Source organism: Phaseolus vulgaris, chromosome 1, assembly GCF_051622355.1.
Source record: "Phaseolus vulgaris cultivar YP4 chromosome 1, ASM5162235v1, whole genome shotgun sequence".
In the NCBI taxonomy this organism is placed as follows: Eukaryota; Viridiplantae; Streptophyta; class Magnoliopsida; order Fabales; family Fabaceae; genus Phaseolus; species Phaseolus vulgaris.
The window spans coordinates 51,622,285-51,764,879 of NC_143498.1; the positions used below are offsets into that span (position 1 = coordinate 51,622,285).

At 31.4% G+C, this 142,595-nt stretch overlaps 17 protein-coding genes across 32 annotated transcripts; 7 read left to right on the plus strand and 10 right to left on the minus strand.

Annotated features, from left to right (window-relative positions):
- The first annotated feature begins 979 nt into the window (after positions 1–979).
- Positions 980–1,929, plus strand: NIMIN-3 (NIM1-interacting 3). The gene has a single exon (XM_068617829.2). The coding sequence runs from the start codon at positions 1,270–1,272 to the stop codon at positions 1,666–1,668; it is 399 nt and encodes a 132-aa protein (XP_068473930.2). The 5' UTR covers positions 980–1,269; the 3' UTR covers positions 1,669–1,929.
- A 3,232-nt stretch (positions 1,930–5,161) lies between these two features.
- On the minus strand, positions 5,162–8,866 carry LOC137814893 (GDSL-like Lipase/Acylhydrolase superfamily protein). The gene is made up of 5 exons (XM_068617830.2): positions 8,459–8,866; positions 7,469–7,657; positions 6,849–7,009; positions 6,147–6,411; positions 5,162–5,659 (listed from the first exon to the last, which is right to left on the minus strand). The coding sequence occupies exons 1-5, from the start codon at positions 8,694–8,696 to the stop codon at positions 5,427–5,429; spliced, it is 1,086 nt and encodes a 361-aa protein (XP_068473931.2). The 5' UTR covers positions 8,697–8,866; the 3' UTR covers positions 5,162–5,426.
- Positions 8,867–16,266: 7,400 nt separating this feature from the next.
- On the plus strand, positions 16,267–19,398 carry UMAMIT25 (nodulin MtN21 /EamA-like transporter family protein). Its single transcript, XM_068617831.2, has 7 exons — positions 16,267–16,714; positions 17,695–17,757; positions 17,917–18,033; positions 18,129–18,378; positions 18,454–18,612; positions 18,735–18,886; positions 18,991–19,398. Exons 1-7 carry the CDS (start codon positions 16,539–16,541, stop codon positions 19,157–19,159), a joined length of 1,086 nt encoding a protein of 361 aa, XP_068473932.1. The 5' UTR covers positions 16,267–16,538; the 3' UTR covers positions 19,160–19,398.
- Positions 19,399–21,986: 2,588 nt separating this feature from the next.
- Positions 21,987–24,769, minus strand: LOC137814895 (galactinol synthase 2). Its single transcript, XM_068617832.2, has 4 exons — positions 24,322–24,769; positions 22,778–23,098; positions 22,556–22,690; positions 21,987–22,467 (listed from the first exon to the last, which is right to left on the minus strand). The coding sequence occupies exons 1-4, from the start codon at positions 24,646–24,648 to the stop codon at positions 22,267–22,269; spliced, it is 984 nt and encodes a 327-aa protein (XP_068473933.1). The 5' UTR covers positions 24,649–24,769; the 3' UTR covers positions 21,987–22,266.
- Positions 24,770–30,498: 5,729 nt separating this feature from the next.
- On the minus strand, positions 30,499–34,811 carry CRB (chloroplast RNA binding protein). Its single transcript, XM_068617833.2, has 10 exons — positions 33,928–34,811; positions 33,448–33,582; positions 33,182–33,268; positions 32,986–33,076; positions 32,800–32,854; positions 32,131–32,191; positions 31,568–31,789; positions 31,146–31,262; positions 30,917–31,006; positions 30,499–30,787 (listed from the first exon to the last, which is right to left on the minus strand). The coding sequence occupies exons 1-10, from the start codon at positions 34,027–34,029 to the stop codon at positions 30,611–30,613; spliced, it is 1,137 nt and encodes a 378-aa protein (XP_068473934.1). The 5' UTR covers positions 34,030–34,811; the 3' UTR covers positions 30,499–30,610.
- Positions 34,812–35,203: 392 nt separating this feature from the next.
- Positions 35,204–41,130, plus strand: LOC137814897 (Golgi apparatus membrane protein-like protein ECHIDNA). The gene is made up of 6 exons (XM_068617834.2): positions 35,204–35,314; positions 35,635–35,691; positions 35,795–35,998; positions 36,168–36,227; positions 36,492–36,618; positions 40,694–41,130. Exons 1-6 carry the CDS (start codon positions 35,300–35,302, stop codon positions 40,780–40,782), a joined length of 552 nt encoding a protein of 183 aa, XP_068473935.1. The 5' UTR covers positions 35,204–35,299; the 3' UTR covers positions 40,783–41,130.
- Positions 41,131–42,130: 1,000 nt separating this feature from the next.
- Positions 42,131–45,601, plus strand: LOC137814898 (AP-3 complex subunit mu). Of its 2 annotated transcripts, XM_068617835.2 has the most exons (8): positions 42,131–42,444; positions 42,573–42,672; positions 42,752–42,862; positions 42,948–43,037; positions 43,121–43,368; positions 44,431–44,640; positions 44,803–45,010; positions 45,114–45,601. In XM_068617835.2, exons 1-8 carry the CDS (start codon positions 42,410–42,412, stop codon positions 45,357–45,359), a joined length of 1,248 nt encoding a protein of 415 aa, XP_068473936.1. In that variant the 5' UTR covers positions 42,131–42,409; the 3' UTR covers positions 45,360–45,601. The 2 variants fall into 2 exon arrangements, with proteins under 2 accessions (XP_068473936.1, XP_090149860.1); XM_090293734.1 differs by lacking the exons at positions 42,131–42,444; positions 42,573–42,672 and having other exon boundaries at positions 42,844–42,862; positions 42,959–43,037.
- A 540-nt stretch (positions 45,602–46,141) lies between these two features.
- On the minus strand, positions 46,142–48,432 carry PPD1 (Photosystem II reaction center PsbP family protein). Its single transcript, XM_068617836.2, has 3 exons — positions 48,206–48,432; positions 46,814–47,239; positions 46,142–46,561 (listed from the first exon to the last, which is right to left on the minus strand). The coding sequence occupies exons 1-3, from the start codon at positions 48,332–48,334 to the stop codon at positions 46,340–46,342; spliced, it is 777 nt and encodes a 258-aa protein (XP_068473937.1). The 5' UTR covers positions 48,335–48,432; the 3' UTR covers positions 46,142–46,339.
- A 1,296-nt stretch (positions 48,433–49,728) lies between these two features.
- LOC137814900 (alkaline/neutral invertase A, mitochondrial) lies at positions 49,729–52,748 on the plus strand. Its single transcript, XM_068617837.2, has 6 exons — positions 49,729–50,550; positions 50,678–50,837; positions 50,992–51,203; positions 51,426–51,919; positions 52,038–52,086; positions 52,213–52,748. Exons 1-6 carry the CDS (start codon positions 49,783–49,785, stop codon positions 52,537–52,539), a joined length of 2,010 nt encoding a protein of 669 aa, XP_068473938.1. The 5' UTR covers positions 49,729–49,782; the 3' UTR covers positions 52,540–52,748.
- Positions 52,749–53,329: 581 nt separating this feature from the next.
- LOC137816250 (protein RTF1 homolog) lies at positions 53,330–55,821 on the minus strand. Its single transcript, XM_068619328.2, has one exon. The coding sequence runs from the start codon at positions 55,447–55,449 to the stop codon at positions 53,476–53,478; it is 1,974 nt and encodes a 657-aa protein (XP_068475429.2). The 5' UTR covers positions 55,450–55,821; the 3' UTR covers positions 53,330–53,475.
- Positions 55,822–57,340: 1,519 nt separating this feature from the next.
- Positions 57,341–58,141, minus strand: LOC137814901 (uncharacterized protein At5g01610). Its single transcript, XM_068617838.2, has one exon. The coding sequence runs from the start codon at positions 58,033–58,035 to the stop codon at positions 57,550–57,552; it is 486 nt and encodes a 161-aa protein (XP_068473939.1). The 5' UTR covers positions 58,036–58,141; the 3' UTR covers positions 57,341–57,549.
- A 2,753-nt stretch (positions 58,142–60,894) lies between these two features.
- Positions 60,895–66,541, minus strand: LOC137814902 (importin subunit alpha-1b). Of its 10 annotated transcripts, none has more exons than XR_016514730.1 (11): positions 66,120–66,541; positions 64,410–64,634; positions 64,228–64,330; positions 64,060–64,151; positions 63,828–63,959; positions 63,379–63,564; positions 62,848–63,011; positions 62,612–62,690; positions 62,241–62,369; positions 61,588–61,939; positions 60,895–61,349 (listed from the first exon to the last, which is right to left on the minus strand). XR_016514730.1 is itself a non-coding variant. In XM_068617841.2 (11 exons), exons 2-11 carry the CDS (start codon positions 64,590–64,592, stop codon positions 60,986–60,988), a joined length of 1,560 nt encoding a protein of 519 aa, XP_068473942.2. In that variant the 5' UTR covers positions 64,593–64,634; positions 66,120–66,541; the 3' UTR covers positions 60,895–60,985. The 10 variants fall into 10 exon arrangements, 5 of the variants coding, with proteins under 5 accessions (XP_068473942.2, XP_068473940.2, XP_090149887.1 ...); XR_016514732.1 differs by having other exon boundaries at positions 61,588–61,715; positions 62,568–62,690; XR_016514727.1 differs by having other exon boundaries at positions 62,612–62,693.
- An 8,428-nt stretch (positions 66,542–74,969) lies between these two features.
- Positions 74,970–75,943, minus strand: LOC137814903 (transcription factor bHLH149). Its single transcript, XM_068617842.2, has one exon. The coding sequence runs from the start codon at positions 75,686–75,688 to the stop codon at positions 75,140–75,142; it is 549 nt and encodes a 182-aa protein (XP_068473943.1). The 5' UTR covers positions 75,689–75,943; the 3' UTR covers positions 74,970–75,139.
- Positions 75,944–81,608: 5,665 nt separating this feature from the next.
- Positions 81,609–98,899, minus strand: LOC137814904 (haloacid dehalogenase-like hydrolase family protein). 6 transcript variants are annotated; one of them, XR_011081694.2, is made up of 28 exons: positions 98,316–98,899; positions 97,009–97,109; positions 96,878–96,934; positions 96,694–96,788; positions 96,249–96,348; positions 95,767–95,825; positions 95,479–95,603; positions 95,095–95,164; positions 93,898–93,985; positions 93,704–93,779; positions 93,240–93,300; positions 92,847–92,922; positions 92,656–92,766; positions 92,460–92,555; positions 92,072–92,194; positions 91,061–91,258; positions 90,282–90,386; positions 90,116–90,180; positions 89,717–89,810; positions 89,369–89,526; positions 86,547–86,596; positions 86,342–86,463; positions 85,984–86,091; positions 85,307–85,353; positions 84,173–84,209; positions 82,627–82,874; positions 82,375–82,524; positions 81,609–82,058 (listed from the first exon to the last, which is right to left on the minus strand). XR_011081694.2 is itself a non-coding variant. In XM_068617843.2 (28 exons), the coding sequence occupies exons 1-28, from the start codon at positions 98,680–98,682 to the stop codon at positions 81,894–81,896; spliced, it is 3,198 nt and encodes a 1,065-aa protein (XP_068473944.1). In that variant the 5' UTR covers positions 98,683–98,899; the 3' UTR covers positions 81,609–81,893. The 6 variants fall into 6 exon arrangements, 1 of the variants encoding a protein (XP_068473944.1); XR_011081693.2 differs by having other exon boundaries at positions 83,387–84,209; positions 85,307–85,399; XR_016514742.1 differs by having other exon boundaries at positions 85,307–85,399; positions 89,369–89,551.
- Positions 98,900–104,929: 6,030 nt separating this feature from the next.
- Positions 104,930–109,384, plus strand: LOC137814905 (uncharacterized). The gene is made up of 9 exons (XM_068617844.2): positions 104,930–105,444; positions 106,352–106,879; positions 107,003–107,068; positions 107,414–107,580; positions 107,654–107,810; positions 107,892–107,985; positions 108,134–108,486; positions 108,671–108,775; positions 108,869–109,384. Exons 1-9 carry the CDS (start codon positions 105,313–105,315, stop codon positions 109,169–109,171), a joined length of 1,905 nt encoding a protein of 634 aa, XP_068473945.1. The 5' UTR covers positions 104,930–105,312; the 3' UTR covers positions 109,172–109,384.
- Positions 109,385–122,509: 13,125 nt separating this feature from the next.
- On the plus strand, positions 122,510–128,478 carry LOC137814906 (homeobox protein knotted-1-like 10). The gene is made up of 5 exons (XM_068617845.2): positions 122,510–122,991; positions 123,102–123,212; positions 123,434–123,581; positions 127,231–127,457; positions 127,989–128,478. The coding sequence occupies exons 1-5, from the start codon at positions 122,800–122,802 to the stop codon at positions 128,160–128,162; spliced, it is 852 nt and encodes a 283-aa protein (XP_068473946.1). The 5' UTR covers positions 122,510–122,799; the 3' UTR covers positions 128,163–128,478.
- A 4,940-nt stretch (positions 128,479–133,418) lies between these two features.
- On the minus strand, positions 133,419–134,679 carry NAS4 (nicotianamine synthase 4). Its single transcript, XM_068617846.2, has one exon. The coding sequence runs from the start codon at positions 134,578–134,580 to the stop codon at positions 133,627–133,629; it is 954 nt and encodes a 317-aa protein (XP_068473947.1). The 5' UTR covers positions 134,581–134,679; the 3' UTR covers positions 133,419–133,626.
- Between the last annotated feature and the right edge of the window lie 7,916 nt (positions 134,680–142,595).

The following is a 142,595-nucleotide window of genomic DNA, read 5'->3' on the forward strand; positions in this document are numbered from 1 at the left end:
GGCTGCTAAGATTAAAAAAGCCACCGAGAATATTTTTTTATGTTGTCAAATACTTTTCCGATATTTTTTTTTTTGTTGATAATGAAAACATTCATGATGTTGTTCAATACTTTTCTGTTGATAAAGAATACATACAAAATGACTTGGTTGCTGATGTGATTTCTAATGAGGTCAATGATAATGCCAATTCCTAACGAGACTTGTACTGGGATGGCCGACCGGTCTATTGATCCGGTCGTTAAGACCATACTTTAAGGTACGAGGTCGATCACGTGTCATATGTGGCCGACCGACATAAGGTGTTCAAGTCAAACTGTTGACCTAATTAGCAAAGGTCAACCCACGGTTAGGAAACGACCTAATCCAACCCTAATCGCTAAACAACCCCCTAATCCGACCCAACAACAAGGGCCCATTAAGGTAATATAAATATCACGCATTCCAAGGAAGAAGGTACGTCATTATCTACAGTATTCTAACCAGCCGAATACGATACCCCACTGACTTGAGCGTTGGAGTGTCATCTGCAGGTACCCCATCAGCCTGAGGAGTTGTTCAGTGAGAAGGACCGAAGGAGGAAGTGAGACACGACCGACCGAGTGACATCCGAAGACGATAGTTCTCCCAGTCCCCAACCTAGTTCGAGAACAAGACTAATTCATAAAATAAAATTTAGATAATTTATATGTTATAAAGTATTCTAAATTTAGTCAATTTAGTATATCCATATTTAATCAAATTTAAATATTTTTATTTTTAGTCGACTTAAATTCTTCAATCATAAAAAAAATTAAAACTTATTTCATTAGCTAAAGTTAAAGTTTGAGATGATTAGAGGTTGGTTAGTCAATTTTGTGATAAATATATTAATCATGAACAAAAAGGATAGATATTTTACACCATGAAAATAGATATTAAAGGGCATTAATGTCAATCCAATAATGTGGGTATAGTAAATAAAATAACACGCTAGTATTGACCTCTCTTGTGAGTCAATTAACACGGTTTGAGCTCATTGAATTCATTCAGCAATTTCCATGCTTCATTTTCTGAGTAGAGCAAGTTCATATCAGATCTCAACCCTTATTCGTGCTCTTTCTTCTTCTCTGTTACCTCCTCAAATTTCCTTTTTCTTTTCTCCCATGTTTCTTTTTTAGTTGGTGTTTCTCTTTCTCTGCACAGGGAACTATACATAGTCTTCTCCATAATAATTCCTCTTGTTTTCTTTTTCTCTTTAAGATATAGAGCTACGTTGGTTAATTAAGGAGCATGGAGGGAGAAAAAAGGAAGAGAAAAATTGAAAATGAAGAAGAAAATGAGGAGCTGAAGATGGAAAGGTTCTTTGCCTTGGTAAAGAGGACAAAAGATGTTCGCGATCGACTCTATAAGGAGAACAAAGATGATAACAAGAAGATGGATGAAGTGAGGGAAAGGAGTATTTGGAACCCAAAGTTTGAAGTAGAAGACTTTATTGACTGTGGAGACATGGCAAAGAGTAGTCAAGTTTCAGGTCCTCTTCATCACGATCTTGCTGCTCCTTCACGCAAAGACCTCATAGACCAGAAAGAAGATTTTCAAGATGCGACACAATTGGTGCCAGCTGAGGAAGATAATGGTGAAGAGAAAGACAAAAGGAGTGAGCATTTAGACTTAAATCTTTCGTTATGAAATTACAGTTATATGCATATGTATCTGATGAACTGGTTATGGCCTATGAGCCAGTGACTGTGACATGCTGACAACCTTAGATAATGATGATGATGATTTTGACCCTGTAGTTGTTATTCATTGAACTGAAAAGAAGGAAGAAGCTATCATCTTCTATTATAATCTTTTTTTCACAAGAGGTGAACATCTAAAGTTATCATGCTTGGTGAACACAGATTTTGATCATCTATTTAGTCAAAAAGAAAGTTTTGTTCATGTTTATTTCTCTTTTTCAAAGTTGACTGCACATTTACTGTTTTCTTTTTTTATTTGATTCTTAAATATTTATATTTTCATAAATTATAAATAAGTAATAACCACATTATATTAATTTTCAAAAAGTAATAATGAAGATTTATATTCACTTGAAAAGAGAAAGAAGGAATGGTATTTCATACTACTTAAATACATAACTATGTTCAGATGTTAACAAAAACGATACATAATACGTATTTATAAAGAATTCTAAGAACAGACTAGATGGAAGCGTATTAAACCGATGAAATGATTCTCTATGAATAAATCCTAAATTAGCCAATTTATCAGCACACACATTCCCTTCACAAAAAATATGAGTAACCCTAAACCTGATTTTTCTACAGTAATTAAGACAAGTACTCAATCGATTCCAAAGCATTGAAGAAACATTTTTCCAAAAAGTAAACGCAGCACAAACCAAAGCAAAATCACATTCCAACCAGACATTAGTAAGTCTCATCTTTTGAGCTTCCTCCATAACATGTATAACTCCATAAAACTCAACAACTAGAGTAGTATGAATCTCAAGGAACGCAGAGAAAATTCCAATAAATTACCCCATACTCCCACCACGAAAAATACATCCACAAGTAGCAAGACCTGGATATCCCCTAGCAGCCCTATCAGTGTTAATTTTATCCAAGCCTAGTGAAGAAAACTCTCATATCACAGGAAGAGGACGAAGAACTTTACCAGTGCGAGTATTAATACAAAAAAGAAAAAACTTAATCACGTTGAAATTCAACATATCATTTTTCATAGAAGTTTTAGACGAGTTACCCACCAAACAAGTTAAATCTTTAATAATCGAAATAGTCCAAGAAACCTCAATCTTATCATGAAAACGAGCAAAATTCCCCCTACGTCATATCATCCAAATGAAAAAATTTATCAAAGAAAGCTTAATCAATTTAACCAAATGACCACTCTTAATAAAAGAAAGAAGATCATCCTAATTAGAGAAATGAAAAATATGAATAATCTTCCAAACTCAACTCCAAATACCCAAAGCATTAGAACATTCAAAAAATAAATAATTTTTTTACTTATCATAAAAAACGCAGATAAACAAATATGCAAACCTTTATTTTATTTTGATTAAACTCATTTGTAATAATAAAAGAGTTTTTTAGAATGAAAAGTAATGCTCCAAATGTGAGCTACATAGTTCTAAAGCTTCCGAGCTTTGTCCCCACTAACAGGTGCGTGGCATGGCTGCTAACAGATGCCATCACTAATAATCCAAGACTCCTGCACTCAAATATGTGGACCTAACTATCCTCGTTTCCCACTATTATAACTTCTCATAATTATCATTTTACCAAAACACAAAATCGATACAATTAGAAAAAATAATTGATGTGAATAAATCGAGTATACACATTTTACATAATTTAAAAAATATTTGATATTTTATCAATCAACTTTATTATATTTTGACGTATAATATGGTTTTTATAACATAACTAAATTTTGATTATAAAATTATACGATAAATACTTTTATATTTTGTTTATAAAAAAAATTACATGAAGAATATACAAGATATTATTATATGATTTAACGATTCAAATCTTATGCTTTATAAAAAGTTATGGAGGAGAATAAATGTAAAAAACTTACTTCAAAAGCAACTTGATCCTTATGCTTTTCTTTTTTACTGTCAATTTCTTCAAACTAAGCAGATCCTAAGTGCTACATTTTCTCCTTCTCTTTTATTTATAGCCTCATGATGTTATTTTCAAGGGAAAAAGAAGCATATGCATGTACTAAAATAAAGCTGGAAAGAAAAATAAAATATTTTTTAAAATGAACTTTTTATGTGGTAAATTGTTGTATGCTTCTTACTATTAATTTTATAAATTTAAATAAAAATTATTAAACGAAATTGTAGTCCCTCTTCATTAAAATATTTTGTAGCAAAATTTTGATAAGATACTCTTATACATTTACATATAGAAAAAAAAAAAGATACAAAGCAAAATTTAATTATTTTTAATCAAACCTTCTAACAATCATCGTACTTGAATTTATAATTTTATCTTAATTAAATTGATCGAAACACGGATAAAATTTTAATTTTTCAGTAGTAGAAATAATTTTTTTTATAATTAATAAAATTTTAATTTTTGAAAAAATAAATAAATTCTTATACAGGTCCGCAGACCCGCGAGTTACTCCTAACACAGGACGAACCAACTCAATCCACATTTTACAACGAACCAACCCAATCCACATTTTACGGACAAACACGAGGTAGGTCTATGCAGGATGGGTCATTGCCACCCCCTAGTGTAATAGATTTGGAACAAGATATAAGAATTGATGAATATTTAAGAAGTTATTTTTTACTCAACGCAATTATTGTAATATATGTAGAAATGTCTTCAAAGAATTTATACCCAATATAACGTCAAAAGTTAAAAAGTCATCAAAATTAGATCTTTTAAGAGTTGAAATCCGTTTCCCACTTTATTATTCCATAAATTATTGTAATCACTCATTATTATTATTTGTTTTAATGTGTCTCCAATTGAGATTCCAAAAAAAAATCTCTTTGAACGCATGAGGTTCAAAGAAGTGAACAGCAAGAAAGAAAAAACTTCACTGAATTTGTTAGCGTTGACTTATTATTTATGATCGTGTCATGGCAAAAAATACAATAGTCTGTGTTATCAGTTGTTTGCATAATACAACATTATCTCATAATACGTTTAATCTAATCTATTTTTTAATTTAATCTAAAATACGTTTAAGATTAATAAAACTCATATTTAACACGCAATTAAGTATACATTATTTTGTCAGTTACCATTAACTTTATCAAAGAAAACTTTTTATTTAATGATCTACATCTATGTCTTAATTTTATATTATTTTATTAATTATGTTATTTGTAGGTTAAGACTTTATGGCTTTTGGAAATTAATTCTAAGTTAGTTAACTCTGAGTGGTAACTATTCAGTACAAGGCTTGTAATGGTTTCTAATAACGTAAGACATTAGAAAGATCTTATTTGCAGACAACTTTCTCTCAGTCTATCCTTTTTCATTCTGTTTTGAGTTCCATTATCAGAAAACTTTTACAGTATCTGTTTTCATAACAATTCAAAATATTGTATAATATTAAAATATAAAATTAGTTATTTTGGACAATGATTCTTTAGACTGGTAGTTTTCACTGATTCAATTACATGTCCGATCATACAGGCCAAAAATGCATTCATGTGAGACACCAATTGTTTACATAATAAACATACATCCACATTGTCAAATAAAAACCAAATTCTGAATCATAGGCCAGTTAGAACACAATCCAATTGCATGGCTCTAACTTTTTAGAGCTTCAGCACGTGCATTACTTCATCACAGACTCTGTTATTGGAAACTACATAGATTTGGTAAACCAAAAACCAATGAACTAACCTTTTATTCATTGTTTTGCACACTCAGAGTGCATAATCAGGAGCGGCTAAAGAAATGAAAAGGTGTCCGCGGTGTGGAATAAGCCATGGAAAGTATCTTAGAAGCTATCAACGTATTTGCAGCTTCAGTATGATGAATTCCATCCCAGCTTACATATCGAGCCCCTTCGCCACAGACCTGATAACCAGGTTGTCCGCATGTTACCCTTACGTCAAAGTTGTAAGGAGGCCCTCCAAAGCCGCAACATACCATCAACGGATTTGAGAAACCTGATCAATTATGCATTTACAAACACCATCAAAATTATGATGATAATCATTAATGCAATAATTTGAACCATTACCAAGTTAAGACAACTAAGGAGTGCTAGCAATGCATCAATTAAACACATTCTGTAGTATTTATTAAATTTATTAAAAATTATAAAATTATGAGTGAAATTTGCTAAATAAAAAAATGCAACCAACAAAATTTTGTGGCATTAAACAAAATTTAGTCCAATAGTAAAGAGTGTCTTCAAAGGAGTGTGTAAAATAATATGTTGTTGGCATTCCTCTATCCAAATATATTTAGTTATCTGTGTCATTTATGTCATCATAATATATGGAGTGAAATCAAAGAAAACTAGATTCAGATTAGTAACAAAAGAGTGAATGGGGTGAAATCAAGGAAAACTTGATTCAGATTAGTAACAAAAGAGTGAGTCAAATAATTATCAATATACTTAAACGAGAAGAAAGTGTTTGCTTGAATTACCATATTTTGCGGCATTGGTAATGAGGTCATGCTTAATGCCATAAATATCAACATAGACTAAAGTAGAATCCTTCAGTTCAGATCTTAGTTTCTGACTCAAAAGAAGCAGCGCTTCATTAAACAATCTTGCTGCAGAGTTATAGCTAGAAAGACATCCCAATGAATCTAGATCCTTCTTCTGAGCCAGTGCAAGTATTTTAGGAAGACAGCCCAATGGCCCAGTATTGTGAACCCAAAACTTCCTGGCCCCTTCATTATGTAAATTCTGCATGCAGATAAGAAAACATCACACTCTAAGAAGGAGATATAAAAAAAATCAATGAATAAATTGTTATAAAATCAATGTACACCTCCCTGACAAGATCATTGTTGCAGCTTATTTCGATAAAGGGAAAGTTGGCGGTTACAAACAAATTTGTTGGCCCTCTTACCTATAACCTATTGAATTATAAGAATTGCATAGCAAACAATTTACACAGAATCATTTGCCGAAACAGAGAAAGCACTCAATAAAAAGGAAATAAATTAGAAAATAAGGGATAACTTATTTAGTCAGAAAGGATAGGCTAGAACGTTAGGATCAATTTTATGATTATACTCATCCCCTTCCAGCAACCTAAATCACCAATACTAAACAAAGAAAAGTAGTCAGCTGCATAGATAATAAGTTTACAAAACAATTATGGAGAACACTGAACTGACCTTAACAGCATTCTCAATCTCATTTATAAATGATGGGATCTTCTTAATGACTTGTGCGTACGACAGATTTTTAGCAAATGAATCAGCTAGGTCGTTTTGCCCAATATCAATCAAGTAGAGTGCATTGCGGAAGCCTTCGTCACTAATGAAATTTCTTGCACCTGCAGTGCAATCAGTTCATTCTTAAATACAAACTCAAATGTATATTGAATATATTTTTCCCCAGTAATTGAATACTACTTTTTAAGTGCAAAAGCGAATTCATTGACATGTAGGCAGATTAACAAGAGTAGTGTTAAAATCTAAACAGCGAAGGTATCAGATCACAGAGAAAAATCTGAACTCCAACGGATCAGACTCCATTCTTTGGACAAGACTAATTTTGGTACATTAATAGGGGTTAGAACTCAAAAAAGAATCAGAGTACAGAGAAAAATATGACAGCTTAAAGCTACACCAGTGTTGATTGTTAAGCATGCATGCATGCTATTCGGAGAAAAAGAAATATAGCAGTCAAATGTCAACACTTAAAACAAAGGCCACAACACAAAAACAGTGCAAACAATTTAATTTTTTAACTTTTTAAGTTAAGGATATAAGATATTGCAAAGGAAATCTACCTGCCGTAACAAGTTCGAGAGAACGAGCTTTGAAACGCCGGTATTGCATGACCTGTATATTTAAGGAAAAAGGAACATACTTAGGGAGAGTAGAGGACCCCACCACAGCAAAGTTTGCTCCATTTGTGAATGAGGTTCCGGACAAGGCGTCCAAGTATGGTACCAACAAACTTGCATTCAAACTTTGGCCTGCAAATGTTGGAAGGAAAATATTTCAGATTGAAGAACATTTTGATATAAAATATGAAACTAACATCCTAATTCCCCATCCCTCAGCTTTCATTTGGCAGTACCATTTTTCAATTGCCACTGCAGTAAAAATTACTTAATTTATAAAAAGAATAAATAATATATACCCTAGTAACATAAATAGATTCTACACTAATGTTTAAATTGCAAAGTGAAATTTCTAAATTTTTATAATAATCATTTTTAAAAAGAACACACCTTGCTTACAGAACCCTATTTTGCTTATGAAACTCTTATTCCAGAAATCATCCAAAATTATCAAGGTTAATTCTGATATTGCAAAGAATGTAGGTGCAGGAAGTAAAACGTAGGGGTGCAGGAAGTAGAACGTAGGGTACAGGAAGAAATACTCTAAATTTAAAGGATGCAGAAACCTAGGCCCGTTATGGCGCGTAATGGGCTCTCTTGGAATCCAAAAGCCAGGCCCAATTATAAAACAATACACAGCGTCGATCAAACGACGTCATATTGACATCACATTCAGCTAACCCCTTAGCTAGATATGGCTCCATTTCCACTACTCCTTACATTAATTACACTGAATAATGAACAGAAGGAGTGTGGGTTTATGAATGTTCATTACGATCTACATTTCTTTTGGAGTATAATATACTACTAATTGGGATTATTAATTATTGAATCTGAAGAATTTGGAGATTGAAATATGAATAATATGTATAACTATGGAAATTGGTAAAAGAAAATGAAAATGCGAAGAAGGAAGGGGGAAAGTTAACTGACAGAGTAGGTCGATGACGAGGCGTCCATCGGACAAGCGACCAGTGGATCTGCGGAAGAAAGTGCGGCCATTGGGAAGATTGATAGGGAAACCGAGTCCGGAAGCGAGTCCACCCGTGTCGGAGTTGGAATCGCCGAAGACAAACACCACCGGAGGCGTATCGCAGCCACCCAATGGAATCGCTATTGCTATTGCAATAGCAGTGAAAATGAGATGCGAGAATGCACCGCCACAAACCATGGTACTGTCACTGTGTTGTGTTGTGTTGTGTCGGTGACCACTTCCTTCTTAGTTTAACCACTTCTTCTACGGTTCCACTTCTTCTACGGTTCCACTTCTTCTCTTGTATTACACTATCACTACTTCTCTTATCATTACTAAATTCACGCTTTTAACTCCCTAACTTTTACACTAATTTACTTTCTTGTTGCTTATGTAAATAAAATTAGTAAACAAATTACTCATACTTTTCACTCTATTATTTTTCCATTTATTCTATTTCTTTTATCTCATATATTGAATCAGACACCTAAAGTATATTATTTTTTCTCTATCCTTATTTTCAAATTTCTATCACTTATTTATATTTATATCACCTAATTAATATATATATATATATATATTTATTGTACTTTTTATTTTTAGGTGAAAATATCAACCGAAATATTACACCGAAAAACCAGATCAAAATGTTAAATACAAAAAAATATAAATAAATAAAATTGAATTAGTTAGTTTAGCAAAGTTCATAATAAAAATATACATGTTTATGTTTAATAAATAATAAAAATATACATGTTTATGTTTAATAAATATAATGTGCAAAAAGAAAATACACAAGTAGTTTTAAGTCTAATAAGAGAGTATTATAAATAAATGTTCAACCTAAGAGGTAAGGAAAGTGAATGATATGATAACTTTATAAAACTAATTATGACTTTGGCATAAGAGTGCATTGCATGTAGACACGCCCATTCGAGAGAGAAGACCCATATCAAAGGCTGAGAGACCCAATAAATCCAGCCCAGATAGGTGAGTTTACGAGTCATTTAAGTTCAATTCCAAGTTAAAGGAATAGGGCTAATTCTCCCTGCACCAAATCAATTTTGATCTGCACCCATTATTTTTTTTTAAACCCCAAATTGCTTTTGTCATTTTTTCCAGAACGGAATGAAACAACCTTTCAGATTTTAGCATCCGAAAGACATTACTGTGTTGTGGATTGTCATATATGAAAGATACATCTCAGTTCTGGATTTGTATATCCAAAACTGTCTTATTTGTGTTGCAGATATAAATATCCAGAAAAATAAGGGTAAAAGAGACATTTTTTTGTAGTATTGGGTGTAGGTCATAATTGGCCTGGTGCAGAGAGAATTAGCCAAAAAATGGTATACCCTAAACTCAACCCGAGAGAGTAGACAAAAAACTCAACCCGAGAGAGAAGACCAAAAGGATCAGGAAGATCGAGAAGTCTAACGCATTTTAAATAAAGGAGTTTTATTTATAATTTATTATCAAATTCATTCTTAAAATTATAATTTGACACAAAATAATCTCACAAAACTTACTAATACGAAGAATTAAGTAGTAGTCCTGAAATTTATTTTACTATGTTGCTATATATTAATTTCGTTGGTACATTTTCATTTTATTTTTATATGTTTAAATTTAATATACAAATCCCATTTTTCAATTGAATTTTTTACATTACACTCTTACATTTTAAAATTTGTATGAGGGAAACAATTGAAATTATTTATATATACTCAATTTCAAAAATTAAATAATTTTTAACATTATTTTCATTTCATAAAACAATTTATTTTTTAAAATTTTAATTTTAATTTATTTCTATTTAAATTCAATCAAGATTCTTTTATAATTGATTATATCATATAGTTAATTTGGTTTTTCTTTTCACCAATCAAATATAATGTAACAAATTTATTCATTTGTATTCCCTTTTCTTTCATTCAAATGACTTCACCTCATTCTTTGTTCACTGTTTTTTTTCTTTCGTAGACCATACTCACTTCAATTCAAGAAAAACATTAAAGTTTATTTATTTGCGAGAGTGAAAAAATAAAAATCAAATAAAATATTATAAATACAAAAAACAAAAGCCATTATATATAAGACTTTCTTCATTCCACTGAAAATATTATGTTTTTATATACACTCAATTATATTTTAACATAAACTATTATTTTTCAAATAATAAATTATTATCATCATTTTATTAATAATAAGTATATTTTAAATATAATAAAATAGAAAATATTAAACAGGTAATCAATTTAAATTTTATTATTTTATTTATTTTAATATATCTATATTTATAAAAAAATTATAAAAAAAATATTTTTATTTTGAAATACAATTTTCTTATGAAAATTATATTTTAATTATAATTTATATATTTTTTTTTAAATTGTGTATCAAATTATTTTAAAATTTATTTTACAAATTCTATTTTAAATTTTTTTAAACATATTAATATGCAAAAAATATTCTATTACATCAAACACTATTTACCGCCTTTTTAACTTTTTTTCATTTTTTACTTTTTTTCTCTAAATCGTGATAACTTTATTTTTTGTTCTCTTTGTTACTGAATGTCACAGATTAATGAGAATAAAAAAAATAAATTTTAATTTCGTTATGTTTAAGTATTGACGTCCAATTTAAGTTTGTTATCGTTTATTTTTTATTTATAATTTTCAGATGATTTTTTTTATTGAAATTTACTTTTTTCGTAGCAAATCTCTTGTATTTTTCACAATTTCTCAGTAATTAATTACTAATTAGTTATGGATTTTTGTTAAGAACACTTCTTCCATTGTTTTAACTGTATACTAGAAAAGGGAAGCGCATATAAACCTTGAGTGTCATTTGATGTTATTTAGTTTGATATTTTTTAGTTAGATGTTTTTAAACTGTGAAAGATAACATGAGTTATTTGAGAAGGGTTTTTATCTAGACATACTTTAATTTATTGAAATTTAAAATCCTTATGAATATTTTCTCAGACATTGTAATTCTTCTATTATCTCTATGACAATTTCTAAGCACTGGGTTAGTTATTGATAAATTTTATAGAATAATCAATCATTTATGAGTTGTCATTCCTTAACTACATTTATAGAATAGTTCATTAATTGAGGTTAGAGTTTATGGAGGTAATTGCCTTCCCAATGTGATTACAATTTTCGAAGTGAGTTTGACTATTTATTATTTATTTTTATTTATATCTCATTTTTATATCTTGTTTATATGTATTTATTTTTTTATCATTTTAAATATTAATTAAATAATTTTTTATAAAAATTATAGTAAAAAACACGATATTATTAATTAAGAATTAAATATAAAAAAAATAAAAAATTTTGATATCTAATATCATTAAATATTATAATTATATATGTTTTCGAATAGGGTTGGAACCACGAGAATAATTGGACCTTCCAGTCGGTGTGCACCTTGTTCCTTCCTTTCAACTCAACTCCCACCTTCTCACTCTTTCACTCTTCCTCCTCGCTAGCTTTAGACTCGTATGATGATATCTGTAAAAGGTACTCCGACGCTCAAGTCAGATTTCAACCCTCGAAACTTAATATTTAAGATTAGATGATTGTGTACCTAATCCTTTGAAATTTGTGTTAATTTATATGTGGACCCATCATCGTTAATGAACCTAATAAAATAATATTAACAAACATTGGATCACTAATTAATCTTATTGTTGGTCATGTCGGTCGATCTGAATCGGACGTCGAGTCTCGTGTTCCATCATATAGACTCTATCAGTACAACATAAATATCAAAATAAAATACCAAATAACAATTGAATAAATGTAAAATGAATATAAAAATTTATAAAGTATTTATAAGTCTCCAAAATATTAAAGATAAAAAATATTAGGAAAGGAACTATGTTTATATTAATGAATCGTAGTTGAATTTAATTGTAACGGTAAGCTATCATTTGTTTCCGTTTTCTACTTTTAATTTTCTATAAGTAGTATATATTTATTCCTAGTTTTTAGTTTAAAACATATTTTTTTAACCTAAAAACCAAACGCACACCACGTTGTATTTTCCAAACTCGTCACCCTACCTAAGCACGTCACTCTCCTTGTTGTGCACTAGCTTTCCACATGCCATATTTTTATTATTTTACATTAAGGGAAATACATTTTTTTTGTTTAAATATTTTCAAAGCAAGTAAAAACATAAACTAAATTCAAAATTTATCCTAGTAGGAGGTACAAAATCTTCATTTGTATTTATTTTCATGAAGTTATCCTATGAAAAAAATCGCATAAAAGGGTTTGTTTCCCAATTCAATATACTAATATCTCTTTTATTTTTTTATTGATTAATTTTGTAATAAACATAAGTAATAGTTTATTAAAATAACGATTAAATATGTTTTTATAATGTACTTTTATGTTAATTTTTTTTTTCGTTTTTAGTCTAATGTATAGTATTTTAAAATATTTTATACTAATTTATTGTTACATGTTATAATATTATAATTCATACTTAAAAATTTATTTGATATATATTACTATATTTTACCTATATTCACTTATTACAATAAAATATTATATTAAAATAATAAAAATAAATGTAAACAAAATAATAATATAGAGTTGAAATTTGGATGTGAGAAAAAAAATAGTGTCAAATTATCATTACCAATGGTAATAATTCATTTTAATTTTTTTATTACAAATTTAAAGTTTGGATTATAAACAAACATATTTAAATCCTTAAAAATAATAATATGTAATGTTAAGTTACCGGGAATGTTTTCGCATCAAATAATAAAGGAGTTTGTGATGTATAGTGAGAGTTTATAAATAAAATTTATTTTGGAAACATATGTTTGGGTGATTATTATTTTGTTTTTACAATGAACCCAATAAATTATGCATGATACTCAACATATCCTATCACTAGGTTGATCCCAGCAGGTTTCTATAATTTTCCTTGTTTTGCCTGTTATTATGCTATTCATCACAAATCAAATATCAACATATTATTAGAAACGTTTATTTTAAATGAAAAGTATATCACGTTCCTGCTATTTATTATTCTCTTCCTTCTTTGGCCTCATATTAAGCTATCGGTTACAAATCAACTATCAACTTATTATTAGAAAAAATTATTTTAAATGAATAAAACATAATTATTATCTTATTCATGATTTTTATAGTCTATCATCATTACAAGAAAATTAGTAAACAAAAATCAATTTTAAAGACTAAAAATAATTAATTATTCTATAAATAAGATATATATTATTTTAAAAAATATATTAATATTTAAGTTATTTTCTATTATTAATAAATAGTATCTAATTAGTTATAGAGTTTTAGTTTAACTATAAATTATTTAAATTTTAAAATTGATAACTAAAATTTTAATAAATGACTAAATACTAATTTAAAAATTATTTATAATAATTACTTATTTGTAGTGTTTAACATTAATTTTATTTAAAAATATTTATTTAATAACCTTTCTGTAGTGTTATAAATTTTACACATATAAAAAGTAATCATTTAAAGACTTTAATGGATGTACTTCTAATTGTTTTCCAATAATACTATATCTCAATATGTCACGGGTTTAATTAAGAATGTTTTTGTAAAAAAAAAAAATAGAAAGAATAATTTAGAGGGATTCTTACTCAAAGGACCAAGGATCATATTTAACTTGGGTCTAAAAAACTGAATAAATTTTTTTAATATATTTTTTTTATTCCAAACTTTTATGGTAAATTAAATATATATTTTAATTCCAAATATTAACAATTTATATTTTATTTTTTTACTTTTAGTTTACTTTAAAGTCTTATATATATTTTTATGTACAACAAGAACAAGAGAGAATCAAAGCTATTTACATTAAAATTATTAGTTTCTTTTATAAACTTAAACTCATAAGTATAACTTACAGTTGCAAAATCAGTAAGAAAAATTAATTTTAAAAATTAAAATAATTAATTATTATATTAATTAAATTAAAAACCACCTTATAACTTAAAAAAATATTAGTATTTAAAATAATTTATATTATTATTAAAAATTTATAAAATAATTTTTAAATTGTTATTTAACCATACCTATCAAGATTTTAACTATTAATATTTTAGATTCTATTAGTATATCAATAATTTTTTACTTTCTAAATTAATCAATATAATGATTACTTTTTTTTTATGAATTTGTTTGTTATTTAATAATTTTTTTTTTCAAAAATTTGGTTTATAGAGAATTAATTATTAATTTTTATTTTTATTTATAAATATAATGATCCATATATATATATATATATATATTCATATTTAAAAATCCACTATTGTCAGTTTGATGAAGTTTTGAGTAGTTTGCACGAAATTGTCTTCATTTAAAATAAAATATAATTTTTATATCCAACTAAAACTACTATTAAATAAATAAAAAAAGTAGCTCTACATTGCCTACACACAAAAAAAAACTTATATTGGTAATATTTTGTTTTTATCATCTCTCGTACTCTACCTATTCTTGTTGATTTTGTTTCTCACTATATTCTTATTCCTTGGCTGCATTACTTTTCCTGAAAATAATAAAGTCCGACACTTGTTTGAAGTTTAAGCCGAAGCTCTTACGTGTTATTTAAGACCCAGATTAATGCCGTAATAAATGAATATATGCAACACATCACATTGATATGAATGAATATAAGCAACATTAAACTACATATACATGATCATATTAATTAATAACTAAGTGCTACACTTAACACGTTTATTAAAATGCTTTTAGTTATTTAAATATATAGTAATCATCAAATACAATCTGTCGTTTTAAACTGATAGGAGTAGAGATTTTTCATCAGAAAACTTTCTACTCTTTTCTTAATCAGTGTTCCAATCGCACCACTTAATTATAACATTCTCTTTGATAACACTCGCTCTTTTCGCCACGTATTGGATGCGACGAGAAAAATTATAGATGATGGATGTCTCTTAACCATATATATAGAAAAGTTTGGCATATAGATGGTTAAAGCAATGTCTATATATATTTGCATTAAGACATCATTATCAAAAACGTTTATTCAAAATTGGAAACAAACTTCCCTATTATCAAAAACGTTTATTCAAAATTGGAAACAAACTTCTCGTGAGGGTAAGTGGAGGTGAAGAAGAAGATGATGATGTAGGGGTGGAGTAAAATGTAGAAAAACCTTGCATTTTGAAAATTTGCCTTGTTTAACTTCAAAGCCATCCCCTGATACGGCCTTGCATCTGGCTCTATGAATAAAAGATACCTGCACAGTCTTAACTGTAAGCAGCAGAAATTTACTCCACATACATTTCCCAAGGCAATGAGAAAGTAAATGTCATCATAAATTGTAACTAATTAGGCCTTGAAAAGGGTATCTGAAAGTGAAACTTCCCTTACTCTCTCTATTTTTTATATATGCATAGTCTGAAACGCTGCTTAATTCAAGGAAGAGAGAAGCATCAAGTTAGCTGCATGCAATCTGTTGCCAACGTGTAACTAAGCTTTATATTACAACTTTTAATACTATTATTTTAATATCTTTTCATATAAATCTTTATATTACAACTTTTAATACTATTATTTTAATATCTTTTCATATAAATCGAGTATACAACTGTTATGTTTTGGTTTTGAAGTTTTGAAGAGTGAGAATGCCTGCTCCTACGAGGAGAAGTGTGAAGTGTGATGGGTCCCTTTAATTTATTGTTTTTGTTGACATGCGAATGTGTGGAACCAAACAAGTTATTGTAAGCAACTTCACCAATCTAAATGCATTGATAGCTACCAAACCCCGCGCAAAAGCCCAAAGTGCTGCAAGAAATAGCAATGAAAGCTGTTGTTTTATGTTAAAAGGTAACTAGTCGTGGCAAGGTGGCACCGTTTCTTTTACTATTACTTCACGCAAGTTGCCTATATATACGTGCTATCTCTCATGCATCTCATTCACAGAAGCATTACCCTTCTCATGTAAAACACTCTCTCCAAACTTCAAAGGCGGAGAGTGACAGAGAGAAACATGGCTAGCGGTCTCGTTCCCCTCATCTTAATGATTGTTGTTCAGCTAATCTATGCGGGCATGAATATCACTTCAAAGCTCGCATTAGAAGCTGGCATGAACCCTCTTATCCTTGTTGCATATCGACAACTCTTTGCAACTCTGTCCATTGCTCCATTTGCGTATTGGCTCGAATGGTAATATTATATATGTGCACCCTTAACTCTCTCGTTTTGTTTTATTTCATGTACACTATGCATGCATCAAAGGATTTTAAGTACTAACATTTCTGATACAGAGGGTCACCGTCGATCCCTTATGTTTTCGTTGAAATATTGTGCTGTTCATATATCTATTAATGCATGTATCTGTGTTTATGGAGTAGAGGGAGAGTGTGAAAAGAAAAGTGCCAGTTGTTCTTATTCGGTAACGGCTTTTCCATTTATTACACAAAAATAATAATCAAGGAAACAGTTTTCTTAAATGAACAAAATGGATGTTCTACTGATTATCGGCTTCATTTGACTCTATCAAACTCAAACGTTTTCAAACGGTTAATGAAACTGGAAAATATACAAACTTTCATGAATGACGTTTCATGCCTTGCTGGGAACATGCATGAAGGGGAGGAGGGGGGAGATAAGAAAAAATGTTATCAACGAGACAGCTACCATTATGACTCAGTTGATGGGGAAACTCCAAAAGCTTGATTCAAGCACTGGTTTACTCTTTGTCTCCTCCAAATTTGTGTAGAGTACCGTAGATATCACAAAACGATGATGCTAAATGGCATGCATGTAGGACGCGTTATGAGTCTCTCCGCATCTTACGTGCCAGCAAGCACTTTAATCCTTGAAACAAGTAGTGCTACTACACGTTTCACGGAGTTTCTGAAAACGTAGTGCCATTGAGCTGTAGTAGTAACCCGTGACTTAAATATGACATTCACTTTAAGCTTTTTTTTGGCGAATACTAAAGAGATTCATTAATGTTTGTCTCGTACTTCTACGGGAATTCTTGATCGGTGGGAATTGTCAGGTTCTTCTGGCTGACATTAACTTTATTTACTATTCCAATTTAGCCTCATCAGCAAAGGCATCTTGCATGCATAAATTTGCGACCATTTATTACGTCTTAATAAGTTAACTTCAATTTTCTCCATCTCTTCTTTCCTCAGGAAGACACTTCCCAGGTTGACAAAGCCACTTATGTTTCGGTTATTAATGTCCTCCTTGACAGGGTAATACATTTTATTTATCTATTTCATTACCGTGCAAGATTTCTTCCTGATATAACATTAACAGAGGTGAACCAAGATGAAAATAAAATTTAAATGTTCTTCACAGAATGCAGTTCAGATCTTATTTTCATCTTAATCACTCTGAGCTCTTGAATGCAGAGTTACAGGAAATCAGATTCTATTTTTTCTGGGGCTAAAATTTTCAACGGCTACGATTGCATGTGCACTGACCAATTTGCTCCCAGCTTTCACTTTTATCCTGGCAGTTATGTTCAGGTTGGTACCCAATATGTTTTATTCCACACAAGAATCATATGTTGACTTTGTTGTTTTGTTAATTTTTGTTTTTGTTGTTGTTGTTGCATGGAAAGACAAGAGAATCTAGGAATCAAGCAGAGGTCTGGCCTAGCAAAGTTATCCGGGACAATACTGTGTGTGAGTGGAGCATTGCTTTTGTCATTTTACCATGGAAAAGAGATTGGTTTAGGCCAATCTAGTATTCACTGGAGATATGCAGAGAAAATGGAAGGAACTGCCAGTTCTGGCTCAGGAAACATGTTTATAGGCCCTTTCCTCTTAATTGGTAGCACCCTTGTTTGGGCACTGTGGTTCGTGATTCAAGTAAGCATCAATTGTACAACTTAGATAACTCAATAACCACTGTATTATTTTGTACTCATTCTTTTCGTATTTCAGACAGACATAAGCAAGAAGTTCCCAGCTCCTTACACAAGCACAGGCTTAATGTGTTTCTTGGCAAGCTTTCAATGCATCATCATTGCATTGTGTTTCAACCACAGTGCATCGGCTTGGTCACTCCACGATGGCATTAAACTTTCTTCTGCTCTTTATGCGGTACATACAAATAAATTCATAACCCAAAAGCCTCTACATATGTACATTAGTACACTATTTTAAATTAGTTAACCTTATAAAAGAATTATATAATGTTTGTTTTATGTTAATGTTGTTTGCAGGGAGTACTGTCCACTGGGTTAGGGTATTCCCTCATGTCGTGGGCCATTGAGAGAAAAGGTCCTCTTTATGTCTCTGTATTCACCCCTTTGCAGCTTGTCCTCACTGCCATTTTAAGCTGGGCTTTGCTTCGGGAGAAATTATACGTTGGAACGTAAGAAATTGCATGCTCTTTTATTTTTCACCAACTTATTCATAACTAAATAAACTATATATATATATATAACAAGTTTTGGCTCACATCTTGATTTGGTTCAGTGCCATAGGGTCTCTCCTGATAGTGTTGGGGCTCTATTCTGTTCTTTGGGGGAAGAGTGAAGAGGTGAAAACGATTGATGATGCAGTTAAAGAAACAGTGAAGGATCCGAAGAATGACACAGAAATGCAATACTATGTGCCATCCAATGGTAATGGTGTCAATGCTTGAAGTTGGGAAGAGTGAAGGATTCAGAAGTTTCTGTTATTTGCTTTTATTTTACTTTTGTTCCCTTAGTTCATTTCAAACCAATGTGTGTGTAATATTTCACCGTCTAGCCCAACCATTCTCTAGCTTGCAGTTAAGAACCTTTTGCAGTTTAAGACTAGTTTTTTAATATATATTTAATTAGCTGGAATCAGTTGTCTCTTTAATACCAAAGAAATATTAAATTATGGTTTTACCCCGAATGTTCAGTCATGTCACTTTCAAATTTTCAATCATACAATTCGTTATAAGAATATAAAACTTGCAGAATCGAAAGTAATTATTATAACAAGACTTGAAGAATTATGCCATAGTTGTATTATATCTTTGCCAATTCGATTACTAGCAGCACAAATGGTGTATATAGAAGTTGATAGTGAATGGGTTATCTTGGGAAATTCCTCCTATGCCATAAGATATAGCTTACCTAAAGGTAAAATAAGAGATCATAATTGTTATATTGTGTATGTGATATGTGTTCACATTCCTTATTTTGTGAATTTTGAGTACTACAAATTTAGGTATATAATCTCATATGCTCTAGATCACTCTAAAAAGGTTTATATAGATTCTCTTCACATTTTCAAAAGGTGGCTCTGACACACGTAATGAAGTTGTTGTGGACCTCATTTAAATTTTCTTTGCATGGTCCAATTAATATCCTCTTGATTTCTTCTTCAATCACAATGGTCATCCACATATCGAGAAACCATCTTGATTTGTTTGATTCTCAAAATATTTTTTTCATTTTGTATTCAAATAAAATTTATTTTAAAAGTGGTCAATTCATCAAACACCTTAAGAACACATGCAAATTTTTGGCATAGAGTGGATGCTAGTCACCGCACCTAATGAGATAGATTCACACCACATCAATGATGAGAGAGTCATATAGGGTCTTCAGTATTATCTTGTCTTATATTAGCTTTTGTATAGTTTTAGATCTTTTAGAGTTGGAGTGCTCCTCCTAATATTTTTATTTATTACATTATTTTATTTCTGATAGTGAACGTTTCTAAGAGCTATAAAAATTCATTCAACTTCAAGAATGGAAATTTAACGGAAAATTTTGAAGTTTAACTGAAAATAGAAACAATAATGAAAAGTTAAAGGAATAAAAGAGAGAAGAGAAACTCCATTAAATCTTCTCCTAAGAGATGTGACGTTTTCTTGGAGAAGAATGAAGATTGTAAAAACGAAAATCTCTTTCTTTTTGTTCTAATCCTCTCAATAGGATGAGATGTTTTAAAAATACAAAAAAATACAAAACACAAGCACATTAGCAAATGATTTTTTCTTTCTTTCTTAATTTTATAAAATACAATATTTTAAAGATTTGAGTGAAATAATTCAATTGAGCGACATAACTTATCTTAAAAATGGACTATTTCAAAATATTTTCTTTCTGGCATATAATTTTTCATTATATTTTTATTTAGGTATACTCGTTCATAGGTTAAACTCAATATCTTCTTTTTGGTTAAAGTAGTAGTTAGTTAAGAAAGAAAGCCTTAAGTGTAGAAAACGCTTCAGCCTAACTTCTAATAGCCCAAAATCAAACAATTTGAGAATACTAATAAGCAACATGGGAAAAAAAGTGCTTTCTTTCACGGATTCAATCATACTATTATTGATTGACTTGTATCTTGGAGGATGAAGATTTTTGATTGGATTTTTTTTTTATATTAGTATTAAAGCACGTTTCAAGTATTTTATATTTATTTAAATAAAATTGATCCACTTCTTTTAGTAGAGTATTTACGTAGAAGACATGTGTACTCTCATTGTAGGTGTATATCGATTATGTCGATTATAAAATATTTTTAATTGGTAGTAATAAAATTAAAAAGAGTAAATTTGACTTTCTGCATTAATGAAAAGAAAATAAAAACTATTTTAACACCTACATGTTCTAGTACATCTATTTAAAAACTATATATAATAGTAAAATATTAATTAAGTTATTTCATTAAAATATAAATTAAATTATTAAATAAAAATCAATAAAAATAATTAATATTAACCTAATATAATAGTAAAATATTAATTAAGTTATTTCATTAAAATATAAATTAAATTATTAAATAAAAATTAATAAAAATAATTAATATTAACTTATTTAGTTTTTCTGTTTTAAATTATTGGATTTTGTGTGTTTTACAATTTTAATTTTTAATTTTTTCTGTTATAAATTTTGTAGTGTCAAATCGGATGTAACAGAGCTTTAAGTTGGGAGCTAATGTCATCTTCACCGTTTGTTTTAACTTTTCATTTACTAATTTTTTTTTACTGTCATGAATACAAAATATATGTGAAATGAAAGGCCTGAATCAACTATTGAATGGGGATAAAAAATTTGAAAGCCAAACTAATATTGCAGTGACTCTGTCCATGCAAAAGACTTAGTTATATTATAAGGACATAATATTGGTTAGAAGCTTTGTTTTCCGGTTTGATTTTGCTCATTTAATTTGTTTAATTTTGTTCTCGTAGTTCAGTTGAATTTTGAGAAGCTTCGTAATTTAATTTCAAAAAGACGAGGGACTTCATCATATTCTCCTACATTAAAGTAGGTAAAAACATAGAATTTATTTTATAAAATAATTATAGTGTAAAATATGAATTGAATTTATTTTCTATTTAAGTACGTTGAATAGTGAAACCGTGACGGAACAATTATTTTCAAAACAAATAATATCTCGAGTGATTAACTCTAATTTTTAATTGAGTGATTAACTCTAAGTTTTAGTTATATCTTAGTGTTTTATGAAAAATGAAAAGTAAACAGAGCTTACAAAATTTTAATTTAATAAAACAAAGATATCGTTCCACAGCTCCTCCTGGTGAATGAGAAGAAAGTAGGACTGGTAATAGTAAAAGGCCCTCTAAACCCTAATAATAAAAAGTTGTATAACATGTAACTTTGTATACGTGAAGGTCATCGTCCAAAGTACTAAAGCCATAGACGTTGTTCCCTTCATAAAACCCAAAACTAAAAAGCAAATAACGCTACATATACTTGTCGTTAGGCTTAGTTTATAGTTGTAAACAGTAACAAGCACAGAAGCACATTATGCAGCAGAAGGTGCTGACACAAGTGGAATGTCAGCCTCCAATAGTGCTGAAGAGAAACGTTCCACATTCACAGAGTTGTTGTTATTGTAGTCTAGTGTCTCATCTTCATATATCTCCCACCACTTCTTCACAAGTATCTTGATATCTTCCCTCTCCATGTTCTCCTCCTTCCCAGTGAATCTCCAAGGTTTAGACCCCTATGGTGTAACCAACAAACATTACCAACTCATAATCAAACAAATTCATGTAACTAACGACTCTACATAGATATATACAAACACTCACAGCAGCACAATAATGAACCACTTGAACTTTGTCGAGTTCAACATTCTCGGGGTGACGCCACAACATGGCCAGCACAAGGTTGTACAAGTTTGGTATAGGCTTGTACTTGTCCTTGAAGTACATGTTCAGAAAGTCCTGCCAACACATGAAAACAAATTCTCAATCACACTTTTAACTTGTTTATTTATCTTAACATGTCCTGCTATGTATAAACTCACATACCTGCTCAGCAAAAGAAGTGGGTTTGGTGATTTGAACGGTTTGAAGAAGATCTCTGTAAGTGACAAGATTAGGCTCATAGACGAACATACCAGCGTTGAAATATAGAGGAGGTTTGGGACCCAAATGAGAGGGCCACTGAACTTTATTAGGGCACTGTTGGCAGTAACCAATCTTGTACTGAGGGCTGTGGCCCCAAGTTTTCTCGCAGAAACAATCCATGACGGCATAGAAATAACTATCAGGAAGATCAAACAAGTGGTCAATGTTTCCAAAAACCTGGATGTCACCGTCTAGGTATATCATCTTGGTGTACTCTACAAACTGCACAAATTTTCAATCACAACAAACGAACCCTTGTAAGAATGAATCTTCCATGTTTAAAGCAAAAACTTCAAACTAATCAAGCCTGATAAGTAAACACGGATTCTGTTATCACTTTTTTTTGGTAAGTTAAAACTAGTTTTCAAAACATTGTTATATGTTCCGGAAATTAAATGAAGAAAACTGAATCCAAGGGTTAATTAATTTGTTGATCCTTTAGGTAAAACTCTCTTAAAGCTTGAATGGAAATAAGATAGAGTTGGAGAAAGTTTGAATGGAAGCATGCTATTGCTAACGTGTTAACGTTAGGAACAAGCTATTGATAACGTGTTGCAAAAGCTTGCACGTGTTGATTTTTGTTTCTCTTTCCGACAATGATAATTTATGGAATATTAAACACTTTTAATATACTTCCCAGGAATTATTTTTCAGAAGTGTTTTCAAACACCATTTTCCAATTTTAATGCTTCCAAGATGCGTTTGGTAAATTCTAGAAATTAAAATTTGAAACATCTATATATTTAACAACATATTTGAAAATTTAGTTTTAAATAACGTTTAAAAAAATATAAACACGTGAAAGAATAGGCAAAAGGATGCAAATAAATCACAAAATAACATTTAAAAAAAAAAAGATGAAAAAGGATGCAAATGAAATCCAAAAATATTTTTTTAAAAAAAACAAAAAAAATGAAAACAGAGGAAAAAGGAAAAACAAATATAATCCCAAAAACTCTTTGGGCCTTTAACTTTTAATTAAGGAAAAAACTAGATGGGCTACAAACAAGTACAAACCCTCTTCTTCTTTTTTTTGTTAAAGAAAAAAATGTAGTTTATTTAAGTACAAAAATGATATTCCATAAAAAAATTGAGAGCCAACAAGGTGTAATATATTATAAAAGGGATGAAGGAGGAGTATCATAGAATGGTTTCCCTGTACCAGACAACACATAATTAACATAAAAGGTGACAACATCCGAAACTCCTCCAAATTAAACGACCAATATGCACTACGTGTAACACATGCAACCATACAAACAAAAAAACCACTTCATAAAATCAGAAACTTGATTTAGGATAAATTTATTTGAAGTGAAACCAATAATAATTTTCAATCAGTAGTTAAAAATATACAAGAAAAAAGAAGCCTTTGATACAGATATGTGCACCAGTTAACTCAAAACAAAAAGTTAATATATCTATATATATACATATATATATACCTCCCATATACGTAGCTTGGAGTAATTGATGACATAATAAGCCATGGCGAACTGTGTCTGATTCTCAGGTGGGTACACAGGTTGAATCTCCCTGACAGTGCAACCTTGGGATTTCAGAATCATACGATGTTCTTCAGGAACATCAGGTAACACAGCAACCACCAAAGGGTACATGCTTTTGGCCTTTCTCAGCCCTTTGGCCAAACCCACCACACCCTTTACGTAATCACCGTTCCCAGCAAGGAAAGTCACAAAGGCACGGCCACTACGACCTTTGGGTTGCTCAGTGGTGCCATTCACAGTAACGGTGGTGATGTTAGGTGTCATGATTTCAATGAAAGGAAAGGGAAAGAGAAAATAGAAGGTTCCAAGAGTTTCGAACAAGCTTGGTTTGGTTTACTGATTAAGCAAAGATAACTGAAGAGGTTGTTTTGAACTGCAGTGTGTGAAATGATGGAGGTGGAGAGAGTCACTTATATAGAAGTTTTGGCCTCTTGAAGGTTGTTTCTGCTAATGTTTCATCCAACGGTTAGAGAGATTGCCCCTGGATCCAACGGTGCCAAATGGTTCTCGTTGAATAATCAAACTTTTACTTGATTAATTTATATAATCACTTTATTCTAGCTCTGTAACCAAATCTCGATACAATTGTCAAAAATACATTATTTGGGGTTCTCATCACATGCACACACTATTTGGGGAATATTTATTTTACTAAAAGGTATTTCATGAATCGAGATTCTTCTCTTCTCTTCATAATCTATAGTATATCATCACCTTAATACTAATTGTTTTTATCAGTCTTTCTATTAATACACATAATTATTTATAAAAACATTAAAATTTATTTTCTCTTAAATTGATGCCAAACAATTTTTCTTCAAACTACATTTAATATTTTTTAATAAAATGATATTAGAAACCAGTAAACTGCTGATGGAGTGTAGTGATGGAAACTTTTTTTCATTTTGGAGTCACTAAATTTTAATGATAAATTTTAAAAATTTGATAATAGTGTAAAATCTGAAAATTTTCATATTTTTTTATGAAACAAATAAACTGTTCTTTCCTATTAAATATTTACTAAAGAAAATTATTAAAAATTTAAAGACAAAAAATAATTATTTATTATATTAATTAAATTAAATATTATTTTAAAAACTAAAAAAATTATTAGTATTTAAATTAATTTTTATTATTAATAATTAATTTTAAATTGATATTAACTAATAATATTTTAACTACCAATTCTAAAATATAAATAATTAATAACTAAGAAATTAATATTTAATTATATACTAATTTATAAATTATTTATTATAAAAAAATATCATATATAATAATTTATTAATTTTTAAAATAGTATCTAATGTAACTAATATAATAATTAATTATTTTTTATTTAAGAAATTTTAGTTGAGTGACTACTTTTAAAATGAAGTGTCATAACCAAGACTTATAAAAGTATTAGATACTTGACTGGAACAACTTTTATAAATTCTTTTGTTTTTCATTTTTCTAAAATTGAAAGTTATTGCTTTTTATTTCTAATATTATGTGATACTCGTAAACATAAAAAGCCAAATGATCATTATAAGCAATACCTATAAAATAGATTTAAATATAGCGACTTCAAATTTCCAAAGGATTAAAATAAAAATGTTTTACAAAAATTAAACTAAAGTTTGTATGTTTTGTATGAACTAAACTTTTGTTTTCAATTTTAAAGTAATAAAAGATAAATAATCTTTTTATAAATAGGAATTAAAAATAGATTTAAACTTATAAATATAAATGATACTGTCACGGTATTTATTTATTTTTTTAAACATATGTAATACTTGTCATAACTCCTATGAAATGTCTTCAAGATAGTAAATACATACACAACACCACCATCATTCTCTCTTTCGTTTTTATGACCCAGTCAAATTTATTGAGGAACATAAGGAATTATTTTTTTATGACAAATTAAGTTTTAGTATAGTGGTCTTAAATCGAAAAGTTTAGAAATTTACCAAAAAAAAACTTTTATATTTGATTATTTATATACAGTAATAAGGGGTTGGTCTAACTGTTTCATTAATGTTAATTAAGTAGAAAAGATAAGTAATAATTATAAACTTTTCTATACTGTTGACGTACAGATATTACTTGACTCTTACGCTATTGATATAAAAGTTCCACAACTTTTGCAAACAAATTAGGATTAAATTTATGCTCAGCAAAGATGTCATATATAAATATATTATTAGCGATATTATTGTTAATTTTTTCAGATTAACTTTTCAGGCAACCAACCAAAAATTGCAGAAATTGATAATTTTGATGTAATTTCTTGAAGAATTAGAATCGATAAATTGTAAAAAAAACTACAAAATTAAGTACAACTTATCTTAAAAAAAATGATTTACAAGTATAATTTCAACTTTTTTTTTAAAAAAATTACAAAAATTATGTTTGACATACATTACTTTCGTGTTATATAATTTTGTTTTTTTACTTTAGTCGTAGTACTTTTATTTATATTCTTTTTATAGGAGTCGTGTTTTGGTCAACGCAACTTTTATTTATTTTTATATTGAAATTGTATTTCAGTATAGAAAAAGAAATACAAATCGTAATTATCATATAAACTTAAAAAAAAAGAGTAAAACTCAAACACAAACTTTAATAAATAAATATCGAATAAAATAGATGACTTCTGTGTTATAAAAAATTAAAATTCTGTTTCTAGAATACTACTATAAAATTGTTGTGTTTTCTGAATAAGACTATTCAATTTTATAATTTTCTTACAATTTGTTCATACTAATATTTTTCTCGAGAAATTACACTAAAAGAAAATGATGTTCTCCCAAAAGGATATAGAATACTTAAACTTTTGACAATTTATAATGACATGTTTGGCTTAATGTTTATATGCGTAATACATTGGTGCAGTTTTGGAGTTTTTTCTTTCCTTATCACACTTCATTGACACGTTTCATGCATAAACAGTTTACTCAACAAATATACGAGACCAATATTGCTGACGAGGGTTTTAGGTATTTTAGTCTCTTATAACATTATAACAGTAACATTTTCTCTTTTCTTTACTGTTTTCTGCATTATGAAGATTTAATTTTACAAGAAAAAAAAAACTGAAATCATGTAAAAAATTCTCAACTTTTGATTATACATAGGTAACATATTTGGTTTTAAACCTATTTGATGCTTTTACATCTCTATTTTGCTAATGTAGTAATATTTCCTTTTTCTTTTTATGATTATTTATATGGCAGGTTTTCTTTTAAGTTATTAGTATATTTGATTTGCATCAAACGAAAACTACTTGTACATTTTGCATTTTTTTATGTTATTGATGATAAATGTCACACAGCTCACATATTTAACGTCAAAATAAACACTAAATAAGCTTGTACCCACAAATATGATATGATGTTAACATTGAGGAGATTATTGCAAATCTTATTATTGTTAACATTCAAAAAAATGAACCAAAATTCCTTGATTATAATATTTTTATATTTTGTTCCACAAACATAATTTACCAATATTTCTGAAACAGCTTAAGTAATGTTTGTTCAAAGTTTTTTCAAAATAGTGGTTTCTTTTCTCTCACATTTTATTTTATTTTATTGTAACTTTTCAAGCAAGATTATTAGGAATCTGTAAAGTGTAAAGACAAATATAGAATATTATTAGTTTTCTGGTTAACTGCCACCGCCCAAGCAATAGGATATCATCACCGACTGGGCCCTACCCCTACGTAATTAACCTATTTTTCTCCCCTCAAAATCACCTCACAGTGAGCCACGTAGACACTTACGATACACGTGGCTCTCTATTAAACGACTGTTCTTAATAAACAACACCGTCTTAGGTGAGGTGGGTTCATATTTACACTGGGCCCAACTCCCGCTGCTGCCACGTCAACGCTTATTCCACGTGGCAACTCGTCTTACCCCACAGTTTTTCTTTTTTAATTAAAAATAATAATTAGGTTTTTTTGTGGGGTCCATAAAATCCATTGCGTGTCTAGCACCCAGGGTGTTTCTCTACGGTGCGATATGTGTCGGCAACGTGTAGAAGGGGTCTCCTGGTAGTGCACGTGGCTATTATGTACCTCGTTGGACCAACAATGGTTCGGCGCATGGACGTTTTTTCTGGTTTAGTTAGTTGGTCTAAAAGCACGACCAACTCAAACATAATTAGCTCATCATCGTACACTTAACCAAGATTTGAGGATAATGAAATGAAATATAAGATTAATTTATTCTATATTTCTTTTGAGGATAATGTTTGTGAACTTTTCGCCCAACCGACCATTGGATATCTGAATGGTTTGATTTTTGTGTTAAAATGAAAAAGTCTACTATATTTGGGTAGTTTAGATTGTATGGTTAATTAGGTTGGACTAACAGAATAACTATAATTGGCTTCAACAAATTCAGTGGTAAGAAAGCAAGAGAATTGGACTAACTGCAAACATTCGTTTGAGAATATTCCCTTGCCTTTATGACTTTTAATTTTAATTACTCTCTTCTTTTTCCTTATTAATTTCTTTATCTTCTCCAATAATAAAGCAGTCAATAATGTCTTTCCAGAAGTTTCGGGGAATTTTCTTCTTTTATTTCCCTTTCTCTGCCAGATTTGTAATCCTACTTATATCTTTTTATGATATAGGAGTGATTTTCGGAAATTAAAGCAAGATTTTATTTGTCTTCTTTAAAATGTGATTACTTTCTTTTGATTATGATCCTCGATGTAATGACTCGTACGTACAAACACTGAAAACCATTTTACACATGATAATTATTTTCTGTACGTAAACATTCATGAAAATCCAATAAACTTAACGAAAATGGTTTATTAATCCTTTCAACCCACTAATATAGACGGGGTATTGAGTGAGGATGTAGTAGTGAAGTTTTTTTGTAATTATGATGAGAGTAATGTGACACTAAGGAAAATTTTGTAAGAGTGAAAAAGTTTAGTGTTTGAGTATGGATGTGGAAGTGAGAGAGTTTTGAAAAAAAGGAAAAATCGAACGAAAGAGATAAAGAAACAACTATCTTGACGAAAGAAGGGAGAAAGAAGCAGTGGAAAACACGAACCAAGTAGTAGAACAAACAAAGTACAAATGATAAACAAATTTCTTATGGAGTCACTACTTCTTTGTTTGTTGTTCAAGTGTTCAATGTCATTGACTTTACTCATCAATCAGAACTTATCTTATATTACACCGATCAACCGATGTAATATATTGGCTTACCAACTGCACATTTAAACCCCTATATTACACCGATTGACTCGAGTAACCAGTGTAATATAGGATAACATGTCTAATTGAACTGTTTATTTTAAAATATCATAAGTATTTCAAATAAAACTAGCAAAAGACACCATTACACTATTTTATTTGTATTTGTATTAATCTTAATTATATATATTTTTAAATAAAATTATTTGTATTTTAAAATTTAAAAGAACACATGATATATTAAAATGATAATGAGTTTCATCTACCACAAAGTTACTCCTACTAATTTTTTCTTGCTTTTTTGGCCACTTGACATATGTGTCAAAATGATACAACTTTATAAATTCCCATTAATAATACTTCACACAGAAAACCCTATAAATTATAATTACGGATATAGAAATGTAATTTATATACACAAAATATGTTTTTTTCATTATATATTGCTCAAATGCTAAAATCACCGAAATATATGTGCCTTTAACTTAAAACTTTACAATCCAATATTGCTTTTAAAGTATTTTCTTTATTAATTCTTTTTCATTCAAAACAATTTTTTCTAAAGAAACATTACTTCATAAGCACTGATAAAAAGAATTCACAAGCAACTGTTATTGTGTAAGGAAGCTCACGAGATTTGTTTTATGATAATTTTTATAAACAATATTGTTTAACTTTAAACAACCAACTACATTTAAAACACTCATAACTAAAGTAATTTTTTTTATGCTTTTCTCAAGTTAGTATGATGGTTGACAGAGTAGCTGAGGATTGTGGAATGCTATCCACACGAGTTTCTTAAGAAACACTTCAAAATTTCAACTCAATTACGTGGTCAATGTGATTGATAAGGTTTCAAGTTAGTTCACCATTTATTTTGTTTTAATCCATTTTACATCAGCATAATAAAATTAAGGAGAAATTAATACTTAGAGGCTCATGAATATTTCACAACTTCATATTGTAGCAAATCCGAACAGATGTTCTAAATATACGTGAAATACTGAAAATTGATGGAAAAGTCTATACACTAACAAGTTTCTTCCCAAGAATAATGTCATCTGTAGAGAAATCAGCCTCTTTCCGGAATGTTCCTCTGCCAAAGTCCAGATTATATGAGTCTGCAAGACCTCCTACAAGGTCAAATTCAGGTTCCCATCCAACTAATCTCTTTGCTTTCTCAATTGATGCAAAGAAATGCTGCACAATAAAGAAAATGAAACAACAAAATATCATTAGACTATATAATGATGTCAATTTTTTCTAATAAACTATACAAGTTACAGACACTTTTTTCCTCATTCTATCTGATTTGTGTTGTTGTTTCACCTGATCACGGAATGGAAATGACTTCTTTTTCCCAAAATCAAAATCTTTAGGGTTGTAGTGAACGAGCTCTGGCTCTGGGAATCCACCAGCCTGAAAAACGGCAAAACAAACAAAGGATATATTAGAAAAATATGTCTCAAATGTGATTCTTGACATTATAAAGGAATTTTTACAGTGCTCTCTGTTGGTCACCTTAAATATGACTATATGCATGGCATGAATAACTTACCTTCGCACATGCTTTTGCTAATCCATCAAATGTCACATATTTCTCTCCCGAGATGTTGAATACTTCCTTGCTGGCCTTGTCATTACCAAGAACCTGAACGAAAGCTCTTGCCAAATCCTGTCACATTTGAACCATATTTCAGCCAAAATCACAAAATGTCATAAACTTACAAACTTGTTAGCTATAGATTAGTCATATCTGTTAGTTCTAAATGCACTTTTTAAGATAGTATTAGAGACCCTCTTTAATTGTTGGTGTTGGAATTCTCCTGCTATTTGAGATATAACTAACAAGTTAGTTTCATTTACTGGGGACCATTTATTATAATCTTCAAAGGCATCCAAAGAAGGCATGCTGATATAAAACTCTTGTGGCAAAATGAATATGATCAGCTAAGAACAGTAACATAACGAATTCCATACCTTAACATGACCAAGTTGAGTTATTTGTATCCCTGAGCTAGGGATGGGAATTGGGCGACCAGCTTTCAATCTATGGAAGAACCACTCTTCAACAGGGTTGTAGTTCAAGGGTCCATATATGTAAACTGGCCTTATAGAAGTCCAATTAACATCCTTTGATTGTAGCAAACTTTCTGTCTCAAGCTTTCCCTTGTGCCTACTCTTAGGATCAACTGCATCAGTCTATCACAGGAAGCAGGGAGTTAAAAGAAAACTGAAATTAATTATACTGGAAAGTGAGAATTTTTTTATAAAGGACATTCGTGTGCTTAAAATAAATTTTAACAATGCACTCTTCCCTGCCCATATATAATTTTAATTAAGATATTGAAACGTAAGAGCTGCACAAGAAAGAAAAATCTTTCCCAAAGCACCATGTTAGTAATTTTGTGAATAAATAAATAAAATGGCAGCATAACTTGGAAAAACTAAATGATATGAATGATTAAAGGCACTAAAAAATTCCATCGTCATTACAAATTTCTGAAATTACAGGAAGATATACATGTTAAAACGTAACTGACCTCTGCATGAGGTAATAGGTCAGATTTGAGATAGACACCAGCGGAAGAACAGTAAATAAACCTGACAATGGTAAAATTATAAACAAAATGGAGATTAGAGGCATAGTACAAAATATTATCAGAGACATTTTCTCAGTATGCTATTTAAATTTTATAATTTAATTATTTGTGTAGCTATGATGTTTAACATCTGAGTATTTCATTTTTAAATGAAATATTTAATATAATCATTTTATTAAAAATCAATTGTTTGACTAATCTTACCCTTGCTACCATTGACTATTATTCCTCTTTGACTTTGGAAAAAAAGCCAATTCAATTTCACATTGATCTCAATCTGTATACCGAAAGTCTAAGCCATATATTCGTGGCAAATTCCTATTTATAGATATCAAAGCAAATGAAGAGCATGACATGACAGTTGATATAGCTTCTTCTAGATTTCAAGAACTATCTTGTGGAGCCAAGAATTGGAGAACTCCATAAATTATCCCTGTTACAAGTGATTTTCTATATTGAATGTGATATAATAAAAGAGAATAGTGTGATGATTCTCTTGAACTGCAATCAAATTTATTATTAAAATTTAATTGAATAGGTAACTCATTAATAAATTGAACAATGACTATCTGCTTTTATGGTATATGAAAGACAGATTAGGCAGCTTACTGTTCCAGATTAGGCAGAGCATCCAGTATGGGCTCAACTTCATCTGCCTCTCGTCCTGAAACATGCCGAAAATTTTATTTGAGTCTCATGAGAGAGATAAGTTATGAACCTAACGAGTAGAAGATATAATGAAACTGCAGGAAAACAATACGAACACAAGGTGTGAACAAGTAGGAATTTAAATACCATTTATGTCATATACAACTTCAAACCCCTCTGCTGAGAGACTGGATTTTACAAATTCAAAGTCCTTCCTGTCTCCTTTCAAATGCAAGATCTGGGAAATTAAAGATGCTACAAAATGTAAATGCTCAGGAATGACACACATTCTCATCATGCCTTACAAGAAGGTGAATTCAATATTTAATTTGCAATTAGATACCTTGGAAGAAAAATCAGCATAATCACTGTCTGATTCACCTGGCAATTGTTGAGTTACAGGCGTTTTACCTCTTGTAAATAAAGTCACCTGCCAAATTCATATGTTCTATCATCAAATATTCCTTGGAATGTAATTCTGAACTATATAAAATTACCAAAAATAGGTACAAAAGCTTTTCAAAGATATGATTCCTTAGAGGAAGGAAAAATCATTCCTCAAAACAAACACAGGCGTAGCAGAGTTAATGCTAAATGGGTAAGTCATACCTGGTGACCCTCTTTGACAAGGAGCCTAGACAAAAACACTCCAATAAACCTGGTGCCTCCCATGATGAGGATTTTCTTGGTGCTTGATGCGGAGACATAGAAAGACCCTTTTGGCTGCCATAATTTTCTCTTCAACTGTACCCAAAATAAACATGCTGGAAGTTAGGGAGGAGTATATGTGCTTTATTTATCACTTGGATGCATAAATTCTTCAAGATATTAACTCAAAAGTTTGTGGAAAACATTAACTAAATTCAACTCAACAGGACAAATACAGGAACTGTGCAACTGAGATCACCTAGTATTAGTAACATATAAACAAACATACAATACAATAATACAATGCTGTTCACCATCTACTGCTAAATGCACACACAGCAATTAGTGTAGAAACACCAAAGGATTGAACATGGAATTAAAGGAGACAGGTATTGGATGAAATGATATTGGTGATGAGATAGAGATTAGAGAGATGAGGACCTGAAGTTGAGTAGGAAGTCTGGTTCCACTGAAGTCAGAAAGAGAGGAGGCCAAGGGAGAGAAAGATAGTTGGTTCTGTTGGAGTGCCACCAGTCTTGCCATGCTTCTCTCCACACAGGGTTGCTATGTGTGTGTGTAGAGAGTGTAGTAGAAAGAGTATGGTAATGATATGGGGCTGAAATTTGAAGTGGTTTTCCTTTCCCTCACCCAACTAACTAACTCCCCACCTCTTCTTTGCTTATGATAAGACAACGACCCTACTCCATCTGCATCCACAGCCCCTCGTTCCCCTCCCTCTTTCACATTCATTCATTTTTTTTCTCTCAAACCATATAAAATCTTAATCCATTTATTCATTACAAGATAAAGTTGCAGCAATTATACCATTGTTCACCGTTTTTTTTCACGAAAGTAGTATAATTTTGGATAATTTTTTTTACGAAAATAGATAAATCGTATATTGTCCGGAGAACTTTAGAGTAGAAGTTGTATCCATATATTTTACTTTAGCCTGAGAAAGATTTTATGTGTAAGTCGTACTTCATCAATTTAACAGATGTTTCACAACTTTGATTAAAAATTTGAAATTTAAGTTTCATTGAGGTCGAATATGATCTATATGAACTGAAATTTTACTGGTTATGTACAAGATGATATATGACTAATTCATTTTTGTAAAATAAGTTTTTTTTAATCCAAAATCGTAATTTAAAAAAAAAATACACTAGTTTCGTGGGAAAAAAAAATTGCTCACCTCTTCAAATGTGACGTGAATGTACCTAGACATATCTGTGTTGTTCCTATGCAAGAAAAATCCTCTTTGAGATTCCAAGCTAAGAAGGACAATATAAATACATGATGAATTACACCAATAGCATTCATGTGCTAGAAAGTGAAAAAAAATGCAATTGCTTCCTGCACCATATCACTATATCACTGCACCCAATTCCAATAGAAAAGACGAAAATATTTTTAATGTATTATTTTTTGTAGTACAGGATTTTTTATCCGAAATGCGCTTTTGATTTTTTTTCTGGATTTTTATGTCTGGTAAACAAAAAACTTTTCCTAATCTACTTTTTCGGAATGTATTATTTTCAATTCCAGATTTTCATATCTGGAATAAAAGATATTTTCGAAATTTTAAAAATATGTTGGGTGCAGGTTCAAAAAAAACTAGATATATGTGGATGGGCCCGACCCATAAGAATTGGGCTAGACATGTGTGGCCCAATACACCCTTTTATAGAATAAGTATATTTAGAAACATGTATACGAATATCATCTGTTAGTTATGGCGCACTCTTTCAGAAGTTCTTAATGCGTTGTTATTGTTCATAAATCTTTCCAAAGCTTGATCTCAGTGACAACTATGGATCTTGGGCAGGTATGTGAAGTTTCAATCAATTCTGTAGTTCTCTGCATTTCATTTTATTAGGATAATTGCATACGATCTGGTTTCTTTGTTTCAATTTCATTTTTCATTTCGCCCCTTCTTTGTTGAGAGACATTTTTAATTTTTCTCTTTTACGTTGAAGAATACCCCTAAATTAGCACATGTCTTAGAATTCTTTATATACATTTCCACATTTTTTGTTTATAAATTCAACTCAAGTTCTTTGTCTGGCCTTTGATTTGGTTGGAATGATTGTATTATCGTTCTCTTTTCTATGATAGTTAATTAATCACATTGTACTCTGCGTGCAGCCTGTGGAGGAAAACTACGCAAATCCAAACACTTGCTTCTTTCATGTTCTCTTCAAGGTTCACTTTCTTTAATGTATTTGCACTGTTTCGACATTTTATTCGCCAATGGCAATTGGTAGTTCTGAAAAGTGTAATGATTTTCACTTTTTGTGTCTGGCAGGCTGCGGCTTTGGCATTTTACATTCTCTCTGCCCTCTTTATTGATAACTTTGTCATCATTTTTGTGGTTACTGTCCTTCTAGCCGCTCTTGATTTTTGGGTAGTCAAGAATGTGAGCGGGAGAATTTTAGTTGGTTTACGGTGGTGGAATGAAATAAATGATCTCGGTGAGAGTGTTTGGAAATTTGAGTGTCTTGATCATGAGGTGCGAATTGCTTGTTTTACTCAGTTGCAACTTGCATGTTGTTATCTTATTTTTTTAAATAATATCTCTCTATGACTCTATCTATCTATAATGTCTCAGCTGAGTTGGATAAGATTTCCATCCGAATGCTATGGAGATATGTTACGTATTTTGTTTGTTTTTTCTCCAGTCATTGGCCCGGATCAACAAGAAAGATTCATGGCTTTTCTGGTGGACACTTTACCTAGCAGTAAGAAAACATCAATTGATTAAAGCTTGTGTGGCATTCCTGTTTTTCATATATCCTTTAGATGGTTCATGTGTTGTTTTGATATCAATACTGAATAAGGATTAGTGTTCTAAATAGAGTGACCGATTCTCTTAAATGTTGGATCTGAATGGAAAATATAATTGACATTTGGGTTTTGCCACTGCTTACATTTTGTTTTTTTATCACCCCTCATTCAACAACTTTGTTAACCAGTACATCATTTTCTTGTGTATTCCTCTACAGGCAGTTGCATGGACTATGATGGCAATATTCTCACTCATAAGGCTGCAAGCTGATTACCTCCTAGTTGTTGGAGTTTGTTTGACCCTCAGTGTTGCAAATATTGTTGGTTTTACCAAATGCCAAAAAGGTATGCTAATTTGTGTATGTTCTTACTATTGTATCTTATATTTCCAATAATATTTATTGGTTTAAGGTGGGATCAATTGCTGGAAATAATGAGATATTTTCAGTTCCAAGCGAATACTTGTTCACTCCAATTTACCTCCATTCTTCCAGCATAAATTAATTCATTATACTATTAACATATAAATAATGTCATCTTCAAGAGTTGAAATCGGGACATATTATCTGATAGCACCTGTTTCTCTTGTGGGGATTCTATGAAAACATGTTTAGAATTCATTGTTTATAGTCAAATGGCAGTTTATGAATTTTCCTATAATTTTCTAGATTGGCGTGACTGGCACTATTTGGCTTCAACGTTATTTCTCTTCTTTTGTCATAATTTCTTGCCGTTGGGTCACATGATAAGTACTTTCTGTATGTAAACATTCACGAAAATCCAATAAAGTTAATTTAGTTTCTAGATTGAAAAAACCGTAGGAAAGTTTAGATTCAATCCTTATCATTGTCAATTTGTCAAGGTAAAAAAATTCAAGATTTTTATGCTAAAAGTATCATTCATGAGCAAATAAGATGAATGCCAGTTCATATTAGTATCCATTAAAATAAATAAGTTCTTGCGGTTGGGTCACGATATTTGGGTCAAAGGTTATAGATGCCACTACTATGTAGGATTTTATGATTGTTAATAACTTTTAAATTGCATTCTTTGTATATTTTGCTTGAAATTACTACCTATTCAGTGGACTGTTTGGATTAACAGGTATTAGATAATTAGGATGCTCTCAGTCTATAAGAAATTCTTGTCTTGTCATCGTTAAGATAGTAGAAATGGTTGTACACTTGTACTGGCAATGGTTAAATAAAAAGGAAAAATTATTTTGGCATGAAAACGGAAAACAAAAGGAATAACACTTTGTAAATTGTAATAATATATCGCATTATTTTTTTGTGGGGATGAACTTTAGGTTCTGTATTTTAACTGTTGCATCAATGTTTTCTGCATTGCATGCCACGAAAATATATTTCATTTTAATTGATGTGGTCCTGTGAATATGCATGATACATATACGCCTTGTGAGTTCCTCTAAGCCTAGTTTCTTCTCACATCGTGAGACTGGTAGTTCTACCTGTGTCTCCCTTTCTTCTCTGAATTTAAATCAACTGTCCAGAATTCATGTCCTCTACCTTGTCCTCCCAATAGAACAATGACACTTAGTTAAATGAAAGAGTACATTCTCTTTCATGTTTGTCTGAGGTATCATTTTTCTATCAAGGGAACAAAAAAGAGGGCAGACAAATGAGACAGATGGTTCTTCCTAAGTGGAAGGATTTCTTTCTACACAATGTTCCTTTTTGTTTGGCAATACTTTATATTAAGGATGAAAAAAAAATCCAAATTACAAAATCCAATCCATAGATACAAATCCATATTAGTTTTAATTCATTTAAATAGATTTATCTCAAATCCAAATCCATATTTTTGGATTTTAAATCCAATCCATTTAATTGGATATGGATTAAATATGGTTGGATACATTTTTGGATTATCCAAATTGCATTTTGGGTTGGATTTTGACTTGGCCCGATCCAGGTTGAGCCAAAACAATCCGGGTCAAGGTTGAGCAAAGTCGGCCCAAGTCCACGTCAAGCCGAGTCGTTCGGGCCCAATTCGAATCGAGTTGGTATGGGCTAAAGTCGACCAAGTCGTTCTGAACCAAAGTCGAGCCGAGTCAACCTTGGGCCAAGTTCAGCTGAGTGGCCGATATTGAGTCGACTTGAGTCGAAGTTGGCCCAGGCCAATGTCTACTCGAGTTGGCCCAGGCCAAGTTGGCCCAGGCCGATATTGAGCCGAGCAAGCTTGGGACGATGTCGAACCGAGAAGGCCCGACCAATGTCGAGCAAAGCAGGCCTGAACCGATGTCGAGTCGTCCAGGCCGAGGCCGATTTCGAGCTGAGCAGGCAAATGCTGATAGAGCCGAGCGGGCTCAGGCTGATATCGAGTCGATCGGGCCCTGGTCGAAGTCGAGTCGTATGGGCCCGAGTCGATGTCGAGTCGAGCGGGCCCGGGCTGATATTGAGTCGATCGGGCCCGGGTCGAAGTCGAGTCCTACGGGCCTGGGCCGAAGTCAAGTCCTACGGGCCTGGGCCGATGTCGAGTCGTAATGGCCTGGGCCGATGTCGAGTCGTACGGGCCCGGCCCGATGTCGAGTTGTACGGGTTCGAGAAGATCTAGAGTCTTACGGGACCGGGCCAATCTTGAGTCTTACAGGGCCGAGCCGATCTAGAGTCGTACAGGCCCGAACCGATGTCAAGTCATACGGGCCTAGGCCGATGTCGAGTCGTTCGGGCCTGGGCCGATGTCGAGTCGTACGGGCCCGAATCGATATCGAGTCGTACGGGCTTGAGACAATCTCGAGTTGTACGGGGCCGAGTCGATGTCGAGTCGTATGGGCCCAGACCGATCTTGAGTTGTACGGGCTTGAGACAATCTCGAGTCGTACGGGGCCTGGACGGATCTCGAGTCGTACGAGCCTGGGCCGATCTCAAGTTGTACGCGCCCGGGCCGATGTCGAGTCGTACGGGCCCGAATCGATGTCGAGTCAGACAGGCCGATGTTGAGCCGTATGGGCCCGAATCGATATCGAGTCGTACGGGCTCGGGCCAATCTAGAGTCGTACGGGCTCGGGTCGATCTCAAGTCGTACGAGTTCAGGCCGATGTCGAGTCTGACGGGCCTGGGCCGATGTCTAGTCGAATGGGCCCAGGCCGATTTCGAGTTGTATGAGCCCCGACCGATGTCGAGTCGTACGAGCCCGGGCCTGATGTCTTGCTCTCTGGGCTCGGGCCGATGTCAAGCCATACAGGCCTGGGTTGATGTCTAGCCGTCTGAGCTCGGGCCGATGTCGAGTCGTACGAGCTCGGGCCGATATCGAGTCGTACGGGCTCGGGCTGATGTCGAGTCGTACGGGCTTGGGTCGATGTTTAGCTGTCTGGGCTCGGGCCGATGTTAAGTCGTACGAGCCCGGGCCGATAGCGAGTGTACGGGCTCGGGCTGATGTCTAGTCGTATGGGCCCGAGTCGATGTTGAGTCGTACGGGCCCTGGCTGATGTCGAGTTGTCTGGTCCCGGGTCATCGTCTGGGCTCGGGTCGATGTCGAGTCCTTTGGGCCTGGGCCGATGTCGAGTCGTATTGGCCTGGGCTGATGTCGAGTTGTACGAGCCTGGGCAAGTGTCGAGTCGTACAAGCCCAGTCCGATATTGAGTCGTACGGGCCCGGGCCGATGTCGAGTCGTACGAGCCCGGGCCGATGTCGAGTCGTACGAGCCTGGGCCGATGTTGAGTCGTACGAGCTCGGGTCGATGTCGAGTCGTACGAGTCCGGGCCGATGTCGAGTCGTACGAGCTCGGGCCGATGTCGAGTCGTACGGGCCTGAGCCTAAACATTGGTACGGGTCCGGGCTGATGTCGAGTTGTCCGTTCCTGGGCCAATGTTGAGTCGAGAGGGCCCGGTCAATGTCGTGTCGTATGGGCCCGGGCCGATGTCGAGTCGTTCGGGCCCGGGCCGATGTCGAGTCGTTCGGGCCCGGGCCGATGTCGAGTCGTCCAGGCCCGGGTCGATGTCGAGTCGTCCAGGCCCGGGTCGATGTCGAGTCGTCCAGGCCCGAGTCGATGTCGAGTCGTCCAGGCTCGGGCCGATGTCGTGTCGTTCGGGCTCGGGCCGATGTCGAGTCGTCCGGGCTTAGGATGTCGAGTGGTCCGGGTCCGGGTCGATGTTGAGCCGAGTTGGTCCGTATCGGTCTGCTTCCAAGTTGAGTCGGAGTAGGCTCAGTTCGAGCCAAGTTAGTCTGTGTCCATATCAAAATGGATTTAATGTATTTCCCAAAATGAATTTAATATAATTAAGAAAGTGGATTTAATCTAGATTTAATCCACTTAAGAAAAATCCAATTAAATTTATAGTTAAAAATGGATATGGATTTTAATTCTAAATAGATTGGATTTTGCATGACCACCCTACTTTATATTTATTAAACGGAGAAACATTTTGCAATGGATAATACTACTTAGTTATTTTCAGATGCTAAGAAGCGGATTCAACAATTTGCCTCCCAAACAATTGCCTCACGGTTCACATCTACATTACAGTCAGCATTCAGTGTTGTCTGAGGAATCTTTTAGCCCTACATCAGCTGCAGAAGAAAACTCTGCAAAGGAAATTCTTATCTCAAAACCGCCTATGATGACTTGAGGATGGCTTTATATAGAATGTAGGGATTTCAACTCCCTCCCTGTTCTCCAAGGAAAAGTATAGACTACTGAAAGTAAAGAATCAAAGAGGAGAGGTTGCCCTCGCCCGGTCCTGCAATCAGCTAGATGACTCAGTGGGTAGACTATTAGGTAAATTGTATTGCGTATGAGCCAGCACATGCAAAATTTTGTACCTTCCAATGTAACGGCTATGACTATTATTCTCAAATCACATGCTAAATAATTACTTTTTTCATGTGTTAATCATATGCTTTTTCTTTATTGTTTTTGCATTCGTGGTTTTAGAATCATGTTTCCTATTACTCTGTTTCTGTATCCATTCTACCATTTTTGTTATAAAAGCTATGATCTGCTAAGCATTATTATGATGACATCTCAATTAAGCCCATACTCGCGTGAACAAGAAATACAAAACAAACCTAAAAACAGTAAATCAGCCCTATATCTAAAAAAGAGCATATTTAATGAAATCCAAACAAACATGTTTACGAACCACCTCATATACAGAGAATCAACTCAAATACTTCTCCATTTTTTTTACGAAATCTCTTATTTGACAACTTAAACGTAACTCGGAATCAACATAAACTATATGGTAAATTCAGGGTGTGCGGAGTTCAAAGCATATAGTTTTCCTTTATGTGCATAACCAATATTTGGAGAGAGTTTCTTAAATCTAATTCGGACAAACTATTAATTTCTTTTTCCGCGCATGATTTGGTTGCCTTATTGCTCCCCAATTGAAAAAATTGTAAGATTACTTCCTGTGGTGTTTAGAGTGTAAGATGTTCCTTTCCACGAACAAACATCAATTCTTAATAAATTTTAATAGAAACAAATACATAAATTAATTCCTATACCTTTTTAATAAAAAAAGTATAAATTGCGGCTAATTTTTGTTGAGATTATTTTGGGCACACATCTTAATTATGCTTAGCGACTTTAATTAGCTAATAACGAGTTAATAACACAGTATTTACAATGTAGTTTACTTAACTTTTTGTGTTTTTATTATGTAATATAATATAAATAAACTGATAAGACAATATAAATATTTTTATATTATTATTGAATTATAAACTGTCATGTAAGTTAAAAAAATACGGATTTTTATTATAATTATTTTTAAATTACATGTACTGTAAATTTTAATTAGCTAATATTGTAATTACTTTTTACACAAGCTGTCTCTGGGAAAATTACTCTTTTTTTTGTTATGTGTCTGTGTATACACGATGGTTGTGTTTATTAATTAATGGACATATTTTTTTTATCACTTGAAATTGAAGAATTGATTTTAGTTGAGAAATGTTAAGGATGGGCAATGATGAGTGGTGTGTCAACTGAAGGACGAGGAAACTAACGTAGCTTGTATTGACCTTTGTGAATTGATGGAAACTCCCTTCATCACAAACTTTCCCTTTCCCAAACCTTATTAACTTTTCGATTCAATTATTGCAATCATCACTATCTCCCTTCCTTCCTTCCTTTCTTTCTCCGCTTTGATTTTGAGCCAGAAAGAGAAATGTTGCAGTGCATATTTCTTCTGTCTGATTCTGGGTAAGATTCACGCATTCCCTTACTCTCTCTACGATTTTCTAAACAAGTTAATTCCAGTTTTCTCAATTTCCGATTTCGAATTTAAATTTGTACTTTAATTTGATGACTCTGATAATTGGATTCCTTAGAGAGGTAATGCTAGAGAAACAGCTTAGTGGGCACCGCGTAGATCGCTCAATATGTGCCTGGTTCTGGGACCAAGCCATTTCTCAACCTGATTCTTTCAAGGTTTTCATTTTCATTCCTAAATATTTCATTTTTCTTTACCTTTTACTTTTATTTACCTTCTCTTATCTTCTCTGTATAGCAACAACCAGTTATTGCTTCCCCCACGCATTATCTATTCCAAGTTTTTCGTGAGGGAATCACTTTTTTGGCCTGCACTCAAGTCGAAATGCCCCCATTGATGGCCACTGAGGTATGTATCTTCCCAGTTATTTGCAACTCATGCGCCAATGCGCCAATGCGGCTGTATTTGTTTTTTTTAACCATCTGATTTTTAGTTCCTTTGTAGGGTGGCTGATGTTCTCAGTGAATATCTTGGGGGATTGAATGAAGACTTGATCAAAGACAACTTTGTCATTGTGTATGAGGTATTAACAGTTGCCAATGTGGTGTTTTGCATTTTACCCCTATCGATTTGTTGTTAAGATGTAAAGTTGTTATGTTATTGTAGCTTTTGGATGAGATGATAGACAATGGCTTCCCGCTAACTACTGAACCTAACATCCTGCGAGAGATGATAGCCCCACCTAATATTGTTAGCAAAGTTTTGAGTGTTGTAACTGGCAGCAGCTCCAATGTGAGTGACACCCTCCCAGGTGCTACTGCATCTCTTGTTCCCTGGAGAACAGCGGACACAAAGTATGCCAACAATGAAATTTATGTAGATCTTGTTGAAGAAATGGATGCAACAATAAACAGGTCCGTCTTCTCGAATTGTTGTCTTTCACTTCCAAACAGAGATAATTTTTATTGGTGTTTTGATATTTTTTTAATTATGGTGTTATTTGTTAGTTATCTTGGCTAAACTTAGAATGTTAAAAATTTCAAATTGAATCTTTTTGGGTAGGTCCCTTTGGACATTGTTTTACATAGGAAACTTTGAATCCGAGACCGGAAGCAGAAGAAACTATGTGTTGTACTTGCTTGCCTTCACAAGAAAAAAATATCACTATAATACATTAACAGTGAAAGCTTATTTGTGGGATATGTTACTGTATAACTTCTGAAACTGTAGTCCTTAATCGAGGCAAATGATGTGTGATCCATATAGTCAATCAATCTCACTTAGTGAGATAAGGCTTTTGTTTTCGTTGTTAGGTCACTGTACAACTTAGTAGTGTAGTTTTCCTTTTCTTCCCTCGTCTGCTTTGACACACTCAATCTTCTTTTAGTGGATTGAAGTTCATTGTTTCACTCCTTATCTTGCAAACTGAATATTCCTTGAAATAGTACAATGACATAATGATTAAGCAATTGGGCAGGTAGCTCTGCAAAGCTTTAAGTCTTGTGTATATACACACCTATGCACATAACATCACATTTCCAATAAACACATTTGAGGCAGAGATGCCAGTTCAATTTCAAATCATTCAAGTATGGGTCATTCATTATGTTTAATAGATAACTAGGAATGTTTAATCATTCAAGTATGGGTCATTCATTATGTTTAATAATCAAAAGATGGTGGCGACAGAAACTCCTACACTTTTTTATATTAACATGGCTTCCGTTTCTGGCAATGAGTTGAAGAACAGTGATCTTTGGATTCTTCTTTCATTTCTTTTATCCCTTTCCATTTTCATCCATAGCCTTTCGCAAGCTTAACAAGATATTTCTGATTATTGGACGCTTTTGTGGAACGTCATATGGCTAGGGCTGAATTTTCAATGATCGTCTTCATACTCCTCCTTAGTAGTTAGTATCTTATGCACTGTTCCTTCAGCTTCTGTTATATTCGTTGCTAAAGTTCTGTTGGTTCAGGGATGGAGGTCTGGTGAAATGTGAGATCAGTGGTGAGGTTCAAGTGAATTCCCATATCACGGGTCTTCCTGATTTGACTCTTTCATTTTCAAATCCTTCAATCCTTGATGATGTGAGATTCCATCCCTGTGTCAGATATCGGCCCTGGGAATCCCATCAATTTCTTTCATTCGTGCCTCCTGATGGGCAGTTTAAGCTCATGAGTTACAGGTATGGTCTCCAGCTTTTTATTGATGTCTGAATTGGGATTTGAAACCTTCATTTGAGAAGTCGGTATGAATAACGATATAATTATGAATGTGAAATTTCATTCAATGGTATCCCCGAATTTCTATTTATCTAAAAGTTTGCACATGTCACCTTTGTTTTCAGAGTTAGAAAATTGAAGAACACCCCAATATATGTAAATCCACAGTTGACTTCAGACGGTGGAACATGCCGTCTTAGTGTATTGGTTGGAATAAGAAATGATCCTGGAAAGACAATTGATTCCGTTACTGTCCAATTTCAGCTTCCTTCTTGTATCTTATCAGCTGATCTGACTTCAAATTATGGAATAGTGAACATACTGTCTGACAAGGTACATACAAGCAACAATCTTTCTTTTGTTATCTATTGTAGAAAAGCAGGAAGTCAAAATAGTCAGATATAACTTCTTCGTCCTTCGTTCTTTGTTTCTACAGACATGCTCTTGGTCCATTGGTCGGATCCCAAAGGATAAAGCCCCTTCAATGTCAGGAACATTGGTGCTGGAGACTGGATTGGAGCGCCTTCACGTCTTTCCCACATTTCAAGTGGGTTTTAGGATTATGGGTGTTGCCCTCTCTGGTCTGCAAATAGATAAACTGGATCTGAAGACTGTACCCTACCGTTTTTATAAAGGTTTTCGAGCTCTTACTCGGGCAGGAGAATTTGATGTGAGGTCATAATTGTGTATTTACCATTGAGTGATCCAAGACTTGTAATGATTCTGGACATGAAATTTTGTTCATTTACTCGGCCGGTTTCATTTTGTAAAGAGTTGGATAGTGTTCTCTTCTGGTTTCAAATTATTTTATTAGTGGATTTATCGCGTAGGTTTATGAGAAAATCTTGCGACTTGTATCACGAATCTATTTCTCGCGTTGAAGATTGGCATCATTGACAATGAATTTTGTCGTTTAAGATCTTAGATGAATGAGTGTTCCCCTCTGTTTTATTTTATCCAGCAATTTACTTTGGATTTTGGATAAATTTTAGATATGAAGCACTATCATTCGAGTATCTTAATACAAAATGGAATTTATGGCATAGAAAAATTTCACTTCCATGTGGGTGAAAGATCAGATGAAGAAGTACTGTTAAACACAATGTAATTGTTTGTTGCATGTAAGAACTTGAGTAATGGAGAAAAGTTGAACAAACATTATCATCGTATGCCAATCTTATGATATGAACTTATCCTAATTACGCTCTAAGCTTGGTCATTAGATTTTCTTATTTTACTTAAACGAAAGCTTAATCTGGTTTTCTTCCGCTTATCCAACTATATATAGATTTTGTATTATTGATATAATAATCAAGTCACTTCATCAACCACAAATAAAGAAAATTAAGTCACTTCCGGCACAACAGTGGTTTAACATTCTTATTTTAGATGTGGCTTAAAATTTGGAGACAATTTTTATTTAGTCTGATGGTTTGAAGAATTGAGATATACCACAATAGCTCATAAGAACAGTTAAAAGTCATCTTCACAGGCAGACTTACATAGATATGATAAGAGTGTAACAAAGCAATCAATAGAGTCAAAATTATGGCAAAAAAATGATAAGAGAAAAATCATCTTTAGAATAGAGAAGAAATATAAAAAAAAATAAGAATATATTTCAAGAACAAACAACATCTTTATGTATCCAACATTCTAGTTCTAACCGGCAATCTTGTTCACTCGAAACGAATCCATGACTCTACGAAGATCACTTTCCTCCTCTGCAAACACATTTTCTGGCACCTGCAATCTCAACTCATACAGTTGGTTGTTTTCAACCCCAAGAACAGATAGGTACCTCCGATTCCATTCCAGACGAGTCACCCGGTCTTGTGGCATAACAGCAAGTTCGTTGTTGTTCGCATATGACTTTATGTTTACCTAGCAACATAAAGACAATAAATTCAATTATGTAATTTTCCAATCAGGAGTGAGAAGGCATGTGATTTATGAACGCCTTCAAGATGCATTACTTACTCCGTGTGATTTTATTACCAATTTCTTATGCACTTCATTTATAATTGTATCAACTAGTTTTATCTGGCAATACATGTTATGATCATCATTGTGAGGTGTGTTGTGACGAAAGAAAAACTCATGCAACTGATTATTTGAATGTAATTGTTAACCAACCTCAACTTCATAGTATAACTTGCCATCATCAGCTACTCTTGAAGAAGTTGAAAGAATATTTGATTCACGTCTAACACCGAGTCTAGTAGACATAAACTCAGTCAGACACTGTTTGAGAACTTTCTTTCCAGCTTCTTGGGGTGGACCCAAGTCTTCAACACTCTTGTATTGGGAGGATGAAGGTGAAGAAATTTCAAGAGAGAGATTTTCATCAAGAACATAAGGGTCCCTGAAGAATATGTCAGCCCCAGCACCACGGACTTGAATCCAACTCCCTGGGTACTGGAATGAATAACCATCAAATGCATCTATGTATTCGCGGAACACAGGAGATTGTTGAGCCAGTGCTACACCGACCTCTGAGAGAATGTAGGTTGATAAGATCAATGACACTGCTTTCCTTCTTGGAACTGCAAAACCTTTAGCCTGATTATATATTAGCAGAGATAAAATCAAAGCCAAGTTGTAGATGGACCATGCCAAGATAGTAAAGAAGAAAACGTTCACCCAGGTTGGACTAAGATTCTAATATCTGGTCTACACCCTTTCTATGGATATAGCAGACAAAATTACCACACAGAGTTACTATTATTAGCGCCTCTCCCATTTGCACTCATTAACTAAATACGAATCTACTCTCCCTCTCTCTACCCCGTTTCCTTTCCATTTCACTGGCAGATTAACAGCATCGTCTGTATTGTTGGCCATTCATTGTTTTGTTGTAAAGACCAGAGATTCAAGAAACTTTGGACCCATTTGGTCTATGAAAATATTTTATGCTTTCACTTTTATTTACAAACATGTCATGTCAGTGTTTTCACTATGTTTCCTATTTATGTGCACTACTTCTACAAACTCTTGCAATCAAAGAACAAAGCAAAAAAGATAGTGTTTTATAATTAAAAACAGAAAACGAAAAACATAAAACAATATTTCGCACTAGACAAGCCCTTTGCTTCTCTTTCCATAACAAACACAATACCAAACACAAATTGATTAGAATATCGCCTGAAACAATAGTGAACTCCACTAACTAGTTAAATTTGTAAACGGGAAATTGCAACAAATGCTGACAAAAGTATCAACTGAAGTAGAAAGCTTAGAAATAAAAATAAGTCATAAACCATCTCTTTCTTTCCTCTGGCATTTGCTACCGCGATACTCAAGTTAGATACCAAGCCACGAAATCAAACAACAAAATACCCGAATTACCCAGGACTTTTTATTTTATCTAGTTTATGTTTAATTTACGTGGTCAAATTCCAAAGCATTCCACTATCAGATGCTACAATGAGTAAGTGATTATCAATTAAGACAAGGAGAGAAAAAACACATAGAGGCGAAGGACATGACCTTAAAGTATGAAACTTTAGTGGAATTGGATAGAATTACCGATTGGGTTGTGGGAGAAAAGGAGGAGCGAGGGGAATGGAAGGAGTGGATGTGAGTGGGCAGTTGAAACGGCGTCGTTTGGGTAAAGGGTCGTGGCAGAAAACTCTGCATTATAATTGCATTAGCCATTGCCAAGACGTGAGAAGAAAAGGAAGAGAAGAAGAGATCACAAACACCAAGTGGACACCAACTGTAACACCACACCACACTTTTATCCTATTGTTAGATTCTCTCACTCATATCTACTTATTCTCATTTTAAACTATTATTCACCATGCTTTATTCATTTTTTATTTATAAGAAAAATTACTATTTCATATTTCATTATTTTATAGCTTAAATTTTGGCATTGTATATTAAATAATATCTTATGTATTTTTCAAAAAATGGAAAACTATTTTCAAATATGATTTATCACTGTTCTTGTAAAATTATTTCATTTAAAAGGAAAAATGCTAAAAGAAGAATAGATGAAAAATTACAAAAATAAAAAACGAAAAAAGAGATCAAATTATAAAAATAAAATAAAAGTATAGTTTTTAAGAGAAATAAAAAAATATAAATAGGTAAATGAAGATGAATTAAAAATAATTAGTGATCCCACACTTTTTCTTTTTTATCCTTTTCTCTTTTCTCCTCAAACAAAATCACTCACATGTGTATTCTCATTTTTTTGTCATCTCTCCCCTATTTTTCTTTCTTAGCTCAACCAGAGACCTTATAAAAAAATATTTATCATATACCAACTTTTTCTTCCCTAACTTTTAACCTATTTTATTTGTTGAGAGAAAAAAAAATGTGCGAAACAGTTTGTAATTAAATAACAATATTGAATTATTTTATATATTTTTAGTGCATAACTTATTTTCTCTTTAAACTTTCAGGTTATAATACATAGAAATTAAAGTTTGTGCAAAAAAAAAAAAAAATACTATGGTTACGTTTTTTCTTAAATTTTGTTGTTAGATGAATACTCTGACATGCTTAATTTTTTTTTAGAATAAATAGAAAGAATCTTAAAATAAGTTTTTGATTATAGTAAAAAGTAAATTATAATAGGCTAATCTGAATGCAGTTTAAGAAATTGTTGAACAATTATGTTGGAGGCAAGAATTTTGCACCAAAGAAGAAAAACCCTATTTCATTGCAACTTCTCCAAACATAGGAAAAATGCATCAGTTTACAGTGATCACAGAATAAAAAATGACGGTTGAGAGTTACTACTGCAAACTTCAAACCCCAACGTTGAGGTTAGAATAGATCTACTCTTAGATATTAAACCATAAAAATCTAAAATAAATGATTTGCTAAAAGAGGACACAAAAGCAAAATCTAACCATGGTGATTCTGTGGTGAGAAATCAGAATCTCACTCTTGGTTTCCCAAGGTAGCCTTTTCCCCCCTATACATAAAAAGGATCAGATATCAGCATTCACATTCACATGATTTTCTCCATTGTTGTTTTTCTTACCAAGTTTAAAACATCCTTTCTCATTCACCATTTCCATTAACCTGATAAAACATTCAAAATCATTTACATCAACTACTTCCACGTACTTCGTTTGTATTCTTTTGTTATGATCACGACCAACCTTGTTTGCAACTGCACCATGAAACCATCCCCTAAGATCCTAATTGGTTACAAGAATTCATGGTTTGCAAGATGCCACCATACTCTAACCATGTCTACGTCCAATAAATCCACCACTTGTGGCCTCAATCTTCATCTCATCACCATGCAGAGCCCTTTTCACGCGCGGGAATTTGGACGCATAATGCATGGTAGCCAACAAGTTTTCGGGCTACCCTCTTCGAGTTTTGGCCAATCAAGTTTCATCGGTTTAAGCACAACAAGAATCTCAAAACGGGGTGTGTCTTCCATTGCCGGAATAGACTTAAAATTCAAGTCTCGTGACTTCTCAAACTCCGTGGAGACATATGAGAACGGTAATGGTAAAATGGTTTGCCTAAAGGGTGGCATGAATGTGAAGCCAAATGTGGGGGAAAGGGTTGACAATGACGAGGATAGTGTTGAAGGAGAGGAAGTGTCTGGTTTAGAAGTTGGCGAGAAAAATGAGAAGAGTGAGGATGTAGAAGAGGGTGAGAAGGCAGAGGAAGAGGAGACTGAGGTGGAGAAAGAGGCATGGCAGTTATTGCAAGAGGCACTTGTGACCTACTGTGACCACCCTGTGGGGACGGTGGCAGCGAATGATTCGGATGATCAACAACCTTTGAATTATGATCAGGTTTTTATAAGGGATTTTATCCCTTCGGCTCTTGCTTTCTTGCTCAAGGGAGAAAAGGAGATTGTCAAGAACTTTCTCCTTAACACCTTGCAACTCCAGGTAATGTACCTACATACACATGCATGGACAAAAATGTGATGCTAGTACTTGTTTGTTATCATGTCATGATTCCTTTCTCTCCATTGATGTTTAATATGCTGCATCCTTCTCCCTGTTCATTTGCAAGAGTTGGGAGAAAACAGTGGACTGCTATAGCCCAGGGCAGGGCCTGATGCCTGCTAGTTTCAAAGTTAAAACTAAGAAACTCGATGAAGGAAAAACTGAAGAAGTTTTAGATCCTGATTTTGGGGAATCAGCTATAGGCCGTGTTGCTCCTGTAGATTCAGGTTAGTTTTTTCTGTTCTTTACGACGTGCCTGCTGCAATAGGGTAATTCTTTGGGAGATTGCTTGTACATGCATTGTAAACAACAGCGATTTCTCAGAATATCATTTGAGTAACATAACAAAATGACTCGTTTCTTTGTTTGGTTTCCTGGTAGGATTGTGGTGGATCATCCTGCTGCGGGCTTATGGGAAGATTACTGGGGAATACGGCTTGCAAGAAAGGTTGGATGTTCAAACGGGCCTAAGAATGATCCTTCATCTGTGCTTAACGGATGGCTTTGACATGTTTCCTTCTCTGTTAGTAACTGATGGATCTTGCATGATAGACAGGAGGATGGGTATTCATGGCCACCCCCTTGAGATTCAGGTGAGTTAATAAGCAATGTTTGCATTCTTGTGTTTCATATTAGGTGTTATAAGGATTTGGAAATATTGTGTTCTTTGCCCTAGTCTGTTATAGCTACTCCTACTTTTCAACATTAATGTATCTGGGTTGAACTTGAGATGAGAAACTGGATTCAGAATTTTGTGTCTTCTCTTAGAACCTCTCTTTTTGGTGGAACTTATGTGGTAAGTTTTTGCTTTGCAGGCCTTGTTTTACTCAGCTCTTCGCTCTGCCCGTGAGATGCTAGCTGCAGATGAAAATTCCAAGAATATGATCGGAGAAATTAACAATAGACTCAGTGCACTACAATTTCACATCAGAGAATACTATTGGTTGGACATGCAAAAGATGAATGAGATATACAGGTACAAAACAGAAGAGTACTCATTGGATGCCACAAACAAGTTCAACATCTATCCAGATCAAATCCCTTTGTGGCTAATTGATTGGGTTCCAGAGGAAGGAGGATATCTGCTAGGGAATCTGCAGCCAGCTCATATGGATTTCAGGTTTTTCATGCTTGGAAATCTTTGGTCAATCGTTTCCGCTTTGGGCACCCCAAAACAGAATAATGCTATTTTGAATCTGATAGAAGCAAATTGGGGTGATCTCGTGGGGGAAATGCCTCTTAAGATATGTTATCCTGCCTTGGAGCATCATGAATGGCGAATAATTACAGGCTGTGACCCCAAGAATACGTATAAATTTTTCCCTTGATAAAAGAAAATACATGAAAGAATGTATAGTGTTTGTATTATTGCCTCTAAGGTGTACATCTCAAGTCTTAACTAAAAACACCATGCTTAATTTATGCAGCCCTTGGTCATATCATAACGGTGGGTCCTGGCCAACCCTTCTGTGGCAGGTAAATTTATTTCCATATTGAAAACAACTTTGTTTTAATTAAGGAAAGTTGTGAAAATGTTTTTGTCCATCTTCACAACTAAACTTTGCTTATACTGATGTGTTTGCTAATGCATCATGTCTTCAGTTCACACTTGCATGCATGAAAATGAATAGAACTGAACTAGCGGAGAAAGCAGTTGCTTTGGCTGAGAAAAGGCTGCCACGTGATTCTTGGCCAGAATATTATGACACACGCTCAGCAAGATTTATTGGCAAACAAGCCCGGCTTTATCAAACTTGGACTTTAGCTGGGTTCCTTGCATCTAAGATGCTTTTGAAGAATCCTAAATTGGCCTCCTTGTTAAGCTGGGATGAGGATTTTGAGATCCTTGAGACTTGTGTTTGTTTGCTTAACAAGAGTGGCAGAGCCAAATGCTCTCGTGACGCTGCCAAATCTCAGATTCTCGTGTGATGAGAGGCCTTTTTTTATTCAGTAAAAGGTCTAGGGTATGGTATGAGTTTTATAGGAAATAGTAAAAATTATATTGGTTGTGAATATGATAAATATGGCTTTCCTTTGGTGAGAAACGGGGATTCTCACTTATCTGTATATATGTAAACATGTACACACTGAATTTTCTCATTATAAAATGCTCCTCGGGAGCACTATTAGCTTTGCTTACTTTTACTTTTTTTTCTTTTATCATTTGCTCTTGTAAAAACCAAAACCTTATAACATGTGTTCCTCATTTCAAAGATACGAAACTTGCCAGTTGTGTCAACTGATCTTTGCAATGTAAAAAGATGCTCCCCAGTTTCAGAAAACACACAGCCAATGATCAGAATACGAGAACAAAAGACATCTCAAACTGCGAGATGCAAATATCAAAAAATAATACTAACATTCCAAATATTCAGTCCATGAAATACCAAACTAAATCATGACAGATTCTCTTTTTAACAGTTATGTTATGACTAGTTACCAATTTGTATTGAAAGGCTTTTCTGTATTAAACATCTTGTTATTGCCTGGTACCACTGATTACGTTTAGTCGATTTGGAATTAAAGAGAGGGAATCTCAATCCAATTACTAGAGGTGGTAAACTCAGAATGAAGTTTGAATTCCAAAGAAGATATCAATCAAAGAATTCAACCTTTAGCAGCTAATATGTTTTCAATGAATAATGTACATCCCAACCACACAACATATGTAAGCAAATCATTAAACAGAAGCATGAAAACATTAGAAACATGCCGAGTTGCCAAAGGAAAGGCATCGCTCATGTTAAATGAATAAATAAAATTGGTTACCTCTTATTTGCTGTCTACATTATTCAGTTAAAAAAAGTATAACCTTTAGAAAAGGGTCTACATAGTAGATGCTGTGTAAAACTAAATTTCCGAACTTCAAAGAAGTCCTCTTCTTCTCTTGTAGTCACTGATAGTTAATGTAAGTGCATGCCTACTCCCATCATTCTCAGAAACCCGGCACCCAACAGTTGCTTCTATTTTTTGTTTCCTTGACAGAAATCCATTTTTGAGTCCCTGTGGTCCACCAAAATTCTTGAGTTCAGACAGAGAGATAGGCAAGTCGAAATCATGCAGCATGTTTAATTCTGTTCCACCATCCACAGGAGCATTGGTATCAATCAACTTTCCTTCTTCAGCAGCTGCTTGCAATGCCAATTCTGTTACTTCAACACCAACCTTTGTTGTCACAGCTTCTTCTTCTTTCTCTTCCCCCTTACTAACTTCACCATCCTTTTCTCCTTTATCTTCATTCTTTTCAGTATCTTTACCGTAGTAATTCCTCGATCTTGTCCACCTCCTCGAAAAGGGATCATAGCCTTCCTCACCAGCTTTCAAATTTGCATTCAACTGTTTATGTTCAGACAAGTTCTTGAAGTTCGCAACCTTGTTCTTCCTGTTCATCTCGGCCAGCCTCAAAGCCTTGGTATCATTCTCCCGGGATTTACGAGATGCTTCCAAATCCGCGAGCTTTCTCAAGATCCTATCCATCTCTGCTTCATCATTCTTACATTTTGCAACCTCCAACAGATTCTTCAAACGATCCTTCTCCACTGCAATGTTAAGTGGCCTAGACGTGGCTGATTTTTTCTCCTCTAGCATCTGCTTCACAGTGGCAGCTGAATAAACATACGCGCTAGTTCGTCTTATGGCCTCCTTCTTCTCCAACACACTCATCTTACTCGGCAGTTGGCCGCCAGTTCTTTCAACTTCTCTAACCCAATGTCTGAACTCTCTCTCCAAGGGTGCAGAATCTGAAATTACAGCCACCTGAAACTTTTTAGCAGAGTTCTCACTGCCCCACACACAAACTAGATACTTGTGAGTGACTCTATTCTCTACCTTATAATGCTTATTTGGGTCACCTCCATCTACTCTCTGTACTACGCAGAGTCTGTAAACAGGTCCACTTTCTGACTTTCCTATGCCAATTCTCACGAAACATCCAACAATTAACTCCTCAAAAAATGGTTCATTTAACCACTTCACAAGCTTTGACCTCCTAATGGTGATTTCCCTTATGTTCTCAAATGTTGGCATCTTTGACTCATGAATGTTCTTGTCATCATCACTGTCACCCAATCCACCATCATCAGATGAGTCTCTTTCACTGTCAGACCGAATAGCACTCTCACTCTGACTAGAGCTACTTGGACTTGCCGTGACCCCAGGTTTCTGCTTGCTACTTGAGCCTGATCCTGAAGCCTTTCCCAATTTATCGTGAGGTTCTAAGATTTGTTGCTTCATCCTTTTGGCGCGCAATTCACTTAGAACATCTCCCTTGGAAGCCGTCCTCTCAGCATGTCTAGCCGAGGAACGAACCTTGGCAGATGATGGGTGATGAGATGAATTTGCTGCAGAACTAGTCTTTGCACTTGCATTTTTGTTTTCCCTCTTCAATCTCATTTTCTCTTTGATTTCCTTGTCACATTTTTTGGTTGCTCTATCAGACAAAATCATCTCCCTTTCAAGTTCTGTCATATTTGCGAGCTTTTGTTTGTCGTCTTCGTTCTTGTAGAGATCACTGCCAATGTCAGATTCTTCACTGCTGCCACCATCTCTATCGGGAACTCCATCCTCCAAGTCACCCCCACCATGCTCATTGCGAATACTATTATTACCACTTCTTCTGCTGACGTCTAATCTCTTCTTCAGCGGAACATGGGATGAATACCTCTGAGGTTTCTTGTTTGCACCCTCATCAGAGTCTTCTTCTCTAGAATTACTTCCACCATCAGAGAATGCCGCACCACCCTCACGTTTGGATTTGGAGTTCCGAGGCTTGTGCCGCTTTCTCACCGGAGAACTAGTCCTTCCAGCTGCCTCAAGCAGCATGTTTTCCAAGTCTGCCATCCTCTCTTATGTGTTGATATATATATGCAGTCTTCTTGAGTGATGTTAATATTCCGACTGAGTCACAACTCAGAACCCAAAAGCCAAAATGGAAATTTTACGATGAGATCATATGCATTATAGTTAACAATAAACTTAGACTTTCTGGGTGACAGTGCTCAACTCACTCATCTTTATAGGCCACAATATGTAATGTAACGCATGCATAGAGTCAAAGTTACAAAAATAATAATAAGCCAGAAAAGATAAAAGACCAAATGAACACCTGATGAGAGGAAAATGTGAGAGGGAACAACAACACCAGCAAGAACTGCTCCTGTTTCTACAAGTTATTTCAGAGGTCCTCCTGAGATCACTGGATGCCTTTTGCTGTGTTTTAGTCCTCTACTCACAAATTATATTCTTGTAACAAATTATTGCGAATTTTACAGCTCCAAATTTATAGAAACTAACTCCTATAAATATGTATCACTTGCGTATATGATGCTTGACTCGTTCAATATAAACAATTTTGGTTATATATTGTTGTTGCCATTGGCATGTACATATTGATTCTAAATAGTCAACGTTGTTTCTGCATATTTCAAGCGCTGCATTGTACCTTGGACAAATAAAACTATTTTCTCACAAATCCACTTAGATTAGCGTGAACAATGAGGATTTAATACATATATTTTATATTATGAAATATAATGGTGCATTAGTAATAGTTGTTTTATTGTGACCAATAGCCCTTTCCAATTATCTCATTCACAAACATAATTATATCCTTGATTTCAATTTTAAACTTTGTTCCACTCATCGGTAAAGAAAGGTACTGCAAATATCTGATAGAGATCCCTGATACAGTATTACTTTTATGTCAACCACAACAAATACGCAGAAACCATAAGTTGGTCCACATGTGGATAATGTTTGGCTAAATTTATATTCAAATTAAATGTTGAGATATACGTGTTAATGTTACGTTGGCAACCTTTAAACGAACTTACCTAAAATTGTGTTTCACTTGACGAGATATTCTCCAAATACACGAGGCGTGGCCGTGGAAAATTCATACCAAACATCAATTTAGAATAACATCAATTGAATTCGTATGGAGTTTCTAATGAAATAAATAGAATGAGTATAAAAAAATAGTGTATAAATACATTGATATATAGTTTTTAAGTAGAAAGTGTATCATAATATTTTATAGATAGATTCTTTGTGGCCGTTGATGTTATAATCGACGATTCAGAGAGCTATATGTATTCGAGATTATTTAACAGAAATTACAAATTTACTATCCAACTCTCATTTCTTTTTAGGGAATTGTGGGGTTATTATAACTTTTATTTAAAATTTAAACTACGTTACAAGTTATGTAAGCAATGGAATATTTAATGTTCAATCAATATATATTTTATGATTTGTTTTAAGGTCAACTCTTTTGATAAATTAGAATTTCAAATCAAAGGTATTAGATAATTATAAAACAAAAGTAAATTAGATAGCATAAATATTTTGAACCAAATTTGAAACTGATCAGATAATTTTGTAGCGTGGGGGTTTGAGTGACGTATACTGTTTGTTGGCCATTACCTTACTCTTTTTCATAGTTCTGGTATGCTGCTCACGTTCTTTATATGACTCCTATTTCTTTAGGCTAAAAAACCACACTTCATCATATTAGCTGAGATATCTCAAATCATGAGTTTTTTTTTTCAATTAAAATTCAATTCTTCTCCTTAAATAATTACGGAAACACACCAACATCAATTCTTAATTCAAAACCTCATTGGAAAGAGACCCAAGGGTTTCGTTTTCATGTCATAATTTCGAGTAGGGTATGTCCATATCCTAGGGCGTGAACTATAAGCTACAAATATTAGCTGTGAAAACAAACAAATAGAAGAAACAAAAACCCTAATATTCCATAAGCACAAAATAGTCATACATCTATGAAATCGGAATACGAAACAGTTTGTTGTTTCCTCCAAACCCATAACAATACTAGTATTATGCTATGAATCATAAAATAAAACTTAATAATGATAGTGAGTAACATTTTGGATTCATTGATAGTAACCAGCGGGAGAGAAGGTTGTTGAGAATGAATCAGACCTCTTTGACTTGCACAGCCGCGGCAGGGTCCTCCACGCGCTTACTCTCCTGAGGCTCCTCCTCAATCTCGAAGGCGGAGACGGGAAAAGACCGATATAGCCCTGCGGGGGTTTTGAAGGTGATTTTGCCTGTGGGAGGGTCATCGACGTAGATGTCACTGAGCGTGATCCAGAGCAAGAGCTCCTTCGTCTTCACGCCGGTGAGCTTCGAGATCCTTCCTTGTTCCACATGAGCAGTGACCTCGGGCGCGTAGGAGACAAGTTTACCGATTTTTTCGAACTTGTGAGTGTAGCTCTTCTTCTGTTTGAGCCAGACGAAGCCGGTTTGTCTGTCGTAACCGCACTCCTCTATGTCTTTGAGGGGCAAGAGACCGTTGGGGAGGGCGATTTCCTTGAGAAGCTCTTTCGACTTCACTTGGCAGATTTCGTCCCCGTGGTACACCTCCGATCTGATCTTGATATCTTCTGCTACCAGAGACATGGTGACGACGGCGACGGCGACGAATGCTTTGAGCTCTTTTGGGCTATTCAAGACACACAGAGATATGGGTAGTGTTCTTCACCTGTCTGTTGAGATAGAAGACCCTCTCTTCTGTCATATATAGCTCTCTACCTCTCACATTAACCTTTCATCTCCCCAAAATTTCAATCTCTGCCCCTCTCTCCCCCATAATTTAATTAAAATAACATTATCTTTATCATCATAAAAAATAATTAATTTAGCAATAAATTAAAAATAAGTGATATTTCATTGCAATTAATAATATAAACAAATTTAGTTTTTTTTATAAAATATTAAAGCTAGAGAAATATAAATAAATAAAAAACTTGTGGTTTTGAGATGTTGATTGGTGTCATTTTTAGAAAGATATCAATTCTGTCTTTCTTAATCGATATACTTATTGCTGTACTAAAAAGAGAAATTCACCTTTATATATTTTTTATTAGAGATATTAATTTCACTCATGGAAAAAAATAATAATCATATCCTAAATAAATGTGAAAGTGAGAAAGTGACTTAGGTTGTTTATAGTGGACAAATAAATGAGCACCATTAAAAATATTAACCCAAATGGTTTGAAAGAATGAAGGTAAAACTGTGTTATCAATCTTACAAGTGTACTTGTTGGTAAAAAGTTTATTGTTTAATTAATATGAATCCGTGATAAAGGGTTGATAATAATACAAGGATAAGATAAGATTTGATGAATTATAATAGGTTTATAGTCCTAATTACTAAATAAAATGTGTTATTAATTAAAATTGAGATTTATTGTAATTGTTTGATGTTGTTGGTGATTGGTAACAGTTGAAAATTGATGGCATAATAAAGAGGGTAGAAGTGAGGTTGAGAGAAATGGTTTGGAAAAAATATAGTTGGGAAGGTGACCGGTATAATCATTCTCACCGACATCTTCAACAACTTTCTTTTTTCTTTTCTTTTTTTTCTTTTTTTTTCTTTCCCCCTAAGGAACAACCTACACACGCTTTAAGTAAATAAATTACTCTTTTATTACTTTTATTAAATTCTAAAACTAAAATTATAACTTGTTCTTTCTGTACAAATTAGACTAATTAACCGTAATAAAGGACTATTTAGATTATTAAGGCAAAAACCAACCACTGATTGCTTCTCGCGTTCTTTCTTCTATTTTGGATCGACTTCAATACCTTCACGTTTCAGTAACTAAATTAATCGTCAACACTTTTAATACTAACAAAACTATATAAAAAAAAAACTTGTAATTAAGAATCATTAATCTGTTTCACAATTGTATCATCAACTTTAATATATTCAATATTTTTCTTTTAACTAAAAAATTGATACTAACTAGGTTAGTGAAATGAAACGGAGGAAAAATGAATCAGAATATCAAATTTAATATTTTAAAATATAACTTAATTGAATGTTTTAAAAATATAAAGACCAAATTAATGAAAGAGTACATTCACCACTTTTTTTTTATCACATTTTATTTAATTAAATTGTTATTTTCTTTTATTTGGAAATTTTTTAATTTTATTGTGGGTACGTAATATTTTCTTTCCTCATACGAGTTTCTTGTGTTGTTTTTAAACACTTTTCTATTCCGAGAAATCAAATTGTGATTTGTATTAGTCTTTTACGTTAATTCAGTTTTTTGATGCTTTATTTTAAATTTTAATCGTTTAAAAAAAATAGATTGGACCATTTGAGACTAAACAGTTTGATAAAAAAATCATTCTCCCAAATATGTTTTTTTTCACATTATACTTGAGAATTATTTAAATTAATAGATAAAATGACTTGTTCATGCATATTTGTTAAACGAATATTTATTAGTTTTTTTATAAAATCATTACTTTGTTTAAATAAATATCAAAATGGTTATAATTATAACATGAACCGTGAAGAAGAATCGTGATACATGCATTAAATTAATATTAAAAAAAGTGCCATTATTGGAAAAACCGGTGCAACGACATATGTTAAAATGTTAAACTATTTATTTGATTAAAAAACCGGAGTCGATTATAAAATATGACAAGTTTAATTAAGCACTTCTACACCTCACATTATGGGTTTTTTTTCATCTATAAATACTCAAACGAAATTAGGTGTTAGTTATAAAAGAATATTTTGTCAATTATTATTTAATTTGGTATTTCTATTTCTCAAACTTTTAATTTTTTTTTCCTCTAATTTAAGAATTAGTGAATATTATCCTTCCGATTGATGTAGTTATGTGGGTGGTGATAATTAAAAGACAACATTTTCAATAGTGACCATTTTTATTACTTGCGTTAATGTGGTGTACTTCAGAGTCTAAAAGCATAATGGATTAAAATATTTTGTTTTGATTTAAAAAACTGAAAAAAGTCATTCCCATATTAAAAAATCATTTAATATTTTACATTTTTATATCATAATTAACTTTATATTGCGCACTTTCCTATCGATTTTATCAACGAGTGTGACTGGTTGAATATGTAAGAATGAAAGAAAAATAAGGTAGAATAAAATGAAATAATATAAAATAAAAATAGACGTTTTTTTTTTTAACTATAGTCAATACTAAAACTTATACTTTCATAGATATTATTTAAATTTCCCATATCAGTCTTAGCAAATCTAAAAGCTAGAAAGGTATTAAATAATGAAAATGTATTATTTCATAGGCTTATATTCTATTTCATTTCATTTTGAATGATGAAAAAGGCCAATAAGAATTTTGAACTCCAGATAAGGAAATAAAAGAGCTTCTGGTTAATTTTTATTTATCATTTCTAGTAATATATAGAGACTAGATAAGGTAACTACTATTTTATTTGAATTTCTTAATATAATTAAATAGATGTATTAGATTTAAATGTAATTTTATAGCTGAATCAAGTGACTTTATTTGTTTGAAGAAAGTGATTTAAACAGAATGCAATACAATTGTACTTTCTCAACGCATGTAAGATGATGAAGATGATGATGACGACTTGGGTTTGTTAACTCCGAGTGAAAAATCAAGCAGGCTCACGCACATATCCGTATCTTCCAACTCATTCTCTGCCCGAAAGAGATCAGAAATCCACAAAGCTCTCGTATGAACCTCATTGTTGTCATGGATCTGCAACGTTTCAATCTTCTCCAATCCTCCACATTCCTCAACCCTTTTAGCAAAAATATTGCCGTTCTCATCCTTGTCAGCTTCTCCAACTGCCAAAATGTTCACCAGCCCTTCCAGACAAAGTGTCACCATCTTTGGGTCTGGATAGGTCAAGAGCTCACATACTGCCTCAATACAACCCACAGCCGCAAGGGACCTACGATAATAATGTTAGTAAAAATTATTAGATCGACTCTTATAAAAACACTTGCATTATAGTAAAAATTATAAGAATGACCTTATGAAAATGATGTAAGTGAATCCGTATTAAAATCTCACAGTAGGATCCTTGTAGATGAACTCATTATAATAATATGGAAAAGAGCAAAGATTTTGCAGCACCAAAAAAAGCATAATGAATATATCAAAGAGCACGTCAGGTATCGTCCTTGTACCTGACATTGTCATAAGATCCTTTAGAAGTGACATTGTAGATCGCGCAGACAGCCTCCCTCTTGACCTCAAACTCAGCAGTATGGAGAATTTGAACAAGAGGAGGAATAATATTGGCATCAAACACAGCCTGCAGAAATAATAAAATAACTAATTTTTCAAAGGTTTCACTATTTTTTATGTAAACAGATTTCCGTAAATTCTCATGATCACTTGTTATCTTATCACCTAATTCAAATGCATTCCAATCCAAAAAACATAATCACTTTCTCTCCATTCTTCACCCCTAAGGTGGACCTCGATTCTTTCTAGAAATGAAGTTTACAGAAAAATATTTCCGCTTTGTATTGAAACCTGCAAGAACTTCTTTGTATGAACTTCCAGTAAGAAACGGCAAGCATATAAAAAAAAAAGTTTTTCCGTCGTACAGTCATGGAGATGAAAACAATCTCCGAATAAATTACTTACTGTTATAAATTATCAAATACGGTAATTTAAATGACCAGGCAATACATTCTCAAGCACCCGATACTTGTAGCAAAAAATATTAAACACTACCGTGGGCCTATTTCAATATGATATTTCCTTAATAAATGGCTTGAACTAATGGTAACTCAACAATATATAGACTCAGAGATCCATTAGCCTTTCCTACCTGTATTTGAGCTCGAGTCCCAGCTGTGATATTTGCGATTGTCCAACAAGCTTCTTTAAAGATGGATTTTGTGTATTCACGCGTAAGAAGTTGGTGAAGACACGGAAGCAATTGGTTATCAATCAAAAACTGAAAATAAATTACTTAATTAGTAGCAATTGAATTAGAAGACGGTATATACAACGTTTATTTATTCAGAACACAGAAGATAAAAGATGAAGGGACCAGAAAAATGATATTGTCCCAATATTCAAATGACATGTTGATCCCACTATGTTCTACAACCTCTATAATGACAAAAATGTGTATGTAACAATTATATGATACCTTGCCCCACAACATAACAATTATGTGAAACATGGTCCTTCTACCTGTGCCTGAGCCTCATCACCAGCAGCAATATTTCCTAGAGCCTGAAGCGCAGGTATAATAACTGAATGCGATGGATGCCTGCTAAATGAAATTTAAATCATCTCAAAGTGCGATAGAAAAAGAAAATGGTACGCAGAAACATCATGAACTGACCCATATTTTTTTCTAGAAAATGAAAGTCACACAAAAGGTAGGAGATGATATATATAAGCTCAAAAAAAGCAGGGTGGCATACTGAAGAAGTTGCACAAGTCTTGGGCAAACTCCTAGTTCAACAATAGCTTGACTTTTGCCAATTTGACCTTCCGAAAGGTAAGCCAGAGCCCAGCATGTATCGGTTAAAACTTCCTCATCGGTCGCGTGGACGAGTTGTTGAAGAGCAGGTAAGGCAATCTTTACCTGACAATGATCAAGCCATTTCTCATTAATATAGTACTAATATACAACAGTATGCATGTTACGATAAAGACGAATGTACAAATTAATAGCAGTCATATATAACTATTTATACAAGATATTACACAGTTCTCAGTCTAACAAGGGAACTGGATTCAGTGTAGCAAAATTAGCATGCTTACACTCATATGTTCATTATATCTGTAAGCATTGAATGAAGATTACACCAACCAAATTTTAAATGTGTGCTTTAACGCCGATTAACTTAAATAAATCAAGAATCATCTGATTTCCATCTTACATGACATTTTCAAATTATTGAATGGTGAAAGCATGAAATTCAAATAAATCTCAGAAAATAAAAAATTACCTGTTCAAAGTTTACTGGAGGCATTCCAAGGAACAAAACAGATAAACACCACGTAGCATTTCTCAACATATACAATGTTGAATGTGGCTGCAACTGACATAATAATGGCTTGAGAGCACCATGGTTAAGAGCAAGATCCCTATGGTCTGGGGAATCAGCAACAATGTTCCCTAAAAGGCATACTGCCTGTTCAAGACATGGGAAACCAAACTCGATTATGTATTTTTTTGTTCCTTTTGAGGGTGGTGGTACAAATAATCAAGAGAAAGCAAATAAAAGTATTAATAAATACTTAGGAAAACGGTTATTTTGGAAAAACGCTTTGTACATGAAGAAAATAAAAACTACAATTCGTTGAAAAGAGAGGTTCAAATACTTGGGAAAAGGGATCAAACTGAGTCATTAACAGAGGAAATTGAAGAGTTTAGAAAGCAAACAGACGACTTGACCTCTTCTCTGGTATCCCCATCGGTACTAGAGAGAAGATTGACCAAGATTGGAATAACACCAAGTTCAACGACAGCACTTTTGTGTTGGGATGTTCCGGAAGCAAAATTAGATAAAATCCACAGAACTTCTATCTGCACAACACATGGAACGGAAGAATAACAATTTTGTGAATGAGGTCAAAACAGAAAATCTTAACAAGAGAATGGAAATCCAATGCATGCAGAAGCATACCTGCAATTGGGGTGCGTCGTCTCTTGACAATAACTCCACAAAGCGAGGGAGAATACCATTCTTAACGACCTCATCAACTGGAGGGGCCTGATCTGAACTAGAGACCCCCAATGAATGAATGCTATAAAATTAGTATCATATGATAGTGAAATATGAATTGATATATACCACCAAGTGTTAACATAGTTCTTAAGTGAGCAGTTGCCTCCAATTGCTTATGAGGGTACTCATCACATAAACGTTTCACTATCTCAGGAACAGCTTCCGACACCTAATGATTAAAGGGAAGAACTAAGTAGTTGCAGAAGAACTAATTAAATAAAAGACGTTGTAAGTGGTTCTAAAGATACCGTATCGCAGGAGTGTTTCTCTTCTCGTTTGTTGAGAAGAGTGGTTTGGCGTTTGATTTTTCTGATGCTCACGAGGTCTTCAACCCTCCTTCTCCTACTGTCTTCCGCGTTAATCCCAGTCTTGTAACTTTTCTTCCTCGCCTTCCAAGAAGAACCAGAACTAGAACCAGGTCGCAGAGACATTCTCCACTTCTTGCCTTTTCTTTCTTTCTTTCAAGAAGCAATCTGCGAGAGCGTGTGTTTGTGTGAGTTCAACCAAACTGAAAACTGTAAACTGAAAACAGAATGGCCTCGTTCTAGTTTAATCAACCCAACGTGCCATTTGTTTAAATTAGGATTTTTTAAATAATTATTAGTTTTATTTAATCGTCATTTAAATAATATTATAAAAAATAAATTATGATTACAAAAGTGAGACACCCACACTTTTTATTTATTTATTTGGTCTCTTGTTTCTTTTCCACCTCTCCAAACATCTTCCATTTCTCATATTTTTTGCATTATTCAAAACCCGAATATAAAATGAAGATTATGAAATTTTATAAGGAAATTTTAAACCTTCAACTCCAAAATTTTATTTCAAAACAAAGGTTTCTCTTGTATTTTAAATAAAGTAGCATTTTCATATCTTAATTATTTAAATTTTCACTTCTATTAAAATTATAATAATAAATTAATAATTTTCTTCATATATATAACAATTTATTTATTTATTTTATATTAAATTGTATTCTTTTAAGGATAAGGATATAACTTTTATGTTTTAACATGAAAAATTATAATTGAGTCACAGTATTATTATTTTTTACATTTTTAGTATATTGCAATTAAATTCTTCCAAAAAATTCTTCTAAAATATTTATTCAATTTAAAAAAAAGAATCTTCTTCATAATTTATTTTGTTTAAGTTTTAGTCTAATATGTTAATTATTAAATAAAATAAAGAAAGTAAATATAGCTTATTAAATATATAAAGTAAACTATTGTCTATTTAAAAATTAGAAATGTTATTCAAAGAGCTATAGTAAAAGGTAAAAAGAATAAGTGAAAATTTCTCAAATATAAATAAAATATTTAAGTATCTATCTGTCTATAAATATAAATATATATATATATATTCATTTTTATTTGAGTATTCTTCATTTTTGACTTGAAACTTAATTTCCTAGCATGAATAACAACTTGCAAATTTTAAAATTTAAGATAATAACATTACTAATAAGTATAAATGTTTTAAATTATGGGGATAATATTAGTTATATTAAATACAAAATCTAAGCCTAAAAAAATAGAACATTTGAAAGAGTGGAGTCATAAGAGACTTAATGGGATATTAATTAGATTAGTTATGTTAATCATACTCACATGTATACTGAATTGCATATAATGGTAAGAAAAAGCTAAACTACAAAATAAAACTCGAGCTACTTCTTTCCTGTTAAGTTTCCATTAGAGCTTTTCAAAATAACAAAATCTTAAAATTACTTTCATTCCCCAAAGAAATTGGACGATAACACCAATCCCGGCAGAACCTTCAAAGCTTCAAAAAGTAAATAAAGAAATCGAGGGTTGTTGAGAATTTGGGGGAAACTTGATTTGGGGATTTTGAAAAGGATAGGGTTAGAGATGCGTTGGTGAATTGCATATAATCAATTGTCGACGAAGGAATTAAAGAAAAACTAGTGGCAGTGAAGTAAAGAGAGAAGTTACCTATAGGTAGTGTGAGAAAAGGAATCGTGAACTCCGCTTCGGAACTCAAAGAAGACGAAAGCCATATGAAGAACGCACTCGAACGCGTAGCTGCAGAGCCAGAGTCTGAGCGCCGTAGACGGTCGCTGGCGCAGCGTTGAGAGGAGGGCGTCGGCGGCCACGACGACGAAGGCGAGGTTCCAGACCTTCTCGAGGACCAACACCGTGCGGGAGTACCCGCACTCAGCGCCGTCGTCATCGTTGGATCGACGGTCGACACATTCGGAGAGGAAGAGATGGTGGCGGGAGGCGGCGACGCGAAGGGGAGAGTGCACACGGTGGTGCAGCGGAGCACGGGATCAGCGCTGGTCTTGTTCCATATTAGAGAGAGAAAGAAAGAAAATGAATTTGTAATTGGGCTTGGACTGGTGCGTTTGTTTTGTGGCAAATGCTCCCTGCACCCAACACTTTTTAACCTCCACCCAACAAAATTTTAAAAATTCCAAAAATGCCCTTTTTTCCGGAAATAAAAATCCGGAATTAAAAATAATATATTTCGGAAAAATATATCCGGAAGTGGTTATTGAGTTTCGGAAATAAAATTTAAAATTCTATTCCGGACAAAAAAATCCGAAATTGATAAATAATACATTCTGGAAAAAAAAATCTGGAAAAAAGATTATTATGTTTTGGAAATAAAAATTCAGAAACAAAAATGAAAAACTCATTCCGGATAAAAAAATCTGTAATATAAAATTTCGTTTCGGAAAAAAAAATCCAGAACACATATTTTGGAATCTTTTTCTAAGGATAGTTTCGTCTTTTCCGCTGAAATCGGGTGCAGTGATATGGTGCAGGAAGCAATTGCCTTGTTTTGTTTAACAAAAATGGGACGTGGCTAGTTTTTGTTAATAATTGAATGAAAAAGAGGGTTGATTCTCCCTACACCCAATTAATTCTGACTGCACCCAATTTTCGTAAGAAATGTCCATAACATCCTTAATAATCTATGCGAAATGACCCTAACATTCTTAATGAAGTGAAATTAGGTTACATGCACCTAACAACCAAGCATGGTGCACACTGTCCTTCATTGTTTCTTGTGGACATCTTCTTCCGGAAGCCTTACAAACACATGCACAGACTATGTTTAGCGTCGTTCAGGCAGCACTTTTGAGTCACTTCGACGGTGAAAGAGAGAGAAGGCACCAGAGAAGGAGACACGTCACAGAACGGTGAGTTTTTCGCGTTTTTTATGGGTTCCGAATATTTTTTTCCATAACTGTTTTAAGAGTTCTGAATATAAATATCTGTATGCACCGCAAATGAGCAAATTCAGAAGTCTTTTTCATTAGGTCCGGATTTGAAAATCCAGAATGTGTTTATTGTGTGCTTTTTTTTTCTCTCAATCTCTGTCTTCAATGATTAATGCATTTCGAAGTATATAAATGATAATATAAATATTTTATAATGAAAAGCAAGTGTTGTGGTTTTATGGATACCTTTTAATGTTATTTTACTTTTATTCTTTAAATTGGTTTGGTTTAGAGGGTTTAATCCATTAAAAGTAACAAAATCATCACACTACCAAAAAATAAGTTCAGGATGATTGGCTTCCGAATATGTATATTCAGAAACATGATGGTGATTTCCAGATAAAAATGTCCGTAGATAAAGCTAACACTTTCGGATGTCAATATCCATAGACAAATGTATTACTTCTGACATCCATAAATAAATGTGTAAAAAGGGTATAATGGGGTTTTAAAATTTTCGTTGGTACCATTCAAAATTGATTGGGTACAGGAAGCAATTGCCAAAAAAGAGTTGGAGTATGTATGGGTAGTGAAATGTTAGTTCAAAAATTAATAAAGGAGAACAAATCTATTAAAAGAATTTATAAAAGAACGTATTTTTCCATATCCTAATAATAAACTCATTCACTTTTAATTCCTAATTTTTATATACTAAATTTGAAATTCATTTTTTGTCCATGAAATTTTTTAAACATATTTTAATTGCATTTATTTGTGCAATAATCTACTTTTATTTTATGTATTCCATCACATCAAATATATATTTGTTTCTCTTAAGAAATTCTAAATGTATCCATGTACACTGTTTTGATTATACCTATTGAAATAAGTTTCTTTTTCAAATTATATTTAGTAAATATATAAATTTTTAGATTTAAAATTAAATTTGATAGACTAAAAATAATGTGTTTTTTTATAGTGTTATTAATTTGAAATTTTCACCACAACTTTGTGATTTTGTTAAAAATATATTTTTAGTGACTTTATTTCCAACAAATGATAAGCCAAACATAATTTATTGATAATATGTTTTTGAATCGAATATAAATTTTTCTTTGATAATTTATATAATAAAAGTTAAATATCGGAATAACACTTTAATTCTATTTTATAGCGAAATAATGGTCATAAAAATTTAACACATAATGAACTTTAATAAAAAAAATTATTAAATTAATTATTAATTCCATAATAATTAGTATCAGTTAAATATTTTTGTATGATTAAAATTTATAAAAATAATATATTTAAATATGTGATACTTCATATTTATAATTAAGAAGTTAAATTACGATGTAACATTATTTTTAACTGTTTGTTTTTTAAATTAATTTGAGGAAAAATTTTGGAGAATAAAAAATTAGTATAGTTACTCACTTCTCTGACCAATTTTGATGGAAACCATCCAGTCACATACATCCACATAATGATGATGAAGAAGAAGCATTGGATTTGAGGACAAATCCTTTTCAAGAGGGAGGGGATGATGGAAGAGGCCCAAGCCCATGATAGAAAAAGCCCAAGCCCAAGCCCAAATACAAGTTCAAGCTTCAACTCAAGCCCAACAAATAGAAGATATGGGTCAACTAAGCATCATTGGATGTCTTTCTTTTGTAATTACTTTTGAGTATTTTTAGTAGAACATAAAAGGGGGTGTAGATATAAATATAAGAGGTGCAAATGTATAAAGCTAAGTCACACCTTCCATGTGACACAAAAGAAGGTGTAGGTATAGATTTAGGAGGTGCAAAAAATAGAAACCAAGTCACACTTCCCTTGTGACTAGGAATTGGCTCCAAATTCAAATGCTTCTCATTTGAATTTCCCTCCACTTTCTTTTGAATTTCCAGCCCTCTAAACACTATAAATAAGAGGGTTTGGCTCATGTATTTGGAAGATTAATTGAATAGTGAAATGCTGCCAAAATTGTGTCATTCTCACTCCTTGCCTAAAACTCTCTTAGGAATAGGCTTTTAATCTTCAAACCTTCACCCCCAAATGGAGATGGTCGAACCACTCCAATCTTCACTACCTCTCATGCACCTTCAAGGTCACCACACCTCTTAGGAGGACCTTGCCCACTCTCATCCATTAAGCTTCCGCACCATCTTCTACAAACATCCAAGAAGAGCTCATAGGAAACCCATCAGATTTGGTGATCGATTTTTTTGATTGATTTTTGTGATCGATTATCTTGACATCCTAAAGGAGATGAGATTTTTAACAGTACAGGAGATGTGTATTCACGTGGAGGTTATGGTTGATGATGGTGGTGCAATAGAAATGTTGAAAGTTGCAAATACACATGGTGAAGTTCATTTACTTTTAGTGCATGTTGTTTCAGAGGCAGAAGTGTTGTTGGCTTTAGGGGATGGTGTGGAACCCGAAGACGTTGAAGGTAATGTTGAGGATGGTGGTGGTGTGGAACCTGAAGGTGTTGAAGCTGATGTTCAGAATGGTGGTGGTGTGGACATTGGTGAGCATCATGGTATGGAAGGTGTGGTTGAAGAAGATGATGAGGAGGACGAAGGTCATGGTGGTCAAGGTATTGGTCCGCCTATTCATGAAGACATGAAATGTGATAATGATGGTGGGCATGTGTCAGAAAATTCTTCTTGATTAAGGGAAGTTGAATTTATTGAAGGTGAATATGAAGTTCAAAGTGAAGGTACTAGAGGTAAGGGTGAGGGTGAGGGTGAGGGTGGGAGTTAGGGTTTAAAGGTGAGGTTAGGCATAAGTGCAGAAGGCAGACCAGTAATCCTATACGAGGTTTATAACCAAATTGTATAAATGATTTACAGGATTTGGATGCTGATGATGATGAAAGTGAAGGAACATTTGTGCATGATAAAGGGCTGTCAGATACAGAGTGGGAATCAGAAGAGTTAGACAACATGGACGAATTTGAAGATGGTGAGGAGGATATCACTACAGGTGGTAAATTTTCATCCTTTGAAATGCCAAAAAACATGGCAAATTTTTCATGGGATGTGGGTACCTATTTTACAAACAAGGAAGCATTCAAAGATGTCACCATAACTTATGCTATCCATTCAGAGAGGAACTTGAAATTAGTACAAAATGATGATTCGAGAGTTCGGGTGTGTTGTACTGGAGCACAAGGTTAATGTGAATGGTATGCATATTGTGGGTTCTTACCCTCAACAAGTTGTTGGCAGTTAGAAAACTAAATGACATACATACCTGTGCTAGGCAATTTGATGAAGATCAAGTTCTTGGAATCATATCACAGTTTAAGGTTAATTTGTTGAGCATTAAATGGTTGAGTGGGAGGTTGGAGAATTCTTTAAGTCAAAATCCAAAATTGAGAAGTAATGATGTAAGGAATAAAATTGTTAAAAAATGGAACACAAGTATAAGTAAATCAAAAGCTCAATGGCCATGGGGTTGAAGAATGTCCATGGTTCATTTCAATAGCAGTACAAACAAATTTACGACTATGCACATGAGTTAATGCATGCAAATTCAGGGTCTACAGTGAAAGTCAAAGTTGAAGACATGAATGACTTTAAAGTTTTTAACAAATTTTATGTGTGCTTAAAAGCCTGCAATGATAGTTTTATATCTTGTAGGTCCATAATTGCTTTGAATGAGTGCTTCTTGAAAGGCTTTTATGGTGGTGAACTGTTGACAGCAGTTGGGAGGGACCCAAATGATCATATGCTACCACTAGCATATGTTGTGGTTGAGGTTTAATGCAAAGATTCTTGGAGTTAGTTTTTGCAGCTTTTAATTGAAAATGTTGGGGGTGTAGATGTATGTCAAGGCATCACTTTCATGTCTGACCAACAAAAGGTATATTCTTTGTTGTCAATTGTTGATTTTGTATATGTATAATTTTCATTTAAGTATTGTGTATATGACTTTTGATAGAAAAAAAAAGATATACAAACCAATGCGTACATATAGGTACTGGGTTCATTTTCCCTTGACAAGAACTCACAAAGTGACGGACAACACCAGTCGCAAAGAACTTTTCAATTGGAGGTTGTAGGGTAGGTAATTATTGTAAGCAAGAGAAAAAAGAAAATATGCTATTGTGGAGACAACCAAAGACATGGTCGTAACGGTCAAATTAAAAATAAATAAATAAATAAATAATGAAGGGATAAAAAGAGTTTTGACTCACTTCTTATACAAAAGAATAATAATTTATTCTCCTTCAAAATCTAAATAGGTATTTTTTTGTGAAATTTTTATTAGATTATGTTTTCTTCATACAAGAAATTCTATTCTCACCAATCACATGACTTTTTTTTTATATCATAATTGAAAACCAAAAAGGAAATGAGAACAATATACATACCTAAAATCAGGTTCATCTTCCCTTGACAAGAATCTCACAAATCGGCTAACAACACCAGTAAAGAATTCTTCAAATGGAGATTTGTCTTGGTTAACATAAATAAACATAGTGAATGAGTAAAAATTGTTTGATCAAGATTAAAAATGCTTGAATCAAGATTATAAATACTTGATATAATAAATATGAATTGAAACCTACCAATAATGAGCAGACTTCCCAAGTCGAGTGACATGCTCAGAGTTCTTAGAACAGAGACTTTCTAAATCGTTACGAAAGAATCTCACTTACTAATGAAACAAGAATGAAATTTAACGAAACAAGCAAGTATTGAAAGAGAAATTGTAGTGGAAATGTAGCTACCGTTTCATAGGATTGGATCTCTTTTAAATTCTTCTTAGGTGAGTCTCTTCTTTCATCCTTCTCCGACTCTCTTTCCAGTGTCAAATAAATTTTTTTAAGTTTATTCCTCGCAGGCGAACCAAAAGAATCTGACCAGAATCAGAACTAGACAGGAGAGATATTTTTCTCTTTCTTTCTCAACAAGATAAAAAAAAAAAAAAAACTAAATGATTTGTTCAAACCAAATTCAAGACAAGGCGAATATTTTCTTCTTCTACACTCTTCTTAAGCTTTTTTTTTTACTGTAAAGTTAGTCAAAAACATCTATTTCCTAGAGTCATGTCTAAATAAATAAATTTAATAATTATAAAAACTTATGTTTTTATTATTTTATAAAAACACCTATATATTATAATTTATACTATTTTATATTTAGAATTAAAATTAATTTTTTAAATATGATTAACTTTATATATATATATATATATATTTAAAAAAATTAAACAAGCTAAAATGATTTATTAACCTAATGGTCTGAAAATGATTTATTTAAAAATGATTTCATAATTATTTTTTAAAAGAAACTAGAAACTCAAGTTAGTTATAAATAGAATTGATAAAATAAAGAATGGACAGAAGGTATTGAATAGTGTAACTGAAAAAATATTGTGATAGATAGATCCATACAATTTGTAGATTTTAATCAAACCCTAGTCATGCACATTTTTGCAAATTTGAAAGACAAGAAAGAAGACATTGTCAGCATGCTTAAATGAAGTTTGATTCCACCTATTTTTTATATTTTGTGAGAAAAATAAAGGGAGAAAGATGATAGAAAAAAAAGGAGAATTAGATCCTTTGAAGGCCCATTCCACTTTTTTTCTCATTAATTTTTTTTATGACAACCTTTTTTTATTATCTTGTTCTTTTTTTTTACTTTTCATCTTTTCTATTTTTACAATCTACCAATAACTTTATTGAAATAGTTATAATGTTCAATACATAATTCTGCTCAATAAGAGAAAATTACTATGGTGGCAAAGCTGTACTAATATTTTTATCTTGAAACAATTAATATTTCATTTTAATATTTAGCGGTGTAAATAAGGCTTACTATTAAAGTAAATAATACTTTTACTTGCTAGAAAATTATGGTTATAGAATATAACTACATTGTCTAAAATTATTAGAATTTAAATATGAATAAATATGAATTAATTCTCGTATTAATGCCGATAAAAAAATGTAAAATTAATAAATTAAACATCATATAAATAAAAAAAGCTGACTTAAGATTTTAATCTGAAGGTAATATTAATTTTAATAAAAAAGCTGACTTTGATATTATTATTATTACTTCAATTCCATAATTTCTTTTCTTTGCTAAAAATGAAAAAAATTAAATTATGGAATTGAAATAAAAAATGAAAACATACAATTATTATTATTATTTATACGTTGTGACTGATAAAGATACATATTTGCAGATACAAATAAGCAAAAAAATTATTTAAAATTATTTTTATCTAAACAATTATGATGTTTTAGATCGGAAAGCACTTGATAAGTTGTAGTTCGCATGCTTAGGCAGCCATCATGTGCACGAAATCTGAGCTCTGTAAAACACAAATCCAGAGTTTGGAACCACAGACAAACTAGTGGTCTCATTTACCATATTAAGGACTTTATTAATCCCATTCCAGGGCCATAAAAGAAAGGCTAGCAAAGAAACATGCACATAATTTAATAGGCAAGCACACTGACACGAAATCCATATTTGTTTTTGCTATAAAGAAATAGTTATTGAAACGTGTCATGGTATGAGGTCAAAATGAAGTATACTTCATGGAATATCTATGACAAAATAGAATAAATATTGTCCTGAATTTTTTCCCCTCAAGAGTAAGGCCATCTTTATAGTTTTAGGATGTCATCAGTGAATATTTTAAAGACAAGTGGTTGATAAATACTCATATTCTACTGTATTTTCAAGTGGTATGTTAAAGAAAGTGTTTTAATATTCCTCATACTTTATATGTGTAGAAATCTTGTTTCAAAGGGTGAAATGAGAACTAAAAACAGTTGTTGATTGACGAGTCTGTCCCACTATCTCCTGATTCTGTGAATTAAAAAGAAAAGGCTCAAATGGAAGGAAATGGGTGCATGTGGAATGTGATGGTTAATGGACAGGACAAAGAATGTAGTAATTATGTGGAAAGAAGGTGTGGAATTTTGAGAAATGAAAGTTGAAAAATGGAGAAAAGGGTGATGGGTTAGCCACATGGAATGGGATGTCAGTGTGGGAAAATTTAGAGATGTATTGTCAAGGTTGCACGCGTGTCAGTACTGAATAGGGAAAAAGGTGTTTGGGCAGAGAGAGAGAGAGAGAACATTGTCTAGGATCTGACCCATATTTGTCTGTTCCAAGGAGAACAATGTGGATGCAAATACAAAAGGCCAATAACCATTCCAATTCTTCAAATGCCACGTGAAAACCTTTTTTTCCCATTTTCACATACTACACTCACTCACTCGCATGCAATGCTATTGTATGCAACCTAATCTCATCACTCACCTCACGTCTCTCTTCAACCCTTCCTTGTGGGACATCCAAACCACATCACATGAATCTCAGGCAACCCTATGTTCTTTTTTAGTTTCACAGCCAAAAATGTGATTGGAAAGTTAAATTTATTAAACCTAGTTAATCAATTGTTTCTACATTATTAGATTAGTTATTAATGAAACATAACAAACTTATAGACCCCTCTATGGCTAACCTTCCCTACCCTGTTCTTCTGCTACAACAACACATAAGTGTGCAGGTCTTAATTTGTTGTCATCAATAATTGAGAGCCTGTTAATACTTTATCCCAAGCTTCAAAAAACTATAGCATATCAGAGTACTATTATTAGTATAAAACATATCTTATTATTCTCGATAATAACTTCCTCAACTGAAATAATATAAAAAATGAGGATAGAGAGGAGGAATTCAAAGCAGAAAACCAATAAAAACGATATATAAACAAAAATAGAAACACTAAAATCAAAGTAGCTCAACTCAAACGGAGCGGAGCCGGGGGCGTGGGACCGCCGGCGAGAAGGTCGGCGAGAGCCGTCATGGCTCGCACTTGCATCTCCAAGGCAGATATGTAGTCACCGGCTTCTTCTAGAAGCTTCGGGAACGACAGCTTCCGGCAACCGGGGATTAACCGTCCGAGAACGCGCGCTTTCTTCTGCAGCGGCGGAACCGTTCTCCGAATCTCCGGAGTCCTCTTCTTCACCAATCCGGAGCCGGACTTCCTGGCCTTCCTGTGGTGCCTCTGCTTCCACCGGCCAAACGGATTCGCGAGAATCGCGCGGCTCCAGTGAGTTCGGCCTTTAGCCGTGGCGGCGAGGGCGCGGTCGGCGGCTGCGCGGACATCGCGGGCGGCGGCAGGGCTTTTACGGCGGAGCGCGTGGAGGAGGTTGAAGGCGTAGATGCGGTGTTCGGTTTGGGAAGTCCAGGGAGCGAGGGAAGCGTGGTGCGTCAGTTTGCGGCGCTTCTTGTGATTGGAGTGTTGTGATGACGTAGCAGAATGGAGGTTTGAGTGGAAAGACGCCATGAGAAGAGAATGATGGATAGAAGAGGGCTATGATTGGAATTGTTCTTGAAAACAGAGAAGGTGGAAGCGATGATTGAGTGATCAGCAATTGCAAGAATTGGAATTCACATTTGAATGAAGAATGAGCGAAGAAGATGATGATATTAAGGTGAATGCAGAGAGAGAGAATGAAAGAGAATTCACGAGGATCCACGCGTCCTTCTCTTTACTTTCCATTCTTTCAATTTTACCCCTGCTTTCTTTCTGTGTTTTATTTTCACATGTATTCTTATTTTACACTTAATATCATATAAAAAAATATAGGTTGAAGAAGGACAAAATTAGCCCAGATTTGAAAGTTTGACTAGAAAACCGAGATGAATAACACTGTACTGCAAAGTTTTCCCATAACAAACGAGAGCAAGATAGTGACGTGACATTGCATGTGTTAATGAGGAAAATTAAGGTTCTAATTGCCCACAATAACAAATTAGGCTCACAACTTGCCAAATTAAAATATGATATTATATTAGGTTTGACCCTCTCTTTCTCTTTCTCTTTCTCTTTCTATTCCCATTTTTAGTTGGTGAAACGTTAAATTCCAATAGTAACTGGAAGGAGGTACTCATTATCTTAATTAATGAAAATCCAAGCCTTCATTCATTTTCAAAGCTAATATCTAATCACTATTACTCTATTATTTGTTATATTTAGTACATGTTATGTTATGGATAAGATCTCTCCTTTTGGCTCAATCGTCTTAACTTGTTTACAAAGATATATTATATAGGAGAGAATTAAAAGTTAAGAAAAGATAAATAATATCCCCAACATCGTAAAAGCAACCCAAATTTTGATAAGAAAATGACTTCTTTACCCTAGAGGTAAAAAATAAAAATAAAAACCCTATTTGGAGGCCCACCCAATTGTTAGGTAATTTTTGAAACTGTGTGACCTTAGAGGTAAATTTTGTGTGGAAGTGTACCTTAACTACACACAAGCATTTTTCACGCGACGTGCAAGGTTCAGTGTTCACCCTTACAAGAGAAAAAAAAAGTGAGTAAAAAGTATTTGAATCAAAATGGTCGGTGGTTGCAATCTCTCAACGGCCAACATTGATGGTGAGACGAAATGATGATGCTTTCTTTGGATAGTTTTGGCCTTTGTTTTGGGGGGGAGAGGGTTGAAGGAAATGGTTGGCATGTGAGAAAAGTTATGGAGAGAGTATTATTGTAATGTAAAATTGGGAGTGCCTTTACCTTTACCTGCAAGAATTGGATTTGATGTTCACGCTTGGAAACTGATGAATGTTTGTGAAAAAAAGACGACATGGTTTGGGGTAAATGCAGCTAAAGAAGTGGCTTTTGAAGGCATTCATGACATGGCAATGGTGCATTGGAGGTATCATTGGTTGTGCATATGGGGTCAGACTCATTTGTCTCTATTCGTGACAATGATTAGAGGGGATGCACACACATGGCAAGCCTACACACAAAAGGAACGCATGCCACTGTTTTACTCACAAATTCAAAACTCTCTTTTACAAACTGTTAAGTCTCCTATGAATATAACAAATGCTTCACATCTTTAAATTCATCATAGTTTCATTGATCTACTAGGGAATGTTAGGTTATGGACATGAAGATTTGATACTTGTTCATTTATTTCTAAACTTATGTATGTAACTTTACGAAAAAGTATAAATTAAAGGATTAACATCGAAGTTACAATTCAGTTCATCTATACTTGATTATCTTTTACAAAAAGTATCATCTAATACATAACACATGAAATACTTTCAACTCATATTCTATCATATACTCATTATAATTTTGTGTGTTATTACTGACTTAAACGTCCTTTTTTCGAAGATTGAATCTTCAGAATTTGAAAAAAAACCACTAAAAACTCATCCAAATCCAGATTTCGACCTCGAACTGTCAAAGAAGACAAACATTGGTTAAATTACACTTCCGAGTACCTAATAATTTCTTATTTTTCAGTTAATTTGTATCGTTCGGACCACTGTTTGGTTTTTTGTTGTTTTGAAAACAAAAGTTGGACTGAACTCAACCCCTTCTTACAGGCCAGAAAGATTCCATTGTGAGTTACGTGAATTATTATTATTTGAGTCCGAAATGGGAAATCAGAAACGAATCTATCCAAATGACATGTAAGACAAGTTTGCCTCCTTGAAAGAGACATGCTTTACTGTCTAATCTCAACACGAAACGTGGTCTCGTACAATGATTTTCGGCTTTAGCTATGAAATAATCAGAGTATGCTTTCATCATCATAATAAGAAAATTGTGAGAATAACCGAATCAGAACAAAACCCCTTCTGTTACAGGATTTACATACGTACATGGTCAAAGTGATTAAAGTGAGGGACTCACGTGTATAAATCTAAAGTAAAATAATAATAATAATAATGCACTTATGTTTAATTGTAGTAATAAAGTTACTCTTATAATAAAATAAGAGTGTCATGTGAAGAGGAGCAAGATGTTTTCTCATACTTTCTGTCCCATCACACCACCTCTTGTATTTTTGAATATTTTTCCTTAATATTGTTGGAATTGGAAAACGATAAGAAAATTTTAAATCAAATTTTAAAATACTTGGTTAAAGAGAAGATGGTTAAAGAGATACTTGGTTCAAGCATAACTTACTTAAAGCATCTTTTAAAGTCGTATATTCAAATCAGTTGCAGTATTTTCGTAAAGCATCATCTTTCTCCCTTTTTGTCACGAGATATTTTGTGCAACTATTTATTACTTGGTTGGTGTGACAAATATTTGTATTGTGATTAAATTAAGTTGTGTCTAATGAAGTTTTTTTCAAAGGATCCGTTTGTCACTTTACCAAAAAGAGGACCCTTTTGCTGTTGTTCACGAGTTGAAGGTACATCAAAATTCACACTACTGCAATTATATCTTCAATATAAATAAGTCTTAAGCTTGGGTTTGGTTCCAAATCAAATAAAAAAAACAAAAAAACTATAAAAGATAACCTTGACCCACTCCTAAGTAGAAGCACTAAGTTTTCAGAAAGTAAAAGGAGAGAGAAATAAATTTTAAAAAAATAGTTAAAAAGTATAATTGAATGCTTAGTAATTTTGTATGGTAAAAGTAGAGGAAAACATTTTGGAAGAGGTACAATTTAATTAGTATAATAAAAATAAATAAATAAAATAGAAGATGGTACAAGAGTCTCATAATTTTCAAAATTTGTTGGACTGAACAAAAAAAATTAATTATCTTTCTCTCTCCACTTTACCAAACAAACCATAGGTAGTATTTATATGAAGGTTTCCATAAGTACTCAGAAGAAACAAAATTATTGACTTTTGCATAACTTAAACTATTTTATATATAGTAAATTTGTAAAAAATTCCATGTATTTTTATAATTTATTTTAACTTGTAAATAAATTAATTTTAGTTTTAAAAATATTTTTTATTTATTTTTTGTTTTCTATGCTAGAATTACTTATACATAAGTTGAATGACTAGCAAGAGATGCAATCCTCTTGTAAATAAATTTGACTATATCGTTGACCAATGTTTCGTAGTGTTTCCTACAAACCTTAAGCGCTGATTTGGATCTCATTTCCTTTTAATCACTGTTAGGAGGAAAATTGAAAGAAGATAAAAGTAATAAAAATAAAAACAAAAAGTAAAGGATATAGAGAAATAGATAGGTAAGCCTACCAAACATAATACAGAAATTTCCTTCAATACTTATTTAGACTAGCAAAGAGAAAATAAATAAAAAATATTTTTTTTTCCAAAATAATAAATCTACCAAAAAAATTAACCTTTTACTCTATTATTTTCCTCAACATAAAATTATTTAAATTATTTAAAACAACTATACAAAAAATAAAAGGAACTCTCTCACCAATTTAGCCTCCTTAGGTTGGGTGTATAGAGTGGATTTAATTTATCCAATTTTTTATTTTTCTAATTTTTTTTTCTTAAACAATTGTAAAAAGTAATTTTTTTTCATTTTATTTCCTCTATTTCCTTTCCTTCGTTTTCATTAATTTAAACAGTTTGTGTTTAATGTTGTCTGTATAACACCTAGTGAGGCATTTGCAAGCTCCAAATTGGATGCAGTATTTTGAACACATTTGAAAGAAATATAAAGTTTGTTTGGTGGTAAAAATTGGAAGAGAGGAAAAGATAGGTTGTGGGTTTAAATCCCTTACTAACAAAAGTTAACATATTAACTATTAACGTTTCTTAAAAAACAATATTTAAAAAACTGTTTAGCCAAATATTTAGAGTGAAATAAAAAACAACTTTTGTAATATAATTTTCGTGTAGAAAAAATATATTAAGTTTTATCATAAAATCATTTTTGAGAAAAAATTTCAATACCAAATTACTTCAAATTCAAATTTGACCATAATAAATGTAAAGCACTTAAATCAAATTAAACATGTTTGTATATATTCATTATGGAAATATGGCACTTCACTCATTAAAGTTCACCCAAAATTTGTCTAGAAAATTACTATTGAGAAGGGTTGACCTTGATAATATTACCAAAAGTTATTTGCCCATTGCTGTCTACTCCTCTAAGAATACCCAAAGAGAGAAAGATAATTCTATTATAACAATTGGCACTTAATAACCAGGGAAAGATATTTTTTTAATAAAAAATATATGATAATGGGTTTTGAGTAGAATGAAAGTAATACTATGGGTTTTTTTTTATTAAAACATTACAACTGATTTTGAATGTCAATATATAATACTGTAGAAAATGTGTCTAAGGACACTCTCAGTTGTCTTTACAAATAGGTAAAAAACATATTTAATTTTCTTGGCTGATAAGAAGCAGAATGAGATAATATTTTCACCCTTTATCTTTGTTCAAAAGTTTATTTGGTATGTTTAAATTATATTATAAAACATAACCGATTATATTTACCTGCGATATGTCGTCTTTATATTTAATATAATCAATTTATGTAAGTTTATCAATTATATTATTATATTATATGACATATTCATACAAATATTAAAATAAAAAAATAAGATGATAATAATATTATTAATATTTGTACCGGTACGACCGGACAACTCAGTCAGTCGGCCAACATTTGAACCAGTTAATCACTTAACCATGGTGACAAGGTCACATGACGACATGTGACTGACCGATCATTAGTGACGAATAAAGGGTTGACTAAGTTAGCAAGGTTAATCCACAATTAAGAACTGTTTAGTGCAACCCTAAATATGAACTAACCTCCTAATCCAACCCACCAATGAAGGTCCATTAAGATAATAATGGTACTCTGATACCTGAGTGCTAACACTCCGATTGACTTGAGCGTTGGAGTGTCTTCTGCAAGTATCACTCCCGCCTATAGAGCCGAACGACCGAGAGAAAGAAAGAGTAGTAGGGAGTTTGGAACATCAGTGATCGACCAAAGGTAAAGGCAGATCAATCATTCTCTAGGCCCCAGATCTATTCGAGAACAATATTAATTATTTATAAAATTGAAATTAATGTATAAGAAAGATAATTTTACAATCCTTTTGAAATTACTTACAAAACTTTGTTCTTATATTTTTCTTCACATTTTCTTTCTATATCGAAATAAGCACTTTCCATTTTTTATACTTTCCTTTTTTACTTCTCAAATCTACCGGACCCTAAGCTTGGGGCATTTGATAGCCAGCGGCTGCTTAATTGGGATTTGGTGAAACTAACAGATATGAATGCCTTATCTTAATATTATAATCCAAGTTCTACCAACAAAGGCTAACCTTCACTCTATAGATTTGCTTTCTACCTATGAAGGGCCTCACATATTTCTATTTTTCTTCGTACACCTCCAAAGTGTTAACCGTACAGTATATGTATTGTATAAAAATATTAGTATGTTAGATTATTGGCCTCCAAGTGCACGAATGTCGACTTCGTAGACAAACCATCCTTGCTTATCCATGAAACAACCATTATAATAATGAATATACATAATAAAATAAATTATTTAACATGATTACACAATGATGATTGATGAAGACATCTTCAGAGAAGCGAGAAAGGGCACATAGTACCCTGAGTTTTGTTAGTTGTGAACTTATGTGTTGTATCAGAAGAAAGATTAAGACTCAAGCATTTGAATATTATTATATACAGAAAAAGAAACAAAAGATGAGGAAGAGAAAGAAGCGCTAGAGAATCTGGTTTAAGGTGTCACCAACTCACGGAGCAACTGTCTGCAGTAAGCTGTTGGTTGAAGTTTTGGGTTTCACAAGATGTGCAAGAGTGACGTCTGCTTTGGCAGGGCTAGAAACTCCCTCTGGGAAGGGGACCTCAAACAGCAAAGACTGGTACAAACAAACTTCATCTTCCTTGCAATAGTATACCTGTAAAGAGACAATGTAATTCTTTTTACATTATTGCTCGATGAGTTTGTCCACCACCACCACCACTATGCGAGGTGGATTTATAATCATTGCAGTTGAATACATGAAAAAGCTAACAAAATTGAGGTAAAAGTCGGTCACTTTAGAATTAAGATTCCCAACATTAGAGAAAGAAACTGCTAAAGTTTTCATCGATATTTCTAAATTAAACTAGAATTTCAAGGATCTGAAACTTAAAGAAAAAGGTTTGAAGGCGAGAAGCAAACCATATTATTTCACAATCCGACCAACTTCTGAGTTCTGTAATGAGGCATACCTTACAATTAATTCTTCCCATTGAAGCAGAGTTAGAGGATCTCTTAAAGTGAAGAGTTGCAGATCCTTCTGGACTAATGAATCCATCAAGGGGTTCAATATTCACAGCATCTTCAGGTTCAATATCCACGCTGAATTTACTGCGTGCTTCCTGCAATGTAAATTTAGGAGAATAGTTAATGAAATATATAATCTCTATTGTATGCTAAAAATTGAATTATTAGTGCGTTTGAAATAAAGGAAGGGTGAGGACCTTTGAGAAATGATACTCGCTTGGTAATGATATTTTAATAGACAAGTTTCCCTCATTTGATGAAATGGCATCAATCGTAATTGGCAATGTATCGGCTGATGCTCGCCGTCTAAGACGTTTAAAAGATCTTGATTTTGGTTTAGGAGGCTGAATTCCTTTAAGCTCCAAGGTACGGAGTTCAGTTTCATCAGCGTTTAAATCTAGATATCGAATTAAGCTGTTGTTTGTGTCAGATATAAATAATCTCCCTGAAAACAAAAATAGAGAACAACAAAAATTTGTAAGAATAAGGTTGATTTAAAGTTAATTCATTTTAGACCAAATAATTGAATCAAGTGATCAACAACCCAAAAAAGAACAAGATATGTACTTGTACCACAAAAAAGTAGTGTAGGATTATATAATCATACATAATCTGATGACAATTATGTCCACTATAGTTTATGTATATAAATATTTAAAGGCTAAATTATACAAAATGGTCCCGACAGTACGCTAGCTCTAGGTGCATGGTAAACACTTTGAGAAGAGGGAGAATGAATGCGATCAGATTTATTGACAAAACATACAGAACAAAAATGAAATAGTTTATTTATTTGAGAGGCAAATTACAATGATTGAGCATTATTAAAGGATGGATTGTAACTGTGTTTAGTGTACACATTAATATTCTGACTTATAACGAAGAAGAATATATTTATTAACTCGTGTGTAGTGTAGACGAGTTAAATTTGTTAAAAACATTATCAATGTGAGATACCTTGAGAGATTTTGTAAGCATATTAGTCACGTGGTTGCTGAAGAGCAAAATATGTATACTTGGGAAGCGTAGCTGTTCTGAGGAGTTAAAAATGCTGGAAGGGTACAAAAGCTGCTAAAAGGCAAACAATGCTCCGAGAGCACGCCGGTTTCCAAAGGGTGACAACTTCCAATGAACAGGAAATGCTCAAAGGGCATAATAGTCACCGGAGAGAAAAAACATGCTCGGAGGGCATGGCGACTACCAGAGTGCTAAGACTTGAAGGGCGCTGTTGTCAGAAAACAAAAATGCTCAAAGGAAGCTAAGGCTTCCAGCGAGCCAAAATATTGTACCAGATATTGTTTACCTAAGAATATGTTAGAGTGACAAAAGTCGGCACCAATACATCTATTAAAGAGAAATTGGATAATGGCTTTGTCACGGCTTTAGTAAGCAGATTTCCTTACAAAAGGTCTTCCCACAAGACGATGTCATGATCTCACATGCAAGTTAGAAATTATATATATCCATACACCAGCTTGAGGGTAGGATATTAAGTGTACTACTAGAAGATATTAGAAGATTCTAGAGATCCTTTGTAATCATTACTTTAGGGTTAGAGTTCTCTATATATAGAGGTTAATGTCCTGTTTCAAATAAATAAAGTGAATAAAGTATTCTTTCATTGAGATTAATCCTTTGAAGTACATGTATGTAAAAAAAGTTTATATTCCATCTTAGAGTCATGCAGGGCAATTTGTGAAAGCTCTAAAATAAATTAAGTAGATGGAAGTAAAGAGAGCATACCATTGTTCCCTTCAACAATTCCTGCCGGTTCAGAGAGCTGCGAGAAAAATGATAAAATATATTACACATACATCAGCTTTATATTGAGAAAACAAGATACATCTTTGTTTTATCTTCAAATAGACTTCTGAGAAGGATGGCTGAGAAAAGAGAAGCATTCAAACATGTGAAAAATTTCTATTAAATAATGAATCTACAGAATAAAAGACCCGGAAACAAGACTAGGTCAGAGTAAGAATGTCAAATAGCATAAATTTCTCCACTTTTTCCCATTTCTAGGGTAGAAAAAGGAAAATAAGAAATCTCTCTAGAAGAAACTCAAAATTTGGGTTTGAGTCATCCCAATTCCATAAAACAGGCTTGCAAAGTAAAAATTATACCCACTTATATAGTCCATGTGGAACTTGGATTTTTCCAAATACACCTCATCATACCCAACTCTATTGAGTTTGCGTGGAGAATATAGTAAGTGGCCCTTTTAATAGATTTAAAGTAGACTTTGATACCATCTTAAGATTTTGATTGAATATAACTCAACCTTAAAAATCTGACTTGTAAAATGAGAGTTTAGCCCTACTTATATATTCTTTAAAGGCTCTACCTTTAGTTAAAGGGGAACTTAGGGGTTTCCCCGATAAAGAAAAAAAAACTAACAAAAGTAATGTTAACCACATCAGTAGAATAATTCCCAGGAAACCTGTTGCATATTTCAAGTTAGTGCAAATATCATTAAGTATTATTAAGCAGCATCAACACATTTGTAGTGCTTTTCTTTGACAGTCTAGTGGTCATTAACCAACTTGTAGAAGAATAAAAGGAAGAGAGCATCTGATATTCTAAATCCTAGAAGTGTCAATTTTCAAAAAAATTGTCATTTATTGTGCTTCATCAGCTTGAGATCATGCAAACATATGCACTATATGCAACCAAAAACTAAGCAAATTAAATTCATTCCACCTTTGAAACAATTGACAGTTGCACACTTACATGTATTAAAACGAGAAAAAAAAAGGAATGCACAGCAGTATGTCTTCTTGAATGGATGATTCAAGATTTTATAACAATAATATAAACTGGAATTTATATGCTAACAAGGAGATGATTTAGGAAAACAGCATAGAACATTTTACCAACCTGAGCTTTTACAGCCGTTCCATCTTTGAAACCAGCTTTTCCAGTTCCTGCAATGGTGTTAACTCTTTTACTAGTTGGATCTAGCTTCTTGATCTGATAATTTAAAACATAACACAGGGAAGGGAAATAGGCAATTCAGTCAATGAGGATAATGGAGCTAAAGTCTGACCATCCAATTAATTAAATTGTGTCTAAGGTGTTTCATGTATGATTCCAAAGCTCCAAAAGATATGTTAGATGACATAATCCGAGTATCTGACTATGTTTAGAATTAAATCACATATGAGACGTACGTAACTACATATTTAGAAAAAGAATCAGCTACCCTTGCAAGATTTCACATAAAAAAAGGTTAAAATATCTAATTAATGTTTAAACCTGCCTGACACCAAATATTGATTCTTAATAGAAACCAGCAGGATGACCAGTCAATCCTTGCCTTTTGAGGACAATACAGCAAGAATAAGGAGAGAATTGTTGGAAACTTCAACAATGACAGAAATTGGAAAATGCATGTAAAGACAAAAGGAACATGTAAATTAGCCTTATTGCATAGCGAGGAGCCTTTGGTACTGGAATATGTTAGTTAGCTATATAACTGAGTCGGTGTTCTCTATAAGATATATTGCATACCAGAGCCATGATAAATCAAAAGTAACTGGGTCTGAGTTCTCTACCTTGTGATTGTAGCTATCTGCGATATAAATTTCACCATCATTTCCACACAAAACCCCCAATGGATGTTGAAGAAGTACATCAGACCCTATTCCATCTTGATCACCAAACTGCAGAGGTTTGAAGATAAAAGGTAGGTTTAGATTACAAGGAGAGAAATTCTAAAGAGAAAGGTTATAAATGTATGATATATATCAGTAATTAAAGTTGTGTAGCTGTGAGTTTGAAGATTGAAGAACATTTGTATCATTAAACACCCAAGCTAATCTATTGCAATTTTTTTCCTTATAAAGAAACTTAATGGGCCAAAATAAAGCAGGAAATCTAAGTAACTTGTATCTGAAATTATATCAAAGCTACCTTAAACAAATTGTCAGAGAACATTGGGTCACCACCAGCTAACAACTGAGATCCTCCTGTTTTAAGATCCACAGCTCTAATTGAACTACTCTCACTATCAGCAATGTAGATCTTGCTTAGATCTTATCATGCAAAATCAAGTGAAACATTTATTATTATGAATGACAGTTAAACCGAGTTCAATTAAATTGTTGCCACAGGTTACCTTGAGACAATGAAAGACCAGAAGGTTGTGCAAATGACGTGTTTGTAGAACTATTTAAGTCAAAACATGATCAAGTAAGCAATAATCAGAAGTTTGTCAGAGCTCAAAAATCACCACAATACATGGAGTAAACTGAAACCAATAATTTCAAAACTATGGTCCAACCAACACATATCTTTCCTAGAAAAACTAAAAATAATCATTGGCAATTGAATCAATTTAATTGTCCCCTGAAAAGCAAGTGACTTTTTCATGCCATTTTTCATTAAAAATCGTTCTTGAATTTTTCACTAGTTTTTTATCCCCTTAAATTATCCAAATTCTGGGTTTAAAAATTCAAGAATGAGCTTTTTATACAATTCTTCTTGTACAGATTTTTTCAAAATTTTCAGCACAACTTTTAAGGGCATGTCAAACTTTTAAGAGATTAAACTTTATTTTAATGAAACAAGTATGCATAGTCTTACAGTAATAGTTACAATAGCAACTAGATTGGCACTCTTATTAGTAACAATCATTTGCAAAATGTTATTAAAAAATTAAAGAAACAAACCAACAAAAGTGGGGGATCACGCCAAACCGACTAGGAAAATCTAGAACTAGGAAGACCAAAACAATCTATAGAACGTCGTAATACAATGCAAGGAATGCTATCCCACCAAAACTAAAACTAACCAATGTTCATATTCTAAATTTGCCCAAGGCTTTCCACAGACATAATTAGATAAACACTTATTCTAAATTTGTCTTGTCCAAGACTTTTCACGAAGACAAAATTAAATAAACACCTATTCTAAATTTGCCTAAGCCTTTTCATGGACAAAATTAGATAAACATTTATTCTAAATTTGCTAAAGACTTTTCACGGATAAAATTAGATTATGCCTAAACACTTTTCTCAGGAACATGTATGGTTATCATTTTTTTTTTTCATTTACTCACACAAATAGTTATTTTCTATCTAAAATTGTTCGGTATTATCTAATTTTGTTCGTGAAAAGCCTTAAGCAAATTTAGAATAGGTGTTCATGTAATTTTGTCAATGAAAAGTCTTAAGCCAAGTTTAGAATTGGTGTTTATCTAATTTTATCAGTGAAGCCTTATGTAAATTTAGAACAGATGTTTATCTAATTTTGTCCATGGAAAGCCTTGGACAAATTAAAAGCCTTGGACGTGTTTATCTAATATTATCCATGGAAAGCCTTTGGCAAATTTAGAATGTTTATCTAGTTATGTTCTTGGAAACTCTTTGGCAAATTTAGAATAAGTAGGTTGGACACATCTGATAGATATTGCTTTTGAGACTGATCACACGTTTAATAATTTGAAAACATACAATGAAGATCGAATTATCCATGATTTATTTCGGTAAAAACATGGTTATTTAATGGTTACAAAAGTAAAGTGACTGGGGACCATGTGCTGATAGAAGGTAAAATATTGTGGAGGTGAAGTTAGAAACAATGGGGACTCAGAAAACAAAAGCCTAGAAATTGAATATTGCAAGAGACTTCTTCAACAAAAATGCATCAGAAAGGGTTGGAAGGAAGAAGACCTCATGTGGAGCTTCTGAACTATGTTGCTCTGTCCAACAATAAAAAAAAATGCTATACTAGAGTGAGACATCAAATTAAGTTGTAAAGAGTATAGCAACATATAGTAGAAGCTCCACAAGTTTTTGGCAAACTCCTAATTCAATAACAGTTTGAATACGGTTAGTTGGGCCTTCTGAAGTGGATTAGTTGCTAAAGGATAGGCAACGCAGAGCCATTTCGAGCCTATCCTAGCGAGCGTTTGTGTTGGGCCTATCGTGCCACCCGCTATCAGACCACCCAAAATATATAGTCCCACGCACGAGTTGGCAGTCTCGACGTGAGGGGGTGTGTTGGAGATCCCACATCGACTAGAGATTAGAGTTTTTCATTGTATATAAGTGGGTGCAAACCTCAACCTCATGAGCCGGTTTTATGGGGTTGAGTTAGGCTTAAAGTCCACTTTGTAATATGGTATCAGAGCCATTTCGAGCCTATCCTAGTGAGTGTTTGTGTTGGGCCTATCGTGCCACCCGCTATCGGGCCGCTATCGGACCACCCATAATATATAGTCCCACGCACGAGTTGGCAGTCTCGGCGTGAGGGGGGTGTGTTGGAGATCCCACATCGACTAGAGATTAGAGCCTTTCCTAGTATATAAGTGAGTGAAAACCTCACCCCATTGAACCGGTTTTATGGGGTTGAGTAAATCAAGCCGATTTGTCACTAACACTACAGATAAACATCAATCTGCATATCATGTAGAAGAGAGAATAACAATGAATATACAAATTAACAGTGTTTATATTAACAAGATCAGCACATGGTGCCTCCTAGTCACTTTGTTTTTGTAACCATAGAATAATCATTTTTTACCGAGATAAATCATGAATAATTCGATATTCATCTGACGTTTCCAAATTATTAAATGTGTGATCAGTCTCAAAACTAATATCTTATGGAATGTCTACAACCTATTCTAAATAAAGGTTTTTAGGGAGAAGATTAGATAAACACCATGTTGCAAGTCTAAACATAGACAATCTTGAATATGTGGTTGCAACATAGAGAATAAAGGCAACAGAGCACTAAGACTATACATGAGGGAGGCAAAAAGATTTTTAAATACCATAAGTATCGATATAGCACAAAAATGCAGTGTCTGTGAAATAGCAACATTCTGGGCGTCATGGTATTCAAATTTCAAAGGTTACTTCAATAGAATCCACACAAGAACAACTGAAATTACTATTGGCATCAGCAAGGGGGTATTTTTATTTGAGGTGATACCTTGATCCATTTAAATTTCTTTCATAGCCATCACCACTAAATGCTCTCGAAGTTTCCGCCAATAAATTGTGCTCCCAAATCTGATGCTGGCCAGCCATGGCGATATAAATTTTTTCTTCAAGTGGATGAAAGCAGACATCCCAAGGGGAATTGAGAAGCTGGAAAAGAGGGAAATGGAGGAGTCTAACATTGTGATCCATTAAGGAGCCTATAAGAATCACATTTAATGAAAAGACTATAATTAAAACAAACAATAAGGAGTCTAACTTTGTGGTTCATCTTAGATTCTTATCTATATATCTTTGCAAATGGCACTCGTCCTCAATATTTACTAATCAATTATATTACCTGTGTGTCTCCTTTTCCACCACCAACATAATCAGAGCCCTTGGTCCCATTTCCAGCAAGGGTCCGCACTTTCTCATTAACAAAATCAATTTCCCTTTTAAAGCAAAAACAAATGTTAGACCCACCAACATGAAACTATTTAATTGACAATATTGAATAGAAATTTATTAAATTGTATTTTTTAATTAATAAATTGACCCATTGAATTTATGACAACTTGACTCGCATCCAATATGAATACAGCCCCAAAGTCCTTTATCAAATCAAACAAATATTTTCTTTTCAGCTGTTTTTTACTATTAAATTACCCTAAAATATCCATAAAGTGATGACCAGACGCTGTCACATATATCATAAATATGAAAATAAGGCTATTGATTTTCTGAAGCTGTCATGTACCTCAAAGCATGGTTTTCAGTGTCTGCAACATAAAGGATGTTTTTCTTTGCATTATAAGCAAGGCCCTAGAACGGAAAAAAAACAATTAACCTATATTGATGAAATACTACATTTAAGCAAGAATTAAATACTCTAGAAGCTCAAAGTATGCTTCTTTATTTTGTACCTGAGGACGGTTAAAAGTAGCATCATCAAAGGAACCATCCTTCAAACCTTCCTCCCCGCTGCTCCCAATTTGTACAATAAAATTCCCATCAAGGTCAGTAACCACCTGAATAAGCAACATGACCAGGTGACTTGCTGCTAATTTTAGTAAACAAACAACTTGCATAATTAGAAAGAGAAGGTATTAGAAATGCATGCTTTGGCAAGAGAACTCGGAATAAAGTATGCTAATTTGGGATTCAAAGTTTAATTTGCATTATTTAGTAACACAGTTTCATTATTAATATTATGGGAATTTTAGGTTTAGTAGTTTGGTCATCAGAATTTCATATACTTAGTTTAATTAGGATATCTAAGTCACATAATGCTGGACTTCATGTTTAATCTTTTATAATTGAATTTGAACAATAGTATTTAGTGAATTAAATAGTGCGGTTCCAGTGTCTAGTTCGAATATACATTAAGAGGAATGGACTTCTTCTGTAATTCTTAAGTAATTGTATGCAGCAGTGCCTTCAAAAGATATTCACGATTCGTCTTATATATGAGAAAGATTGCAAAGGTTCTATAAGATATTTTTTGCAACTTCTGAAGGGAACTTATGAATTGACCACAGCAAGGAGTATCTGGAAACCTGGCAACTACCATCCATAGTATGTTGAGTTAAAATACTGCTCCAAATAGTTTGTATGAGAAGTAAATCTAGTGACTCATCATTACAATTATGCACAAGTGGTCATGAAGAGAGAAGTTCGGTGTAGGCAGTGGTAGAGCACTCACTATGCGATTATGGTTGCTGTCAGAAATAAAAAGCCTGTTATTAAGGACATCAACTGCTAGCTTTCCAGGAAACTTCAATGGAGAAGTCAACAGGCGTGGATCATTATCTTTCTCCAAACTCAGGGAAATTGGCGTATTGTCCAGGATGTTTTGCTTTCCATAAAATAGAAGTGCAGCCTCCACAAAATCATCTAGATCCTTTTCAAAACAGGAATAATGCAACACTTGTTTTAATCACCATATTGTAAGAAAAATAATAGCTATAACTACATGTATCAATTGATGAAATTGGGCACTATTAAGAAAAATTAAATCAACGACAATAGCAATACAAATCATTAAAAAATCCTTGGGCGTAATATAAATAATTCCTCCATGCTTAAGCTTGGTTGGGAATTGATTGACGCTCAATCTAAATGGGTTAATATTCTTAAAGCACAGGCTCCGTGACTATTCAGTTCCATAACTACCTAAATGACAGCCTCAAGACAATTATTACACAGACAAATAATTAAGACCTAATAACACTAATTCTGCTTCTTACTTCTGCCAACATAAATTTTCCATGGCCTGCCAGAAAGACTCTGCTTGATTTTGCTGTCTGTAAAATTACTCAACTACAAAAGCTATTTATGGCTGTGCAATAGATACCTACAGGCTCATAAACAAGACCTTTTGTTCAACAGATAATATTACCGCCTGTTAATTAGATGGTTGCATGTGTCCAAAATCATCAATCCCTTGGATAAACCCGTGCGCGCAGCTCATTAGTAGGACAAATATGAATATAAATGTCTGCCACAGATATCTAGCACAGTAGCCATTTTCTTTAAACAATGCTAAATCTATAATACCCAGAGTCATAGTTCTGGTATTACACAAACTAGTAACAGCAACAAAAAAAGTCATACTATGCACATAGTCCTAGAATTATCTTCCATTATTTAAAAATATCACAACAAAATTTAAAACAAAATACACATAGATGAGACTAAAGATCGTCATCAGTACCTTCTTGTGACCTTCTCCTGCTAGTTGTGCAAGAAGCTTACCATCAGGGCCAACTATAGCAAATGTTGGCCACGAATTTATACCCAAGTTCCTCCAAAGAAACATGTCTCCGTCGTTGACAACCTAAAAGGAGGAAATAGATAATAAGATTTGGTGGAGCACACTTTATTAAGCAAAAGTTCAAGAGCCATAAAATATTAACAAAATTAAATATCAAAAGCAAGGAACACTGATAAACAAAATGCCAGCAGAATAAACTATGAAACCAAAACATTGGTTTTTCGTAAACTGAACATCTGACCATAACCTTCTGACGATGTTCAATTTTTTCAGAAAAAGGAAAATAAATACTTTGAAATATTAATGGAATTTGAAATTCAAGCTTTACTGGGTGAGAAATTCCATAGCGTAGAACTGCATTGCGAATTGCTTCAGAATCTTTCTCGTTATCAAACTTTGCAGAATGAACACCCACAACAACAAACTGAACAAAGAACAATATCAAACATTAACTAGACAAGTAAATAACTTTTCACACAGTTACAGAACAAAAAGGAAAATTCTTGAAAATTTTGAGAAATTACCGGCGTATCTTTGTATTTTTTCTCTAAAGCATCTAAGTCTGGCAACACGTGCATACAGTTTATACAACAATAAGTCCAGAAATCCAGCAATACAATTTTTCCTTTCAGATCCTGCCAAAAATTAGAATCAAAAGCTAATGAATTATATCAGATATTTTCATCAGATTATAATTCAAACTTAATAAAAGTACCCTGCGAAACTGAAGTGGAGCTGTATTCAGCCAATCAAGTTTAGATGGAAATTCTGGAACTATCTGAGCACTTCCCCTTGAATTGTGAAAAGAAATTGATCATAGTGTATTAATAACAATTACAACTTCTACAATAGCTCATGGATGTACTGAGCTTCAATGTTCAATCAATGTTTTTTTTTTCAGAAGGAGGAGATGATGGTTACAATTCTAAACAGATAAAATAACTGACAAAAGAAAATATTGTCTTCAAGCTAAATATTGGACAATATTGAGAAAACGACTATATATATATATATATATATATATATATATATATATATTAATAAAATAAGCATAGGGTTAAAATCATCGGAAAATATTTATATATAAATTTATCAGAACACTAATTACCTGCTTTCCAGATCAGATATGTAGTTCACAAATTGCTGGATTCTATCATATCTTGAGCTATCTGAGAACAAAAAAGCAATAAATGTATGGATTATACTTCAACTTTTAGTATAACTCAAAAAAATTGAAGAAAAAAGGCTATAGTCAATACCACTCACCACACTTATCTATCTAGCAGTGGTATTGACTATAGCCTTTTTTCTTCAATTTTTTTGATAGGATAGATGAAATCCTTTTATCTATCTAGCATGTAACAGCTTAAGTTCTAATGCTGATTGTTTCTTTGACGTGACCATAAAGCTTCAATCACTTTATGGTCCAAAATATGATTTGGTACCTAGAGCAGAAATGAGGTATTTATCCTTGCCTAACATGCAGTTTTAAATTCAGTGGCAATTTATATTCATATTTATATATATCATCAACAAAAGCCATGAGATAGGAAAATAAATAAAGTAATTCACCTTTCTGCTCCAAGGGTGGCTGGATAACACCAAACAACTGATTCCAAACTGCCTTCGGGGAAGCATATTGCATTGCCTGCAGTACAGCGATGAGCACGTGATTGACTTGCAAATTAATTGTCCCTCCAAAAGATTAAATTGAAGACTTAAGATTCAACCAAAGTTGAGGCAAATTTTGTGCAACAGCAATGTACCTTCCAGTTACTTAAGGTGAAGATAAGGCAAGAGATAGCAATGCCCAGACTTCCAAATCTCAGTATATCTCGCCGAGAACCCTGCAACCTGCCCATAAATTATTTCTGCACCCTCATAATAGCAAAGCAACAAGAAGCACTGCTTGTTGCAAGGGCAAACCACATCAATAAACAGTTTCATTCTCATCAAAAAGCCATTGTCCATAATATAGGAGAACGACACCAGACCATCATAACATCAGAAATCCTTTTATGAGAATCCTCCATTGGCTAGTTAATGAATCATTCAATTATTTACGTTGTGAACAAATGCAAACGGAACTACATTACATCCCGCTACTGTTCAGAGGCAACTTGTTTCAATTCTTACAATTGGAGGTCGTTAGACTTTTATTTTTCATACTTCCTTCTTTGAAATACACAAATATATACTAAAAGCCAATTCCACTTAAAGACAAACCTTTTGCCCCAAGTACAAAATCTTCACACACACAAAAAAAATCCCCAACTTTCTCTTTTCTCTCCCCATCCCCTCCTCAAGCCCCCACGATTTTAATAACTGTTTCAAGCTTCGACATAGACACCATTGTGATTCTATCTCCTGCCTGCCTCTCCTTGCTTTTAAAAAGAACATCAATGTATACTATCACATACATACATACATAAATATAATGTGTGTGTATTATAAAATAATATTATGATAAATACTATATAAAATATATATTAAAATATAATGATATATTATTTTATAAAGTATAATATTAAAATATAATGATATATTATTTTATAAAGTATAATAATAACATAGATTTCAAATTATTTCGGTTGTGTTATCCATTGTCCATTTAACAATGTACAAGATAAAAAAAAGTTATCCTGAAACTTAAATTTGTTCTCTTTATAATTATATTAGTGTGTGTATCAAATACGCACATAATGAATTGAAGGACAGAAAAATATAAACCCTCAAAAAAGGTTTATGAAATTAGTATTGAATTACAATCTATGATTTGATTCCTATAGAGGATAGTTATCTATCCATCATCGTCACAATGAAAACTGGTTAAAAGCAATGCAAATTATGCTAAGACTATATATATATATATATACCTTACGAACTTACTTTTGGAAGAAAATCTTTGGAATTAAGGAGAACGAAAAGAGAACAAAAAAGGTTCCAACATGAAACTGTCTTACCCTCCAGCAAGCACAGCAGATGAAGACTCTGCAAAATTATTTAGAGTTTCAGAGCCCTGCATCCTCTCATCTGCAATGGCATGTGTAGATAAGACCTCGTGCAATATAATATCTAAACTCTTGCGCACTATTCAAAAATAATTGTCAGAAAATAACTATCTTAACTTTTAAGTATACTTTAATGGAACAAACAACTTGACAAAATCAGCCTAGTATTAAAGTGAACGTTTTGCAATAAGTGAGAACAATTTGCAATACATAGAGTACTCATAGCTCAGAGTTCTTAAATTATGGACCAAATGTGGTTTTCCATTCTACATCAGTGGCAAAAAGAATATTTAGAGGAAAAAGATAGATTTACAACAAGCACCCAAGACTACATACTATATCCAACAGAGCCACCATAAAGAATATCCTCAAGTGAAACACTTCCTATGTCATCCCGGATAAATGTTGGTTCGGCAGATTCCAAAACCTCATCTGATAATGAGGTCCTTACAGCTATGCAGCTACAAACAATGAAACAAATTATGTAAATATTTTGTCTACATTTTAATAACGTAAACATAGAGTGGTTTTGGTTGGAGTCTAGAAATTGGTTTGGGTTGGTAAGTTCAAACAACCATTATTTATCCTTTTTTTTAACAAAGGAAATACAAAGGTAATGCTTACCGCATTTGCGCAGCTTTGGCAGCTTGCACTCCAGCTAGCGCATCTTCTATAACAATACACTGGGAATACATATTACTTATTAATTATGTTTAAGAGAAAATACAACCCTCATGTCTAAGTTGTGCATTAAAATTTAATAGATGCTGATAAACATGATAAGAGAAAAATACGCCCATGATAAACCAAGAGTACTCCTCAGGGTGCAAAACACACCTCCAACCCACTTTGTGCTAAAATCTAACTTTTTATTAGAAAAACAGGAGAAAAATAGATCGATCAAACTCTAGACTACTTGGTCATAGAGGCTTCGATACCATGTTATAGACTAACTATCCCAAAAGCTTAAGGTTTAAGGTGAAGACACACTGTTCGTTTTATATTGCATCTTGAACAATATAACACCACCACTTTGAAAAATGCCAATCATCCAAAATATTAAAACATAGGCCTCTTGATAATAAGCTCAATCTAATACCATATACCTCACTAGGGGGCACATTCAATATTCTTGATGCAGCTAAGAAAATATCAGGAGCAGGTTTCAAATTCTCAAAAGCATCTGCAGAGACAATCACATCGAACCTAATAAAACAAATGCAATTGTATGAGAACAACATTTATAGAGTGTAGGTTACAATTAAAACTAAACCCGAGCTGATGAAATTAGGCTTGAAATGCAAGAGCAATTATGTTGTTTAAACCTTGTCTAAATTAAACATTCTACAGCTTAGCATATAATAAGCAGTGTACTTACAATTCATCTTGGATTAGGGTTTAATACCATAATGTCGTTATAACTAATTTAAGAAAAAATAAAAAAGTTCCATACTAATGTTTACTGCATACTATCAGTAAATCAACAATATTTGTAGGTGCAGGTCAATGTCTCCATTAGCATTCAAAAAATTACTCAGAATGTTGGCTTACATTGACAATGGTAAACCAGCAGCGGCTAGATTTGCATCAACCTTTACACGATCAGCACTAGATGCAACAGCCACTTTAAGCCCTTTACTTTTACACTGTTATGTGGTACCATGTATTTTCTTAGTTCCTTGATGAATCAGAAAAGCAATCAAACAATGTTAATATCATGATTAGTCCTGCATACCTGAGAAATAAGTTCAAGGGCACCTGGAAATCCTATTCCAGAATCTGGTTTTGCAAACTGAGATAAGTGAAAAACATTAGGCAATATCGAGTAGAAGAAATAAAAAGTAGCATCAAGAGAAATATAAATACCTTATTTAAATATATTTCAAAGAACCTTTTTTTGGCAGCTTCTGTGTCAAATCCTTTAACTCCCTTAACAGAAGCAACACCTCCCAAAAAGTTAGCTTCTCCTTTCATGTTTAAAATTGGAAAAAAAGAACAATGAATAACTTAAAAGCTTAATAATCAATTAGCAACTCAACAAAACAAAATGGAACTTATCTATCTGCCAAATAACATAGTCGAATCAAAGCAAAATAAAAGTGCAGTAAGAGTATACTAGAAAGAAAAAAAGCATTTCGAACACATTCTTTGCTACATGTTACACATTGTAAGTGTGGAAGTTAAAAAGATGAGGAAATTTAAAAAACAAAAATGACATTATAGAAATTTGTTATTTTCTTTTTATGTTCTTTTGTCTAGTTTTAAGATAGGAAATGGATGTCTTCCAAAGTTTTGTTGTATCCTACCGAGTAACCTCTAGATCTAACTTGACCAACATTTTCTATTCATTTTTTATTTTTCTAATTTATTTCACCTAAAATCTTTCGGGGAAATGAAACAATTAAGAAGGATAAAGAGGTCAATGATTTTACCATAGACATGATTCATAACAAAACATTAAGACTGCTATTGATCCATGTACCCGACCCAAATCTACTTATTTCTCTTAACCACCTATTGGGAAAAGGTTTAGTTGTTGCTAAACATGAAAGTGTTGCACATCAATTGCTTAATTTAATAAAAAAAATGGAAATCAGATAGGATTTAAAAAATAAACACTTCAACTACATGTTAACCGAATCAAACACAATTTGAAATCTGTGACATAGGATAAGCCCAACAACAACCAAGCCTTCTTCAATGCATCCAAGCAGCAACGCAGTGACTCTTGCTCATTCGATACTATACCAGAGCCACATAGTTCGTTGTTTTGCGATAATCACCTAGATTAACACTATCACCAAGTTGATCCATGTTGTAGAAGTTCAACTAAGATCTAAGTTAGCCTGACACAACCCTCACCTTTTATCTAAGTTTGTGCAAGGATTTACAAACCGCGAAAGCAGGTTTAGTCATTCTCATCATCTAGCTCTAAGCTGAGACTCCATAAAACGAACAACAACGTTTGTCCACGTCTTAGTGATTTTGTTTCTCCCTTCGCAATGCACATTCAATGCCAATGTTCTCTCACGGTGGATTAACGCTCCAAACGCACACTAAATAAATTATCGCTAATAAAGGCAACTGGCCAAAAACGCATAACATATTCAAAAATTACGATGCAGGTTGAAGCGTGAAGTTCAGGAAACAAAAACCGAAACCTAGAGAAATACCGGTTCCCGTAAACGGCACAAAATCGTCGACGGTGACTTCGATGCCCATCTCGGCGAACAAATCGACGCCGGCTTTTCTTGAAGGCTCTTCGCTGTTGCAAAGCACGCCGTCCATGTCGAAGAGCACCGCGGAAACCTTCCCCCACTCTCCTGATTCCGCGGCGACGTTCTTCTGCTCGACATTCACCACGCAAGCTTTCACTGCGAATCTCTGCGTCAAAACGAGGCGTTTCGATCGGCAATGGAAGAATCGAGAAGAATGAAGCGAAACGGGTTTTGGTCGTTTGATACTGGAGGAGAATAACAACTGCTTTGAGGCCGTTGGGCGCAATAGGTTAAAACGACCCGTTTCAAATGTCGTTGCCATGCTTATGCAGTGCAGTGATTCTGTTTGTGAGTGGCGGGGAGGATCTTAGTTTATATTTATTACAAAACTCATGACAAATTTCAGAGGGTACCTTATCCACTTCTTCACCACACCATTTCTTTCTTTATTTTCATTTTTTCCCTCTCGGGGAGGAATTTTTCTGTCCATTTATGCATTCTGTGACTGAGAAGTTATTCAGTGACTAAGAAGTTACTCAATTAGCTCATACTCTGCTTCACATAAGTTATTCAAATGTAGTTTCAAAATATTTTAAAACATTTAATCAAAAAAATTAGTATTCAATCAAAAAAATTTAAACATTAAAAAAATGTAACTGTTAGAACTTTCCTCAAGAAGACAACTGATGATGTAAAATTAAGTTTTTTAAAAAAAAATATTTAATATTCAAAATCATATTAAATTTTGTTTGTATGTATAAATAACATTTCCGTAAAAAAAATTATCTCTATATAGGTTTTTCTTAATTTCAATTGTAACCATAATAGAGATCTTTCTTCCAACATCTCAAAACTTTTTCTATGTTTACTGATATTATTGTTATTAGTTTTTTTTTAATAATTGCTTGGTTGTTGATAATGAAGTTGAGTTTTTTTTTTTCCTTTTTAAATAATATTTTTATGTGAGGCTGTTTCTTTCTAATCATATTACTCAAAGGGGTAGGAAGGAGATAAGTACAAGTTTTATTATACACATCTTTATTTTGAAATAAACAGTGATATTATTTCCTAATATGATTTTTTTTTTCATCTTTTAACTAATAAATTAAATATATTTTAATCATTTTAATTTAAAATGAGAATAAAACCGATCTACCAAACTTTATATAAATGTGGTCAATGTGAAGGTTTCTGATGAGCTCATATAATACTCACACATAATGAATAATAACCCACGTTTAAATAATAAATAAGAATAATTTACATATATAAAAGGAAAATCTCTTTATTAGTTATATAGATGATACAAATAATGAAACTATACTAAATGTGCAATATACTAATGCAATACAAAATATATTTTCATTAAATTTGGGACATTCCTTAACATAATTTCGGAATTTAAAATGCACTTTGAATGGTAAATATAATATATATATATAATGAATTAATGTGTTTTGGCTTGTATAAAATCTAATGTGAAATACATTCCTAAATATAACATCAAAATACATTTTATAAACTAAATCTGAAATAAGGATCCTTTTGTCTTTTTACCATCCCATGGCAGGCACCTTCAAACTATGAGGTTGGAGAATGCAACTGTCTCTGTATTTCAAGACTATTTTGATTTGTCAATGGTTGGAGAATGCAATGGTTTTTTTAATCTAAGATATTTACAATATAGAAGTTATTTAAAGTTTTATTACAGTTTTCGTTATTAAGAATTTGTAAATATTGCTTTTATGAATTTTTTATTTTATAAGTTTTCTATAAAAAAAAAATGACATATGCCAATTCCTGTAACCTTTATTTTTAAAATTTTATTATTTAATTGGTAAAAAAAATTGTGGTGGAAGAATATCTCATCGTGTTTCATTTTTTTAATATGTAACTCCTAATATAAAAAAAAATATTATAAAATATTTCTTACAAAAAAAAAAGTTAGCATGGAGCAGCTGCTATATTTCATAAAACAAAACATTTTTTTATAGAAACTTCCTTTACAGCTTCATTGAGCACCCATTAATGAAAGTAAAAACATGAAGGAAGAAAATATTGGAAAACAATTTTTTGTTGGGAAGAGAAAGAGTAACAAAGAGAGAAATAAAAATAAAGTTTATAATTTGTTTTGAAAAAATTAAATATAATTTCTTGTAGTAATTGTGTTTATTTTTTTCTCCAGAAGCAGAGTATCTCTCCTCTGATTCTAGCTATGTACCTATCCCTGCCATTTCTCAAGTGTCCAAAAACACTTCCAATTCAAAACAACTTCCTGTCATTTCCAACAACCCTATGCCACTGCACTACATCATTTTCAGTTAGACACATGAACCCAAGTAAAACAAATGTACGTATGCTCACTTTTCTTCTTTTTTATTTTTTTTTATAATTATAAACAGAGTGTTTATTAATTTTATTAATAATTATTTTTTGTTGAAAAATATGAGTTACAATTTTCAATAAAAAAAAATTTAACTAATTTCTAACACACGACATTTGAAAAGAAGATAAAAGGTCTCTAATTTCTCAAATGCTTTGTTTATTTTTAATATTTTTTACAAGATTTAACTTGTTGACTTTATCACTCTCTTTTAAGAAAAAAAATTAAATATTTCTTTTCTTCAAATTTAAATATATATTATTTTAGACTAGTGTATCTTTGGATATTGGAATGTTTTATTAAACCAAACGACATGATCACTGTACCAACATATTTTATATAACTAAAAGATAACATATTAGTATATAATATACATACAACATTATTAAGATACAAAGGTCATCGTTAAATACATCATCCAAACCTTTCTATAAAATAACTACTATTTCATCATGAATACATCATCAAAATCTTTTTATAATATAACTACTATTTCATCTGGAAGTATGTTTTTTTTTCTAGTCCCACTTGTAATACCATTTATTTGTATACTATGTATGATAATCACATTTAACACGCATAAGAAATGTAAGTGTTAGTTATTGTAATAAATCATATCATCATTATCATATATATATATATATATATATATATATATATATATATATATATATATATATATATATATATATCAATGTCATGCATACTAATGTTAATAAATTCACATTTAGTCACATCATAACATAATTAAATGTAAGATGTTTTAAAAAAAATTATAAATTGTGATAAATAAATTTTATCAAAAGACAACATCTAACACATACTAGAATTTGACATATATTTTCGATGTTGGTGTGACAAAACATTTACTATAAGTCACATGAAAGTATCATTGAATTTTTCATGACCCAAAGTCCTGTCTATGTAATTAGATAATTAGTAAAGTATCATTGAATTTTTCATGACCCAAAGTCCTGTCTATGTAATTAGATAATTAGTAAAGTCAGCATACCTCTATTAGTGTGAGTGTCATGTTTATCATTGTCACCCAAGGCATGATATCACCCTAGGTATATCTACATCATCCATCAAGGGTCATGCAAAACACCATCTAAGATACTCATACAAGATAAAACTTATATACACATTCCAAGTCCTATGTACATTTAAATCTTATATTTTCAAATGAGTAGTGAAAGTCCATAAATAAATGTTAGACGTTGATTTTATAATTTATTCGAAAATCTCTAGTTTTTAAAACCCTTCTCTTTATGCATTCTCTCTGACTTTAAAAAGGAATTGGTGAAGAATAAATTGTTTCAGACTTATTGAAAATTTATTTTTGGTAAGTAAAATCAATCTTATTTGAGATTTTTTTTTTCTTTTTCTCTTCTTTAATGGAAGGTCGGGGGGATGTCATTTGTGTGAGATTGATCTTGAGTACTTATCTTGATTGATTGGAGTTTTAGTAAGGATTAAGTACTGGATGTTGAAAGTTATTTCAACCTATAGAGAGCTAATAATATCTTTATACAATATGATATTTGTTAAGTGAAATGGTTAGGGAATGATAATATATAATTTATATAAGAAAGTTGAAGACATGAGAATCATTTGAAGCTTTGAAATAGAATGTTTAGATGGTATTATATTTGTAGTTTAAGACTATAAGCAATATTGTGGATGGATATGGGAAGGTAATGACTTTTATAAATAGTTGGAAACTTTGAGAAATTGTTTGGTTGGGTTGCTCTCGGGTACAATATCGCTTTAACGACGTGTTGCGATCTTTACACTAATTGTCTTATGTTGTTTAAACAATGTGTTAGTCGTCTAAGTGATGTAGCGCATAACTCAAATGTTAGCTAGTAGTTGAGCGAGAGAAGGTCGTGTTAATTCTACCTCATAAAATAATATCACTCAAGTGATATGTCTTGTGGCTAAAACATTATTTTTTAATGCTTAATCATTACATGCACAAAGGCAATATGCTACAAGTCTTTGTTGTAAGCAATGGACACTCGAGTGATGAGATGATCCTTTAAAGGAAGATGACCTTAGAAGGGTGTTAATTTTGGGTTGTATTTCGTCAAGAGATAGGAGATCACTCAAGCAGTAATGTGCTAATTTATGGTGATGTTGTTGTATTTTAAATGTGTTTTTATACATGTTGTGATAGAATGATGTATATATTGGTGGTTAGTTTGAACTCCTTAAGAGATAATGCAACTCATCTAAAGTTGATTATAGAGCCTATTAATTAGTAATAGAGAGATTCAATAAAACTACCAAAAATCTTACAAAAAAATAAAATGATATTTACTTGTGATACTTGAAATCAGTTAAGGAAGATACAAACTTCAAAGATTAATAATATTAGTTAAGATTAAGAGGAAAACAAACAAATAACTAGGGCTTATAAAATATATCTCTCACTATGAATAAGGAGACTTAAGTTAAAATGCTTTGGTTTGAAGTTATTCCAACTTTGAACTAGAACAATGAAAATTATCGTGGGACGAGGTAAAACTTTTCCTGCCTCCACAAGACAATACCATTTTAATTTGTGTTCCATAAAGCCAAATCCTCAATCAGCAAAACCGAATGAACCTTTTCCTTTACTTGTCCTTCAACACTTTGCCAAGAAAATTCACATGAGAAAATGTTAGAAAAATCCATAAACACTAAATCCTCCTATGATGATTCTACTTAGAGGTCTCGAGTAGATATAGCCACCATTGCAAATAGTAAAAATAATCATAAAGAGTAAAGACAGAGAGAAAGGACCTCCAAAGAAGAGGAACAAAAACGAAAGTGTTTTACTTATTATTGCAATGCTAGATTTTGACATTGTCATTTTCATTGAAGACATTGGTCTTCAGCATCCGGCACACATCTTCAAATAAAACTTTTCTATTATTCACTCTTTATTGCTAACCTTATCTTAGAATTTAAAAAAAAATTATATATAATTTTAGCATGTTTAATTACTAATCCTTAAATTATAAAAAATAATCGTAAAGATTAAATATTGTTTTTTTCATTATAAAATAAACTATTTAACAGTAATTCAAAATTATAATATCATAATAAGTTTATTATTAAATTACAACGTTTAAAAAAATAAATACGTTTTGAAAAAATAAAAATGAATGTATATAATTATTTTCACTAATTTTTTAAATAAAAACTAATTTAAAAAAATAAAATTAATTATTATATTGATTAAGTTATATATTATTCTAGACACTAATAGTATTTAAAGTAATTTTCTAAATTTATGAACTATTTTTTAAATTTGTATTTAATTAATTATCAACTACTTTATATTATAAAATTAATAGCTAAAAACTAAATAGATATCAATTAACTAAATAAAAATAATTTATAAATTTAAAAACTACTTTAAATATAATAATTATTTAATCAATAAAATAATATTTAGTTTAATTAATATAATAAATAATTTTATTAAAATAAAACTATTTTTAAAATGGATGTATAAACATAAATTTAAATAAATTTTATTGCCAAGTATTCTCAAATTAGAAATACAAGTTAAGTATCTGACACTTTAAATTTTTAAAAAATACTTATTAATCATAACATATAATAAACAATATTAAGCAATTATTTTGATTGTAGTAAAACTATCTTTCTCTCTCTCTCTTTCTCCTCTCAAGTCATGTTCCATTCCATGATTTTACATCACTACTAGTTCACGATCGTCAAGCTTATCCAGCCAAGCAGGGCAACACGACCAATATATTCATTATACATGTATCTAATACGTCACTCGCTTAGTATTTCTCTACTGTAGATGTGCATTGCTTCTATTGTGTCATACTCTCAACATTAACTAAACTATTGCTCCTTCATATTATTTTATTATTATCCATGCCTTGTAAAATAAGTATTTCTAATTATTTTAACCAAAAATAAAATACATCTTTTTTAATTAAAATTCCCAGCATAAATATAAAATATCTACACCATTTTTTATTTTTTAATTATAAGTATTTTACAGTTTCTTGATTTACTTTGTTAGAATTCCTGTTCTTTTATCACGCTAAAGATGTGAAATATTTAACTTTATCGGTACTTCAAAAATTTGATTTACCGTAGTACTTCTTCTATCCAAAGTGGAGATTTTATTAAAGAATTCTCATGTGAGTTTCATTCAGTTGGCATTCTCCAATTAATTTGCTAATGTATTTTTTTTATTGGAATATTATATATATATATATATATATATATATATATATATATAAGAAGTTTAATCCTTTGGGAGAGAAAAATTGTTGTTTTCACTACATCCATCACTTGCTGTTGGTTGCCACAGTGATTTGGACTTGAAAGCGCCCATCTTTTCATGTCTATTGATATTGATTGTTGATACATCACTTGGCTTGTTGATGTCCTCTTTGAATCAATCTCTCTTTCCATAGGACTCTTCGTCCTCGACTGTTTCTTCATCTGTGTCAACTACTGTGTTCAACCTATATGCTTTTTTAAGCTTCAACTTACCCATCACACATTCATACTCACACGCAGAAAGACCATTCAGAGATGAGTTCTTCGGTGCCTCAAGTTTCCAACAAGAAAACAATGTGGCTGCATCCAAAGGTTTTGGGTTTCAATCCTTCTGAAAGATGGGGGCATTCTGCTTGCTTCTCCAAGGGCCTTATGTATGTCTTTGGGGTATGTATGAGTTTACTTAAACCCCTTTTGCTCAAAAAATGGAAACAAGTTATTAGTTCAGTCTTGGAACTAAAAACCATTGGTTAGTTTCTTAATCTCATCTAGATATTTTCAGAACCTGTTCCTTACTGGCTTGTCCTCATTAATGATGTCTGCACACTGCTCCCCACATGTTGTAATTCTTTGAACCGCTGCTTTTTCTGTATGCTTATGTCTCTTCATCTCTGGGAATTTTTCTCATTAGTTTTGTTAGTTTCTAGTATTAATAACTACTTTTTCTTTCTTTCACAAGTTCACTGAGTTATTACTACCTATATATGGCTAAGAACCAAACCACTTTCTTCTCTGAATTTTAGTTTTTTCCTAATCTCTTTATCACCTATTTTTCTTGGAGACAGTTGACTGAATTCATTTTTCTTACTGTAATTAGTGGGACAATACGAGTTTGGGTTACCATCATCTTTCTGCTTACTTAATATAGCGATATTCACATTTTTCATTCTTCTCTTTTTCTTTTCTCATCCCTGTATTATAAAACATGCACCCAAAAAGAATCCGTGTTGCTTCTCTGTCTTGGTAATCCGAGACCTCTTACTTTATTGCAAAAGTTTAAGCACAATTGAAGATAAAACTATTTTATTATTTTGGTTGAGATTACTCGGTGCATCAGATGAAAGTTGAACTGGATTAAAGAAAATGCAACAATTACCATTTTCTTTTTGTTCCATCGTTTGCAATTCTACATATGAAAGCAACGAAGCGCGTTTGTCCTGTCACATTACCTTTCAAACTCCAAATTAGTGGACAATCTGAAGCATTTTATATATTTTTATTGATTAAAATTGTGGGTTTGGTAAGCTTTGAAGGTTTGCCTTTAAGATGATAAAGTCTAAGGCTATTATTTCAGGGTTGCTGTGGGGGGCTGCATTTTTGCGATGTTCTCACTCTGGACCTTAACAAAATGGTTTGGAGCAAGCTTACTACTACCGGTGAGAAGCCAGGGCCGAGAGATAGCCACAGTGCTGTTCTCGTGGGGCATAAAATGATAGTGTTTGGTGGCACGAATGGGTTCAAGAAGGTGAATCACATTCACATACTTGATCTTGTTACCAAAGAGTGGTTTCGACCTGAATGTAAAGGGTCTCCTCCTTCTCCACGTGAAAGCCACACTGCCACGCTGGTTGGTGATGAAAGGATAGTGATATTTGGTGGTAGTGGTGAAGGCCATGCTAACTATTTAAATGATTTGCATATTCTTGATCTTCGAACCATGAATTGGACCTCCCCTGAGTTGAAAGGTGATTTGCCTGTCCCCAGGGACAGTCATAGTACCCTTGCAATCGGGAACAAACTTATTGTGTATGGTGGAGATTCTGGTGATCAGTATCATGGCAATGTTCATATGCTTGATATGGCTACAATGACTTGGTCTAGAGTATGCTCCTCCCTTCTCTTCTATGATAATTACCAATATTTTTCTTGAAAGTTTGCAGAGGGAAATTGTTAAATTTTCCACTATGATGGATTTAGTAACATCTTCATCGCGTTTCAATGGCAGTTGACGATTCAAGGTTCTCCACCAGGAGTCAGGGCAGGTCATGCTGCAGTTAACATTGGAACAAAGGCAAGTTTTTAATAATTCATTATTAATAGCACTTGCTTGTTACCTAAGGGTAAACAGTGCATGTAAAGTCAGTGAAAATATCATTTACATTATCATTCTCTGATAAAAGTTATTCTGATTGATTGACATTGAAAATATTTACACAGAGAATGTCTAAAAATTAAATTCATTACTAAATTTACATGGAGTTCTTCTAAGTTTATTCAACAGTCAAATTTTGTTAAGGGATTCATGATTTGAGCTCATTACGTAGAGCCACATCGGGTTTAAATTAAAAGGCTGATCAGATTCTTTGTTTGTCAATTGTCCTTAGAAAATATTGTATGAGCTGTGCATGATGTGCAGGTGTATATCATCGGAGGAGTTGGAGATAAACGTTACTATAATGACGTTTGGATCTTTGATATTTGCAATTTGTCGTGGACTCAACTTGATATACATTTTCAACAGCCACAAGGGCGATTTTCTCATACAGCTGTTGCTGCAGGCATGGATATTGCAATATATGGCGGGTAGGATCCTTTCTATGAATTTAAGGAATTCAAACCAATGTTACAATGTTCATCTTTCCTTTTCTGTTAACAGGTGTGGGGAAGATGAACGTCCTCTCAATGAATTGTTAGTGTTGCAGCTTGCAGCAGAGCATCCAAATGGGCGTTACTACGTACCCATGTGCAAACCTATTGGAACTTTCTGGAATCAAGAAAAAAATATTATCCCAGCAGAAGCGGATACCAAATCGGTACAGAAGTTCACATAGCGATGTCATTATGTATCTCCTTTTTTTTACCAACACTAGAACTGACAGTGAATTTTGAAGCAGAAAACTATCCTCGTGAGGAATAATGTGGAAGCTTTTGGAAATGGAGCTCACGAAATTGCATCAGAAAAATCGTCACCTTATCACTTTGATTCAGGTGGGTTGAGCTATATGTTTTATTCTGTACAAACTTTATAGTAAGTAGATATAGAACAATAGATTTTACTTTTTATATTCTTCGTGTAAGTATTTATCGATAAGTTTATGTAAATAAATATGAGCTGAAAATAAAGGATTATTTGCAGGTACATCACGACAGAAGAGGAGGAGAATTGCTGCTGCAAAGGTATGGGATGTTGAATCGGAACAAGAAGATAGTTTTCTTTCATTGTCTCTTCATTCATCTCCGTATCAATCTGATCAAGAACAGACCCCGAGTCAAGAAGCAAATACATTATTTCCAACCACTTCCCAACACGAAAATGTCTCAAATTATAAGAGAACTTTGAAGAACATCCCACTTAAGACTCCTCAGGCTCTTCATTTCCTACAGCATAAACTAAAACAGGAACAATGTTTTCATGTTAACGAGGATAGAAAACGAGCTCAACGTCAGGCTGCAGAGCAGAAACCAATGATGCGACCCATTCAACACCTGGTGAATCCTTTGCTCAGTATTAGAATTCCACTCTACCACAATTTTAAATATTTTTAGACACTAATCACTACTTAACCATGTTCATGATCGATCTCCACCTTGCACGTGTGGTAGTCTGGAACATGTAATAATGTCTCTGCTGTTCCTAGTTGCTCATTCTTTTCTTTCACTCTTGATTTCAAAGATTGGTGCTGAAGTTGGGGAGAGAGTTGAAGGATCCTATGACTCAGTTTCGCTATCTCCTGCAGCTGTGAATGGAAGGATTTTCCGGGGAGTCATATTTGCACCTGTAAGTGTCTAAACTTTGGTGCTATAATGTGTTACGTTATGATCATATATGATTTGTTTTCTAACCAGTAACAAACAACCAAAAATGCATCAGGGAGCAGGAGTTGTCTCAAAGGGTGCCAGTGTTAAACCAAATTGTCCTCTAACTGCTTCACTTCCTTCTTCTCAAGCCTTTTTAAGGGCTTCACAAGAAGCACCAATTTGTTTGCATGCAGAGCCATACCATGGTTCACGATCAAGGCAAACCCCAGTGGCTTTACCATTTCCAATCATGGGAGCGACTCCTAGTGTTGTTTCGAAGGAGCATAAAATCAGGAGTGATCTTCAAGGGTTGGCTCTAACACTAGGAGGACCGGCTAGTGGAAATCCCCAGGTAAAACACCGAGGAGGCAAATGAAACAAGGTTTATGTAAATTTCGGACATAATCTTATGTACCTGAGTGGTTATGAATTTCCTGAACCAATCGTCATCTGTAAAATATTTTGATTTTAGCTTCATAGTGTAATTCTGTCTTCTTCCCATTGCATGGGAGGATATTTTTGTTTGATGATACTGATTAATAAGTTATAATGTCCTCCTAATGCTTAAATGCTAGGGGGATTGGCCTTATATGAGCAAGTATTCATTGGTGAACATGAATTCATTGAACGTGACCTCTCATATCGAAAGTAACGTGAAAAGACCTTAGATATAAAGCAACAAACAATTTTGGGGCACAAGGCAGAACATGGAGAATTTGGATCCAGTAGGTTTTAACTGTATTGGGAAGGAGGACATTTGGTACACTAATAATATTTGTTAATTGAATTTGATAAAATTAAAAAAAATATTAAAGTTGTGCAGATGATCTCATATACAATGTATCTCTGGGCAAAAGGTGGAGGAATAGCTTTGGAAAAGACTCAAAATGGTGGGTACATTGCATTCCCTACTTGCTTATCCTAGCCTACCCTATGGTACAGTGGTTAAACTGAAAAATATAAACGAGTGCACCGCGTACTTCCCAAACAAAAAAGTGCCTGTCAACTTAAACAGTTAAAACAACACGTGGTGGCACTTAGGCTAGGGTCCAAATATGACTGAAAAGTATTTTTTGATGCCTCTGTGGTGTATATTAAGCATAGTGTAAAAGAATGAAAATTGATGATATATAATAGAAAACATGTGGTGCGTGGTGCAGCAATAATTAGAGCAAGAGATTAGAGTGATGCATGCATGGATGCTATGGAGAAAAAGAGTGATGAGTTTGGTGTGAAATAAAGTAAAACATTTGAATTAAGATATTTTAACAAACAGTTGAGATGTGTGTTTAGAGTGATGGTGAAGTATTGTTTGTTGTACGAAGGATTTGAAGAGGGACCGGGAAGGGTGAGTCGGGCACAGTTTACAACAGAAAATTTCGCCCGTGCTTCCCGCGGGACGCTGTCGTTCTGTCTTCCAATGTTTTGAGAGAGAGAGAGAGAGATTGAAAAGAAAATGGGCCAGGCGGCTAGCCACAGTGAGGACCCAGTCGCAATGCCTTCGTCTCTGTCACTTGTCTGATCTGTCTGCCACGTCTACGGATACAACAAACATGCTTAAATGGTTAAGATTAGTAATTATCATCTTTCAAAAAATCTAACTTTATTCTTCCAATCCTTTTATTTTCTTCACAATTTTTGCATTTATTATTCTAAAACTCACCTAAATTATGGTTATTCTTTATCTCAAACAACTCAAATTTAGTTTTAATTTCTCTTAAATTTTTTTCTCTAATTTTGAAATGCACTAATTTTATCTCCTTCTATTAATGTATAATTTTTTTTATAACTATATTAAAAAATTAGACTTTAAACCTAAACTTAATCTTATAAAATCAATAATTGGTTTATAAGATAAGATTTGTACCTATTTATATATTGTGAAATTCGATGCGAAATCTTCAACACACTCATGCAAAAACTATCAACTCATATGTAAGTCTATATATTTAGATGTGGAATTTTGAAGAAACTAGATCACTTAAAAAAATAATACATTTTAAAATTAAAGAGGCTAAAAAATAGAAATACTAAAAAAGTACAGTTTTTATGAACAAACTATAATTTTTTTCCATGAATTTAAATTTAAGAAATTGGATTTGATACATTTAGAAAAAAAACAAATTTTCCTTATACTTCTCACATTATTTAATCCCATCGTGTCATTAGGAGTAGGTATTGAGGACTGGTTCCTTAAGTATGGACTTTACACAAATTATAAATCTTTCTTTATAAATAAATTGGGATGTTCTTTGACTTAACATGTGAATTCACATTCTAATTTGTAGATTTGAAACTGCAGTGTTTAAAAAAAGTTATGAAAACAAACAATGAAAAAAAATAAATTTCGTTTGGTTTGGTACATTTAGTATGATAGTTTTTATGTCAACAAATGAAAAGAAAAATAAATATTTTAAAGAAATTATAGTTTTTTATTTGTTTAATTACTATTTTGAGTTTACAGAGAATTTGTTTATGGACAAGTTTTCACAAACCTAGAAATAAAATATTTTGCAAATAAAATTTATCTAATTTATTTGAAATGTGAGCTTTGCAAGCCTGAACTTAAATAGATCAAAACAACATATTTATCCAGTCCTTATAAATTATTAAATAAAAAACTAATTTTAAAGATAAACTTATATATGTAATTAAAAAATATATTAAATAAAAATTAATTCTAAAAATAAAAATAATTAATTATTATATTAATAAAATTAAATACTATTTTAAAAACTATAAAAATTATTATTATCTAATTAGTTTCTATTATTAATATATAATTTATAAATTAGTATATCGGTAGTTTACCAAGCTTTAAATATCAACTTTAAAATTTAAAATTTAAATAATTAGTAGTTAAAACTTAGATAAGATACTAAATCAATAATAAAAATTAACTTAGATATCAACTTTTTTTTTTAATCTCTAAAATAATATCTAATTTTATTAATATACTAATTAATTTTTATCAACATAATAATATATATTATTTTATTTAATATGATAGTTTATTAATTTCTATAGTAATTATTTTAAAAACAAGTGTTTTTTTAATTGGTTGGTAATCGGTCATTATATATATTTGCATTTACTAATACAAAAACTGGAATAAAGGAGTGGAGCTGGTAGTAACATAGGCCAGACATACGTCAGCGGTAAGAAAATAGGGTTTTAAAAATAAGGTTTTGCATTTGGTTTTAATATAATAGAAGATTAGGTTTGTGGATATTAAAATAGGTGAATGTGAAGGTGAAGGTGATAGTGGTGGCAGTGAAGGAAGGAAAGAGGGAAAGTGATTGATTTGAGTGATTGATTGAGTGATTCATTGTGAGTTTTTAAGATTGAGGTTGAGTGGGTGAGTGAACATCAAAATCATATCATAAACAAAAGAAAAGGCCCCAACAAGAAAGAGCCTGTGCATGAGGAGTGCTTCACTCAAACTCTTGAAAACAAAAGAAAACATAGTTGCAATCATGTTGACAAGACCACTACCTCTCTACTCCACTATCCACTATCCACTCTCTCTACCTATGCCAACCACCAATTCTTATTTCTCTATCTTTTTCCCTCATTTCATTCATTCCTATTCTTTTCCTCTTCTCATATTTCACCTCACACCCCACTGCTGCTGCTTACTCTCTACTCTACACTTTTTCATGGGCCATCATCCAGTTGCTTATCCAAATATATCCATTTTTCAAGCCCAGCTGTATTGTCATTTTATGCACACAAATTTCTTGTATTGGAATATATTTTCAGGGTTAATATATTCACAATCATACACTTACAACTGAATTGAAATCGAGTAATTTTAAATTCTATTAATCAAATCACAATTATAAACTGGTATTTGAGTGTATAATCATCACAATCATTTAGATAATATATTCAAACTTCTTGTTTCTTATTTCTTAAGATACAAGATTTTCCAAAAGCTTCGAATATGATTATGTTAAGAATAAAATTTATTTGAACTTTTTATCCAATGAAAGCATTTAAAAAATATTTGAATGTGCACATCTTAAAAACCATTATGGTTATTATATGACATGATATTTTCATCCAAGATAATTGAGGATAAATACATAATACAAAAAATCTAATTAAGGATAGGGAAAGGATAAATACATAATTATAAAAAAGATATCTCACTATTAGAGATTTTAACCATAAATATATATTAATATATAATGACAAATCTTAATCAATAATATTTGGGATCAAAATAATGTACTCAAATTGAACGTAATTTTAATATGTCTAATATGCATCCAAAGTTACTAAAGTTCATTCTTTACCTTGTTCCTTTACACACGTATTGTATCATCCTTATCTTACACGTGAATAAATAATATAAAATATTTTTATTCTTCTTAATCATCAACAACATTGACTCCTTATTTCTTTTTTAAGGAAAAACTTCAAAGACGATAAATTGACAAGAAGATTGGGGTTTGAGGCTACCCCCACTCTTTATAAACTTCACCACTATCGGTTTTTGTCATTCCTAAACACAAATGTACCTCCATTGAACTTGTACTACTAGGCGCTACCTGAGTCAAACTCTATTGTCACTAAGGTTGAGCGCCACCTATCCGAGGCTGAGTGTTGCCTCTACATTAAATGTCACCTCTACATTGAGTGTCACATGATTCATGTTGAGTGTGGCTTGCATCTAAGTTCATGAGCCCAATAATGGATTACTCATGTTGAGTGTGAGTCTAAGAGACACATCCAGCATGTAACATGTGACACTAGACACCACTTTTGCTAACATAGCACCCTCAGCTTATTTCTTTTTGTTTTTCCATGAAAGGTGGTTGTTGTGATTTTTGAAGAAAAAAACCACAATGTTAAGTTTTCCTCGAGGTTCTCATTTTTTTCTCCTTGGTTATCCATATCCCTCCATTGTCCATATTTTCTTTTTCGACTCTTCATGATAGTGAAAAGTTAACCCCATTTTGTTGGGGTTAAATGTAACCAACTAAACTATTGTATTGCTTATATTTATATATGTATTTCCATTATGTTAGTATTTTGTTTCTATGTTTAATGCTTGTGGTTTGATCATCTATAGTTTGATATATGATTCATTGGATGTAAACTATTTTTTGTAATCTAGAACCAAATCAAAATACCTAATGAACTTTGTAATTGAGAATGGAACTTGACTATTAGTTGTTGTGAAAGCAAGTTTGTTTAGTAAGTGCTCAAGAAATCAATTCTTAATAGGAAAATGTAGGCTCATTTTACTATGGAATTAGGATTTGAGTATACTTGTGAGTTGAATTTAGCATTAAATTGGAAAGAAGAAGTTGAGTGATTATATGTATAAGAGTGGACTTCCATGGAGTCTAACCCTTACAATAACATACCATATCATTTCTAACTTATTTCACATTTTAAATGTTTGATAAAATCTCAAAAACAATTTTAATTATTTTTTTTATAGTTTAATTTCTTAAATATCAACAGCATTAAATTAGTTATCCATTGCGATTATGGTGGTGTATTGTAAAACTCTTTTAGAATAACCATAATTACTTAATATCCAACTCTTTTGATATAATCATAATTACTTAATACCTAACTCTTTTAGGATAACCATAATTACTTAATGCCTCACTATTATATTACGGGATTGCTATTCTTCTGATTGAAAGGATGGTGCTGTCTCATTACTAACAATGACATAAATACAGAAATGAAAAAATACGGAAAAAATTTAGCAGACATATTTAATATGTTTGAAATTTTACAGGAAACAAAACATATTTCAATCTAAATTAAAAATCAAATTTTAAAGGAAGTGGATAAGATAAAATTTATGTGGAATAGTTTATGCAGAAATTAATTTTAAGTTATGGTGTTTCATTTTTCTCATTTTTACTTATTACCAAGAGTATTTATTAAAAAAATTACCTAAATGTACCTGTTATTCAACCAAAACTGGTGATATTCACCTGGCCATATCAATAGCATCTTGAGTAATAGAATAAAGTGTATGAACACCTCCAGCTCATTGAGAATTTCTTTGGGTCAAAATTTAACCAGCGTGACATAGGTACTGCACATTACCATTTTATTCAGTGACCAAATTTGATTTTTGTGCATAACCTGCCACTCTCACTTTCTGTGTTTACTATTTCTGCTTTTTAAGCAGGATGCAGATGCCAGAATACGTTACTGTCAGAGACATTCACGCCAGATCAAAAAAAACATTGTTTGGTCCACAGACCACATTTGATTCTTGATTGGAATCATATTGTCTTGCTTTGCATTCCAAGGAGGCAGTTAAACTTTTTGAAGCTGTTGTGCTCAATACTCACTATAAGAGCATTATCTTTGAGTTTTACTCTCATTGCTAAACCTCACTCACTAAATGGGAAGTTATCTTTGTTAAAATCATGCTCGTTATTTCCAAGTTGAATTCTGGTACTTAATGAAACGGTTCAGAATGAATGCTATATGCTTATCTGTTGAGTGTTAACATCATGTTCTTTACTTTCTGTCTTTTCTAAATTGATGATTGGTGTCCATAGGGCAGTTCCACTAGTAATGTGCTTTTGTCCTAGTTGAATTTGGCACGTATAGTGAAACAGTAGGTTCAGAATGTCACCAAAAAAATGATAATTGGGTAGCTCACATGGCACCAGTCACAACCTCTATAATGACTCCTTCCCTCACACCTTCACTGGAATATCAGGATTCCTTTGCACCCAAAATAATTAACTAAAGGGTCTCACCAATCTGCCTTAACCTCAGGCCTCAAAATTACATTTTCCATTAATTCAGTACTTCTTTTTGTTTTGGTTGGATATATATGCAGTATTTTCCTTCAAACATGTTTGTCTCCCTCTCTGTGCCTCTTTTTATTAGCATGTATGAATGATAAGAGAAGCATAAGCTGGTGTGAGGTAAAGTCTGACCATATAAAATTCTAAAAGTGCTGATAGATTACTCTCCAACAAATAAGGTTTTGGGTCCACAAAAGTTTATAATTTCTAATAAGTTGTAATTAATAGAACAAAGTATATAAAAACTGTGTTGTTAACGTTTTCCAAACTTCTAATAATGGAAGACTTCATTTAATTTCCTTGTCTACGTGATGGTTTCTATGTCTGTGCTACCTTAATTCTTACAAATATTTGTACTACAAGCTCCTATGTTAGGGTTACACATGTATCTGATAGGGTGTTATGAAAATTTATAATGCCCTTGAAAAATAATGGTGTAGGTAGGTAGTCATATTTTGGTTTGGGGAGGAAAAAATTCTTGTGGATTGAGAAGTTGAAGTATCTTTTTGAATCCTCGTATAATATTTAATTCAGTACATACATTCCATTGTATTTTATAGTATATAAAATGGTGGTAACCAGATTAAAATGAGTTCATACGAAAACTACTCAAAATGTGGATTATAGTGTGTTTTTTCTTTGTGATTCTTAAGTTTTTATTTTGAGGTGGTAGAGGTAGGTGACGCAAGCATTAAAGATGTAGCTTTTAGGGTTGTGCAGAGTCCGTTGTTGTATTGGGCTTGTCCAATAGCTGGTGTCAGCAGAAGAAAGGTTGTGAAGTTTAGTCCAAAAGATAAGAATAAATGAAAAGGAAAATGCAGTCTATTTTTGTGTTATTGGGTCAGTTTCAAATAAATCCAACTACGATCCTTATCTCCTCCTGCTACCTTCAAAATGGTGGTGGCCACGCTTAACTAGCTCTTAACTGCTATCCAAAGTCTAATAGTTTTATATCATATCCATAAGTCTAATATTCTCATATTATTTAAAAATAAAAAATTATTGATATTTTATATAAACTTTTTTTCTTTAAATTTTCGAAATTCTTTTTAAAACAAAATCACAAAAAAAAAAAGAATTACAAATCAAAACAATATAATTTTGGTTTCAATAACACAACTGAATAGATAAAAGTGTTGGGTATGAAGTGAAAACCAATTAGATTGGTTAAATACCATGTTTGGTGGTGAGCTTAGTCATTGTATCCTTTTTATAATTTTTATTTAAAGACATCTACCTGTAATTGGTGTACAACAAAACAAAATAAAAACTTAATAATTACTTGTATGAATGTAGGTTATAATTGACAATCAAACCACGTTAAATCTGTGTTATTTATTTTCTATCGTTGATTTGTGATTATATGTTACTTTCTCAACCGTTTTTCTCATAAAAAACAATTTTCAAAGTGGTTAATAATTTTATATTGGAGGTTAAAAGTACAGAAAAATTGATTTTACATCACCATTTAAGTTTTAGTTTGTGTTTTGAAAATTGAGCATCATATACAGAAGTTAGTGGAGAGGACCTACAGAGTATAGGTCATTAACAAGTGATGCCTACCCAAAACAAATTATTGAAAAGGTGTCAGTTAGGTCCATTAATAGAGACTGACAGTAGCTACTGTTCATCCTGCAACACTTGTCTTTTGACCCACCTCTTTTTTATTTATTTTGCAATTAATATTGCTAAAACTTTTGAATTATATGTCAATTTTTTAATTATATTTTCAAATAATTTCAATTTTCATTTCTCAACAATCATTCATCAATGTTTTGAGTCTGCTTGCCATAACATAAAACCGGTGATAAGAATGATTACATTCTCATTAGGCATTTTCATAAGTGTATACGTTTTTCGCATCGAATATAACTTTAAACACTTCTATTATCCAATAATAACTCTAAACACTTCTATTTACACTAGTGGAAACTCTAAACACTTTTATTTACACTAATGGAAACAGGTGCACAAATAATGTGTATCCACATTTTCCACACTTATTTATACTATCATAGAAATGTATCATACATAATAATTTTGAATGAATTAAAATTGAAAAGTAAAAAATAAAATATAAGAGTGATTAAAAGTATAGGTTATTTTATTTTATATGAGATTTGTTGTGAAAATGTGTGAGAATATGTTCTCTTTATTGTCTTAAAATAAGGAACTAAGAAAAGAGTAAGAGAGTCATATAAAAACTGTACATTAATGTTAATTTAAAAAAATAAAAAAATAAATTTTTTTAAGTAATTCAAATAAAAGAACAAAATATTCAATTGTATTAATAAAATGAGATATATTAAATAAGGGTAGAATTGAAAAAAAAAATGTAAAAAAAAAAACGGTTACAATGAAATTTTTCTTTATATAGCATAGATATGGACACTAACACGATACAGATGCGGACACGGAGACACGTATAATCTCTAAAAATATTGGACACGGGAACACGGATCTATATATTATATAATTTTGAATTATATAAATTGAAAATAAATATTTATGTGCAAAAGTATGTTTCAGATTCTTTTGGAAGTAGGAAGATATTTTTCATGACTGGTTCAAAAGAATTTGTTCCTTATTTTTATAATCATAATAAAAATTTATACAATAAATTTGAGTTTTTAAAAAATTATTGTATTTATATCTTTTAAAATTGTGTTTGAAAAGTGTTAGAATTTTCAAAAATTTAACAAATATTTTTTTGAATTGAACACTTCACCGATAACTGTCCACGAGTGTCGACATCGATACGTGTGTTCGACATGAATACACCCATTTAAGATAAGTGTCTGAGCTTCCTAATATAAATATAGATAACGTATTTATTTTATTTTTAAATGGTTATATCTTGACACTTACTAAAAAAAAATCGTGTTTTTCTTTGCTTTTTCAACTACTTTAATAATTATGAAAAATCTATTTTTTTTAACTTAGTCAATTTATTGGTTATACATATGTATTTAGTCAAATTCCTTGACTTAAAGTAGAAGAACCAAACAAAACTTTGGTGTCTGTTTATACATTGGGCCCTATCCAGCCCATAGCGCAGTGGTGTAGGTGATCGACTCAATCGAAATAATTGAGTGGCTTGCATTGCCTTTACTGTGAAATTTGGATATTTTAAAATACACTGATTTTAATATTTTAAAATTATATTAAACTTTTTAATATATTAAAATCAGCACATTTGAAAAGCATTACACAGTTTAAACTTCTCTTTATTCTCTTTGATGCTTTGCTAAGTTTGTTTTAATTTGTTAGGCCCACTTTTTCAATGTTCCAGCTAAACTTATAATTGAGTTTTTCTTAACTTCACACTTCAAAGAGATTAGCATGCTTTTAAAAAGGATAACTCTCCTGTTCACACACATTTCCCTTGTAATAAAAAATTATAATTATAAATAATGTTAGTTTTAAATGATTTAAAAAATAATTTATGCTTAATTCAAATTTACAAAAGTAATTTTTAAGTTGAAGTTTTTATTTATAATTTATTTTAATTATATTTATATAAAATACAAGATTTCAATATATAGTAAATTGAATCTTAAATATGTTATTATCTATTTGTAAGTAATTCAATAATCATTCTTCCCAAATTCAATAAGTCTCTTTAGGATGAACTTTAATCATATATATTAAAGAAAAATAATATTTTAATAATCCTTAAAGTTGTATAGAGATGGATTTAGAGATAAATATATATAATGAATTATAAACTCAAGCACATTTCTATAACAAACATCACTAAGCATGATTCATCTATTTACTTTACATCTTGAGAACCATATTTACTTAGAACCCATTGTCCCAATTTTTTATGCACTTTCTACATTTTTTGTTTACTTCTCTAATTCTAATTGTTCAATGAGCATAATCAAACAAATTTGCGTAATAAATTCAAAATTTTGGTCCAATTTTAAACCTTCTAGTATATAATATAAGAGGAGAAATTATTTTAAAATTAAAGAATAATATTTGAATACTATTTTATAAATATTATTTATTCTTTTTGTCGTAATTATTTTCAATATAACATTCTTACCCCTTTTACATAAATGTTATCTTATTCTTTATATTTTATTATACAAATAAATACAGTTTTCCTTTTAAGATAAAAAATTAAATATCATTTGCTTTTTGTTAATTGTATTTTTTATTATATGATATTTGAGCATTACAAATAGTTATATTTTCAAGATTCTTTTATAAGTATTTCTATTTATAATTTTATCATAAATGATTCTTGAATTAAAAAATACCTATTAATGTTTCTCCACTAAACTTAATTCCAAACACATATATATCTTACTCTTTTATATCTTTATAATGATTCGAAGTATATAATAAAAATATATTAATGATGAGATGTATGCATAAGATATTATGTCATTTTTTTATGGTCCTCTATGTAGTGAACCTTAGTTGGATAAACTTATATACATGTATATGTCTTGATATATGTAATATGTGTATATATATAATGTTTAATCCTCAATGAATAAATGTATCTTGATTTTAGTGATGATTTAGTTATGTAGAGAAGACTTCATATGTCGAAAAATTAAAGAAAATTTATATATAATATGATATTAGATATATATTTGTTTTGATAACAAATATTTTTTTGTCACTTTAATATCGAAAACATACGTTAGTTTTCAGTATATAATCTCCAATCTTCAATGAAACTTATTTATCATAATATCAGAATTTTTCATTTAACCATTTAGATAAATGTACATTGATTAACATTCACATATATAATATTAATATTATATATGATTGTTGATATAATATTAAGTATAATCTACATTATTTCACCGTGATATCTTACAATGGAAGTAGACAAACTTTTGAATAATGTGATATTTTTTATTTTTATTTTATTTTATTAATGTATACTATTTTGAGGACTTTTGAATTCTTGTGATGTTTTCATATGCATGATATACTTATTTTATATGTACAATTATACAGGATGTTCTACTAGTATGTTACCATGTATAGTAAAATGAGATGCTCCATGATAATGATTTCAACATTATAGGATTCATTTTCCGATTCACAATATCAACAGGTGAAAATAATACGATATTTTACATAAAAACAACATAATATTAAACTTTTGATGCATAATTTTAATCACAAATTAATACAGGGGGAAAGATGACTATTTCTTATTGCTCTGTATTCTTTAAAACTTGATTAGGTTTTTGTTATCATTTGATCTGTGCTTGATTTAATGTATTGTCCCCCCCCCCCCCCCCCCCTCCCCTAATTTCTAATGTCTCACTGTGCATAACACTCCTTTAAAAAAAAGTAATTTAGCAACAAAAAAATGCGTTAGTAACTTATTTTATTTTTCTAAAGTTATGAGTGAAACTTTAATATTTTCTCTTTCTGTTTTGTCAAATGTCGGATTATTGAGTTTTTTTTCTTATATTTTTTTATTATTCGTAGATTTGTTTTTTTATCAGTTATATTCTTATATATTTTAAATATTTAAAAAATTTACACATCTATTTACTGTATGAGATAGAAAAGGTAAAAAGTAAAGTAAAAAAAAAATTAAATTATTTTATTAAAATAAAAAATTATTATATTTATTGGTTCATCGAAACACAGATAAGAAAGAAATAGAAAGATATTATATTTTCAAATCATATTAAACTTTTTATAGAATTTATTTAAAATATTGAATTAAAGTATTTTTAAAAGTAATTAAAACATCACTTATTTTCAACGAATTTTATAAAAATGGAGAAATAATATTCTAAAAAATTTCAATTAAACAAAATGGGAGTTATCATTTTGGTGAGTCCTCTGTATGTAAGAGTGACAAAAACATGTATTATACTGATATAACTAAGCATGAATTTTAGTGGAGACTATAGTATATGATAAAATAGAGAATATTTTAACTATTAGATTATTAATAGTTAAAATTAGTCTGATATTTATATTCATTATTTATTAGTAGTAATTTTATCTGAATATTATCTTAGAATTAAGTCATTAGAATAAAACTGTGAATTGTAAAATGTAATTTTTATTTTTATTTATATTTATGAAATTAAAATGACTTTTATTTAGATATATATTATAGTGTACTTTATTTGAATTTATTTATTTATTTTTGAAACGATTTTTTTAAAATATAATTTAAAATTAAATATCTATTTTATTTTGAAATAAAAATAACAAAGTATTTACTGATATCCAATAAATAATAAGAGAGATAAGAAATTATTTACTTTTTTCAGTCAGACGGCACTAGCGGACAGTTGTACTGATTGGCGCTAGCATTTGCCATCCTTCAGCGGATGCCATATATTTCCATCCATTCATTCCCAACACTCACAGGTCAGGTTTTTTTTTTTCTAAGAGAAAATAAATAGTTGTTAAAATATTGTTTATTTTAAAATGCCCTCATAGTTTAGTTCGTGTGTTCGATAACATGTTACTTGATAAGCTCAATAAACATCATAAATTTTAATATCATATTATAAAGTGAATTTTAAGTCTAACTCAAGTTTGTATCTATTTATATATAATGAAATATTTTTATTTTTAATCGATGTGAAATCTCTAATAATAATTAATTAAAAAATTATATTTTAATAATTATATGTTATATATAATTTTTGTTGTGATAATTTTAATAAAAAATATATAATAAAAATTAAATTTGTAATTAAAATAAGTGTAAAAAAAAAAAGTTGTAAATGCATCACCATTCAATTAGTTATGTTATTAAAAAAAGTGGATATTTAAAGATGTTATATTGAATGATGGATTAAACAGTGAATTTATTGATTTGTTTGAATGAGTGAATTGTGATGATGTAATCGAAAGAAGAGGGACCGACGTATTAAAGGGGGCGAATGAAAGAAGGTTACGTTGTAATTTTGTTGATGTTTTATGGAGTGAGAATCTCAGTGTTCTACATGTATGTACGGCCTACACTGACACGACCTACACCATGATGCATCCACATGCCCAATTCATATCTTTATGTCCTCTCCTCTTTTGTTCCTTTCCCGTCTCTTCTTGGAAAAGAAAACTCTTTCTGCACTGCACCTACCTTAATACTCCAACTTTCTTCTCCCCCAACCCTACCTTCCTCTGTCATTATCATATCTAACCTCTCCTTACACTTACTCACCTCCTTCCTACTTCACACCTTACCCTCATGGAACCACTTTACAGGTTCAAACCTCTTCTCCCTTCGCGTCTCCGAACAACACCTAATTCTTACCTCCAGCTAGAAGCTCCTCAACCCGACGTAACCGACTCAGGTATGACGGATCGGATCATCAAGATCCAGATCGCCAATCATCCTCTTTATCCAGATTTACTCTCTGCATACCTAGAATGCCAAAAGGTACTTCCACAAATCAATTACAGTTTATAGAGTTGCTCTTTCTTATGCCTGATATCACCAAGAAACACAGCAGTGACCCTTGTGATGGTAAACGGTAATTGTTTTCGAAGGTTGGAGCGCCGCCAGAACTGGCGTGCCTTCTTGAAGAAATAGGCCGAGAAAGCCGCCGCATGAATGCTCGCCTTGAGAAAGGGGACGGCCCTGAACTTGACCACTTCATGGTATGTTTTAAAATTTCTGTTTTTCTCTTTTGGGTATAATTTTGCTTGGTTTCCAAATTCCTTGGAGGGAAAGTCCAGAGATTGAAAGCAAAGTAATTTCTGGAAATGCATTAGAGGGGGTACTTGTTTTTATTTTTCCTATATATAGATACATGCACATATATGCGAGGAGTTTTTGTGCTGTTTTTGAATGAAGATTTGAATTGTTGATGATCTGGAAGGAAATGTACTGCGATTTGCTTCGTAGATACAAGGAGGAGTTGTCCAGACCCTTCAATGAAGCGACTTTGTTTCTGGGAAACATGGAATCACAACTAAGCAACCTTTGTAATGGAACACTGGCAAAGTCATCAGATAACAACCGCTCTGGTAAATACTCCATTCATTTTTCCGCTTATTCCTTTGTGTTGTGGTGTGTGTGCTTGGATAATGTTATCATTGTGACTACTTGAGTCATGGATGAAATGAAACTCAAATTCTCAAAACTAACAAAGAGCTAGAGCAGTGTGGAAATTGTGGACTCTAACTTGTTATTATTCTGAAGTCTGAACATGAATGGTCCCTTTTTGTACGTTAAAGATAGAACTGATTCAGAGATGTTTAATTTGAACTTCCACACCCCGCTCCTACTGCTAATTCAGAAATGTTTAGAGATCTTCACCAAAGAAGTGAACTTCCATTTATGCAACGGTAAGATCAGATTATTGATGTGATCTAAAGAGACAAGAAAGAAAAGTAATAGTGTTATAAAAGTATGACATTAATAGCATATTTACTGTTAGTTTTGAAAAAGTTTTGAAAAAAACCGTGGAGTTGATTCAAGCCATTTCATAACTCAGCCACCTCTCTATAGACGGCTTGCATGTAAGAGAACAATAAAGAAAATAATGAAAGGAACTTTCTATACATTTTTAATTTGTATAATCTAATTAATTTTAATTGAATAGAGAAATTATTTTCTTTTTTTACATATTCTTATGGAGAAATGACAATCTATTCTTAATTTTCAATGACATAGGATTTTTTTAAATTATAAATATTTTAATAAAATAAAGTTTTTCATATTATGTGTGAATTTTTTTAGTGAATATTTTGTGGATTATATAAAATTCATAGAAAAATATGAAAATTCTAGTGGTTTTTATTTTATAAAGTTAGCAAAATATTAATCATCTTATATAACTGTAGTTTCAAGGTCAAATTAATTTTTTAAGGAATTTTTTTGGAGTAACGTGATCTTATGAATTATTGAATAGAAACTAATTTTAGAGATAAAAAATTATTTATTATTTTACTAAATTAGAGACAATTTTATAAATTAAAAAAATTATTTGTATATAAAATAATTTTTGTTATTAATAAGAATTTATAAAACAGTTTTAGCTACTAAATATTTTAAATTTTAAATTTTAAATTAAGCTTTAGAGACTATTTTATAATTTAAATTATTAGTATTTAAGACATTGGTTGCTAATTTTGGAGTTCAATTTAAAAATTATTTTATAAATTTTTATTAATAATAAAAGCTATTTTAAATATCTATAATTTTTTAGTTTTTAAAATAACTTTTAATATAGTCAATATAATGACTAATTATTTTTTTATCTCTAAATTTATTTATTATTTAATGATTTTTTTTAATAATGATAATTCAACCAGATGCACAATGTTTGGGTGATATTTGACCTTTGAAAGAAATATTGGAAAAGGGTATTTGAGAATCGGAAGGTGTTATTAATCTCATGTGAGATGAGATGTTCAAACAAAAAATTGGGAAAGAAAAAGTGAAGAAAAATGTGAAAAAGATAATAGAAATTTGTGTGTTGGCTATGGAAAATAGAGAAGAAACAGTTGAAAAGTGAAAGAGAAAAAAAATAACAGATTTTTTTTGGAAAAGTTTTTTCATGTTTTAGGAGAAAAAAATTAAGAAGGCATGAATGATTCTGTTAAAACTTTTTCATGTAACTTTTCTAAATTTATTATTAATGTGTATAAATTAAATTTAGTGTAGAAAGAAACCTATTTTTTCTGTACAAAAAATTAGGAAGAAACTTGTCCAAACTTATTCCTAATAATCAAACAATCTCCACTCAAAATATGTTTGATTCTGCAATGAATACAAAAGTCACGTTCTCTCTGAGCACTTTCTCTTCTGTCCCTTTGATACCAAACAGTAGACAAATTTCAAAATCTCTCCGTTTGGTTGTTTCCTTCCCTCTTTACTACCTTGCTATATTACAAACACAAAGTAAAAGATTTCTAGATTGAGAGATAAGAGATCTTGTGGATTAAGTGAAAGTGTTGTTGAAAAAGCAAAGTTTAAAACGAGATGAGGAAAGTTGCTAACATTAACAAAACTTTTTGAGGGTTATTTTACTAACTAGATAAACTAATGTAATGGGATATTAGGTCGCATGAGTTTTATCCTTATAAGTGAAAGTAAATGAAGTGCAAGAAAAGCATTAGAAGTAATTATTGATAGGGCTCTTATGTTGAACACTGTTCTTTAGAATATGGATTTTAGCCAAATATGATGACACCATCAGTTTTGTATCGCTAACTTTACTTAGTTATATAGGTTATTGTTTCTTATTATAATAAGGTCTCAAAATCAAATAACTTGTAATTTGTTTTGGTAACTATTTTCTCTTATTATTTATGTATGTGCTGGAAGGGTAAATATCTTCTCCTTAGGTGAATGGATAAAATATTACCATTCTAATTCTGATTTAGAAAATTCGGATCACAATATTATTTATATAAATTTCTTTACAAGTATTTATGGGAAGAAAAAGAGAGAGAGTGAAATGGATTAAGTTCCTCCTATACAAGTTAAAAACAACTAACTTATCATTCCATTCTTTAAGAAAGTTAAATAGGGAAACTTCTATAAAAGTAAAAGTGAAAGTTATTTTAACTTCAGAGAGAAACTAAATTTATTTTATCTTCTTATTTCTTTCTTTTTTAATAAGTATTTATGAAAAAAGTTCTAAACGTTAATGTATTTAAAGACAAATGACATGTGATTATGCGTAGCTGTATGGAATAAAGTTTAATTTTAATTGTACTACTGAGAAGTCATTTTAGACATCACACTACAAGAAAGAAAATCATGAAATAAAAACCAATTTTTAGATACTAAAATAATTAGTTGCAATAATAACTAAATTAGAAACCATTTTAGAAACTAAAAAAATAATTGGTTTCTAAATTAGTTTACATTATTGTTAAATAGTTTCTAGATTGGTATGTAATTAACAACCAAGGTTTTAACTATCAATTATTTAGTTTCTAAATTTGATAGCAAAAACCTTGGTTTCTAAAATTGCAACTAATTATTTTGGTTTCTAAAAATTGGTTTCTATTTCATGATTTTCTTGTAGTGTACCAGTAAAGAGAGAAAAAGTGAAATTTACTGTTTAACTTTTTTTTATCTCAATCCTGATTGAAGATTCGATCCAAGGGAATTATACAAGTAAATTGGATTTGAAATTTATATCTATTGGTTCAACTTTTAAATGATCTGAAATCAGAATATACAATAATACAAGTTTAGTTGTAATCTTCTAAATCTTAACTAATATTATTTAATTTTTAAAAAATTTCACTAATTTTTGTGGAGATTAGACTAACTAACTTATCTAATTAGAAAAAGATAGATAAATGGAGGATGAAGTAGTAGATGTCCATGAAGAGAGAATCGTGATTTTGCTTGGAAATTAACTAGGGTAACCAAGTGGAGTTGTTTCTAGCGAAGGAGAGTGAGTCCTAAGAAAGCATATAGAGAGAGCTATACTTGAAAACATATTTTCAGAACCATTTTATTCCAGTGCCATGAATTGAAGAAGTGGCCAAAGGGAGAAAAAAAGGAAAAAAAAGGATTAATGTTAAAGGCTGACTTTAGCATGTAATAATAATAGGGTTTTTAATTCCCTTTGTGCTATCAATTACTACAGCCAAACTTTGATACGTACATGCTCATCTCTTTCAACGGTATTATTTTAATTGAATTTGTCAGATGAAGTAGCTGGTGGAGCATCAGAGGAAGAAAGAAGTTGTGGAGAGATGGAAGAAGTTGAAGGTGATCAAAATCTTAAAGAGATGCTCCTTCGCAAATATAGTGGCCATTTTAGCGGTTTGAGAAAGGAATTTCTAAAACGGAGAAAAAAGGGTAAGCTACCAAAGGATGCAAAGATGGCACTCATGGACTGGTGGAACACCCATCATCGATGGCCATATCCTACGGTAATTGATTAGCCTTTTCAGTACTTATTCTTCTGAACCATGTCTTTCTGTCACTTACTTTTACTTACCTAACTCTACAAGATGCATGACCTTGCAAAGTCACTCTTCCATGATTGAGCAAGCATAGGTACTGTTTCAAATTAGAAATTACTTGTTTCAGTCCTTACACCTGCCCTTTTTAACTTGTTCTATCATGTTATAATCTGATCTAGTTTCTACAATTTTGGACGGCAATGACTAAAACAGATTAAAAGTGCATGTTGAGAATAAAATGGTTCCCATGGAAAAATAACGCTTATACTCTATTTTATGTCATTCTTTCAAACATGCCAATATTAGCAGTGACAGTAAGTAAACGTTCAGGCAACTATTTAGAGGTTTTAGAGTTCAAGGTTTTGTTGTAAAACCAGTAGTCTAACTTGTTGTAAAAGTTGTCTTTTGAAATCTGTTTTTGACATTGTTTTGATGAACTTCATGTGGGTACAAGGTACAAGAATTGCATGATTTATTGGTATGATTTCAATGATACAGGAGGAGGAGAAAGTGAAATTATCAGAAGTGACTGGACTGGATCAAAAGCAGATAAATAATTGGTTCATCAATCAGAGAAAACGGCATTGGAAACCAGCTGAGGACATGCGATTTGCCGTTATGGATGGGTTAAGTGGCGGCGGTGGCGTCATAGGAGGAGCTATGTTCTTTTAGTTGTGCAACTTTCCAGTGCTCTTCAACGTTCTCACCTTGTAACCTCCGCAATGTGCTAAATTTTGGACTCTGAACTTTTGTTTATCAACTATACGTTTACATAATATACTTCTCAAAGTTGTAGTTATGGTAGTGTAATCATCATTGTTGTCCAGCATTTTGGAGTTGTGCATTATTTTATGGCAATGTCGTGCTGAAGAAAATGCCTCTTTTGGCTAGAAATTACTCAGCTTAGTGATTATTAATTCTTATGTATGTATGTATGTATGAATGACGATAAATATTATATACTGCAGAAATGCTATTCTCGGTTGAATTTGGTCTAAATTTTACTGTGTAGTACCATCCAAAGTTCCCTAGAAGAATAAATTATTACTACCTACTTCCGAACTACAATTTCAGGTTTACATGTAGAGAATTTGTCATAACTCCAAGTTAAAGAAAAGAGTATGTAACTATTCATTTTTAAAAAGTAATCAGTCACAGTGAAAGTTTATTTGAGTTATAATGAGCTGAAAAGTTTCTCAGTCTTCAAGAAGTTATTTACAGTAAACGCAACTGAACTGGTAGTCCTATTGGAAGATAGTTCGATCACAATGTAGGACTAAATTTTGATTTGATTTTTCACAAATTTTTGGAAGGTAAATTCTCCCTCTACCTCCACATTTTCACCATTTTAACTTTTTTAACAACCTTAAATAAAGCTTAATCTCAACTACACCCTTGCATCTCATACCTCTGTAACATTTTTATTCTTCTTCGACCATAAGGATTGAGAAAACTGTTCCATCATTTAGTGTATGTGAAAGGGTTAATAAAAAATTCGTTATATTTAACGTTTTCTAGTATGAATATATATATTTTTTTAATTTTTTATTCTATTTTTTAACCATCGTTACTAAAAACACCACTGAATTTATTTTAACTATCAACATTAATCACAGCCTCCACAAATAACCATCACTTAAAACTTAAAAATGAAGAAAAAAACACTAGAGACTCTACCATATTAAAAAAATATTGTTGAAATTAAAAAAGAAATATGAATTTGTCATTTTGAAACTGCTTTAGTAGGCTTTTAAAAAAAATTCTAAAAAATGAGGCCCAAGCCCAATACAATAATCACATTTACAATCAGGTTTTGGACCTCCCTTTTAAAAACCATACAAGTGGGACAATCGATCAAGAGAACTTGCAACCCATTTCTTGAATTTTCATGGACATATTTACTGTGAAATCAACAAACAGTGGTGTTCTGCCACTACTATAGCTTGAAAGTTAGGCACCTTCATTTGTGTTCAGTTGTTAAATTGATCTTAGTTAATTATTATAAAAATCATAGATTGATAGAAGAAGGGATATTTTCCTCAAGGCCTGAACCCAGATAGAACGTAGCCTCTTTTGCTAATTGATCAAAATGAGATCACACCGGATCGATTAACTTGAGAGAAATGTGCAATAGACGTAGTAAATAATGTTTAAAACTTTAAATTAGGTAGATTTCAAAGTTCAAAAAATAGACTAATATTTTAGATTTAAAAAAATCAAAATGACTAATATTTTCAATGGGATATAAAACTTTTATTTCAATTTTTTTAATATCGTGCGTGCACCTGTATATCAATTTTCAACTACGCACCTAATAGTTTACATGTAAGTAATGTATTTATAACGAAAGAGAATTTAATAAATTTATTTCAATAAGTAATTTATTCATTACTATTGTTAATATATCTGAACAAATATTGAATATAAGTCATTTTAAAATGAAAGGAGTATTTTTTTTAATCAATTCACCAATGAGGAGTTGTGGTAGTAAAAACTATTATGGTATTAAAAATTATCAGATTTAAAAACTTGTTGGTAGGTAAATTATCTAATTAGCTATCAATTAATTTAGATTCTAAAATTGGTAGGTAAATTATTGGTACCTAATTACATACAATTTAGAAACTAGTTTATAAATTTTATTAGTACTAAAAATTACTTTAAAAACTAGTAATTTTTTTCAGTGTCTAAAATAATATTTAATTTAGTCAATATAGTAATTAATTTTGTTTGTCTTTAAAATTGTTTTTTATTTTATGATTTTCTTGTAGTATATTGTTTGGATACTTTCGGATTGAATATTTCTTAAGCAACATGTTGTCAATAAGGTAAGACCTAGCTAAGACGATCGAGCAATAAAAATAATGATTAAATAATTTTAATATGGTTAACGGATAAGTTGTATTCATAATAACTACTTTATTATCTTGTTAAGGGTTTAAAAAGACCTACAAATATGTTATGTTCTCTAGGGAAGTACACACTTAATCTCATATCTTCATCTATACACTAATATTTTTACTATTCTTATTGATTTGAGCGTTGAAAAATCTTTTATAAATGTATCTTCCTTTCCTTTTGTATTTGGCCAATATTTTTAAGAGTTTGGTTCACAAGGCAATTACTTCTTTACCATCTAAGAGACTCCTATGCTTCACCTCGATAAGAACAATTAATAATAAGAAAAAACTGTGATCAACAATAACTCATAAAGAAGAATAAAGTAAAAAAGTCCATAAAATAAAGTAATTAGTGAAAATTTATCTTTGTTAGGAAAAAAACTTTAAAACTTGTTAAAAAAAAACAAAAATTGTTTCATAAGAGTTACAATAGTGAACAAATATTATTATTTTCCATCTAATTTAAAACTTGCTTTAAATGTATCAAACATATACATATCGAAATTAAATATTGAAATTAACAAGATAATGGATGAGAGAAGAGAATAATTTTATATATTTTAAGTAATCAAAATATTGTTATAACTTTTTAAAATTTTAATTTCTTTTAAACTTTTCTATTCAAACAATTATCTTTTATCATAAAATATTACAATTTTTGTTATAAAAATAAATCATCCTCTACAAGCTTTCCATTTAAAGGCTATAAAGGAATTCCTTAATTCACGAGTTCCCTATTCATTCGGAAGTTGTGGGGAGGATGCATTAAGTGACCCTCACCGAGTAACAATTCTAGGGACATCAAGAACACTAGGAAAAATTGTGGAGTGAATGCATCACTTAGTTTTGTTTGCGAAGAGTTAATATATTACATGATAAATCATATCAATTGAGTTAGTATATTATTGCCTTTCAAAAAAAATTTATATATACCTATTGCTTAAATTTAACTATATTTTTTAATAAATTATATATATATATATATGAGTTATTATTCTATTTTAAATGGTGTCTATTAAATGACTAGTCATATAATTTCACACGGTATCTTATTAATTAGAGTCACTTTATTTTATTTTCATGAATACCTAAATTATTTTAATTTTGTCCTTATGCAAGAACATATCCTTTGATTTACACGTTTTTAACTGATTTGCACAAAACGATGTATATATTAGAGTGAATCCGTACGGCTCTTTAAATGGAACAAAGAAAACAACTCATCAAAATGAATGAATAGAACTCTTTATTTTAAATAAATAAAAAAACAAGTCTTTCAATTTAAAAGAAACTGTACAACTATATTTCATATATTGGCATAATCATTTCACTCGAAGATTTGTATTTAAACTTTTTCTGTTCATCAACTTTCAACTTGAGAATTAGAATCACGTATATTTCCAATAATTGTTCAACCTTTTCATTTTGACTGAACTTAATATTTCCAATCGCAACATAAAACTTTGGCATCCCCTAGCTTGAATTTTGTTAAAAAGGGGCAAACTAAATTTAAGTATATTCTAATTCTACTAATTAATAGACCAAACAGATAAAAGTGACAGTTACAGAAAGAATAATTTTCATATTTGTCTTCTGATAAACTCAAGACATTCAAGACTAAAAAGCCCAACAAACATGCTGTCTTTTCATTCTTCGTTGATTTTCCTTTCAATTAGCATTGACATCATAAGTGATCATTAGTATAAGACTAAGAGTGAATGAATAGGTGATCTCTGATATTATAATTATATTCAAACCTTATTGCAATTCCCCCACTTCCACCACAGAAAAAAGCATTAATTCCCATCTTAATTATGAATATATGCTTGGGTAATTAGTGATAAGGTACAGCGATGTGGAGATATATGCTTGCATATCGTTTCTTCTCTTCAGCTTTTCTGAGGTCAAAGACAAAGTGGTATCTGAAAATGTCATCATCAGCATATGTAAGTATTAGACCAAAGACAAATATTGATTGATCAAGTAGGAAAAAGGCAGATAAGTTGGCATCCCTTAAAAGCAAAGCAGTCTTTGATTTGAAAGCCAATATGTTTGCTAATATCAGAGAGGAATTAGAGGACTTCTCCTTTTCAGTGATTGCGATTTAGTGGATAATGAAGTAAATGCGCAGCCAAAACAGCTCTGTGATATTCAGAAGAGAAAAAGATAAATAGTTAAGAATCTAGTGCAATTAAGCACGCATACAATTTAAAGTTAGGAAACCAATTTTCATACTAGGGACTGCATATCTGATTGTTCTGAAGTTTAACTCCAGCATGTTACATATTTTCATGAAAAAATGCTTGTATCTTAAAACAACATTTTTCATGCTTTCAAATAAAATACTCTCAATCTCATTCTAAAGATTTAGATTAATTTACACATATTTCAATCAATTTTAATGATTCAAAATTAACTTCACTGTACTTTTTTTATGGAAATGCATAAACCTCTCGAAAAATTAGTCCAGCTCATATAAATTCTTACATGAATAATACAATCCAGAACAACATCTAATATATTTCAAATGAAGATTTAATCCCAATTTTGTCAAATTGTCACCGCCTTCACTAGTTTCCATCATGTTTTACATCAAACTAACATTAATTGTGTATCAAGCTGGCACTTCAAACGTCAGTTCATCCAATCTATATATCAAGAGAGAAACTTGTCTGTGTTGAATGCCTTGAAAAGTTATGAGAATAGCTATTCAAACACACTCTAAACTACCATTCTTGCAGTTCAATGACTTCAAATGCGATTCAGATTAAATCAAATATACATTTCAAACTCAGAAGCAGATTCAAAATTAACTCAGCCAAAGTTTAAACCAACAACCTAACCTGAATCTAAGCTGCTCTTGTAGCAACTCCATGACCATCCTTTGATATCAATGCATGCCGTTACATATAAGCACAGTAGTTTTCCTTAATTAGAAAATGAAGATGAGCAAAAGCGTGTAGAGAAAACCGTAAACACAGTGTGCTAGCATGCATAACGTTATGGCTTGGTTGAGGAAGATAAGATCTAAAACGCGTAATCTCTTTCATATATATAATTTATTGCAAATTCAAGAACAATAGTATGTAAAACACTTAAGTTTTGCTGGATGAGATACAAAACAGTCGGACATAGTTGTTGAAATATTAAGTAACTAAGTTGGTATACCACATGACCCAATCTTCATCATCATAAGAACAGATAAGAGGAAATTAGTGGAGATATGGAGAGTTGGTTCACAAGAGTTGCTCCTCAATGGCCAATTCCTCAATGATGTTCCCATGGTTGAGGGGGTTGAAGGGTTGAATCTCGGAGCATTTGTTGGGAAGGATCTTGGAAGCAAGGCCTTGATCGAGTGAGTGCATAGGAAGGGGATATTTACGTGCTATGACAACCGAGTTGATGACCTCATCGGTGGGGTGGAACACAGAGAGGACCTCAAAGCCTCGAAGATCGCAAGGGTCAACGACAGGGTAGAGAAAAGCCCTTGCCCCATGAGCACTCCTGAGCATGAGAAATGCTCCAGGGTTCATGTGCTTGGCCAAGTGATCGATGATCCGGTTTTTGCCCTCCTTGTCCATGCCCACAAGTGCTGCCAAGTAGACAACCTCGTACTCCTTCAAAGCGTTGGAGACATCCAAGATGTCTGCGGTGTGAAAAAGCATGCGGTTGGACAAGTCAGGGTGAGAGGAAACCAAGCGCGTAGCATTGGAATTGGCCAAGGAGTCCATGTCATAGTTGTGGAATGTGGTGGAAGGTAAGTGGTTTGATGCCAACACAATTGAGGTGAGAGGAAGGGGTCCAGAACCCACGAAGGCGATTTTGGTAGGGACATGGGTGCAGTGTTGGGTGAGGATAGTGAACTCAAGGAGACCAAGTTTGAGGTAGTTTGAATAATAAGGAAAAATATCAAGGTTTTCAATGGGGTTGTCGTACGAGGCTAGGAGGGTTGAGTAGTGGGTCTCTAAATGACCCTCAGCTTCACCACAGAGTTTTATAAGATGAGATCTAATCTCTTGCACGTTTTTGTTTAGGTTTGTGACATCTATTGGGCTTGGAGGTATGCATGTGAGGACTAGTTGGGTGAAAAGCATGTCGACATTCTTGCAAGGTTTCAGACTCTCCAGGCTCGAGATTTGTTCATACAGCCCGCACACTTTTTCAATCAGCAACTCTTCCTCGCAAACCATGTCGACACTATGAGGCTATTATGGTGTGGTTGGTATTGGCAGACTCAGTCTCAAGATAGATAGCACAACACAAGCACACCCTTTGCAAATCTCAATGCAGTGATCATATTTAAGCCCAACTGTGGGGTCCACTCACTTCACCCTTTGGAATTCCCTTGCTTTTTTATTCTATTTTTCGGATATTGTTATGCTTCTCCTCTGCTCTATCATTTTTCTTAACATTATCATTCTCATTTTTATAGGTCTTGTAAACATTAACTCGTCATTTTTATAAAATATGCCTCTAATTAATCACCTCTTAAAACACCTTCCATTAAAAAACTCAAAACATTAAAGATATAATTAACCTACTTTTTTTTTTACTATTTGTGTCTTCAACAGTGATGCTTTGGAAATGGTAGGAAGCTTGAAACTGGAAACAACTTCTAACGTGGCATATGACTCTCTCGGGATCTTATGAGGAAATTAATTGGAGCTCTTTTTAGCTATGTCTTATCTATAACTCAGCAACTGATATTCTTCTTCATGTTTCCTATAATTAAGAGAATATTCCAAAAAAAATTACACAAGATATGCAAAAGAAAATATTTAGATTTAATAGAAGGATTTTAAGTTTTCCATACCGCGACAGGGATGGGAGCATGATGACAAAAATACAATGCACTTTCTAAACTAAAATTCAAGACAAAACGGTAAGACTTCATAAATTTGTATGTTCGTTCAAGACTTTAGAAAATGTAGATAAGATTGAAAAATAACATTAAGAATATAAAACAAAAAGAAAATAGAAACAACACTCTATTATATTTAGTTATGTCAAATCTAAATGGTTCCATCTCCAAAACTAAAAAAAAAAAAAACTAGGAAATAGTTTAGAATTCAGTGAGTAGTTTCTTTATACATTTTTTTTCCTACAAGCCATAATGCATAGTAAACAACTTTTTAAGTAGAATTATAATTTATTATGTCATCCTTCTCTCAGTTATGTCATTATTGTGAGAAATGAACTTTGTATCCAGTCATTTTTTTTATCAGTAAAAAGTTAAAAAATAGTGATAATTTGACATCACTAAAACATTAAAAAAAATTACTTCATAATTTAAAATAACAATATTTTAATTATATTTATTTTATTTTTTTAATTTAAAATCTTAATACATATTATTAAAATTGATTGTTGAGTGGATGTATTTTTTTAAGATTATCAAAGTGTTCCTTTCTGTTAAATTACTTATTATAAATAAATAATATATTCTTATATGTGTGTAAAAAGGGCTCCAGAATTTTAAAAGTATGGGTAGGGTATGGAGTAGAGTTTAGTTATGTGACTCAGTTTTTGATTCCAAATGTTTTTGATTTCACACTGTCACGGTTGCATTTTGGTTCATTAATTATAAGAAATCGATCCTCTTATCACAGTTTGACTATATATGGTTGTCGTTATAAACACCCAAAATTATATTAATTTTCTCAATAATAAATAAATATATATGGGTCTCTATCATTGTTGATTGACAACATAAAAGAAAACATTAATGTTTTTTTTTTTTATGCTAGTAAAGTCTGTGTATATTTTCAAACGGTCTGTTATATTTTAAAATGAGAAAGAAAATCTTGAAATTTAAAAGGTTTGGAAAGAGTCTGGTTATGTTGTTTGATGGTGATGATAAGTTGGATCATTAATTGGGACAAAAATTGTGAGATGTGGTGATCTTGCAACTATCATAGAGTTCTAACTCTTCTCTCATTCGATTATCGTTACTTAGAAGCTTTTGGAAGAGTTTTTGTTTCATATGCAAAACAAGACATTTTCAATAGCTTACTACAGTCAACTTGAGTTAACTTATATAAATGCTGTGTTTCTCACTTCTAAAATATAATAACCACATATTTTATCTTGTCTGGTAACTAGTTTTTTCCGTGCACGGAAAATTCAACTGTATAAGATTATTTATTTATTAAGTTTATTATTTTTTTTCAAGTAAAAAATTTCAAATATTACTAATTAATTAACATGTACAATATAAGTTAGAAATAAGTTAAAATATAATTTATATAACTAAATATATATATATGTAAATAAATAAAAAATTACAAAAACAAATATTAATATATAAAAATAAACATTAATATATATGAATAAATAAATAAAAACTAAATATATTAAAATGAATATAGCAATGCATTAAAATGAATATACATGTAAATAAATAAATTGTTCAATGTGAACTGACACTTTGATTCATCATAAAAAAACGAATAACTCTTTTGATTATTTAATTTGTTAATATATGTTTCAAAAACAATATTATCGTCTCTTAAAAAAAAATATTTAAGATCTGTATTTATTTATAATTTTGAATAACTTGAGAATTTTCTTTAAATAACACATTAATTATTATTTTTTAATATTTATTTCATATTTTTATTTAAGCCGAACATTAAATAATTTAGGTTTTCTATTTATTTAGGATTTTGAAAATTTTATAAATTTTTTTCAAATTATTATTTAATTAGAAAATACAATAATTTAAGATTTTGAAAAACATAGAAATTTTAGATTTTTATTTAAAAATACAATTAAGTAACTTAATATGTGTATTTATTTAGGATTTTGAATAATTTAAGAATTTTTAAAATTTTATAATTTTTTTTCAGATTATTATTTAAGTAGGAAATACATTAATTTAGGATTTTGAAAAACATAGAAATTTTATTATTTTTATATTTTTATTTAAAAAAACAATTAAATAATTTAGGATGTATTTATTTAGGATATTGAATAATTTAGGAATTTTATTAATTTTTTATTTTTTATTTAAGATTGACATTAAATTTTTTTGGATTTATTTAGAGTTTTGAAAATTTAAAAATTTTGTTTTCAGACTATTATTTAAGTAGAAAATACAATAATTTAGGATTTTCAAAAACATTGAAATTTATTAATTTTATATTTTTATTTAAAATACAATTAAATAATTTAGTATATGTATTTATTTAGGATTTTGAATAATTTTTTTTTTTTTAATTTTATATTTCTATTTAAGAATGACATTAATTTTTTTTTCAATTTATATTAGTTTAGGATTTTGAAAAACTTATAAATTTTATTTATTTTAGATTTTTATTTATGTAGGAAATAAACTAATTTAAGAATTTTAAAATCTTAAAATTTTTATTTATTTTATATTTTGTTTAAGCATGACATAAAATAAATAAGTTAAAATTTGTGTTTATTAAGAATTTTGATTAATTTAAATTTTTTTATTTATTTCATAATTTCATTTAAGAAGAATATTAAATAACTTAAATATTATATTTATGAATATTTTAAATAATTTGATAATTTTATTTATTACAAATATTTAACTTAAGTTCAACATTAAATAATCTAGAGTTTGTATTTGTTTGGAATTTTAAATAATTTAAAATTTATTTATTGCAACCTTTAATTTAAATATGACATTTAATAATATGGGATTTGTATTTATTTAAACTTTGAAATAATTTGGAAATTTTACTTATTGAATTTTTTTATTTAAGTAAGACATTAAATAAAATAAATTTGTATTAATTTGAGATTTTAAATAATTTAAGAAATTTATTTATTAATGTGACATTAACTAATTTAAGGAATGTATTTATTTAGGATTTTGAAGAATTTTGAAATTTTATTAATTTATAATTTTTATTTAAGTCAAACAGTAAATAATTTAGGTTTTGAGTATTTTAGAAATTTTATTTATTCTTTATTATTATTTAATTAAGAAATAAAAATAATTTAGGATTTGTATTTATTTAGATTTAAAAAAAACTTATAAATTTGATTAATTTTTAATTTTATTTTATTTTATTTTTTATAAAAAACTTTCATATTAGGCATCACATGCTACTTCACATCTGAGTTAGGCTCACACCTCAAGTAACAACAATCATTTGTCATCATATGAAAAAAGTATTATTAAAAAGAAAATTAAAAAAAAATTACAAAAATATAGGGTAACTAGACCAAAACTCATATGTTAACAAAAACGATACATAGGTAGACTATACCTATTAATAACTAATTCTAAGAACAGACTAGATGGAAGTCTATTATACCAATGAAAGGATTCTCTATTAATAAATCATGAATTAGCCAACTTATCAGCACACGCATTCCCTTCACGAAAAATATGAGTAACCCTAAACAGTAATTAAGACAAATATTTCATCGATTACACGAAACATCCAATCAACATTTGTCCTAGCAATTTTAATTTTTATTTAAACCTTAAATAATTTAGGGTTTAGGGTTTATATTTGTTTAAATTTTTTTGAATAACTTAGGAGTTTTATTTATTGAAAATATTTATATAAGTATACATTCAATAATTTTAAATATTTTACATTTTTTATTTATTGAAATTTTTATTTAAGTATGACATTCAATAATTTTGATTTGTATTTGTTTAGAGTTTTAAATAATTTTGGAAATTTTATTTATTTCAATATTTTATTTAAGTATGACAATATTAAATTTAGAATTTTTATTTATTTAGGATTTTAAATAATTTAGGAGTTTAATTAATTTTAGAATTTATTTAAGTAGAATATTAAATCATTTAGATTTTTCATTTATTTAAGATTTTGAAAATGTTAGAAATATTATTTATTTTAGATTATTATTTAAGTAAGAAATAAATTAATTTATGATTTTTATTTATTTAGAACTTTCAAAAAGTTAGAATTCATTAAATTTTTATTTTTATTTAAGAATAATATTAAATAATTTAGGATATATATTTATTTATAATTTTGAATAATTTAGGAATTTTATTGATTTTTATTTAAGAATGAAATTAATTTTTTTTGGATTTATATTTATTTAGGAATTTGAAAATTTTAGAAATTTATTTATTTGAGCTATTATTTAAGTGAGACATTATATAATTTAGAAATTTTGTATATTTCAAATTTTTATTTATGTAGGACATTAAATAATTTATGATTTATATTTATTTATAAATTTAAATAATTTAGGAATTTTATTTATTGTAATTTTTTATTTAAGTATAACATTTAATAATTTAGGATTTGTATTTATCTAAGATTTTAAATAATTTAAGAATTTAAGTGATTTCATAAGTAGAACATTAAATTATTTAGATTTTGAAAATGTTAGAAATATTATTTATTTTAGATTATTATTTAAGTAAGAAATAAAATAAGATTTTTATTTATCTATAACTTTGAAAAACTTAGAAATTCATTTAATTTATAATTTTTTTAAGAAGGATATTAAATAATTTGGGATATGTATTTATTTAGAATTTTGAATAATTTAGGAATTTTATTGATTTTTATTTAAGAATGACATTAATATTTTTTTATTTATATTTATTTGGGATTTGAAAAATTTAGAAATTTTATTTATTTGAGATACTTTATTTAAATGGGACATTAAATAATTTAGAAATTTAAATAATTAGAAATTTATTTTTTTAATTTGTTCTTCATTGTGGTTGCTCACCCGGTCGGTCGATAAGTGATGTCGAGTGATGTGGGTCATTCTGCCCGTAATGTGGATGATTAACCGGTCAAGGATACCAAGTGAAGTGGTTCATTCGGCCTCTAATTTGGTTAATCACCGAGCCAATCACTCAATTTTGATACGATATTAAATAATTTAGAATTACACCTATTTAGAATTTTGAAAACTTTAAGATTTCTTTTATTAATTTTATTTTTTATTTAACAAAAGCATTAAATAATTTAGGAATTTTATTGATTCGCAGCTATTATTTAAGAATGACATTATAAATTGAGGATTTTTATTTATTTAGGATTTTAAAAACTTAGAAATTTTGTTTATTTTATGTTTTTATTTTAGTAGAAAATAAAATAATTTCATATTTTGGATTTATTTAGATTTTTAAAATTTTTTAAAAATTTCATTTTTTGAGATTTTTGTGTAAATATGACGTAAAATAACTTAGAATTTGTGTTTAGTTAGGACTTTGAATATTTTAAATTTTTTATTAAATAATTTAGAATCAGTATTTATTAAGTTCTTTTTTAACAATTTAAAAAATTTATTTATTTTAGATATGTTATTTAGGAAAGATATTAAATAATTTAGGATTTGTATTGTTTAAAAATTTGAATAATTTAGGAGTTTTATTTATTGGGAGTTTTTATTTAAGTATGACATTCAATAATTTAGAATTTATTTTTTTTTATAATTTAAATAATTTAGAATTTTTTTATTATATTTTTTATTTAAGTATGACATTTAATAATTTAGATTTGTATTTATTTAGAATTTTAAATATTTTAAGACTTTTATTTATTATAATTTTTTATTTAAGTGTGAATTAAATAATTTAAAATTTGTATTTATTTAGAATTTTAAATAATTTAGGATTTTTTTTTCAATTTGTTCATTGTTGTGGTTTATCACTCGGTCGATCGGTTTATCATGTCTGAGCGATGTGACTCATTCAATTCATAATGTGGTTGATTACCGGAGGATCGATTAAATATGGCCTACATAGAACAAAGTAGTTTTAATTAGAATAATCTTAAATAGCATTTATGAAAAATTTAAACACCATAAACATTCCTATGAAATGTAGTGCAGTAACAAAATTATTAACCGTAAAATGACATGAAATACAGTAAAAAAATACATGTGGCAGAATAAAAAAAAAAACATGAATATGAAATGCACCCAACAATAAAATGATAACAGTACTTAACAATGAAACCGGATGAACATCAATGTATTAAATTATTGCATATTAATTTAGTTTGAGAAAGAAGATAATTTTTTTTATACAATTATGCTTAAAATATTAAATTTTACTTAAATTTATCCTTAAATATGTATTTTAGTTGCATGTACGGTGAATTTAATGGATTACACTAGTATTTATTTCATAGTTTCACACACTTGTGTACAAGGATGTTAACACAGGTATAATTTGGTACAATTAATTTGTAATAGTTTTTCATTAAAGTAGTATCCTACAAAAAAAATATAGCATTTCTTTTGAGCTACTATCACCATAATTTTAGTTCACATCAATTTATATGACTCACAACTTCTTATCCTTTTTTTTTAATCTCATTTCTATAAATGAAAAAAATCCTTTTTTTTTAATCTCATTTCTATAAATGAAAAAATAATGTAGGCTGGTGTTCATTTACTTCCATTTATTATTGACGTAATTTTTTATTTGTGAAAATTAACAATAACTTTGCTAAACTAATTGATCCCTTAATCATTACTCATTTTTTTTGATATTTTTAATGTGAGTACTTAACCAAGTGGGTTATAGAAAAAAAATGGTTTCTTAACTTCATCCAATGCTCAAATTTTCTTATATTTTTTTTATTTTGGAAGGTCAATGTTATACTTTGGCTTAAATTTAAATCACCATCAAGTTTAACATATGAAACACCACTTCTCATCTTTTTTTCTTTTTTTTTATCTCATCCCATAAATAAAAAAATTAATCAAATGCTGGTGTTCATTTTAATTCCATTTATTATTGATATATTTTGTTTGCTTGTGGAAATTAATAACTTTACTCAACTAATTGATTTCTTATGTATTACTGATCTATTTTATCATTTCTAATGCAAGTACTTAATCAAGAGGGTTATAAAATGGTTTATTAACTTCATCTATGCTCTGATTTTCTTAAATTTTATTTTGGAAGGTCAGAATTATAATTTGACTTAAACCTAAATCACCATCAAGTTTTCTACTATCTCATCTCAACTAGACAGAGTATCTAGAGCATGAATTAAAAATCAAATAATGATTTTTAAAAATTCAAAAAATATAATTAACATTTTTTTTTCTCTTTGTCTCACTTCTAAGTTATCACTCTCTCTTTATGAAGAAAAAGGTAAAAATAAAAAGATAATTATTTAATATTTTGGTTGAAAAAATGAAACAATTTTATAATAATACATTATTTTTTTTACTAAAAATAATATATTATTATCATCATCGTTAGTTATTA

Excerpts from the sequence above, each read along its gene's own strand:
- NAS4 (XM_068617846.2), bottom strand. The coding sequence starts at position 134,580 with ATGGTTTGCGAGGAAGAGTTGCTGATTGAAAAAGTGTGCGGGCTGTAT.
- CRB (XM_068617833.2), bottom strand. The coding sequence starts at position 34,029 with ATGGCAAGACTGGTGGCACTCCAACAGAACCAACTATCTTTCTCTCCC. Across the intron at positions 33,077-33,181 it reads ATGCTGATTTTTCTTCCAAG|ATCTTGCATTTGAAAGGAGA; the intron begins GTATCTAATTGC and ends TTAATTTCCCAG. Across the intron at positions 31,790-32,130 it reads ACCTATTACCTCATGCAGAG|ACTGATGCAGTTGATCCTAA; the intron begins GTCAGTTACGTT and ends TTCCTGTGATAG.
- LOC137814893 (XM_068617830.2), bottom strand. The coding sequence starts at position 8,696 with ATGGTTTGTGGCGGTGCATTCTCGCATCTCATTTTCACTGCTATTGCA. Across the intron at positions 7,658-8,458 it reads CCTCGTCATCGACCTACTCT|GCCAAAGTTTGAATGCAAGT; the intron begins GTCAGTTAACTT and ends CAACATTTGCAG. Across the intron at positions 5,660-6,146 it reads TACCAATGCCGCAAAATATG|GTTTCTCAAATCCGTTGATG; the intron begins GTAATTCAAGCA and ends ATAATTGATCAG.
- UMAMIT25 (XM_068617831.2), top strand. The coding sequence starts at position 16,539 with ATGGCTAGCGGTCTCGTTCCCCTCATCTTAATGATTGTTGTTCAGCTA. Across the intron at positions 16,715-17,694 it reads TTTGCGTATTGGCTCGAATG|GAAGACACTTCCCAGGTTGA; the intron begins GTAATATTATAT and ends TTCTTTCCTCAG. Across the intron at positions 17,758-17,916 it reads TTAATGTCCTCCTTGACAGG|AGTTACAGGAAATCAGATTC; the intron begins GTAATACATTTT and ends TCTTGAATGCAG.
- LOC137814906 (XM_068617845.2), top strand. The coding sequence starts at position 122,800 with ATGGAACCACTTTACAGGTTCAAACCTCTTCTCCCTTCGCGTCTCCGA. Across the intron at positions 123,213-123,433 it reads CTGAACTTGACCACTTCATG|GAAATGTACTGCGATTTGCT; the intron begins GTATGTTTTAAA and ends ATGATCTGGAAG. Across the intron at positions 123,582-127,230 it reads ATCAGATAACAACCGCTCTG|ATGAAGTAGCTGGTGGAGCA; the intron begins GTAAATACTCCA and ends TGAATTTGTCAG.
- LOC137814895 (XM_068617832.2), bottom strand. The coding sequence starts at position 24,648 with ATGACACCTAACATCACCACCGTTACTGTGAATGGCACCACTGAGCAA. Across the intron at positions 23,099-24,321 it reads CCAAGCTACGTATATGGGAG|TTTGTAGAGTACACCAAGAT; the intron begins GTATATATATAT and ends AAATTTGTGCAG. Across the intron at positions 22,468-22,555 it reads TGGTTCATTATTGTGCTGCT|GGGTCTAAACCTTGGAGATT; the intron begins GTGAGTGTTTGT and ends GTTACACCATAG.
- LOC137814903 (XM_068617842.2), bottom strand. The coding sequence starts at position 75,688 with ATGGCGTCTTTCCACTCAAACCTCCATTCTGCTACGTCATCACAACAC.
- LOC137814905 (XM_068617844.2), top strand. The coding sequence starts at position 105,313 with ATGAGTTCTTCGGTGCCTCAAGTTTCCAACAAGAAAACAATGTGGCTG. Across the intron at positions 107,811-107,891 it reads CAGAAGCGGATACCAAATCG|AAAACTATCCTCGTGAGGAA; the intron begins GTACAGAAGTTC and ends ATTTTGAAGCAG. Across the intron at positions 107,986-108,133 it reads ACCTTATCACTTTGATTCAG|GTACATCACGACAGAAGAGG; the intron begins GTGGGTTGAGCT and ends GATTATTTGCAG.
- LOC137814904 (XM_068617843.2), bottom strand. The coding sequence starts at position 98,682 with ATGGCAACGACATTTGAAACGGGTCGTTTTAACCTATTGCGCCCAACG. Across the intron at positions 93,986-95,094 it reads TCTGCTGTGCTTGCTGGAGG|GTTGCAGGGTTCTCGGCGAG; the intron begins GTAAGACAGTTT and ends ATTTATGGGCAG. Across the intron at positions 86,464-86,546 it reads TGGTCTTTCATTGTCTCAAG|ATCTAAGCAAGATCTACATT; the intron begins GTAACCTGTGGC and ends TTGCATGATAAG.
- LOC137814901 (XM_068617838.2), bottom strand. The coding sequence starts at position 58,035 with ATGTCTCTGGTAGCAGAAGATATCAAGATCAGATCGGAGGTGTACCAC.
- LOC137816250 (XM_068619328.2), bottom strand. The coding sequence starts at position 55,449 with ATGGCAGACTTGGAAAACATGCTGCTTGAGGCAGCTGGAAGGACTAGT.
- NIMIN-3 (XM_068617829.2), top strand. The coding sequence starts at position 1,270 with ATGGAGGGAGAAAAAAGGAAGAGAAAAATTGAAAATGAAGAAGAAAAT.
- PPD1 (XM_068617836.2), bottom strand. The coding sequence starts at position 48,334 with ATGGCTAATGCAATTATAATGCAGAGTTTTCTGCCACGACCCTTTACC. Across the intron at positions 47,240-48,205 it reads TTTCTCCCACAACCCAATCG|GCTAAAGGTTTTGCAGTTCC; the intron begins GTAATTCTATCC and ends ATATATAATCAG. Across the intron at positions 46,562-46,813 it reads AGTTATACTATGAAGTTGAG|GTAAACATAAAGTCATATGC; the intron begins GTTGGTTAACAA and ends TTATGTTGCTAG.
- LOC137814898 (XM_068617835.2), top strand. The coding sequence starts at position 42,410 with ATGTTGCAGTGCATATTTCTTCTGTCTGATTCTGG. Across the intron at positions 42,673-42,751 it reads CTCAACCTGATTCTTTCAAG|CAACAACCAGTTATTGCTTC; the intron begins GTTTTCATTTTC and ends TTCTCTGTATAG. Across the intron at positions 44,641-44,802 it reads TTTAAGCTCATGAGTTACAG|AGTTAGAAAATTGAAGAACA; the intron begins GTATGGTCTCCA and ends CTTTGTTTTCAG.
- LOC137814902 (XM_068617839.2), bottom strand. The coding sequence starts at position 64,592 with ATGTCTCTGCGACCTGGTTCTAGTTCTGGTTCTTCTTGGAAGGCGAGG. Across the intron at positions 62,694-62,847 it reads AGACTTGTGCAACTTCTTCA|CAGGCATCCATCGCATTCAG; the intron begins GTATGCCACCCT and ends AATTTCATTTAG. Across the intron at positions 62,370-62,611 it reads GTGATGAGGCTCAGGCACAG|TTTTTGATTGATAACCAATT; the intron begins GTAGAAGGACCA and ends ATTTATTTTCAG.
- LOC137814900 (XM_068617837.2), top strand. The coding sequence starts at position 49,783 with ATGATCACGACCAACCTTGTTTGCAACTGCACCATGAAACCATCCCCT. Across the intron at positions 50,551-50,677 it reads TTAACACCTTGCAACTCCAG|AGTTGGGAGAAAACAGTGGA; the intron begins GTAATGTACCTA and ends TTCATTTGCAAG. Across the intron at positions 50,838-50,991 it reads TGTTGCTCCTGTAGATTCAG|GATTGTGGTGGATCATCCTG; the intron begins GTTAGTTTTTTC and ends GTTTCCTGGTAG.
- LOC137814897 (XM_068617834.2), top strand. Across the intron at positions 35,999-36,167 it reads TTGAGTGTCTTGATCATGAG|TCATTGGCCCGGATCAACAA; the intron begins GTGCGAATTGCT and ends TTTTTTCTCCAG. Across the intron at positions 36,619-40,693 it reads TTTTACCAAATGCCAAAAAG|ATGCTAAGAAGCGGATTCAA; the intron begins GTATGCTAATTT and ends AGTTATTTTCAG.